The sequence below is a fragment of the Xenopus laevis genome, chromosome 3S (genome assembly GCF_017654675.1).
Source record: "Xenopus laevis strain J_2021 chromosome 3S, Xenopus_laevis_v10.1, whole genome shotgun sequence".
Classification (NCBI taxonomy): Eukaryota; Metazoa; Chordata; class Amphibia; order Anura; family Pipidae; genus Xenopus; species Xenopus laevis.
Window position 1 is genome coordinate 83,174,584 of NC_054376.1, and position 144,179 is coordinate 83,318,762.

Genomic DNA, 144,179 nt, shown 5'->3' on the forward strand with positions numbered 1-144,179 from the left:
ATGGAGCTGGGGTGGGATTGACCGAACAGCGAGTGGGGGAATTCCCCTTCCCACACTCGAGGTTAACCCAAAGGTCAGAGGTTGGGAGTACGTGAAAGTGGCACGCAAAAGGAGTCTCAGCCAACCTCCCGTACCCGAACTGCCACGTAGACGTGGCGAAAGAGTCTCTATAAGCAAAGATATAAACAACAACATAATAAAAATATCAACAATGACCTCCACTGACGGGAATACCAGAAGGGGATCGGGGGGGCCATAATAAAGTGCAAGCATTCAAAATCATGCAAATATTATCCCTTGATACACAATATAAAGATTGCAAACATGGGACAAGGAAGGGAGCTGCCGAAGGGTGGTAGGAGTTAAGCTAGATGGCGAACCTTGTTATAAGAGAGAAGTAGATCTAAAATAAGTGGTAAGCATTGGGCCGGAGAGTGATTGAGGGGCATGGGTGATGGGGGGCCTAGAGTAAAACCAACAGTAACAACATATGGAAATGAACCAGCTGTTAAGCTACCGTAACCTCAGAATCAGAGTGAGCTGAAGAGATCGATGTGCTGCAAAAGGAATGAATCAACTGCACCTGAAAAAAAAGAAATCAGTCAAAATAAGGTGTAAGTGGGATATGCGGCACTGTCCAAAGTTGCTCCGACAATTGCAAGACAAGTGAGTCCGGGAACTCCCCTGAGCAAAAGATAGCTAAGAATGCCAAAGATCCGGAGAAATAATGAGACTCAGTACTAGAGCAGAAGGCACTAAAAAAGTTACTCAGTTAAGGGTTGAAACAATATCCAAAATGGCTCAGGCGTCGAAAATGTTGCAAAGGCTGGAAATGTCTAGAGTACAGGCATCAGTCTTCCATTGTGAGAATCCAATGTCCCTACATGCGCAGAAATCAAACCAATGCAAAGGGTCAAATAGTAGTAGGAGAAAAATCAGTAAGGCAATAAACCAGCATGGGTAGGTATAGGCTTGGTGTGGGAAGGTTTTGTCATTACCATAAATTTTTTTTTTTTTTTCCCCTTTTCCTTCCTTTTCCCTTTTTCTTTTCCCTTTCCCTTTTTTTCTTGTTATTCCGCTTATATCCCATTTTTTTTTTTTTTTTTTTTCCCCTTTCCTTTTCTTTTCTCCCCTATCCCCCTCTTCACCCTCGAACTTCCTTCGTCTCTCCTGTTGTCCTCTCCCATCACTGCTCCGAGTCCTTGTCAGGACGTGTCCCACCTAGAAAACAGAGGTGTGTAGATGTGACAAAATTGTGCCCATAAGCCAGCATCGTGTTGTGTGAGCAAAGGCCTCAGAATCAGTCCATGCGCCTAGGGGTGGAAGGGCTAGAAGGTTTACTCATTCTGCTCCTGCAATGCCACTGTTCCGTGCCTAGAGTGTCCACCAGGTCTCCATTGTAGGCCAGTTCCCTCCATTCTTTAAGGTCAATAGAGGGCAATCCTAAAGCTCTCACAAAGTCCTCCAGACCGTCTGGTTCCTTCAGACTGTATTGCCTGCCCTCCTTCACAACAGTGAGGGCAAACGGGAAGCTCCACCGATATGCAATATTTTGTGCTCGCAGGACCGTGGTAAGTGGCCTAAGGGCTCTGCGTTGCTGGATTGTGAGCCACGCCAGGTCCTGGAAGATGGAGACTTCATAATCCTGGTACTTAAAAAGCTCCACATTCCGCAATGCGCGGGTAATGTCCTCTTTAATAGTGAATTTGTGGACACAGCATACTACGTCCCGGGGTCGTTCCAATCTAAACCTCGGGGCGCCCAGAGCACGATGGACTCTGTCTAATTCAAGAGGGCTGGAGGGATCTCTGCCCAATATAGAATTAAAGATGGCTCTTACAGTGTCGCCAAGATCTGCTGCGGCAACGGAGTCGGGAATACCTCTAATCCTGAGGTTATTGCGGCGGCCTCTATTGTCCAGAACCTCCATATGTTTCCGGAGTAGGTAGATAAACCTATGATGGTCATTAGATCTGTGAACTAGGTGATTATGGGCCTGTTCCGCCTTGCCGAGCCTGGCGTCCATCTTACTGTAGGCCTCGCCTATACTGCGCAGCTCTGCTTTGATTTCCGCAAGGTCTGCTTTCTGCGACTCTCGTAGCGTTTTCGCCATCGCCCTTAAATCATCCTTGGTCGATAAGGCAGACAACAAGGCGCGGATGTCCGTGCGCGTTGAGGCAGTGCTGTAGCCGGAGGCCGTGGACCCGACCGGGCTTGGACTGCGTGCGGCCGACTCCGCCATCTTGGATGTGCGTCCGTCCGAGCGGTGAGAGGATTTCTTGCCAAGAAATGGTGACATCGTGCTCTGAGCGGACTGTGAGGCACTTTGTGGTGTCTGCTCTGCTTTCTTGCCGTGTTTCCCCATAGTAGTGCGGGTCAGGTACTGCGTAGAGAGATGCTTCTGGCAGTTCGGGACGGGAGAGTGTATCAGGTGCGACCGCTCAGCACGCCATCTTGCCACACCCCCCCCCCAGTGATTTTTTTATACACTTTGTTTAGCCCAGCCCTCAACATCATAACTCTGCCCCCATCCCTTATGTCATCAGCCTGTACAGAAGAAAAGCTGTAAACCCTACTTATAATGAGGTCAACTGCACTTGCACTTAATTCAGAAGTAATACAAGCCACAATAACAAAACAAGTCCTTTCTGATTGGGATTTTTGCTCGTTGTACTACTAATAGTATATGTGGCCCCATTGTCTCTTCCGTGTTTATCATCCTACTATGCTACTACTAACTGGCATTCAAGTATGGTTTCCAGGAGTTTTAGGAAAGGAAATAAGAACTACAAATCTTACCTTCTTGTGGTCACTGTTTCAGGATTTTTAGGGGCCTAGACCCCAGTTTTGGGACATATGTCATAATACATAACTGTAATAGAATAGGTTTTATGTTTTATTGGCATAATCCAATGTATACATCCATTTTCTTAGATTATAAAGTGAGCACGTTCTCATAAATTTACGGCTGACATTTTTTTCCTTTAGTGATTGAATATCCTACATATATCTAAACAAGCACTGGCAAATTGGATTCCGGTTGTTGGTATGATGCTACATATAAATGGAGTCATTTGTTTTCTGCACCTTCTCCTGAACCATGTTGGGAATGATATCCATAATTCCTTAGGGGATTTAGATATTTACCTTGTCTGAAGATGAGCAAATGGGCTCTACAGAAATAAATGCATTTATTATTTATTGAAATGCTCTGGTTGTTTCCTTCAAATGTTTATCGTCAGCTGCAATGGTGTGTCATTGTCTTCAAGATGTAAACGAGTGGTCCATTACTTAGGCACCAGGGGAAGCTCATTAGGTCGGTCTGTAGCTGCTGAATCGGATGGACAAGAAAATTTCATCACTCTGTGGAAATGATTTTAGCAATTAATTTGTTTGTTTTAAGCCATAATCCATTAATACTGTGAAATAGTGGAAATGTTGTACTTGTTAAAAGTGAATTCTCTTAATGGCTTATACAATCAAACCTATTGACATGTCCCAAGTGGTTGAAATATCGACCAAGCTGGCTGTTATCATTGTATGAAAGACAAGAAATCAATGTAATCTGTGATCCGGGTTCTTATTGTTTTGTACATAATGCTCAAAATATTCAGTAGCGTGAAATGATGCCGCTGCATAGCACAGCATGTTAACCCTTTAATGACTGAGGTATGAAGCCTGTTACAAAATCACAGCTGCTGCTGATATTAGAACATAAATACAGGATTAAAATATGAATTTGGGGGCAGTAAATAACAAAATGAACAAACGTATCCATCAGTTTTCTGCTATAGCTATTGGGTTTCAGGAGTCTCGAAAACTGCTTGCCAAGGTTACCTTATCTAGTACTTGAGCTGCTTCTTAAAGAGCTAATTCATCATGTAAAGTACATGCCACATGTAGCTAACTGTCTATTTGTATTGGTAAACAAGATCTTGACAGATTTGTCCCACATGGAGCAATGTATTGCCAGGAGTTTCTTATTACCATTTAAGACAGATAAATGGATTTCCCAAGGACTCCTCCCCCCTCCATGTGCACATGTTTATTTGTTTATTTATAAACAACCCCCAAACCACAGTAAAAAAAAGTAACTAAACCATGAGAGCTAAAAACCCATTTGTGGCCAGGGTCTTCCCTACAAGTAAAAAAACTGCTGGTCAGAGAACCCCCATAAAATTATGGTCAGGAGCCCCATTTTATTCTTTTTCTCAACATGAACAAAACAAATAGAATGTATTTGAATACTTACTGCTTCCCTGTCATTAGTTGATTTGATCTGAATGGAGATAATGAGATCTGTTTAAACAAGCCCTTCAACCAGCCCTTCAAAAAGTTTGTTACATCTAGTAGCTTAAATTTTTCTGCATACCTGTTAAGCTAGAGAAATAAGTAAAAAAAACTAAAATTAAACTAACAGGCAAAAATATGTTCAGTACAAGCCTTATTTGATGAACTCAAGTAGAACAATAGATATACTGACGCATTAAATAAAAATTGAACCCTCTAAAATGTTGTAGTACAGGGTAAGGGGCATATTTATAAAGGGGGTGCAAATAAGGGCAACTTTACATGTTTTTTACATGGGGTTATGTATAAACATTTGGCAAATTTGCACCTGAGCAGTAATCCATGGCAACAACTCAGATGTTTGCTTTCACTGCAGCTGGTTAAAATTGCATGATTTGGATTTTCACTTGTTTTTTTGTGTCCCCATTCCAATTAAATTGTGCTTTTTTAATAATAAATAAGGTCCAATCTTGGATTCTAGTTTTCTAGAATTTTTTAGTCCAGAAACATCTTTTACAATAGTTAAAGCTCTCGCGACCTAGCAGTGGCTCACAAACATGAGATTATTATTAAAATATATCCTATAGCATCCTGGATTGGACTGGCTTGTTAAGTATATCAATATCCTGTTATCCTAAAATAATAGTATTGGCAAGACATCCAAATGCTTCTTTACAGGATTTGACAAATCTAATATTTGTTAGTAAGGGAGTGCTTTTGAAACTGTCTCTTAGTTGCTCTGTGTAATAGTTTATCTTCATTAACATGGCTTTTTTTTGTATCTCCACTGAATATTCTTTGTAAACGCTGGCACATAAGAGAATTTTATTTGCATGAGTTTCACAGGGCTTTGAATAATAATTTATGTGGCATTTTCTCAGTTACTTTTTGTCTAATCATGAATAATAATGCGTTTTACAATGACTAAAATATACATATATTTTTAAAATTCTTAGCAGCAAAAGTGACAGTTGTGCATTTAAACAGGCATATAAACTGCATTTATACATTATATATAATAAAGCCAACTGGAACTTGCATTTAATGTAGCAAACAATTACATTTACAGCTGCCGCTACTAAGACCAAAAGAAAACAACACACATAAATCGCAGATCGAACTCCAAGACATTTATTCGTCTGCTTGTCAATGTTTTGGTCAGGTTCTGGGAACTTTTTTCAAAATGATGTAACCAACTAGTGAAGTAGAGCATGGACTACATGGGACCCACTTTCAGCAGAATGAACTTTGGCAATGTGGAAAGAGCATGTGATGGTGTTGTTAAATTACACCTCTATACTGCCAAAAAGTGTAAAACAATACAAAAAGGACGCCAGAGGTTCTTTGCAAACAAAATAACAGCAGACTTCATTCAATATAGAGCATCACAGGGTTTATAATAATCACACACATGAGGTAGTTCAGATAAATGCTAGGTACAGTCACAGAATGGAACCACTGAAGGAATAACAAGGGGAGTTGAAGTATACACCTTCCAGGTTGTCAGTACCTGATGTGGCTGGGATTCCTACAGTAGACGTGGAACAGGGATAGAAGTATAACCTGATTCCCTTGTCAGTACTGTGGTCCCTTAACTACAGGCAAGCAGAGCCTGGGGGAGAGCTACTCCCTTCCATCCTCCGTGTTGGAGCTGAAATGCTGCTCTTGCTAACTAATACTCACTGACTCACTCTCTCTAAAGAGTGATATAACAGTGGCTATCCTGTGGCTAACTTCGTTCATGAGGTCCCTGCTCCTGACTTCGCTAAGGGGGTTGTCCCTTTAGGGCCTAAAACTTCCAGATCCACGTTGACTCCAGGCTCAATGGACATCCACCCAGATCAACTGCTGCAGGCCAAAGAGGAAGGACCTCCCTGTGCCAAGCACTATGTTACAGTGAGGCAGGATATTGTCATCAACCTACGGGCCAATGAACTGGGTATGTAAAATAAGTAGAAATGGTTACATGGGTTTTAACCCAGCAACAAGGAAATGAGGGAATGGTAGGGAATGAAGCCATAGGGTCCATGATCCTATGAGTCCCTACAATGATTTAACTGACTTTATTAGGTCAGACTATGGCACTTCTGCTTGATTGGTTTTAATTCCTGAAACCCCCATGTTTCCTATAGCACAGTTTCATATGACTGTCTCCCCCATCAGATATGAAATAAGTTGCAGCTCATGCAATGCAAACTGATAAAACCCCGTTCAGCAAATTGTGCAGAATATGGACACACGTGGTTGTCACAACTGATAGTATGCCTTTACATCAATAGCGGATTTTAACCAATTAGTAAGAAATTTTATTGTGTGATTTCGTCACATGCTTAAATTGAGTATTCTGCTTCATATCTTTCATGCCCAGTGCAATATTTCTTTAAGCTGAAATGATTGAAATGATTGCCTTTGCTGTGCCTGAACTACAGTCTTTCTAACTTATTGTAATACTTTTAAATATATATTGGTTTATAGCAACAGTACTACAATTAAGCGCTCAATAAAAATCACAGTGAGTGTGGCAGACTAGACATTTGAACCGTGGTTTTTTAGTCATAAAACCAAGATTAGTGTTAAGGTTATTTGAGCACTTTGCCGTAAATACATATTTTTGCAAAATTGCAAAATATTGTAATAGCACACACAGATTTGCATTGCATTCCACTAAAAGGCCTCTGCATGTGCACCGTGAGAATTCAGTGATGTGCATTTTGTGCATGTGCAGTGACATCATCAAGCACCTCCCCTTAAAGGAGAATTCAACCATTTTTTTTAAAAAAAACCCTACCCCCCACCCCATGTAGACCCCATCCCTCCTCCCCCCAACATATCTGCCCCCCAGGGAAATCCCCCTAACTTCATACTTACCCCTCGGCGCAGAGTCAGGCATCAGAGTTCTACGCAGCCATCTTCCGGGTCTTTGTGTCTTCTTCTGGCGCAATTTTTTCGTGAGTTTTGACGCGTGTGCAAATTGCTCCAACTGTGCTTGCACGATTCGCGGTCTCCCACTCAGCTTACCGAAGACCCGGAAGATGGCTGCGTGGAACATCCGATGCCTGACTCTGCGCCGAGGGTTTCAGAGGTGCACGCCACATAATGCAAAGGTTTATGTGTCTGTGCATGGATGGTATTAGGCAGTATTTGGTCTTTTTCCCCCACAGGCACAAACATGCTGGCAAAGAAAACACCACATCTGGCAACACCAAAAATATGACCAGAAGTGTAAAGATTTGTTCAGCCTCCTTTACGGCCCAGAAATTAGAGCATCCATGGGTATCTCAACAGTTTGTCTTGCTCTCCCATCAGGACCCAGAAGGGTTTCAGTAGTTCTCTGCGCATGTCTAATGCATCTGCAAATCCAAAAGTCAGTGCTGCAGCTGCCTATCCTGTCATTCAGATATGCAGTTGTCTGAATTGCATTTAATACAAAATAAATAAGATGGGGTGTTTTACCCCATCTTATTTTACTTATATTATTATACGACATTTTTCCAACAAGAGGGACACTACTCATGCTCAGAATGAATATATTGTAGATGCATCACCTGCTTCTGTATATAATCAGGCACAATGAGATCCAGAGAAAGAAGAGATCATTAAGGCTTATTTATAGCAATAAAGCTGGTGTATGCAAAATTAGTAACTTCATTTTTACTTGCATCTAAAGGTGTTTCTTGGACTTCTGGATAGTTGTGTTAACATTGCTGTATCCATCTATCTATTATTGCTGGTCTTTACAGCATTAAAAACTGTCACTTTATTATACTATCACTATACATGCATTCTTATCCTTTCTTATACAGTACTGTCACTTTCTTAACTTTCTAATAGTGTGTTATGCCTTTGTTCCAAAATTCTGCAGGAAATATTCCATTATAAAGCTGCCTTTTGTAGGTAATATTTACTACATACAGAATTGATATTTTTCCAATCTGGTTCAATGATATTTTCTTTGTGAAGAAAACTTTTTAATATATATGTTTTCTATCTATTTTAGTCATGTCATTGTTTTAGTCATTATCTGTGAAGGCAATATTGCCTGCCTCTAGCAAACCTTGTTTTGGCAAGTTTGTTGTTAGACTGGCATAATCCTGTTAAGTACCTGTACAATAGAGTAACAGCTGGTGCAGACTCCAGTCAGTACATTTTGTATAGCATGCTGGGACTTAGGCTCTACAAACACAATGAGCTGGGTCAGCATTGAACAGGCCTAAGTACCTTTTAGACAGCTGGCGTAGTAACCAAATACCAGCCAATCTTGGGATAGAAATACACATTTGATAACATTAATTTTCTTGTGAAGCAGACGGAGAGTTAACGAAAGCCAGGTTGATTGGACAGCAGTGGGATTTTTAGCTAATGATATCTTGGCACTCGCAGAAAACATTTCAAATCCAAGAGATCTAAAAAGTAAACTGTTGATGCAATGGGATTGTTTTTGGAAGGGTTCATTAGTTTTAGATCATTACAAAGCATTTTGCTGACAATCAAAAGACTGGAAACATTTTGCGTATTTGCTAATAATCACCAGGGAGCTACAATCATTGTTTAAATTGTGATTGCGGTGCCAATTTGTTTAGAAACTAAAAAAATACTGGAAAAGGGGAAAACAAAATGAGGTCTCTGTGCATGCTCACAAATATATCAAACTCAGAATATAAAACAGGTCTCAGAAGAAACATAACAATATATTCATAAAGTTCATAAGCTGACACATAAAAAATAAAATTATTGTTAAAGACAGTTTGGGGTACCCATAATTATAGCATGGCTTCCAAGATTGCAATTCACTGCCAAGTGTTAAGTGTGCAGATTGCGTCCACTATGTAGATGTATGGGATCTGTTATACAGAAACCCATTATCCAGAAAGCTTCAGATTATGGAAAGGCTGTCTCCCATAGACACTATTTTATCGAAATAATACACACTTTTACAAATTTTAAAAAGTATTTCCTAATAAAACAGTACCTTGCAAGGACTTAAGTGGCCTTAAAGGAACAGTAACACCTTAAAATTAAAGTGATGTATAATAATGAAAATATAATGTGCTGTGTCCTTGCACTGGTACAAATGGTGTGTTTGCTTCAGAAACTACTATTGTTTATATAAACAAGCTGCTGTGTAGCCATGGGGGCAGTCATTTAAAGCTGAAAATGGAAAAAAATGCACTGTTTGGTGTTACTGTTCCTTTAAGGTATGAAGATCCAAATTACAGAAAGATCCATTATCCAGAGAGCCCCAAGTCCTGAGCATTCTGGATAACAGGTCCCATATATGTAATATGCATATAATACACAAAAGCTATGAATATTTTGTAAATAATATCCTTATAAAAGGTGAGTTCTGATGTTATCAGTTATAAACAGTGAGTAGTGATGTGATTTCTGTCACATGACTCACTGAAATTTGTGTATTATAATAAATAAAGTACCCCCTGTAGCAAAATATGAGGATATTAGAAGTTACCTCAGAGTTCCATGACCTGTATAAAAACCTTCGGCCTCGTGTTTTTATATGGTCATGAAACTCCTCTGTAACTTATAATATCCTTATAATTTACAAGAGGGGGTACTTTATTCACTATATACTGTAGGTTGTAATCCACTAGTATTCTTCCTTCCAGGTGCACAGTAAGGAATTTGCACAGCCAGCATGAATTTTAGGGCCTCATAAACTGTAGCGGGGACTGAAATGTCATGTTGGCTGCAAAATGCATTTAAACACAGCTGGGCTTATTTATAAATGTAATCGCAACATGTCAAAATGGACATAAAGTTGAGCTTATATTAAAGGAACAGTTCAGTGTGAAAATAAAAACTGTGTAAATAGATAGGCTGTGCAAAATAAAAAATGTTTCTGATATAGTTAGTTAGCTAAAAATGTAATGTATAAAGGCTGGAGTGAACAGATGTCTAATAAAACAGCCAGAATCCAACTTCCTGCTTTTCAGCTCTATAACTCTGAGTTAGTCAGCGACTTGAAGGGGGGCCACATGGTACATTTCTGTTCAGTGAGTTTGTAATTGATCCTCAGCATTCAGCTCAGATTCAAAAGCAACAGATATGACCCATATGGCCCCCCTTCAAGTCTTTGATTGGTTACTGCCTGGTAGCCAGGGTAACCAGTCAGTGTAAACCAAGAGAGCTGAAAAGCAGGAAGTAGAGTTGTGACTGACCTGTTATACATCAAATCACTCCAGCCTTTATACATTACATTTTTGCCTAACTAACTATATTAGAAACATTTTTTATTTTTCACTGCCTATCTATTTACCCAGTTTTTATTTTTACACTGAACAATTCCTTTAAGGCCATTCAGAAAGAGCACTTGAGCTACTGCCTTGCAAGAAACGCCAATGTACTATCCTAGCCTGCTCTGATAACTTGTGTGTAAGTGCTAGGGAACCCTCAAATAACCACCATCCTAGGTATGACAGAAGTTTCAGGTTTGCACTAGTGGGTTGTGTCCCCATCCCTACTCTGAGAATGTTAGATTGTGGCTGCAATGGTGCTAGAAAATATACTTATTTTTGCCAAAATGATAAAATGCGTACATTTCTAGATGTATATCTAGTATTATGATGTTTTAGCCTCTATAGCCAATGTTATGCCATGCAGTCCACTCCTAGAAAACAGCCAGTGGTAGGGGGTTATTTACTAAAATTTTTTGGATCAGGGTTTTAAAGGGGAAAACATAATTTTTTTGTGAACAAAAACTCAAATTATTTGAGATTCATTATACCCTGAGGCTTGGGGTTGGAGTGTTCGGGAGTCAAATCCAGAAAAAAAAGTTATTTTATTGATAAAAAAGACAAAATTGTGGATGGGAGTTTGGTTGAAGTTGCTTTACTAAAATAATGAGAACAGTTCAAGTTTTAGTAAATAACCCCCTTAATGTTGCAATGTTGTCTCCACAAGTAAACCTATCTTCACAAGAGTTAGGTTTTAAAAAAATTAAATAAATAAACTGAACTGCAATACAAATGTGTGCTTTTACAGAATATTAACATGCTTTGGGCCTCTTGTTACATATTAAATATTGGGTGGGACATTGAAGAGGTGGGCCTGAACAAGGAGACAAATAAGAGAGTTTGTAGCAGAGACACTGGAAGAGTGTGGGCAGAAAAGAAACGTGTCTGTAACTGGAATAAATTGGCTGAAACTTAGGGGCCTATTTATTAAACTTCAAATTATTCTGCTTGAGTTTTTAAACAAAAAAATCTGAATTTTTAGAGGAAACTATCAAATTTTTCAAGATTTATTATGCTCCAAAGCTGTGAAAAATACTTCAGCTAAAAGTAAAAGTCGAAGTCATGTAAAAGTCAATGACAGAGGTCCCTTTTACGATTGGTAGATGTTTTTTGCCTTCATAATTTTCTAGGGTTTTGGGCTGCTGGATTCTGGTTTTCATTCAAAAATTCTTGGCTTTCAGGTGACAATTCAAAAATGTTGCACATTTTTTTTTCCAAAATTTTTCCCGCAAGTACAATTTTTGTTTGGATTTTTTTAGTAAATTAAGCCAAATCGTGGTTAGGCATTAGGTTGAATTTTTATCTTTAAAATAATTACACAAATTGTGGTTGGGTGTTATGTTGCATTTTTATCTTTAAAATAATTAGAAAAATGCAAGTTTTAATAAATACCCCCCTTAATATGGGGTTGTCTCCATATTACTATACCTGACCCACTGATCTAAAGCCTGCAACTTCAACCTGTGCTTGAACACAAGGCTATTACTAACCATTACAGTTGATCATAATAGGCACTAAGGGGCTGATTCACTATGGGTCGAATATCGAGGGTTAATTAACCCTCGATATTCGACTAGGAATTGAAATCCTTCGACTTCGAATATCGAAGTCGAAAGGATTTAGCGCAAATGCTACGATCGTACGATCGAAGGATTATTCCTTCGATCGAACGATTAAATCCTTCGAATCGAACGATTCGAAGGATTTAAATCCATCGATCGAAGGAATATCCTTCGATCAAAAAAAGTTAGGCAAGCCTATGGGGACCTTCCCCATAGGCTAACATTGACTTCGGTAGCTTTTAGCTGCCAAAGTAGGGGGTCGAAGTTTTTTTTAAAGAGACAGTACTTCGACTATCGAATGGTCGAATAGTCGAACGATTTTTAGTTCGAATCCTTCAATTCGTAGTCGTAGTCGAAGGTCGAAGTAGCCCATTCGATGGTCGAAGTAGCCCAAAAAATACTTCGAAATTCGAAGTTTTTTTACTTCGAATCCTTCACTCGAATTTAGTGAATCGGCCCCTAAGCATTTTCAGGACCTTCTATCTTACTGACATTAAGGAGGTTATTTATCAAACTTTGTTAAAACCACTCCGTCCAAATTCCCGTTGACTTTTTTTTATCGTATTTATCAATAAATTTTCATGAAAAAATCTGGAAAAAAATGATAAAATTGTTAAAAAATTCCAAGTCATTTGATTTTTTCGGATTTGAAGTATGAAAACGCAGACGTTTTCAAATTATCGCCCAAAAACCACAAAATCTTCAGATTATTCTACGAAACCCAGAGCAGATCAGTATATCTTCCAATAGCAAATGGGACATCTCCAGATCAGTATATCTTCCAATAGCAAATGGGACATCTCCCGTTGACTTTGACATGACCTCGGCAGGTTTGAGATGGAGTACTTTTTTATTTGGACTTTTAACACCATTGGAGTTAAGATCAATCTATATTTCTATAGATAATAAATCCCAAAAAAAAAAAGGATTTCTCTCGGAAAAAATTTTTTTTTCCCTTTTAAAAGTCTGACCAGAAAAATTCGGACTTTAGTAAATAACCCCCTAAACTGGAAAAATCACAGATGCGTAGCCAAGTGCTGTAATGAGATCCAGATGTAGAAAACACACCTTTCAGAAAGTCTGGAAAATGTACTAACAACAAGCATATGCCGCTTCAGAGGTCTTTGGGGGATTATAGCATGCATTGTTTTAATTCTTCTGAATCATTTTTGTCCCTAGTTTCAAATTCATGATCTCTCTTGTTCTTTCTCTGGTGTGTGGATTCTTTGCCAGCTGGCTAATACACACAAGGTACAGAGGCTGTTCCCATTATAACTACTTTTCTCAGCTCACTGGAATATACCGTGCAGCTGTGGCTGTCGGGAATCTGCCAGAATTCCCCAGCCTATTCTTCTCATACTGCCAACCATTGCAAGGCACAAAAAGTTTTGTGTAAGGGAAAAATGATTTTTGTGTAAGGTGAAACAAAATGTCAGTCAATCTAGCCCATTGCACATTTCCTTGCACATTCTTTTACTTTGTAATGACAGCTTAGATTTTTCTTTAACTGTTTATTTCTTAAAGGAAAACTATACACACAAAATGAACACTTAAGCAACAGATAGTTCATATCATATTAAGTGGCATATTAAAGAATCTCACCAAAGTGGAATATATATTTAAGTAAATACTGCCCTTTTACATCTCTTGCCTTGAACCACCATTTTGTGACTCTATCTGTGCTGCCTCAGAGATCACCTGACCAGAAATACTTAAACTCTAACTGTAACAGGAAGAAGTGTGGAAGCAAAAGACACAACTCTGTCTGTTAATTGGCTCATGTGACCTAACATGTATGGTTTGTTTGGTTTGTGTGTGAGCACAGTGAATCCTACGATGCCAGGGGGCGGCCCTTATTTTTTAAAATGGCAATTTTCTATTTATGATTACCCAATGGCACATACTACTAGAAAAGTGTATTATTATGAAAATGGTTTATTTACATGAAGCAGGGTTTTACATATGAGCTGTTTTATGCAATATCTTTTTATAGAGACCTACATTGTTTGGGGGGTATAGTTTTCCTTTAATGACAATATACAGACAGTTACTTTGTAATCAGTTTGCAAAACAACTTTTGACTTTTGCCTTGCTCTATCTCTGCTTTTTAAAGATTACGCTTGTGCCTCTATAGAATAGTCAGTAAGAAGAAGAAAGTATTAACTTTGGCCCCCATCATAGTTCTTAATCAATACATTCCCATTGCTATTCTAGTAGCTGCTCTACCTGAAATTCAATAAACTTCATGTGGCCTCAAAAATAAAATATTTTTCTATTTTCAAAAATGCACTTTGCTGTATTCTATTCCACAAACACCTTTTTTTATAATGTAGGAGTGAATTACCCTTACCTCCTCCAAAGGACAGTCATTTATAAGCTTTCTGTTGAAACAGCAGTGAAAGAGGGAGAATGTTAATTTAAGTAGGCCATACATGCCTAGATTTGGATGTGCTTTTTGGCTCATTTTGATCAATTGTCTGGCAATATATGGTTCCTTGAGGGCACTTATATAATGTGTGTGTATATATATATATATATATATATATATATATATATATATATATATATATATATACATATATATATATATATATATATATATATATATATACATATATATATAAATACTTTCAAATGAGTATCCGCACTCCAAGACAAACAGCTTCAGCAAAAGGAGGGGTGCACGGTAATTTTGTATACACCAATTATCTTCAGACCAGCACTCCCTGTTATAAAATCTCAATTGTTTATTGTTGCATGGTATCAATGCACAACGTTTCGGTCCTCATTAGGACCTTTTTCAAGGTGCTGGTCTGAAGATAATTGGTATATATATATATATATATATATATATATATATATATATATATATATATATATATATATATATATATATATATATATATATATATATATATATATATATATATATATATATATATATAGTCAAACACAAGAGTCCTCTGCACTCAACCCATTATCAATATATTTAAGACAGCGACATTTTGTGCATACTGCTACTAAAAAATGCCTTACCCTTTAAACAAAACAGGGATTGTTTGTCCATATATTGCAATATATTTAAGCTGGCCAACTACGTCAAAGTCATCCCATATCTGGCCAGTCCTACGCTTAATTTTCATCTGATTCATTAAGAATTCTATTGCTTCATTATACATTTTACAAAGGGACTAGGTTTTACCTGCAACTTACTAGCTGCTTTCAAAGTAAACCTCCATACTTGGCTGCCCTTTTATTAGACACCAGTGGGATCACCTGACTATAGCTGGGAAGGGTGGGAGCTACAACATGGAGCTGGTCACTGCTCCTGTATAACTATAACAAACAAAGGAAAGTTGTGCTCACCACTATTTTTTAAAACCATTAGGCGGGGGTGCAATGAGGCTGTGACCACAAAATACATATAGTCAAACACAAGAGTCCTCTGCACTCAACCCATTATCAATATATTTATGACAGCGACATTTTGTGCATACTGCTACTAAAAAATGCCTTACCCTTTAAACAAAACAGGGATTGTTTGTCCATATATTGCAATATATTTAAGCTGGCCAACTACGTCAAAGTCATCCCATATCTGGCCAGTCCTACGCTTAATTTTCATCTGATTCATTAAGAATTCTATTGCTTCATTATACATTTTACAAAGGGACTAGGTTTTACCTGCAACTTACTAGCTGCTTTCAAAGTAAACCTCCATACTTGGCTGCCCTTTTATTAGACACCAGTGGGATCACCTGACTATAGCTGGGAAGGGTGGGAGCTACAACATGGAGCTGGTCACTGCTCCTGTATAACTATAACAAACAAAGGAAAGTTGTGCTCACCACTATTTTTTAAAACCATTAGGCGGGGGTGCAATGAGGCTGTGACCACAAAATACATATAGTCAAACACAAGAGTCCTCTGCACTCAACCCATTATCAATATATTTATGACAGCGACATTTTGTGCATACTGCTAATAAAAAATGCCTTTTAAAAAATAGTGGTGAGCACAACTTTCCTTTGTTTGTTATAGTTATACAGGAGCAGTGACCAGCTCCATGTTGTAGCTCCCACCCTTCCCAACTATAGTCAGGTGATCCCACTGGTGTCTAATAAAAGGGCAGCCAAGTATGGAGGTTTACTTTGAAAGCAGCTAGTAAGTTGCAGGTAAAACCTAGTCCCTTTGTAAAATGTATAATGAAGCAATAGAATTCTTAATGAATCAGATGAAAATTAAGCGTAGGACTGGCCAGATATGGGATGACTTTGACGTAGTTGGCCAGCTTAAATATATTGCAATATATGGACAAACAATCCTTGTTTTGTTTAAAGGGTAAGGCATTTTTTAGTAGCAGTATGCACAAAATGTCTCTGTCTTAAATATATTAATAATGGGTTGAGTGCAGAGGACTCTTGTGTTTGACTATATATATATATATATATATATACCAATTATCTTCAGACCAGCACCTTGAAAAAGGTCCTAATGAGGACCGAAACGTTGTGCATTGATACCATGCAACAATAAACAATTGAGATTTTATAACAGGGAGTGCTGGTCTGAAGATAATTGGTGTATACAAAATTACCGTGCACCCCTCCTTTTGCTGAAGCTGTTTGTCTTGGAGTGCGGATACTCATTTAAAAGTATTTATATATAGATAGAATATATATATATATATATATATATATATATATATATATATATATATATATATATATATATATATATATATATATATATATACACATTATATAAGTGCCCTCAAGGAACCATATATTGCCAGACAATTGATCAAAATGAGCCAAAAAGCACATCCAAATCTAGGCATGTATGGCCTACTTAAATTAACATTCTCCCTGTTTCACTGCTGTTTCAACAGAAAGCTTATAAATGACTGTCCTTTGGAGGAGGTAAGGGTAATTCACTCCTACATTATAAAAAAAGGTGTTTGTGCAGAGGACTCTTGTGTTTGACTATATGTATTTTGTGGTCACAGCCTCATTGCACCCCCGCCTAATGGTTTTAAAAAATAGTGGTGAGCACAACTTTCCTTTGTTTGTTATATATATATATATATATATATATATATATATATATATATATATATATATATATATATATATATATATATATATATATATATCCTGACGACGGCTCCATGTGACTCGAAACGCGTTGATGCACCATGCACTAATAAAAGCCTTTTGATATACATTTGAGGAGTTAATGCCGTGAGTGCTTTCAATGGACTGATATATATATATATATATATATATATATATATATTAAAAAAAATATACATATTTAATATATATATTATATTATTTGTCATATATTATCTGTCATATTATTTGCCAGTGTATAATAGCCAGAAATATTTAGGTGGTTCCCTGATAAGTAACAGTGGTTTGGGTACCATGTTATTTTTAATTGTACAAAGTTAAATGTCATTGTCAAATATTTCCAAGGCTCAAGGTAAATCTCTGCATTTTAATGTATTATAAATACTTTTTTTTACAAGAAAATGCAGTGGGCTGAACAAATTGCATGCAGTCATTGAATTAGTCACGTTACAGTACAGTAAAGATCACTTTATGTTATGTGGGGGTTGTTACATTTTTTAGATGCTACATATATCTAACATGTTGGAGAAAGGACAAAGGCCTTTTACTTTTGATAACTGATACAAATTCCAAAGCAGACACATCTCATTATCAATTGTAATAGGGCAGTTGTGTGACGTGTATCTGTTCCTTATTACTATCATTCATTGTATCGTACTAGATGGCACAAAAGCCATATTTGCTTAAAGGAGAGTGAAAAACATTCTCTCGGATTGAACCCATGAAGAATATGCAAAAAGAATGTGCCTTTGAAGGATCTCAGCTGAGAGACTGTGGAAGGTTTGTTAGATGTGCTAATTCAGAAACAGAAAATCAGATCAAGGAATTTAAGAGCTGAGAAAGAGGGAGGAAATCTTCGAAAAATAATTCCAGCAGCACATTCCTTTCTCTTTCACATTCAAAGCAATGGAACATGTTGCCAAGAAAACAGAATGAGACACTCCAGGACAGTTTAATTATCTACTATTGTAGTCCCAAAACAAACAAATATGCTTTACCGATTTATGTGGTTAATGGCGGCAGTATTGAAAGCTTCTGCTGATATGAATACATTGCTTTGGGTTTTTATTAAAGGAGAACTAAAGCTTCACTAAAGAAGTAGAATAGAAATGTTATATATTATGATTTGGGAATTTATATCAACCCAAGGCAACCACAGCCCTTTAGCAGGGAAGATCCGTGCCTCCAAAGATGCCCCAGTAGCTCCCCATCTTCTTTTCTGCTGATTCACTGCACATTCTCTGGGCTGCTGTGACTTATTGAGCTTAGAGGTCGACGCATAATGTACTGGATAAATATAGACGTTGGCTTACGTCTAAGAGTTGAAATATTGAATAAACATCACTGGTTTTTATACCACAAGACCTATGACTTCTGTTGTTTAATATTATAATTCAGATCATTGGTACATGGCAGCTCAGAAACCAGCACAATTTGCAACAGAATCCGATTCTCAGTAATGTAGCATCAGCTTAAATGACAAGCAAACCTCATTTTCTGTCTAATTGTTTTTCGACGACCCCTAAGCTCAGCTTCTCAACAACTGCTCAGAGTCCACTGACCATATGAGTGTCGCAGACACTCCTAACAAAAAAGATGGGAAACTCATGTGACAACTTTCAAGGCCTGGATCATTACTACTATAGAGATGTTGAACCTTTAGGCTGGTTCAATAAGTTCAGTATATAAAATATAAATATAAAATAAGTTAACTGGTGAGGAACTCAAGCTGCACGCTCATACATTGTAAATACAGTGGCAGCTCAGCTAGTGTTAAAGGCAGAGTGCAAAATGGTGGACTTTGCAATACCCTACATAAAAAGCGAGAAACATACTATATGGTTGGTTTTTGTTTTTTAATTTTTGGATATATCTTTTAATTTGTGCACCAAATAAGCATTTCAGTGTTATACTGCCTACCACATCTACTATTATTTTTTTTATTTCAGGTCTCGGACCATATTGACAGAGTTTATCAGATGGCTTACTCCTTTGTACGCTATAACTGATTGAAAGTGTAACATAGGAAGTGGAAATTGTCGGATACGGAACGCAGAGTCGGTTAGTGCTCCCACTACTTTTTTGTTTCCTAACATAGGAAGTGGCCCTTATGTAATATTTAGGAGAGCAATGCTAGGTGAAAATATGTACACATGTAATATACAGAGTTCCCTTTGTTTACTTTGCCAGCACATACTATTTATTTTAATAGCAGTGCAGCTTTCATGCTTAACAAATTGCAACTGCATTACCTGCATATCTAATTTATGTAATTCTAGTTGAACTAATTCTAGAGCAACTGGAGTAATCATTGAAGATGTTTCACTACTCATCCGAGCAGTTTCTTCAGTTTTAATGACTGGTATGGGAAGTCCTCAGTATGTAAACTCTTCCACTAATCCAATCACAATGGCAATCTACTTATCATGATGACTCAGCAAGTCCAGTTGCTCTAGTATTACTTATACAAGATATACCATGACCTGGATGAATGAAAATCTTCATAAGTCATATTGCATTACTTGCACTTAACAGTGAGAGTTGGCACACAGAAAATGGAATTCTGGTAAAACATGTTGCTGTGCTAAGCACTTAGCCCCAGTTAATATACAAAGAACTATGTGTTTTTCATTTGTTTGTAACTTCAGAAATCTAGTCTTGAAATTCATTAAATAATAGGAAACATAAACAGAGCTGTAAAAAGCAATGGCTAATTTTTGAGTTACATTTTTCTATTTTATTATAGAATATTTATTACCCCTTTAACAACATCAGACATGACTTACAAGAATATTCATATCCTATCCGATAGTAACAAAAATGCCATAGCTGGCATGCAGGAGGAGTTTTCTGATAAACTATTGCCCAAAAAAACGATTTGAGAAGTGTCCTTAATTAAAATCTGCTTCTGGAGCACTCATTTCAATACAGTAATAATATCTTTATACGTGCCAGTGTATTTCAGCCTCTTATGCTTTTTTATGATGAAAAATAAAAAGATAAGATAGCCACTGGCAAATGCAGGTCTGAGAAAAAATGAATGCCGTCACAACAAATTGATCCAGAGTCTATGGACAACATTTTTTTCAATCATAAATCATGCCCAGGGGAAAATATGCATCACCCCTCTCTTCTTTTTGCAATATAAAAATATATATATTGAATGTTGTGCCATGACTACCTACTAGACTAGGTATATCTGTGAAATTTTAACTTGTTCTACAAGATATTAGCAATTTGCACTTTCCAGAAAATGACTGAATTAGAGTTTTTGACTAAACAAAAATACAGAGGCTTATTATATCCCATAAATATACAAATATTAGAAGGCACATCTGCATAAATGTCTCCTGAAAAATGCAGAGTCTGGGAAATTTCATTTTTTTTTTATATCCAAGCAAGCACAGAATGTAATATTTAACTACATGATTACATTTTCCTCTGGCTAGTTGTGTGAGCAAGGTGTGCACTACAACATTTGGAATTAACCATAAATAGATTCAAATAAAACTATTTTATGTGTCGTTGTAGAAATAATATTTAAAGTTATTTCCTTTGTACTTTTCTGATTCATGGTTTGGCTAAATGTAATGCTGCTCCAGGCATTCTATTTTTCAGCTGTTGCAAAACAATACTGGAACTTGCTGTGGGAAATGAAGCAAATTACCAGTAAAAAGGAAGACTAACCCAGTTTAAACTGTGTATTACAAACCTCTTGTGTCATGTATAAAATCTCTTGAATAAATATTTATGAATGCTACAAATTACTGTTTGACGTGAGAAGATTTCCTTTGATAGGTAATAGCCTGATGCCTTCATCCAAGACATACTGTAGTTCAGGGATAGGAAAGGAAATCTGCATCGCAGATTGCTGGCACTTTTCGGCAATATTTAATGAAACCCCAAGATTGCAGAGCTTTTTTGGCATGAAACTCAGCCCCAGGGAGTGCAAGAGTGGCCACGACTGGGGCAAAGTTGAAAAGAATTAAAGAGGCAGTATACCCCGTGTTCAACATGTGCTTTTATTCAGAGAGTTTGTAGTACAAGCAGTTGAGTTTTAAGGTTGAATCTCAGTTCCTGAACAAACAAAAGTGCTTGGCGTGCTTGACTACCTCTTCAGCTTGCAAATATTGTAGCTTTACCAGTTTAGGATAGTTTGAGATGTAGTCCATAACTGCTAGCTAGTGTTGTGCCCTAAACGTGACCAATTTTCTTCCAACAAGATACTAGTCTATATCAAGGTAAGGTTGGTTGTACATTGTGATACTTTTGGCAAGCCTGGTTGGCCAGTAAAGGCATGTGAATGCTCTCCTTTTAGCTTTTTCTTAAATGCCCTTCATGAAGCCTTGATAAAAATCAATTTGATCATTGAAGAGGGAATAATTCTAGAGCCTCTTCAGAGAATTCATGAACATATTGTAGTTATGCAACAGGAACACCTGATGCTGCATTATTGTTCTCAATGGCATGTTTGACTTTCAACAGTATTTCATCTTGTTGTGAAGTCTTAGTTATTTGAGGCCATAAGGCATAGTTAAGATGTCTTAAAGGGGACCCGTCACCCAAACAAAATTATTCCAAATCCTATTTTATCATGTTAGTCAAGCAAAATGAACTTTAATTACACTGTATAAATTATTTGAATATTGTTTCCATCAGTCTGGGAACTCATAATTATAGCAACCAGGAAGGAGCCATTTTGTGGAACTTGTTATTAAGAGAAGCCTTGTATCATCTCAGAATCTTGTTTGTGCACCAGGGGACAGGGACCCAATGTCCATCCCCATGCCCTGGTTACACAATTAAATCGTTAAGAGAGCTGGGGGAATGCAGGGAGAGCAGTGACATCTAGGAAGTGCTGAATGGAAAGTGAAGGTAATTGTCTGCCCCGCCTCTATGCCACTGGCATAGAGGAGGGGCAGACAATATTTGATTGACAGCTCATATTTTTAAATTCATATACAACAGCTATGAATGGTTAAATAAAAAAAAGAAATTGGATTTCATATTTAATTTAAAAAGGACTTTTATTATACAGAATTTTATGTCTGGGTGACGGGTCCACTTTAACTAAGCTCACATGTGCAGAAATGTCACGCGTGAAGGCATTTTCTGAAGTGGTTCCAGTCAAATACCCACATCATAGTGTCTGCTACAACCAAGTTCTTACCTGCCTTATAGTGTATCTCTGAAGCCATAGTAATAACCTCTAAATTCTAGGTGGAGCTTCACCTATACCCATATGAACTATAGAAATAAGGGGCTTGTGATCAGTCTCTGTTTGAAACTCATAGTGAGTCTCTTATGCATTTTGTTCTATGAGCCAAATCTGGGATAAATTTGCCACAAAGTTAATCATTCCCTTTAAATGCTGTAGGTCTTTCTTACATTGTGGAACAGGCATGTCTTTTAATACAGCTATTTTATATTCATTTGAATGCCCATCTCCCCTCGGTATTTTATAGAGGACTGGAAAAAATTGCATTTCTGTCTATTAAACTTTAAATTGTTCTGATTAGCTCTTTCAATACTGCTCCAATCTAGCATCATGCTCATGTACAGTTTTACCCCACACAAGCATATCATCCTCTTGTTCTGCATGTACATTTCAAAGTAGTATGCTTTAAGTGTATTACCCCAGGTTACAAAATTTTAAAGGGGTTGTTCACCTTTAAGTCAACTGTTAGTAAGTAGGGATGTAGCGAACGTCGGAAAAAATGTTTGCGAACTTCCGGACAAAAATGCGAACGGTTCGCGAACGTCGGGAACCCCATAGACTTCAATGGGAAGGCGAATTTTAAAAGCTAGAAAAGACATTTCTGGCCAGAAAAATGATTTTAAAGTTGTTTAAAGGGTGCAACGACCTGGACAGTGGCATGCCAGAGGGGGATCAAGGGCAAAAATGTTTCTGAAAAATCCATTGTTGACACAGCGCTGCGTTTTGTGCTGTAAAGGGCAGAAATCACACTACGTCACTCAGGTGATGTTTCTGGACACGGAATGTGAAAAAGCTCACACAGCTAGGTGGCACTTGGTTAAAGACTGGGCAAACAATGCCTGCAAGGTCAACGTATACACAACAGCAGTCGATATATTATTGCTGCTTGAAAAACGTCACTCAGGTGGTGTTTCTGGAGACGGTATTATTATTGATATTTAGACAGAATGTGAACAAGCTCACACAGCTAGCTGGCCGTTGTTTGAAAATGAAGAACACACTGGGCAAACAAATTGAAACAATGCCTGCAAGGTCAACGTATACACTACAGCAGTGGATACGGAATATATTATTGCTGCTTGAAAAACGTCACTCAGGTGGTGTTTCTGGAGACGGTATTATTATTGATATTTAGACAGAATGTGAACAAGCTCACACAGCTAGCTGGCCGTTGTTTGAAAATGAAGAACACACTGGGCAAACAAATTGAAACAATGCCTGCAAGGTCAACGTATACACTACAGCAGTGGATACGGAATATATTATTGCTGCTTGAAAAACGTCACTCAGGTGGTGTTTCTGGAGACGGTATTATTATTGATATTTAGACAGAATGTGAACAAGCTCACACAGCTAGGTGGCCGTTGTTTGAAGAACACACTGGGCAAATAATGCCTGCAAGTGCACTACTATTGGTGCACTACTATGAAGAACAGCAAACAGCACTGGACACGTTAAAGAACAGTGAGATAAGTAAAATAAAAAAATATATATATATATTAAAAAAAAAAAAATTACTCTGGTTGGTGCTGAACTACTAGGAGCAGCACACCAGTCCCACTCCCCACCCCAACACAGCTAGACTAATAGCACTGGGCTCTTATAGTAGCAAAGTAAAAAAACAAAAAAGAAAATAAAAGCAGTCCTTACAAGGACTATTGGGTTACAGGCAGCAGTCAGCAGATGAGAGATCAGCAGCAGTGCCCACAGCAGCTACACACAGAGCACTGCAGTAGAAGGTAGATTACTAGCCAGCAAAGCTACCTAACCAAAAATGTCCCTCAAATCCCTGCAGAGTTCTGTCCCTACAATACAGAGCAGTATCAAGTAGATTACTAGCCAGCAAAGTTACTATCAACTGTCCCTCAAATCACTAACAGCTCTCTCCCTACACTAACTCTTCCAAGCACACACAGGCAGAATGAAAAAACGCTGCAGGGCTTCAGTTTATATATGGAAGGGGAGTGGTCCAGGGGGTGTGGGGGTGGTCCAGGAGGGAGAGCTTCCTGATTGGCTGCCATGTATCTGCTGGTCTGGGGTGAGAGGTCAAAAATAAGCGCCAGCTATGGCGAACCCAAATTGGCGAACGTCGCGCGACGTTCGCGAACATTCGGCGGACGCGAACACCCGATGTTCGCGCGAACTAGTTCGCGGGCGAACAGTCCGCGACATCCCTATTAGTAAGATGTAGAGAGTGATATTGAGACAAATATTTTATTATTTGTGAGTAATTTAGCTATGTATTCTGCAGCTCTCCAGGTTTCAATTTGGTTGCTAGGGTCAAAATTACCCAAGCAACCATGCATTGATTTTAATAAGAGAAGGGAACATGAATAGGAGAGGATCCATATGACAAAATGAGTAATAAAAAGTGGCAATGACAAAAAAATGTGCAGCCGTACAGGGCATTTGTTTTTTTTGTATATGGGGTCAGTGACCCCCACTTGAAAGCTAGAAGGAGTAAGAAGAAGGCAAATAATTAAAAAACTATAAAAAATAAATAATAAGACCAATGAAAAGGTTGCTTAGACTTGGCCATTCTATAACATATTAAAAGATAACTTAACAGTTGAAGCACCCTTTTAAGTACCCTACAGTGAAATAAATTGCTATGTTTTATCCTGGGCTAGACCAGCTGTTTGTAATGCCTTTTCATGGTTTTGGGCATACCTACATATGCTGTAACTAAAAATGTAACTCTCCAGCAGGGACACCTGGTTTGTAAAATGCAGGTTGCACCGGCCAGTTTTCATGGCCGGTGCAATATTTTTTACAGAGGACCACCAACCCAGGGAAAAAACAAGAAAGACGTTCCTTGTCTTTTAAGCAACTGTTTAAAGAAAGTTCAATATAGTAAAGCTAATAACAAACACATTGCAATAAAATTTTGATTTTACACTTTAAGCAAAATAGTTTTAGATGTACAGAATATAAATAAATACAATACATTTTATTTCTTGGTATTTCTGCTCCTTTTATGGCAGCAATCAATCCACAAGGAATGTTTAGTCATTACAATATCAGTTGGAAATTTGCTGGGTACCATTGTCATGAGCTTTGTTAGAAACATGGATTCTTATTCTGGTGCCTAATGATTTTTTAACAGGTTCTCCAACATAAAAGTAATTGTTACAGATGATGTAATGCTAATTTAGGTTAAATATCAATCGTCATTAGCCTTTGGTGTTCAAAGGTCACACACCCTGCATGGCCCTGTCTTATGGGGGTAGCTCTCCTGCCCTACTGAAAGGTATGGTCCTGATACTTAAATGCCACAATAAGGTTACATAGGCTATAACCACCAGCTCACTGCTCCATCTAAAGCAAGCAAAGTTGGAATAGGGAGAAAGGAAAAATAACTGAGCAACTAAAATTCACACTGCCTTTTTGCACTGGCATACTGTATATTTCCATAACAAAACAGACAGAGTTTGCTGCTCTGACCCTAACCCCTATGATACAAACCGAGGGAGTCTATGGGATCTCTCTTTTTTGTAATATCAACAATATGAATTGTATCAGTTCTGGTCTGTAGAGTTAAAGGCTAAACTACACTGGAGATTTTGTAGGATGGTGTTGGATTGACAGATTGCATCCCACAAGTTGGATGTAGTTGCAGGGTTCAAAGTATTTTGGGAATGATACAAAAATCTAAAGTGTAAGCTATATAAAAAAAATTACCATCTGACTTGAAAGGCCTGTTGGAAGGTAATACTGGGTACACCAACTCCTCAGACAGAGGGTGGAAGTGAGTTTTCATAGAAATTAGGTACAAGTATAGGGAAAAATATGCTCCATTGATACATTTTATTCCTCTTTAGAGTACCTTCCAAATACAGTATGTACATATTTTATTCACAAAATATAGTATCTGAGTTAGAAGCTGCACACAGTGCTATAAATTCAAATACTTGTTCTTCTGACACAATTTATTTTGTATCTCACAAAATATGCAGTTTATTGCTGACAATAAATTTATTTACACTTATAACACTGCATGCATGTTCTTCTTCGTCTTCTATTTATTGAGTGTATAGCATATGCTGGGTGCAGCAAAAAGCACCTAAATATAACTGGTACATAATTATTATTTTGCTGTTTAAACTAATTTGCCATATTCTTTGTACAATGTACACTAATTATGCTTTCTGTAATGCTTTATAGATGATGCCCTTTTGCTAAAACTATATATTTGAATAATGATGCTATTTGAAGATATTTGATTGTAAAAAGAAAACACCATAAACATTGTGGAGGAATGCAATACCACGTAAAGTTGCAGTAGGAATAAAAAATCTGTTACATATTTGTCACAATGGGCACCTTGTGGCACTTTCCAGCTTATTTGTAACAAGTGTACCCATTTTAATAAAAACTGGTGCCTCCAATGCGCAATACAGGTTTAAGACCTGTTATCCAGAATTGCCTTTTCCAGATGAGGGTTCAATCCATGATTTGGATCAATACACTTTAGGTCACCTAAAACATCATATAACCATTGAATAAACCCAATTGGAAGGGTCCAGTAAGGATAAATGATATCTTATTTGAGATAGGGATGGGCGAATTTTTTCGGCTAGTTTAGCCGAAAAATTGACGGCCATAGATTTGTATGGCGATGTGCATCAAAAAGATAAAGATAAAAAAAAGACGCGCATCAAAACAATTTCACCGTGCAACAAAATCTTTTTGACGCCCATAGACTTTAATGGGTGTCTGCGTCATTTCGCCGGCGGCAAATTTTTGGCGAAACTAAACGGGTCAAATTCGCCCATCTCTAAGGTCAAGTACAGGGTACTGTTTTATTATCACAGAAAAAAATTTAATAATTTTTACAAATTTAAATTATTTGTTTAAGATTGAAATGGGAGATGGCCACCCAGTAATTCGGTGCTTTCTGGAGAATAGATTTCATACCTGTACTTGTTTCTAAAATTATGCTAGGTTTTACCATATTTTCTGTGGCAGAATTCTTCACCACATTTAAACTGCTGGATGGAAGTGTCGTGTATAAAGCAATATAATTCATTTTATAGATTTCCTTTCTTTTTGTTGTTGCCAGAGTGTGCCATAAAACTGATGCAACAACTGCTTCTCTATACATGCCAAAATCTTTTGCTCTTTTCTAAATGGCCTTTTTTGAAGCAGGCAAATATCAAAATTATTTTATAATGTGGTACAGTAACACAGGCAGCTGCCAAATTTTACATAAATCTCCTGACTACTCGCAGAGGTAGATTTCAGCTAGCACTAACTAAAGGTCGGCCCACATGAGTGATCTATGTGCGACTCATTGCTTGTTAATTGGCAGGGACACTGCCAATCTAATTACATTTGGCTGACACAAACCGTGAAGAATCTGCCCATTTATTTCACTTCTAATTGCAAAGGGCACTCTAAAGCCATCAAACTTTGTTATCATGAATTCCGATTATTTGTCAATATAAGTCAATCTGCTAGTTACATTGTTTACTACCAGTTTATTTTTTTTTAAATAACCACATGTTTCACTGGCGGCAGTCTATTAGGTTTATTTAATGTTTACATTATTTTCTTTGTAGACTTAAGGTAAGAAGATCCAAATTACAGAAAGATCCATTATATGGAAAATGCCAGGTCCCAAACATTCTGCATAACAGGTATGGGACCTGTTATCCAGAATGTTTGGGACCTGGCATTTTCCAGATAATGGATCTTTCTCTAATTTGTATTTTTAAGGCAGAAATTAGCAATCAAGTTTTAACCCTGTGGGTAAATACTTTTCCACATTTATTTTATACCATTTTATTGCATTGCAAATAAAATTAAAAAAAAATTACAATCCACTTTTGATTCCATTAAAAAAAAATTAAAAAAACCCAAGTACATATTTATTCTAATGCCACACTACACCAGAGCATACTGATAAAAGTGCATTTTGTCTATCCATGCTACATTTGGTCTTTAATTAGTAGATATTCATCTGTCATCAGTAGCAGCTCCTATACTCCTCCCTATTAACATTGCCTGCCATAAATATTCAATGAGGTTGTATTAATATTCATGAGCTGGAATCTGTGTAGTCATGTGCAGTGATGCAGAGACAGGGGGAGTGTTGTTATGAGCCCTAGCACTGTGTGAATTGGTGAATGTGAGCTATTTAGAAGGGAAGAAGAGCGTGCTGCACTACCTTGGTTTACGCTTGCAGCAAACAGTGTTGTGCTTGTGTTTATATGCTGGAGTGACTGATGAACAACAGTAGTAAAGCCGGGAGGGTAATTCCCTGTCAAAGCATCTCCTGCACAGACTTGAGGACATTTGAACCACATCAGAGTGTGTGCAGATTACAATGGGCTGCAATCTGTGCAGTTTTCAGAAAAGAGAGGAGCACTACAAACTGCTGTATGAAGTTGCACAGGTGAGTGACCAGAGCTGTCACAAAATGTTGTGTTACTCGAACCAGACAAGCGTTGTAATTTTTGGACAGATTCCTGTTATTATTGCACATGTGTGTGCTTGTTATTATCCATTGTAACTTTTACTTGTATCTGAGATGTGTATCTTTTATACAAACTGAACGTGCTATTGTTTGTTTGGAATCTGTAAGCATATTAATGCTAGCATCAATAGACCATTGTGTACTGCCTCATGTTCTAGCAATCTAAAAATGTGTGCACTGGAGAAACCACCTCTGGAAATTAAATTTGTCAGTCCCAGTTTCTAGTATTAGATTATTACATGCATGACAAATTGCCGCTGTCAGTGACTGAGCTTTAGCAGCTGATGAGTGACAGTCTTGAGGACTGTGCAGAGCAGAATGTTGGTGGTCTATTGGCACAGCAGTAGGTGAATAGAAGTGTGCCCCCAGCCTCCCCGTCTCCATCCAATGTTTCCTTGGCTTGATTCATTTCACAGACTGCTAATTAGATAGTGGACTGTATACACCAGGCTGTGTTAATGCATATTTTCATGGTAATGTGATCAGAGCCTCATTAACCCATTTCCAAAATGTTCTTTGAGCAATATTTAAATATAATAATGACTCTCTTTATCACTGATGAAAGGAAAATAGGAGATTAACATGGTTAATTACTTCTGGGGGCAATACCTCAGTTTCAATTGTTAATGATGTTCAGAAGAATATAGTTAGTGCTGAAATAATATATTTTTTTGCTGTTGCTGGGAGCTTGAAGTCAGCTGTTTTAAGTCACTGTGGTCTGTAGGTGGAACACTTTTCCTTTCCTTGCTTTCAAGAAGTTATTGCTGGCTGCAGCAGCACAGCTTGAGCTCTATCTTGTGTCTTTCCAAGGAGCTTCAGATGTTGCTTGCCATGCTTATTTTCAGATGCTGTAGTTTGCTGAGCAGGAGTTCCAAGCTATGCAATGGAGGAGAGCTCCCTCTTCCAAATAATGCTGCGATCCTTGGGATTTTTTTATTGTTCCAACTTCTATGGCTTGTTGTGATTATTTTGCATCTGATTCCCTGGATGACAAGTTAAATATTTCCTCTCTTGCTCTCAGTCTACACTCAGACAGTGTTTGAATCAGGATGAGAAATGACAGAACAGCTCTGTCCATTATTCACTATATGGAATAAAAACTCTATTCACTGAATGTTGTAGATGTCTGTCCCAAGACAGAGTAAAATATTTTGGTATAATTATACATCTGTTTATCCATCTCTCTTGTTTGCCACCTGTAGTGGCACAATGCCAAGCCCTGCATAGCACCCCTTCTGAATGAAAGTCTTGTAGTCTTCTTATGTATTGGTCCTTTATTTCTCTGCTGTTTATGTGTATTTCATAGTCTGCAAGATTATCCCTTTCTGCATTATAACAATACACTGAATATATTCTACACTGTGAGAACTAATCACATCGGTTATGGTGATCCTAAAAGGGAAAGCTGTCCAAGACCACACAGAGAGCAAAAATATTACTTTTATTTTTCATTTCAGTTTTAGTGCACTGTCACGCCAACGTCTGGTTATAATCTTTGGAGGTGTTAATAATTCAGGCACCATATGAACTAGCACTTCACCTCTGCTCTGCTGTTTACAAGATAAGGGAAACTCTGAAAAATATGGGCAATTTTCTGCTGTAATACGCACTCATCTTCCAGTCCTGCAGAGTGCATTGTTGGTTTAATATCAATGATAAAAGATCAAAGGAGACCAGTAATATGCCTGGTGAAACTTCAGCCTACCTCATTCTCACCAGTGACATAGCTAAGGGATAGCTCAGCCTATAGTAGGCACCTTGCTTTTAATGTGTCACACCACAATATATTTAGCATATATATGGGATCTCTGGCCATAAAGAGTTAAAATATAACATCTGCCAGCACCTCTCACAAGAAATGACTAGTAAGGTTATTAAACTACAGAGGGCAAATACATTATAACGTTAGCCTGTGCAAACATTAACACTTGACTAGATTAATCTTGACCTTGACTAGATTTATCCTTTTTAATTTTATGGTCTTGTGATTCTCAATTTTAAGTTGTTTGAACCATTTCATTCGACTGGATTTCCAAAGGACCCAATAAGATAGAGACTGTCTTCTTTTTGCTTTATCTGACCCTTCACTGTTGTTCTAAATTCCTTCCTTGCCTCTTATTAATTTGGCCTAGAGTTGAAATCTGCGAACTTGCTTATTTTCATTTTTGAATAAAAGGAACCAATGGCTAATTTTTCACACTTGGGAATGAACTTACGGTAATACTACAATATTTTAGAGAATCTTATAGGTTTATGTATGTGAGTAAATTATATACTTTAATGCCACAGAAATTACCATGAAATTATTTTATCATATAATTTACTCATATCTGAATAAGGATCATCAATAAGCTATAGAATATTAAAATGCACAAATTCTAAAAACAACCACTTTTAATGTAGGAATGGTCACATTTGTGTCTTTACGCTTCCTTTTTCACTCTCATTGATTCCCTCAGAAGCTCCAAGGTACAGACAGCTCTATTGACCTCAGCTTTGTTCCTTCAGGACAACATTTCACATCCCAAAGTCTCTTAATTTAGAACAATTCGGCACAGCTGGATCTGTAAGAACAGCCCTCAATGATATGTGAACACTACAGGATTTATGCTCATGAATAGGCACATGCTAAACAAAACAACTGAAACATTTGTGTGTGGTGGGACTGGTGTGCACTCACACAGAGTGGCTTCATTTTTGACCCCATTTTAAAGGAATTACACTTAATAAATGAAACCACAAAAGACTGTTTTCACTGTATTGTGTTCCATAACAATACATCAGTCATGTGAATGGCAAGAGTGCTGCAGTGATACTTCAAGTGTTTCCTGGAACTTCCCAATGATTGCAACCTCTAGCTCTTATTAATATACAAATGTATATACAATATATATATATATATATATATATATATATATATATATATATATATATATATAGCAAAAAACACTACACTCAACAGGCTCTGTTAGAGTGTTAGAGTAACTGATTTTAATAGAAAAACAAAAGAAATTCCAACATTTTCATCACATCATATTGATCTTCCTCAGGGAAAAAAAACTAACAAGAGTGTAAGCAGTGCAAACCCTTAAGAACCCTCCCCCAGTGCAAAACATGGCACCAAAAACAGGAATCCAATAAATTACCATAGAAACCCAAATCATGGGTAAAAAAAACTAAAGAAAAACAGCCTAACAAAAGATAGTAAAAGTAAATAAAATGAAAGCAAGCGATAACTGTAGATGCAGCAAGTTAGGGAAAATCATTAAATTCAAGCTGCTGTTGTTGGATTACTCATACAATAGCATAATACAAAGAAGCCAAGTAGTTAATGCAGTGCCTTGGGGATATCCAATGATCCAAGTGAGGCATATAGGATTAACTCGATATTGCATAGCAGGATGAGGATTGTAGCCCAGGCACTGGGTCCAAAAATGAAAAAAAAAAATTAATAAATACCATAAGGCAGAATGGTCTTATCCAGAACCAAGTGCTAAACGGGGATCATGGAAAACCACCTCTATAGGGTTGTTCAGTTATACAATGGTTTTATTACAGCATTTCTGTCTGAACCATTTTCAAAGTTATAGAAATTTACAGACTGTGAACTAGATGATTTTATAATATTATATTTTTGATTGGTGCCCCATTTGTATACTGATATACACAGCACAAAATAAAGTATTTATTCTGCTGCTAACATTTCAGTATTAGTGGCAGGCTTCAAAACACGCTGGGAAGTATTTGGACACCATCCAGTCCTTATATACTGTACATACATGTGTGTGTATATGTGTGTAACAAAGCTGTGAATGGAAATAACAAGCAATAAGTGGTTCATTGACTAAGCACTATTGTAGTTGGGCAAAAATGCCTTTCACTAAAGGTACTTGCTTCTAAAGTCACTACTGCACTTCTGCATAATTGTGTCCTCTGGTGCCATCCCAAGATGAGAGGCACTGCTCGCACACCCTGGCCTTCAATAATGGACGCCTAGTGCACGGTGATGGAGGATCGGCACCCTCCAAGTAAGGACAATTCCAGAGAAAATCACTGGCACTCAAAGGCTTGTGCAAGCAGGGACAAAGGGGTTCATCCCCCGAAACGTTGCTGTTTCTGCAAATAAACACACAAGGGTTTGTCCCTGCTTGCACAAGCCTTTGAGGGCCAGTGATTTTCTCTGGAACCGGTGCCATCCCACCTCTTCTTGCAAATCACATTCAGTGTGTCTATTGAGGCAAGAGAGAACTGGAACTCCCACCAAACTCAAAGGTGGCGATTGCTGCAGGTTTCCCATGCGTCAACTGATGCAGCAAACTTGCATCCATAGAATCAGGCACACAGTAATTTTGATGCTAAGCACCAGAAATGACATTGACAGACTGTGCTCAATTAAGTCATTGACCACAGAAACCCATTAAGTTGTTTTTATATATTTGGAGTGTAAGAGGAAACCTGTGGAAACCCACACAAGCACAGGGAGAGCATACAAACTCCTCATAGATAGTGCCCTGGCTCGGATTCAATTTAGGTCCCCAGCAGAAATTATACCCACTGAGCCACCATGCTGGAAAATGTGTAAAGATGCAGTTACATTTGATTCATTCACAGATTTCAAAGTTTTAAATACAGGTCCAAAATGAACTTGCATAAAAATTGCCTAAGATAGAAACTCCCCAGGCAGTAGCCCTTCTTATCTAGTAACACAGGAATCAGAGGAGCATCAAACCAGGGAGCAACTGCTTCTGAACCAATGAATTATAAAAGCGGATCCTATGCTCACAACTACAAATAAACACAAAAACGAAAGAAAGACAGATAGCTTAACAGACTGACCATCTGATAATGCAGAAGACACAAAATTCATCTGTAGCAGCATTCTATTAGTAAACAAAAGCAGTACATGTTTCTTTAAAATAAATCCAATAAATATACTGTATTTGCCATAACAACCTTGACTGGAAAACTCATTTTAATGGTACCTGCACTTTCACTGTAAGAAATAACATTTGAGATGGAAATCTAGTTTCTTTCAGCCTCTTGAGATCATCATTTTGTGTACATGAGTGAGTGAAAATCTCTTCAAATAGTTGTTTTTATATGCTTATTCATAAATAGAATGTGTGCCTAGAATAACTAATGACCTGTTTAACAAAACAGACTTTAATACAAGCAGACTAAACTCACCAGTGGTCAGACAAGGAACTGAATAAATAATACTGCAAGTACAAATTGAAATAAAATCACTTTATCTATGTATAATATTTATGTATAATATGCACCTTTTATTTTAGCTACTTCCCCCACTACCGTGTTACATATGAAAATATACTGTTAAAACTGTTTAGTACAGAAAACATTTTGCCCACATATCACAATCCGTCTACATGATTTGCTATTATATATACTATTATTTGTTAGATAATAGGCCATCTAACTGCTGCCTGTGGTCTAGAAAAAAAAGAAGTTGTTACTGTGTTAGTAGGACATGGATGTAGTATACTGTACCTATTGGATTTAAACCTATGAAAATAAAATAGGGATTAAAGTGCTACAGCCATGTACTTGTTTGCCTTGATAGTAAACAAAAGTTATCTAAAAAGTATAGCCTAACATGTGAAAAGGGCTAGGTCTGTGTGATGCCAGTTAATTGGATACATTAATTAGGAAATGATTACTGATGAGAAATTTCTTGGCAGGTAAGGTTCTGATTAGTTGAATTCACCTTGGGCATTTAACAAAGGTAATTGCACTGAGCAATCAGCAGTTGTTGTTTTCATGATTAGCATTCCTTTTTGTTCTATCCACTGAGGCCTTTATTTTCATTAAGGAAATGTATATGTTCTTCCGATATTGGTTTGGAGTATTAAAGAAGAGCACAAAGAATACAATCTGCTACAGAAATTGTTTATCTTTTTCTCTATATTTGTACACTAAATAAATGAAGTGTAAAAAAAGGAAATCATATATTTAATCAGTATTTTTTTTTTAAAAGTTGGGGGATCGAAAAATCCGAAAATTTGAGCTACTATATATCATATTTCCAGATATTTCCAGATTATTTTGCTGGAGCTCAATGTATTTTAATTTTGTTTTTTGTCTATACAGGCATTCCTGACTCTGCTTGCAGTTTTAGCAATGCCTAATTAGCCATCTTTCTAGATGGCAGACTGGAAACAAATTTACTTATCACCTCCCATGGGCTTATTTTTGTATTGTAACGCCATTGCAAAAATCCATGAGTGATGAGATTTAAAAACCCAGGAGTTAGATATGAATACAAGACTAAAGCATAAAGACCTGTACCTATGGGTGCCACTCTGTGTGGTCTGGGTGCAACATGCAAAACACATGACTCTTTTTATAAATACCACTCAGTAAGTGATATGGAAATAACTATATTAAACAGGATAAGACTCATTGCTGGTTCCTCAGTAAGAATGCCTCCTGCTTTTCTAAAGCCTACTATGACCACAAAAGACCTGACACCCAGCAATCCCTCTAAAAACTATCATATGTAAAATGTACTAAATAACCTCTTTTACCTGTGTGATATAAAACATATACTTATGTACGTTACCAATTAGCGTAGGTGCAGTTGAAATAACGAGGTCACATTGGTTGATACGAGTGATTGCTATTGTTTTCTGCATTAGTTGAAGGTGCATCTGTCTGCTGTTCTTTAATGGAAATTGTATCCATTTCACTGCCTTCATTTCCAGTTCTAAACCTGAATCAGCTTATAGTTTGTGACAGTATCAAATATGTTGCAATACAGAGTGTAGACAAGCTCAATCCACTGTTAGGCCATGCATTATTGATTAAGTTACAGAGTGGAAGAATACACTAGCAAAGTTTGACATAATGTTCCAACATTAGCCCATGTATTCTACCTAATGATTTTAAGGAAAACCATTCCGCTGAATAATTCACAGAACACAAATTCAGTCCCTTAGTACACGAGATCTAAAATACAAAAGTTGTATGCATGAATTTACATTTTGCTTTCATACTGAAGGCATTTTTTTAATAGCAGGTTACCTGGATTCTGGAAGGTGTATGAATCAGACACTGTACCTTACTTTTCCTACTATCAATATCAGGGTTCAGTAAATAAAACCATCATTTTATAGATCCATTCTTTTCATATACTTATATATTCTACAGTATATGATGACCCATTCATGAATTTACTGTTACATTTGAGAGTACCGCAGCAGTTGATGCACACTTCCAACTTCCTCTTTTTAAAACTTGCTTTTTTATTTTTACACAAGCTTATAACATGCTAGGTTATTCATTAAGAAGAGGAAGAAACTCAATTTTCGAATGCCAGAATACTTTAAGAGCCAGAAACTTTATTAATCCATGTTAAAAGACACACATTACGTCTAGCCTGATGTGTTTCGGGCGCAGGTGCCCTTAATCATAAGCGGAGTGGTATTGCTTATATGTATTAGTTTATTCATTAGTCATACAATTATTTACTATAAAAGTTCTGTATATCCTCTCCTTTGACTAACTCAATTTATGTCTCTGACTCTCCTCTGCTTTCCTGACTCTGTTTGGTCAACCTTTCAGAGCTCAGCAGGTTACTTTTCATTCCATATTATTTGACAAGCATAAAGGAGCATTTTGCCTCCTCTGTTTTGCCTCTTAGGGCATCTTAGGGCAGTCATGACTAAATATCTACAATTACTGTATATTTTGTGTAGGAAATCCTATATTTGCATAGTTGCAGGAGTATGTTTGGCTTTATTCATATGCTTTGTTGTAACACTGAAACCTTGAGGTATTAGCTCACATTAAGGTGATAATACTTTCAAGTTGTTAAGTTCTTTGTACATGATCTAGAGCTGTGCCTACTAGTGCACATTATAGAAGAAACATCAATTCATATTAAATATGAAATTGCTCCTGTTGGTTTTGCTTTATTTGTATATGTTGTTTGTTTTGAAAATGCAAAATAAAAACCTTTAAAAAAAAAAAATATGAAATTGCTACATATAAATACTTCAGTTATTAGTAATGGATCATTTACCAATTTATTAAACAATCAAACATTTGAAAAGTTCCATGCAACCCTGCATTAAGTGCAGGGAATCTGTATTATAGTTTGCTTTGACTAAGGCTGCGCTCTTTTATATGAATATATAAATGAAAATATATATATATTTTTTTTGTGACACTTCAATGGGGGAGGGTATTATGTGAATACATTATGAAGGGCAATTAGGAGAAAAGAGCTTTGTGATCCCTATAACAAGACTGAATAGTAATTACTTGCTTACATTTGCATGGCTACTGCAATGCCCACTCAGCAGTTCTTTACCACTGACCTCCCTTTAACCTCTTATGCACTAAATGGCACTGGATGATTTGGAAAAGGCTATAGCTTTGCATTTAAAATCTGATACAACATAATTAGCCTTTATCCAAACATACCCACACACCTGGCCAGTTTCTCTTCAGGGTCTGTTGCCTCTTCCTAGCCTGGTCATGACTAAGTGCATATTCCCTAAATATATAATGCACAGCTGTAATAATCAGGATATACATAAGGCTACACACATAGATAATTAGCAGATGGACATAAAGGGGCAGATTTATCAAGGGTCAAATCTTGAAATTCGACCATCGAATTGAAATACTTCGACTTTGAATATCAAAGTCAAAGTTTTTTTCATCGAATTTCGGTATCCTGCAGTCAAAGTAAAATCGAACTATCGAACGATTAATTCCTTCAAATCGAACTATTTTAGCAATTGATCGAACGAGTTTACTTCGACTTCCAAAACTTGAAAAAAAATGCTCTAGAAGGTCCCCATAGGCTAACATTGTCAGGCTTACCGGTGTGATCAAGACGGAGAAGGAGCTGGAGCTGAAGATCTTGAACTCACAAGCGCCTCACACAACCACTACCCACCTGGAGTGGAACAGGGAGCAGGGTTGTGGAGAGTAGCCAGTGAGACTATCAAACGCGGTACAGAGGATAAGACAAGGCCGTAGTCAAGAAGTCCGAGGTCAGGGCAGGCAGCGAGGTTCGTAACGAGAAGACAGGCAGAAGAGTCGAGGCAGGCAGCAGAAATCGTAGTCCAGGTTCAGGCAGGGTCACAACAGGCAATTCAAGAAGTCAGAGATGCTAGGGTTTCAGTGATAAACCTAATAACCAGGCAATGCATGTCAGTCTGGATCTGGTTTAAATGCATATCCTTTTGGCGCCAAACTAGCGTCCTCACACTGACGTCGCGGAACTGACGCCAGCGCGTCCGTCACAGGCGTTTCCGCCTACGTTCCTGCACCCGCGACCGTCGCCGTCGCCACCGCGTCCGCGACCGTCGCCGGCGCCGAACGGAACGCATGCGTGTGTTCTTACATTGCCCCCCATCAAGGAGCGGCCTCAGGACGCGACAACCAGCAGGCTTACCAGGATAGGTTCCATGTAATGCGCGCCCGCGCCTGCGCCGAACGGAACGCATGCGTGTGTTCTTACATTGCCCCCCATCAAGGAGCGGCCTCAGGACGCGACAACCAGCAGGCTTACCAGGATAGGTTCCATGAAATCTGTCCAACAAGTCAGGAGCGTGGATGTTGGATGCCGGTTCCCAAGAATTTTCTTCCGGACCATAACCCTTCCACCTCACCAGGTACTGGAGCCGTTTGCCTCTTAATCTGGAATCCAGGATCTCTTCCACCTCGAATTCCTCTTGACCGTCAACCACCACAGGAAGTGGTGGGGGAGCCGAACGCCCAGGAAATCGGAACATCGAGACCGGTTTTAAAAGAGCAGCATGAAATACAGGATGTATTTTCCAGGACGCTGGAAGTTTAAGCTGGAAGGCCACAGGATTGACTTGGCGGATGACAGAAAAAGGACCCAGGAAACGTTGACCCAACTTCCTACTGGGACAAGACAGCTTAAGGTTAACAGTCGATAACCACACACGGTCACCCACCTTGAACTCTGGGTCGCCTCTCCGCCTCCGATCAGCGTAAGTCTTGAAATTTTGTTGCGCCTTCCTCATGTTTTCTTGGAGCCTTTGGAAATTATTCGATAGAAAAGTTAATCTGTCCTTGACAGCAGGAACTAAAATATCAGAAACAATAGCAGAGGGAAAAGTTACTGGATGAAGACCATAATTTGCGAAAAAAGGGGACTGATTAATTGATGAGTGATGGGAATTATTATAAGCAAACTCCGCCAAAGGAAGAAGATTGACCCAATCGTCTTGGAGGTAAGAAGAATAACATCTCAGGTATTGCTCGAGAGTTTGATTAGTTCGCTCGGTCTGGCCATTGGACTGAGGATGAAACGCAGAAGAAAGAGACACCGAAATCTTGAGTGCTTTGCATAATGATTTCCAGAACTGTGATGTAAATTGTGGTCCCCGATCCGACACTACTTCATCTGGAAGGCCATGGAGTCTTACCACTTCTTTAATGAAGGTATCGGCAGTCTCGGAGGCGGAGGGAAGTTTTGGTAGAGATTTAAAATGTGCCATCTTGGTTAACCGATCAACAAAAACAACAATGGTGGAACAATCAGAGGACAATGGTAAATCGGAAATGAAGTCCATAGAAACTGATCCCCATGGACGGGAAGGTACTGGCAGAGGTTGAAGAAGACCAATAGGCCTAGAGTGAGAGTCCTTAGATCTGGAACATATTTCACATGAAGCAACAAACTTAAAACAGTCCTTTGCCATCCCAGGCCACCAGAATACTCTCTTAGCCAAGACAATAGTTTTCTTTATACCTGGATGACCTGCCAATTTAGAATCATGACTATTTTTAAGAACCTCCAGACGCATTGATTCTGGGACAAAAATTTTGCCTTGATGGAAAAGAAGACCTTCCTTAGGCAGTAACGATGGTTCAGAAATGTTTAAAGAAGCGTCCTTAATTCTATCCACCAGGGTTGGTTGAAGCAGAAGAAAGTTATTAGAATTTAGAATTGTCTCAGGGGCCAAGGAAACCTCGTTTTCAGAAGAAAACATTCGAGATAAAGCATCTGCTTTGACATTTTTTGATCCGGGTCGGTAAGTAAGATGAAAATTGAATCTCATAAAAAATAACGCCCATCTTGCTTGTCTGGGTCTGAGTCGTTTAGCTGAACGTAAATACTCCAGATTCCTGTGATCAGTAAAAATGAGAATCGGATGTTTAGACCCTTCGAGGAGGTACCTCCATTCTTCAAGTGCCAGCTTGATAGCGAGTAATTCACGGTCCGCCACATCGTAATTACACTCACTCTTGGCCAGCTTACGAGAAAAGAAGGCAACAGGATGAAGATCCTCTTGAAACCCAGTTCTCTGAGACAACACAGCACCCACCGCAAGTTCCGAAGCATCTACCTCCAAAATGAAAGGAAGGGAAACATCAGGATGGTGAAGAATTGGACCTGAAGTGAAGAGTGTTTTCAATTTCTCAAAGGCCTCCTGAGCCTGAGTAGACCAAACAAACTTTTGATTATTGCGCGTCAGTTCAGTGATTGGAAGAATGACTTGAGAAAAATTTTTTATAAATTTTCTATAGAAATTTGCAAAGCCGATAAAACGTTGAACGGCCTTCTTAGAAGATGGAATCGGCCAATTAAGAATTGCAGAAATCTTCCTCGAGTCCATCTGAAAACCCTGAGGAGAAATACAGAACCCCAAAAAATCTACAGATGATTGTTCGAACACACATTTCTCAACTTTGGCATATAACTGATGGGTGCGTAGACGAGCCAGGACCTTCTTCACATGAACTCTGTGTTCTTCCAAAGAATTAGAAAAAACAAGAATATCATCTAAATAAATGATGACAAATATATCGAGGAAGTCCCTGAAGACGTCATTAACAAAATGTTGAAAAGTTGCAGGAGCGTTGCAGAGACCAAAGGGCATGACCAGGTATTCAAAATGCCCGTAACGAGTACGGAAGGCTGTCTTCCACTCATCGCCTTCTCTTATTCGGACCAAATTGTAAGCGCCCCGGAGATCCAATTTAGAAAAGATCTTAGCCTCCGCCAATCGTTGAAATAATTCAGGAATGAGAGGAAGTGGGTAACGATTCTTAACTGTGATCTTGTTCAAATCCCGGTAGTCTATACACGGCCTTAATGAATGGTCTTTCTTCTCGACAAAGAAAATCCCAGCTCCTGCTGGAGAAGAAGATTGTCTAATAAACCCTTTAGCCAAATTTTCATCTAAATAAGAACGAAGTTCCACAAGTTCTGACTCGGATAAAGGGTAAACTCGACCAAACGGAATCTGGGCCCCAGGAAGAAGATTAATAGGACAATCATAAATGCGATGAGGGGGTAACTTGTCAGCCCCTTTCTTATTGAAAACGTCCAAAAACCCCCAATAAGCTTGAGGAAGAAGTTCATGAATTTCCGAAGTAGGGGATAAAAAACAGACCTTTTTTAAAGAAGAAATACAACCAGAAGAGCAGAAATTGGAAAGAAATTTTACTTCACCGGTAGCCCAATTGATGGATGGGTTGTGCTTCTGTAACCAAGGCAATCCCAGAATAACGGGGAACAAAGGAGAAGACACTACATCAAAGTTCATCATTTCAGCGTGCCCTTTATTCAACAAAACAAAAAGAAGGACGGTCTCTTGCACCACAGGGCCTGAGGTAATCAGAGACCCGTCAGCCACCCGGAGGGCTACAGGATTCTTCTTGGCTTGGAGCGGAATCTGGAACCGTAGTGCTACTCTATTGTCCAGAAAGCATCCGCTGGCCCCAGAGTCAAGGATTGCTTGGAGTTCTACCCGTTGGTCTCCCCACTGTAAAGACAAAGAGACTGTCAGGAGAGGCACAGGAACATGGCAGGGGGTAAAGTCTTTTTCAAGCAACTTCTTACCCGCCGGGCGGATCGGGCAACCCCGAAGCAGATGGCCTGCTTGACCACAGTAAAGGCAGAGATTCAGTCTGCGGCGTCTGATGCGTTCCTCCGGAGATAAAGCAGACTTAATAGCACCGATCTGCATAGGCTCTGGGGCTGTACTGAAGACAGGCGGAGGCATGGCTGGAGAAAAGGTGGACGGCATCCGAACTGGAGGAGGAGCAGATGGTAACATCCAGGTCTGAGATGAAAGACCAGCTTTTTCCGCCTTTTCTTCCTCTCTACGCTCTCGGAGTCTCTGATCAAGTTGGATAGCGAGGAGGATGAGGTCTTCCAAACTGTCCGGAATGCCAGTACGGGCCAATTCGTTCTTCAACTCAGAAGACAGTCCGAAACGGTATTGATTTTTTAGTGCGGCTGGGTTCCATTCTGTGTCATCTGCCCACTGCCGGAACTCCAACGTATAATCCTCAGCAGGACGGACCCCTTGCTTCAGGGCACGTAAGGCAGCCTCAGCAGTGGCGACTCTGTGGGGATCATCGAAAATGACCGCCATCGCATCAAAAAAGGAATCCACCGAAGCCAAAACTGGACTGTGGCGGTCCATGAGACGAAAGGCCCAGGTCTGTGGTTCTCCCGTGAGAAAAGAGATAATAACCCCAACCCGGGTTTGCTCAGTAGGATAAGTGTGAGGCTTTAAGGAGAACAGCAGCTTGCAGTTACTCCTGAAATTCCGAAATAGCTTCCGGTCTCCGGCAAACTTCTCCGGAAAAGCCACCTTGGGTTCAGAGATCTCCGACGTGATGACTTGAACCACCTCTGTTGGTGCAGGAGGAGTGGCAGCAGAAGTGGAAGGGAGAGCCGCTGGCGGATGAGATCTGATATGCTCCTGTAGCTGAGCATATCCGCTTTGCAGCTCCCGGACCGCTTGCGTCAGAGAGGACAGCTGCTGGGTTAGGACAGCAAACGGTGAGGCCCCTTCAGCTGGATCCATTTTTGGGCCTGGTTATACTGTCAGGCTTACCGGTGTGATCCAGACGGAGAAGGAGCTGGAGCTGAAGATCTTGAACTCACAAGCGCCTCACACAACCACTACCCACCTGGAGTGGAACAGGGAGCAGGGTTGTGGAGAGTAGCCAGTGAGACTATCAAACGCGGTACAGAGGATAAGACAAGGCCGTAGTCAAGAAGTCCGAGGTCAGGGCAGGCAGCGAGGTTCGTAACGAGAAGACAGGCAGAAGAGTCGAGGCAGGCAGCAGAAATCGTAGTCCAGGTTCAGGCAGGGTCACAACAGGCAATTCAAGAAGTCAGAGATGCTAGGGTTTCAGTGATAAACCTAATAACCAGGCAATGCATGTCAGTCTGGATCTGGTTTAAATGCATATCCTTTTTGCGCCAAACTAGCGTCCTCACGCTGACGTCGCGGAACTGATGCCAGCGCGTCCGTCACAGGCGTTTCCGCCTACGTTCCTGCACCCGCGACCGTCGCCGTCGCCACCGCGTCCGCGACCGTCGCCGGCGTCCGCGTCACGCGCCGGCGCGCATTACCGCGCCCGTGCCTGCGCCGAACAGAACGCATGCGTGTGTTCTTACAAACATAGCACTTCGGCAGGTTTAATTTGGCGAAGTTATTGAAGTCGAAGGGACAGTACTTCGACTATCTAATGGTCAAATATTCAAACATATTCGAATCAAAGTCGAAGTCATAGCATCCTATTCGATGGTCGAAGTATCCAAAAAATTACTTCGAATTTCGAATTTTTTTACTACGAAAATTCACTTCGACCCATGATAAATTTGCCCCAAGGTGTACAGTATATTATATTACAAAATATTTAACACTGACAAAAAAATGACAGGCAGTGTATAATGCTAAGTAACCCCTTACCGACATGACATTTATTTTAGTGTTTCCTTGTGTACTTAAAAGCTCCATATATATTTTCTGGTGCTTAAGAGAAGTACAGTATCTATTATTCAGTGCATGGATAACATAAAATCCAATGCCGCAATTAAACTACAAGAGGCATTTTAACAAGAATTGATAAAGCAATATACAGTGGTACAGAGGTTGCTTTATTGACAACTGATAAACAGATTAGCCCTCAACTGGAGATGAGAAGATAATAAAGACAAAATGGCTTCAAGGCAAAAGAGAGTAAGACTTTATTGAAGTGGCTGAGAATAATTTTTTTAACTCTTTCTATGGTAGCCTTGGCACGGTGCAACGTCTTCTTTAAACATGATAATAGAGCAATCTATCCATATAGATTAAATTATTGTTGTTATATACTCTATTTCTAATGTGGTTGGAATTATCCATTCTGAATATATAACTCTTGTACCAACAATCAACTCCATGGGTGTATAACTGTCATGGACTGAATGAAAGGATCGAGGAGTTCTTTGGCTTAGCAGGTTTTTGTCTTGTTCATTATGTGATTGAGCCAGAACAGATATTGATTGGGAAAGGCAATGATTTAGGTCCTCTACACAAGCTTACCTACTGGCTGTGCATGGAAAAATAATTATAGTACCTTGTTCTCCTTGTGTACATTTTTGTCATGTATTTTTTGCATTAGTGTCTTTTTTTAGCATTCCACCTAACCAAGATTGACTTTTAAGATGGACAGCTAAATAGCTATCTATCATGAACTACATCTTATAATTAGACTGCATTACCACACCTCTTTAAAAAAAATCTTTCTTCTTAATAACTTTTACTATTGTCTTTAATTTACACTGTACTTACCTAAATAGCATTGTGTAACCCCCCCCCACCCCTGGGGAATTCATGTATTAAATTAGATAGTAAATATGCAGTGTAAATACTGTGATTATTTGCTAGAATGGACAATGTGCAGCTATGTGCCTTGTTTTGCACTCTGTGCTGTGAGTTAGCCAAATGTCATGTCAGGTGAACAGACCTTGCAGTAAGATTATTATTATATTTAATTGTTTTGGTATGTACGGTAGATCATAAATTTTTTTATAATTTTGGTATAGCAGGTTGTTATTACATAGGGAGTTTGTGATTTTTGTACTGCCATACCATTTTATAAAATCATGTTATAAAAGGGCATGCTCAGTTTGAAAGTATAAAGATAGGAGCTGATAGCCTTAACACAAACACAGTCACTGATCCTAAGGGATATAATAAAGTGTACACTGTGTCAAGATAATTGAGACTGTAAAAGAAGAAAAGGACATGTATACAGTCTTGTCAATCCCTAGGGATGCACTTAAAATGTAACTTTTATTGTGCTATTAAAATTTGAATTACACATTCTAAAAATTGTCATTTTCCTGGAAAATAAGATTCATTGTGAAAGTTTCTTAATTGTGTCCCACTGGGGAAAGGGTAATGACGTTCCAGTGAAAAAAGTAATTACAGTGTTATGTCTGATACAGTTTATGATTTTTAAACTCAACCTTGTGTGGCCCTTATACAGCAACAAAAACAAGCAGATAATACAACCTTCCTTTCATTAAAGCCAGTATGTATATCTTTTCAATATTTCTACATCAACCCTGTCCAGGTGGTAAAATCAAAAAGCACCAAAAGGGGTGATTTTATATATGAGCTTGTAGGGTCTCACAGCAAAATCGTTATGTTCCTATCCTGAAAAAGCTTGGATGAAATCAGGGGCGTAACTACAGAGGAAGCAGACCCTGCGGCTGCAGGGGGCCCCAGGAGGTGCAGGGGGCCCCATGAGGCTCTCATTGATGAGCAATTTGAACATATATTGGTAAAACAGGACAAACACTGGATATGTTGGGGGCCCTAAAATTAATTTGCTGTGGGGCCCAGCAACATCTATTTACGCCACTGGATGAAATGATCAGTTTGGACCCATATACTGAAAACATAAACATGAGTCAGGATAACTAAATATGCTTTCTATATTCTTGCGGACCCATTAACTACTGGGTCTGCTGCTTTAGTGCTATTGCTCTAATGTATTATAAATGTTGCCAAAAAATTGGGCACATTTAGCATAACCTGTTATAATAATAGTATTAAGACTATCATGAATCATAAATTATAACTAAATTATAATACTTTAAATCCAAAATATATAAAATATGTGTGAGTGAGTAGGGACCAAGTTATTTTTCTATGTGGAAAATCTATTTGGTTAAGGGTTAACTCCAGCTGTGAGTTGAATCTGTTGGGAGGTGGCCCTTTTCTTTTTGTTATGCATGCCCTGGTGGAAGCTTGGAGTTTCTTATTTGCCTAGCATTTACCTAGCTTAGCAAGAGGAGTCCCATTTTAAGACCCTTGACCTTATGGCTCTGGACCTAATGAGGAGAATATGATCTGGCAGGACTATCAAGTATGAGGGCTAACTCCTGTAATAGAGTGAGCTTAAAGGAGAAATAAACACTTTATTAAAAAAAACCCTATCCCCCACCCCACATATACTCTCCTCCCCCCCCAGCCTAGCTTCTACTCCGGGCAAATGCCCCTTACTTTTTACTTACTCCTCGGTGCAGATTCAGGGATCAGAGTTCATGGCAGTTCATGGCAGGAACCAGCGCATGCGCAGTTGGAGCAATTTTCCCGTTTGTGACAACTGCACATGCGCCAAAATGGATGGAAATTGCTGAATCGCTGGAAGAAAACACGAGGACCCAGATGATGCCTGCCATGAACTCCAATCCATGAATCTGCACCGAGGGGGTACGTAAAAACTTAGGGGCATTTGCCCGGGGTAGCAGCTAGGCTGGGGGGAGAAGGGTGGGGATGGGGGTTTTTTTAATAAGGGGTTTGTTTCTCCTTTAAGGGTTATGGTAGTTAGCAAAGCAGTGGAAAGGCACTCGTGCAAATACATAGATTCAAGGATAGAGAGATCCCAAGAAGGGGCAACATTGTGAAGACCTTGTACTTTTGGGCTGGTGACCTGTTACTTAATGCTCTACTCTCAGAGAGTAGCTATGCCGGTTGAAGAACCAGTGAGTGTGCTGTGAAAAGTGATGTGTACTGGAATTAAATGCATAACAGAATGGTGAAGAGATTAAAGGGATATATTTGTAGCTTGTTATAAGGATTCGATTTTAAACAATAGTATTGGTTTTTTAATGTATTTGCATTGCAAAGTAAATGTTTTCTTTTAAAAAATACTCATATGAAGCTGTGATTATTTCAACTCTGGTGATTTCACAGATGTGTAAGTGCATTGGCAAGTGTTACATTATACAGTCCGATACAAGCCTTAGGTTGGAAAATTTGTTTCAAAGCCCAAAATAAATGTACTGAAACACCTTATGACTGCTTCAGTCCATAGGCATGGAATAGGATATGACATTGTACTTAAATGGAAGTTCCATAGCAGCTGCTTCATCCCATACAAGGGATGTTACTACTGGGGCCCAACTAAGGTTCTGCATATGTACAAGAAAAAGATCAACTTTTGCAATAAAGTTGGGGGCCCTAAATATTTTGCTGTAAATTTTAATAACGCTCTTGGTTCTATACAGTGTTTTTTTGCCCTTTCATTATCTTGGCATGTAGTATCATGGACAACACATTCTGTACAAATTTCCAATGTAGATCATTCCATTGTGTGAGGTTTATGTCCTGTATATATGCGTGTTCAGGATTGGCTCAAAGGCATAACGTGGGGTATACTTAAAGGCCCTTTTATCAATATCTATTAATTTCCAGTAAACTGTCAGTTCTGTTTTATTGCAGACACTGGTGTAAAGTAGTATACATTACAAGGTTTTCACTAATTCTAGTACCCACAATAACCAATTAGATGTTACTGTACCTTTCAAAAAGATAAAAAAAAGTAAATGGTATCTGTTGATCCACTGCTGTAGGTTATTAGACTTGTTGCAAAGATACTGTTATTGCATTACCTGCTACTTCCCTTTGATGCTACACTAAATCAAGTTCTGGGTGTTGTTGTTTTGCTTTATGAAACTCAAAATAAATATGGATTTGTCATTGAATATTAACAGCATATGAGAGTATGAGCATCATACTCTCATAAAAACTAGCATATATTATAATATAACCACCCTGAATGTTAATACTTACAAATATGGTAAATAAGGTCCCCTAGCCCCCTATATGAACATAAAAATAATTTTTCCTGGTTTAGTCGTTGGTCATCAATAAGCTTTTTTTTTTATTTGCTACATTTACTACATTAAGCAATGATTTGAAAGCAAATTTCTGTATGGTTGGTTTAGGTTATGTCACTGGAGGAAAGTTTATTGAACAGGAACATAAAATGGATATAAAGTCTACATTTAGCAGAATACACTGCCCTTAGAGTACACTAGATTCAAAATGTTGAGGGCGGGTGCCAATGTAAGGCATCAAATGTATATCTGGGGAAGTGTCATTTTGGTTTAGGGGCACTGGACTGGGCACCCACGGTGAGAAATATTAAAAATAAACATTCTGGTTTAGTATCAACACACTGAAATGTAATAATTACATTTTTAAGGCACTCCAAACTCAACAAAAAGGTCTGACACACTTTACCATATACAGTATATACTGTCAGATGAATTGATTTTCCATAAAGTTCAGTGCATGTATGGCTCCTCCACCTAATTTGATGAGACCAATCAATCTTCAACAGAGGAAAATTAGGCCTTTTATTCTGTATTTTTGGGAGTCAAGCACGGGTCAGGTCTACTCGGGGCAATTCACATGGCCTCTGCATGTCCATTCATGCTATTCACAATTCTTACAGTGCTATATACCTGATGAATACCAGTGCCCAAGATAGTTTGTCTACATGTATAAAATATTGCTACCAATGTACCTACCATATATGGCTAAGCAAACCTAAATGACTGTTAGGTTGATGTTTTTATAAATTCTTTCCAGCATTTTTTAAAATGCACAAGAAGAAAAAATTCAGTGGGGGTCATTTATAAAGTTTGCCCATGTTTTTTCCTGAATGCTAAAATATATCACTGCTGTGCCCGTCTCTCCGGTTTTTGCGAATTTGCATTGAGAATAATTTTTCATAAATGGTTCGCAAATGAGACGGGTGTTTGCGTGAGTGCGCCCATGTGCAAAGTTGTTGTGCATGAAAATAGCGTTGACAGTAACTGAAATTCGCAATTTATGAAACTGTTTTGCGAATATTTTCTCGACCATCAATGTTGTGGCGTAATTCAAACGCAGAGTGTGCACATAATATTCGCAATTCGTGATTTTTGCCATATTTAAAAAGCTCTTATAGACATTCGCAGTGTGAAAAAAAAAGTGCAATTCTGTTTGCACACTCTTATTCAGCTTTATGAATGTAACCATATGCAGGGCAAATATATTCACTGTGCGAACCAATCTATATATATAAATATATATAAAATAAAAATATATAAATGAGCCTCAGTGGGTTAATACTCTGTCTACATATAGTCTGAAGCTGATCCTGTGTCAAGAACACTGCTAAAGAAACATGCTAAGTGCTATTTATATGTTCATCACTATTTAGAAAAGCCCATTCGTTTCTGACTTACACAAATCTGTTATTGCACCCTGTGTTGTTGTTGTATTCCTTGTTCTGCATGATCTGTTAAGATCTGTATGCATTGTGCTTTATCTGCCAGTGGTGCTAAATCATTTTTTGGATTCAAATCTACTGTATCTATAATTACACCAATAATTTTCTGCATAGTTTGTTCCACTAAACACTATATGAGCTACAATAAATTAATTTTTCACATACCAAGTAACCCAGATAAGGGGTTCTATTTTGTAAATATTATTTGAGATCTACAGTTGAACTCTCTGGAGCTTATATTCACCTCATCAGGATGTTTTCTGTCCCGTGACTGGTAGTTTCAAATGTTCTCATCCATCTTCTTGTCCCATTACATTTTGTTTGAATGATGCTCTGTACCCATTAAAATTGATGGGGAAGAACAAAGAGAAGAAAAATGTGTCCTTCAATTGATTGTGTCTTTCACAAAGCAAATGAGGCTACTGAGAATGGGCAAATAGTAGGGATTTCTCCTTCTGTTAATAACATTTCCAGAATAGCCACTATTGAATCTGTTTAAATCACACATGTTTGGTTTATATCTGATTTTCGAAATGTTTTAATGTTAAATGTACATTTTTTAAATTAGTAAGAGCAAATACATAAAAACAGCATAAATTATATTTAATGCATTCATTTGGTTGTTTTAGGTATATATCTCAAATTCGTTTGCACATTATTTAATGGCCAAAACCTTTGTCTTTTACACAATGATGAACAATGTTGTGATTATGTTAAGAATGTCTAGGAACATATATATAATTTCCCAAGAGTAACAACCTCTAGTCTAGAGCATTACCTTTGTTTGTCCTCCAGGTCATGATCTCTACTAAGGTTAGAAACCCATACACTTATGGTTTCCTAGGTTAAGACCTTTAGCTTAAGAAAAACACAAAAAAATCTATTCGGGATAAAAGGTCACTTTCAATAAAATGTGATAATACTGTTGCCATGATAGTAAATAATTTGAACCTGTTTTTTTTAATTTCCTAATCTTTTGTTGAGGATTTGGAATTTCTGCCTCATCCCTAATTATGATTAAACATATTATCCTGCATGGGTGATTGAATTTCGCTGATGAACTGCTGGCTAAGCTGATGGCATGAGACGAATGTGATTGGCAAGTCCAACATATTTCCATGCATGGTTGTATGCTATCTTTTACTGCTACAGAATTTTTCAGGTCAATGGAGCCCAAAAATGGTGGCTTTTATATGCACACAAGCAAATAAATTTATTTATGACATAAACTCAAAAACAGCATGTTGGACAGTATAAAATATTTGCATGATCGTTATATTCAATAAGCCAAATCTTCCTGAAATGATTGTACTGTAAAAAAAAAAAAAGAGATGTTATACTATGGCAAAATAATTGGTTATCTCCATATTGGAAAATCAATTGTTTAATTTTACTATGTGCACATAAATTAAACTTGACATACTTTGCATACAGTGTGAAACTGATTAATTTCAGTCTGAAAGACGAGTGCCCTCTATTACCTGTGTTCAAGAATGGGGATGCCGTTCCCATTAAAAGAACATTCATTCTAGAAAAATGAAATTTTAAGCACATTTACAGCAGGCTGCATGTACAGACGCCAAAAAGGGTATAATTACCTTTGTTCCTTGCTATGTGATAGGAACAAGACTGTTTCTGTGTGACAACAAGAAGTTACAAATGGCTTGCTTCGGAGTGATGGTGTCCGTGGGATTTTAGTTCTGCTTCATTACCTCTTCTATGAATGAGTGGTAATCGGTTCGTTTTATGCATCTCCTGTCAAAGACCCATAAACGTGTGCCAAGTGGGCATGTTTTCTAAACCAGTTCCCTACACATTTCTTGTGCTTTGATGAATAGATGAGTAGTCGGAGCTAGGAATTTGCATAGGCTCTGGTTTATTATACATTAATCGGTAGCATCTTTTGTAATAATAAAGTATTTCCTTTGAGACACCATACTGCATAATATAAAGGACATGGTCTACTCCATGGAGAGAAAAACAAGCTGTCCTTTTTACAATTTTTAAATCTAGTCAAAGAGTGAAGTCCAGCCTAAGTATCTGCCAGCACCACCAAAAGATAAATTGACCACAAGCTAAAAAGGCATGTGTTAGCAATGCAAAAAGCCGCACAGCAATTAGGGAGTTATAGCTACAGCCATTTGATGGGCAATGTGATATTATTGCTGTTCATGCCTCAGTGATTCTTATGACTCGCCAGTGAAATTGAAGGTTTCATGTAATTTAAGGGGAATAGGATTAATTAAAAAGTATATGTCTTTATGTTTCAGATGATAGGAAGCTCTGTATAAAGGATTACCTAATTGGATAATAAGTAATAAGGATTGTTTTCCTTACCACCCCATACTAATGAGAAATATGCTACATCCCTGTTGCAGGAAATTCTACAAGTACTTCTTTACCACTGGGCACACTATGGGGCACATTTACTATGGGTTGAATATCGAGGGTTAATTAACCCTCGATATTCGACCATCGAAGTAAAATACTTCGACTTCGAATATCGAACGATTAAATCCTTCGAATCGAACAATTCGAAGGATTTTAATCCATCAATCGAACGATTTTCCTTCGATCAGAAATTACTTTGAAAGCCTATAGGAAGGTCCCCATAGCCTAACATTGGTGCTCAGTAGGTTTTAGTTGGCGAAGTAGGTAGTCGAATTTTTTTTAAAGAGACAGTACTTCGACTATCGAATTGTCGAATAGTCGAACGATTTTTGTTCGGATCGTTCGATTCAAAGTTGAAGTCGAAGGTCGAAGTAGCCAATTCGATGGTCGAAGTAGCCAAAAAAACCTTTGAAATTCGAAATATTTTTCATTCTAATCCTTCACTCGAGTGAATGTGCCCCTAAATATTAATACATTTACTGCTACGAAAAATCAAATAGGCAAATATAATACATTTACCTTTGTGCACACTTCAGAAGAGCTGGTATTGTGGAACTGTTGATCTTCAGCTTCATGCCCAAGGGAAAACGATAAAATAATATGGGTCTTGGCTGGAGATGTGGTGACTACTGGTGCATTGTTACAAGTCCAAGATACTGCCTTTCATAACAGTAACATTTAGAAATAAGTCTAAATTCATTTAAAATGTGTAATTAATGTATAATGGAAACTTGCAGAGAATTATATTTTCTTTCAAAATGTAAAATTGTCTCTTTTAGTATTTTGGTAGAACTACAGGTTATGGTTTAGAAAATATAGATTTATGAATTCATAGGAAAATGGGGACCTATCATAAGAAGTTTATTAGATCTTCCTATAAAACATACTCTACTTTAAATGGCAGAATTTTGTTTTATTACAGGGAGAATGTTAATGTTGGTGATGCACTCTCCTAGATTGCACTGGTAGATATTATTATTTGCTTTTTTTAACAAATCATGAACTATATTATTTATTATGAATGCATAGTGAACTGAACTGTTCCTGGGATTGCTTTCAGGACAGTTTTTGTGGTGAACTGAAGGTGACCTCAGACTTCCTTAATAAGAATGGTTGGCTTGATGGATATGCATCTTTTTTAAGCTATTACTTTTGTTATATAGTATATGTTCCTGATTTAATCATATTTGAAACATTTTAATGTTGACTAATATTATTTTTTGTTTGTTTCTCTACTGTACTTCCATACTTCCATAGCTACAAAACTCATGTATTGTGAAAGTACTTACTATAAACTTTCCTCCAATGGATGCTTCTGATACATAAAACTTTTCCTCCAATGGATGCTTCTTATACATGAATTGTCTTGTTGGAGCATCTAGATTTAAACTCCTTTCCAAAAATGTGCAGTCAAGCAAAGTCTGTCCTATCTTTTTTATGTCTTGCTTAGTGGCTTAGCGCTTAGTCAGGCACAAGTACTAAGAGTTTAAAGCAGACTTTGGCGCAGCTTCAATTAAAGGAAAATAAAAGGTCAAAATACTGAGACACTGTAGGGGACACCAGTATGAGGCATATTAATACTAGACAAATCACTAACTTTGTGGTCTGGAGCGTAACTTGTATTAAAATTGCTCCTTGGATTCTTATTGTCAAGGCCTACTGGCTCTAGTAGGTTAAAGTTGGGACCAAGCATGTAGCCGGTGTGCAATCAGATCGAAATAGTCCAATACATGGTCAATATGGGGTTAATTAAATCAAATACATTTTAATCAAGGTTGATGTCCAGACAAAAAGTCAGGGGCAGGCAGCAAGCAGTGTAGTTAGAAGTCAAAGCAAAACGGTCAGGATCCAGAAAATCAGTAAAAATGTAATTATGGAGCACCCAGGAACTCTCAGCCGAAGAACCTATATTCGGGCATTGAACTGGTTCTTTGGCATTCTTTCTGTCCTGTGCAGACCTACTGTATGTGTAAAGTACTTTTAAAGTAAGTTTATTGTACCAATGGGTACTCTTGGGCAGTCAATCAAACAAAGTGGACTGGCGCTCTAGAAGACAGTCCCTCACTGTACACTGCACACTGTAGAACAATGGTTAGCATTGCTTCCTTACTGCATGAACATCCTATGGTTGTGCCCAGACAGAGCACTTGAATCTGCAAAAGTTTGTGTGTTCCACCCATGCTTTTATAGTTTCCTCCTGGGACATGTCTCTTCCCACGCTCCAAAAACATACAAGCAAGCAGGTTGATACTTATTCCAGTTAAACATAGTGTATGCAAGACTCTAAAGACTTTAGACTGTAAGCTCTACATACATCAGAAAGAGAATGCTGTATAATCTCTGTGCTGGAATATATGTCAGCCCTATTTAAATAAAGAATAATACTTTTTACAATTACTGGTATCATTATTATAACGCGTATTTACAAAAATACCACTATATTCTGAAGGGCTGTCCAATCGAGGCATGTAAACATACAGATTACACTCAAATACCTGGACTCATTTTATAAACTTTGGGCAGGACAGATTGGTTCGCACAGTGGATATATTTGCCCTGCACTTGGATATATTTATAAAGCTGGATAAGAGTGGTGCATTTAATGTGCATTGATACAATTTTTTTGAGCTGTAAATGTTCCTAAGAGCTTTTTAAATATGGCCCAACAGATGCACAATGCAAATTTGCAAAAAACTGAAAGATGGGCACAGCAGTACAATAATTTAGCTTTCTGGATAAAACATGGGCAATGCAAACAATTTGCGAATCAATATGCGCTGTGTGAACTTTATAAATGACCCCCACTGACAATTACAGAATGTAAAGAGAGCAATTTGTAGCTACATTGAGGGGCAGATTTGTGAAGTGAAGTGAATTCGAGGGAATTTTCAAAGTATAAAAATTCGAAATTCTAAGTAATTTTTTGGATACTTCGACCATCGAATATGATACTACGACTTCGGATTTACTTTGAATTTGATTCAAAGTAAAATACTTCGAATATTTGACCATTCGATAATCGAAGTACTGGCTCTTTAAAAAAAACTTCAATACTTTGCCAAATTAAATTTGCCAAAGAGGCTAGATAGGCCGATGGATCTTTATCAGCCATCAATCATTATGTGTCTGTATCTTTCATTTACTCTTTACCACAAGTACTAGACAGCACATCCCCTGTGACTTTTTATAAGAGTGTGATAAAATAGGATTGTGGTAAGCCTTTGTGTGTATGTTTTCAATTCGTAATTCGAAGTAATTTTTTGGATACTTCGACCATCAAATATGATACTACGACTTCGAATTTACTTTGAATTTGATTCGAAGTAAAATACTTCGAATATTTGACCATTCGATAATCTAAGTACTGGCTCTTTAAAAAAACTTCAATACTTCGCCAAATTAAACTTGCCAAAGAGGCTAAATAGGCCGATGGATCTTTTTAGCCAATGGGGACCTTCTAAACCATTTTTCTAAGTCTTCACACAACCAAGTAAAATCATCCAATTGTACGCTAAAATCGTTCCAATCGTTCAATTCGAACGAATTAATCATTCGATCAAACGATTTCACTTCGATCGTTCGATGGCCTAATTCGGTGAAAAATACTTCGACTTCGATATTCAAAGTAAAAGTATTTCAATTCAAGGGTTGAATTTCGAAGTAATTATCCCTTCGAAATACGACCCTTGATAAATCTGCCCCTTACAGTTGTTCTTTTTTTGGCAGTAACCCTGCTGGTCAGATTTCAGACTTTTGTGACCTTTGGTTTTTTAAGGTTGCCATAGACATTAAAGTTTTTTTCTCTTCCTAACAACCGATTTTAGTGCGACCCAACAAATCCGTCAAATTATTGTGAGGTTAGTTGGCACTGAATGACTGTGCATCTATTGATCTTTTGTCTAACATAGGTTAGAAAATCGATTAACCAGGTTAGAAGATTTTCATTTTTTTCAGTACAATCTATCAATTGTTTGCAGGGCCAAGTAGGCGCTACCCACAGTTTTCCTAGCTTCAACTAGAAATAGTCGTTTTTGTTGATGGTTAAATCATACATTTAAAACGATTGCTTCAAGATAAGCTTACTATAATGAAAAGATCTTTTCCAAATCTTAACGTCTATGAGCACCTATAGTCACATTTTCAATTCTGTCAGAAACCGCAAGATCTCAAAATAAAATTGAACTTAGCATTCATTTGCAAAAATGCAATTTGGTAGACTGTGTGTTGGCAAATGATTTGTAATGAAAGGGGTCCTCATAGATTGGCCTGAAAACATACACACAAAGGCTTACCACAATCCTATTTTATCACACTCTCACAAAAAGTCACAGGGGATGTGCTGTCTAGTACTTGTGGTAAAGAGTAAATGAAAGATACAGACACATAATGATTGATGGCTGATAAAGATCCATCGGCCTATCTAGCCTCTCTATCATCTGTTACCAGTAAGGGTCTATTTCTGTAACATTGTCAGACAGCCCTTAATTTAGTTTGAACAGTTAGAAAATGACGAGCAGAAAAAGTACATCATATTGTTTCTTCCCTGAATGGTAAAAAACACACCTTATTTACACCTATAGTGCAATTCTAAAATGGTTGACTTTTACTAACTGCAACCCATAAAAAGTAAATGTGTAATATAAATATGAGGCTGGTATTAAGGACTTTCTACCAGCAAACAATTTTTCAGAGATTATATTTGTTTTTATATTAAAATATGAATTTTTAGTGGGAAAAAAACTTGAATTTTTCATGATTTATTATATCCCAAGGCTGGTAAAAGTCCAAATCCAAAATACTCCTTCTCCAAGCTGTCGGGATCCTGTAGAAGTCAATGGCAAAGGTCCCATTTCAAATTTGAAGATATCATGGTCTGCTCTGAGTTTCGGACAAAAGTGCGGAAAAAAATCGGGGGTTTCGGTCGAATTCACAAAAAAATTTAGCATTTTGGGCATAAAACCCAAGTTTTTTTCCCGAATCAATTTTATAAATTTTTTTTCAATGATAAATAAGGGTTCTAGTTTGGTCAGACTTTAATGCATGTATATTGATAACATGGCAAATGATATTCCACTTTTATCAAAAGACTGCCCCTTTCACAGTTTGCATGATATGTTTGTTATCAGAAAGTAGGAGCAATGATCTTTTGTAAGAGTCAGGATAATAGCTTGGCCCTGAAGGTAACAGCTATAGAGAATTATGCTAAGACTTATGTCTGTCTGGCTTTTACATATATATTCTTTTCTTTGCTTCAGACATTGTTAGTTTTATTTTTGTCTTCCTCTTTTGTGAACTCTACTGACACAGCATCAAAGAAAAGTCTCCCTTTTTAGAGGTGCTGACAAAGTTGTCTGTTGTAATGGAACACATAGTTGGTTGACAAGGAAAGAGCTTGCTATAATCTTTTAGAGCAGTTGACTTCTTAGAGATTTCAGAAATAGATGCTGGAGTTTAGCTGTGGAATAGAAAGCGACGGATCACAAAATGAGGACAAAAAGCAAGGCTTTTACACAAAAGGGGAGTGAAGACGATAAAGGAAGCTTGAGGCTTGGCAGGTCATTCCCACTGCACCCTGCTTGGATTGATAAGCTTGCATTTGACAGCGTCTGATGCTGAGGTAAGCACACCTCCTTACTTACTGTAAAGGCGCCAGAGTTTGGGAAAGCATTGATAAGAAACACAATGAATAAATAAATCACAAAGCCCACTCAGTGAATTGAATCATTTGCATTACATTACCGAAATAACCATGCTCTTGAGTCAGTGTCATGGATGTTATTTTAAATAACTTGTACTGTTAGACAACTAAAGGTAGACCCTGTAAAGGAATAACAGTTGTTATATTTTTTACACAAAAGGATGTAATGCCTGTTTATAAGTTCAGCTTATAATCATTATTATTATCATTATTATTATTTTATAAAAATGACAACAAAAAACACAACGTACTGGGTTACTAGGTTGTAACACATTTTCACCATTCTTCTGGTTTTAGGACCACTGTAAATGATATGAAATGAATATTTTCCTTGTTTTCTATTGTTTCCAGGAAGGGCGGTTACCACAAAGAATCTCTGATTCTGTGGTGACAACTTCCCATGACTCTTCTGTTCAGCTTGAAATGTTTATCATGTGGTGGTGCTTTAAATTGTTAATATGTCTGGCCAAAAAAAGGAGGCAGGGACCCTGTATCTGTTTCTTCTTGCCGGACTGAGCTACAGCTATTTCTGATTTGTGCTGAAAATACAGTGTGTATGCAAAGAACCAAAGAAAAATCTCCCTAATTGACAAACTGTTATCTACTGTAATATATTATTAATCACATATTAACAAATGGAATTAGTAGAAACAATCTAAGTAGCATTTTCTGTAGTTTCTTACAAAGAGAGAAGAAGACTTGAGTATCATTATATGGCTGATAAGGCAGATTGGAAATAACACATTTCCTACAACAGAACATCAACACATTTTTCATGCACAAATATTCAGTGAGACCCCCTGCATCTTTATTCTATTATATCATAATGGGATACTTTTGTTTCTGCTTCCTCCGCTTCTGTGTTCATTTTTTAATTAAAACTTTAATTCTATACATGTTTTACCTTGTATCTTAATTCTACATAGAGTATTAAAAAACTTAGAATATAATTGCTTTGCAGGATAATGAAGGGCATAGGGATGTATTAAAATATTTACAGTGCTAAATAATGCATTTTACAGCTGACTGAGTGCTAACTAACCCAGTCACTCACACAAATATTGTAGGGATTGCTTGTTAAGCCTTGCAGCACTGAACAAATTAGTGTTCTACTACTTACTGTCTCGATGCACTGAGCTGCACATTTGTGAGTCGAAGGATGTATTATAAATACAGTTGTAAATGTGTTTTTGCATTTGACAAAAAATTAGAAGATAATTATAGACAAAGGTGCAGTGCTCCAGTTTAATAAAATATACTGTAAAACTTGAAAGAAAATCTCCATAATCCTGAATAGAACTCTATTCCTTAAAAAAAAAAAACATGTATATGGTTTGTTTTTTCCACATGAAAAAAGAGAAGGCTAGATAAAATGGATAGGATTTCCATATGTAAGTACAGTATGAATACAGGTATGGGATCCATTATACAGAAGCCTGTTATCCAGAAAGTTTCAAATTACAGAAAGGCCATCTCACATAAACTCCATTTTATCCAAATAATCCAAATGTTTAAAAATGATTTCCTTTTTCTCTGTAATAATACAGTACAGATTTAATTAATCCTTTTTGGAAATGGAATTAGCCTATTGGGGTTGTTTTAATGTTTCCATGATTTTCTATAAGACTCAAGTTATGAAGATCCAAATTATGTATATATCCATTATCTGGAAAGCCTCAGGTCCTGGATAATTCCATTTAATTTTTAAATAATTTCCTTTTCTCTGTAATAATAACACAGTACATTATACTTAATCCCAACTAAAATATAATGCATTCTTATTGGAGGAAATACAATCCTATTGTGCCTATCTCATGTTTAAATGTTTTTTTTAATAGATTTAAGGAGTCTTTCTGTAATTTTGATCTCCATACCTTCAGTCTACTAAAAATAATTTAAACAAGAGGTAGGCACAATGTGATTGTTTTCCTGCATTAAGAATGCATTATATCTTAATTGGGATCAAGGACAATGTACTGTTATTATTACAGAGAAAAGGGCAATGATTTTAAAAAAAATTTAATTATTCGGTTAAAATGGACTCTATACGAGATTACCTTCCCTTAATTCAGAGCTTTCTGTATAACAGGTTCACATTTCCAATTGTGGACAGGTGTTAGGTATATTTTTTGTCTGATAATGATGATCAGGTGGGTTAGAGCATGACAGAGCAGAAGAATTAGTAGGGCCTAAAAGGGAATTGGCCTTTCATATGGAAGGTGATACTGACCATTTGGTTTGCTGGATAATTTGTTGGATAATAGTTGCAAACAATAGTAGCAGAGACACGTTAATTCTTTATAATGCCATAATTTAAAAAGAACCTTCATTGGTTGTTTAGTACAACATCAATATTGCCCCTTTCCCATTAGCATTTAGTATTTAAGCATAATCGTTCATTAATTTGTAAGTTGATACATTAAGTGCATTTACTTTCTTTTTGTGTTTTAGCTTTAGAGGTCTAAGGGGAATATAAAAAAAAAAAAAGTTAATAAGGGTTTTTATTTACTGCTGGTAGCAAATAGCATTTTTTTTTCTCCTTTCCCTCTTTCTTCTAATTAAGGGGGAGGGGTTAATCAGGTAAATTCTGAACAGGCTTTGAGTGCTCTGGTTGAAACCTTACACTTGTGAAGGCAAAGCGAGTGTGGGAGCTGCTTAGCGAGTGTTGCATGTGATCGAAGTGTTGCATGTGAATTAAGTGTTAAGCAGCGTTAAAAACCTTAAGGCGTTTAAAACTGAAAAGGTGTTGGTGAGGAATTACATTTGGGAGACTGTAAGTACCCAGTGTAAATATGAGTGGGTTTGCTGGTATTACTCAGTGTGTGTCTTGTCACATGTATGTGGTGTTGGAGCAGCAGTTCCATGCAGTATTTACATGTGAGAGATGTCGGTGGGTTTTCATCTTGGAATCTGAGCTGCAGACTCTAAGGGGTGAACTTGCAGCACTGAGAGCATCGGCAAACGAGGGGCAGGAAAGGAGGCTCGCAGAGCAACCACTGGCAGGGGCTAGTGGAGTGGGGGGAGGAGAAGGGGCAGTGGAGGCTAATGAGGGAGGAAGGTTTGTGACAGTCAAGAGGGGGAGTAGGGGACAGAAGAGTAGGGGGGCTGGTCCACAGTTTGTCCAAAACAGCAAATTCGCCGTTTTGGCTGAAGATGCTGGGGAGGAAAACTCCGAACTGGCGTGTATGGAGCAGTCTGACTCTCGGAGCACCCCGGGAGGCAGTGGCTCTAATACGGGTGGTGGGGGGAGTGCAAGGAAGGAAAGGCAGGTTCTAGTTATAGGGGATTCAATTATTAGAAAGGTGGATAGGGTAATCTGTCGCAAGGCCCCTACATGCCGAACAGTCTGCTGCTTGCCTGGTGCTAGGGTTCGGCATGTGGTGGAACGAGTTGACAGATTATTGGGAGGGGCTGGGGAAGACCCAGCGGTCTTGGTACACATAGGTACCAATGACAAAGTTAGAGGAGGTGGTGAAGTCCTCAAAAATGATTTTAAAAAACTAGGTTCAAAGCTGAGGGCGAGGACTTCCAAGGTAATTTTCTCAGAGATATTACCTGAGCCACGAGCAACGCTAAGGAGACAGCGGGAGCGTAGGGAGATTAATGCGTGGCTAAAAGATTGGTGTAGGGAGGAGGGTTTTGGGTTTTTGGAGAACTGGGCTGATTTTTCAGTCGGCTACAGGCTCTTTGCTAGGGATGGGCTGCACCTCAATGATGATGGGGCAGCTGTTTTGGGAGAGAAGATGGCTAGAGGGTTGGAGGAGATTTTAAACTAGGTGTGGGGGGGGAGGGTTCAGTAAAAGATTCAGTGGTAGACAGGTTAGATGAGATAGTGGGCAAAGAAAGGGAAAATGGGGGAGGAGATTTGGCTAGGGATACTGTTAAGGATAGGGAGGACCACATGTCATATGTTCAATATGGTGCCAGTATTAAATGTATGTTTACAAATGCAAGAAGTCTGACTGGTAAAATGGGAGAGCTGGAGCTGCTGGTGATGGAAGGAAAATATGATGTGATTGGTGTGGCCGAAACATGGCTGAATGAGTCGCATGACTGGGCAGTAAATATCAGTGGCTATACTTTGTTTCGGAGGGACAGAGGCAATAGAAAAGGAGGAGGGGTATGTCTGTATATTAGGCAGGATTTAAAAGCTCATATAAAGGAGGAGGTTATGTTAGAAAATGAGGGGCCAGAAGTCGTATGGGTGGAGTTCTTCACCAATTGTAAAGAATCCAGCAAATTAATTGTAGGAGTATGCTATAGACCCCCTAATGTAAGTGAGGAGGAAGAGACAAAGCTCCTAATGCAAATAGAAAAGGCTGCTAGTTTAGGTAAAGTAATGATAATGGGGGATTTTAATTACCCAGATATTGACTGGAGCAACGGTACTGCTAGATCAGTTAATGGGAGCAAGTTTATAAACTTATTGCACGACAATTTTTTAGCACAGGTTGTTGAGGAGCCTACCAGAAAAAATGCTATTCTTGATTTAGTGATCTCAAATGACCCAGAACTTATAGCAAATGTGCAAGTCATTGAACCCCTGGGTAATAGTGACCATAATGTTATATCTTTTAATGTCTGGTGCAAAAAACAAAAATATACTGGGGCAACAAAAACCATGAATTTTGCCAAAGCTAATTTTAGTGCCTTGAGGGCTGCCCTACAGAGCATTGATTGGGGCATTAGGTTTTCAGCTAAAAACACAGAACAGAAATGGTTGTCCTTTAAAATGATATTAAATCATTACTGTTCTCAATTTATTCCCTTAAGGACTAAACGTAGAAGCTCTAAGAATCATCCTGTGTGGCTTAATACAGAGGTAAAGATGTTAATGGGAAAGAAGAGAAAGGCATTTAAAAACTACAAATCTGTAGGGACAGAAGCTGCATTTAATGAATATAAACACTGTAATAAATGTTGTAAATCAGCAATCCGGAAGGCTAAGAAAAGAAATGAAGAGTTAATTGCGGTGGAGGTGAAAACTAACCCTAAAAAGTTTTTTAAATATATTAATAGTAAAAAGATGCAGGTTGAGAGTGTTGCTCCATTAAATAATGGTATCAGTATGGTTGTAACAGATACAGATAAGGCAAATGTGTTAAATCAGTTCTTTTCTTCAGTGTATACAATAGAGGAGTCTGGGTTCACAGGCTCACTTAATAACTGCACGAATGGTTCAGCTCAATCTAGTCAGTGGCTGACTCAGGATATGATTCAAAAAGCTTTAATACAAATTAATGTAAACAAGGCTCCAGGGCCTGATGGCATACACCCCCGGGTTCTAAGAGAGCTTAGTTCAGTTTTAGACCAGCCCTTATTTCTGATTTTCTCAGATTCACTGTCATCTGGTATGGTGCCTATGGATTGGAGAAAAGCTGATGTTATTCCAATATTTAAAAAGGGATTACGATCTCAGCCTGGCAATTATAGGCCAGTAAGCTTGACATCTGTGGTGGGCAAATTATTTGAAGGCTTGTTAAGGGATCACATACAAAATTTTGTCCTAATGAATGGCATTATGAGCAACAATCAGCATGGCTTTATGAAGGATAGGTCATGTCAGACGAATTTGATTGCATTTTATGATGTGGTAAGTAAGATTCTGGATAGTGGGGGGGCAGTAGATGTGATCTATTTGGATTTTGCCAAAGCGTTTGATACTGTGCCCCACAAACGACTGCTTTCTAAACTAAGGTCTGTTGGGCTTAATGAAGTCGTTTGCACATGGATAGGAAACTGGCTACAGGATCGGGTACAGAGGGTGGTTGTTAATGGGACATTCTCTACTTGGAGTAAGGTTCTTAGTGGGGTCCCCCAGGGCTCAGTATTGGGTCCACTTTTATTTAACTTGTTCATTAATGACTTAGGGGAGGGTGTTGTAAGTAATGTATCAGTGTTTGCAGATGACACAAAATTATCCAGCCCAATTAATTCCATCCAGGATGTGGCATCCTTGCAACAGGATCTTGACAAACTGGCAATCTGGGCAGCTAAGTGGCAAATGAGATTCAATGTTGATAAATGTAAAGTCATGCACCTGGGATGTAAAAATATCCAAGCCACTTATACCCTAAATGGGACTGCACTAGGCAAATCCATTATGGAAAAGGACCTTGGAGTCCTTGTAGATGATAAACTTGGCTGTAGCAAGCAATGCCAGTCAGCAGCATCAAGGGCAAATAAGGTCTTGAGCTGTATTAAAAGGGGCATAGAGTCACGGGAGGAGGGGGTCATTCTTCCACTGTATAGAGCACTTGTAAGGCCCCATCTAGAATATGCTGTACAGTTTTGGTCTCCATCACTCAAACAGGACATTATTGTATTAGAGAGGGTACAGAGAAGAGCAACTAAGCTGGTAAAAGGTATTGAAAATCTTAGCTATGAGGAAAGACTGGCCAAATTGGGGATGTTCACGCTGGAGAAGAGGCGCTTAAGGGGTGATATGATGACTATGTATAAATATATAAAGGGATCATATAACAATCTCTCTAATGCTTTATTTACCAGTAGGTCTTTCCAGCTGACACGAGGTCACCCATTCCGATTAGAAGAAAAGAGGTTCCGCCTAAATATTCGGAAGGGGTTTTTTACAGCGAGAGCTGTGAAGATGTGGAATTCTCTCCCTGAATCAGTTGTACAGGCTGATACATTAGATAGCTTTAAGAAGGGGTTGGATGGCTTTTTAGCAAGTAAGGGAATACAGGGTTATGGGAAATAGCTCATAGTCCAAGTTGATCCAGGGACTAATCCGATTGCCATTTTGGAGTCAGGAAGGAATTTTTCCCCCTCTAAGGCAAATTGGAGAGGCTTCAGATGGGTTTTTTGCCTTCCTCTGGATCAACTGGCAGATAGGTAGTTAATAAACAAAAAAAAAAAAGGTTGAACTCGATGGACATGTGTCTTTTTTCAACCTTACTTACTATGTTACTATGTTACTATGTAAGTATTGAATGGTGCTGCTGACAATCATGCCGGGGATCTATTCAGATAATAACAATTACGTCCCAGGTAGAATAGTTTTGTTCTTTCCCAAACAATGATCAACGACGTTACCATGTTCAGAGAGAGATTTGTGGAGCTGTTACTTCTGATTGCGTATATTGATTAAATGGAGAAACAAAGCCATTCTTGTCTCCTGCACTATACAGAGATCTACGCATTTCAAACAGCTTGCCTAGTCGTGACTCAGAGCTTATATCTTCACCATTAACAATATCTGATTGCACAGTTTTGGAACCCTCTCAAAAAGATGCCCTTCTGCTCACCTACCATTGGAGCCATTTGCTCTTTTTTACTGTTTGAGAAGAAAGTATGTTATGCCACCTAACAGTATAGAATTCATAGCCGCAGGAAACCTTTTCCTTATTCACATTCGCATTAAGCACAGGCAATGAGAAAAAATAATAAGGTTGCTTCATTTTCAGTAACAAAGTCTGTCAGAGTTTTTCACTGTTTTTGTCGACATCTGTTGAGCTGTTATGGTAAGCTAACACTGTGTTATGATCCTGCTGTAGAAAAATGTCAAAACAGGCACTTTAATGGCTTCAAACTACCTGTTAATGATTGTGGCAGAGGAGACTGCCTAGCAGACTGGGTCTTCAATTAAGCATCTGTCCAAGCTGGAATGAAGCCCTCTAATTGGTGGGAAACAGACTCCCGCAGGCTGCACAAGATTGATTTAGCACTTATGTCCTACTGTAAATGTGTTTGAGTGAGTTCTCCTGTTGAATATACACTTGTAGTTGTTTTATTAGTCACCAAACAGACAAGGAAAAAAAATAACATTTTTAGTCTCTCAGATTAGCCATGTATTGCTTATTTGATAAAGACTAGTTAATAACACTGTTATTGTTCCTTAAGTTTTGCAGTGAATTTATTTGTAAAGCTATCATTTCTGCTACCATAGGGGCTGATAACAATGACATTTCTGTGACTGTCTGTGAGTATGTCAGGTTACAGAGTAAGAGACACATTTATTTATGGACAAAGTTGTAGCGACAACAGCAGGGAAAACAGCAGGTGCTATATGACATATTGTCACAGTTGATATACATTTTTTACATTACACTAGTCTCTGGGCACACAATTGATTAAAAAATCTGTTAAACTTTGACTATTTTCCCATAAATACACCATGAATTGTAATTAAGCAACCATAGCTGAAGATGTATAAGCAGAAACTGCAGTTAAAAGCTGCTGGCCATTAACATGATAATGATATGCCACTCAAATAGCACCTGTAATGAGAAAAAAAACCACTGATTCATCCCCATACGGCCCCCATTATATGTGCACGCATAAGTATTCAGTCTGCCAGTCAATGCACACACACATATCCAAAAATATACTTGAACAATGAAATCTGCCCCATGTGTGAAGCAATAGGCAAATGAAGTACCTGTCCCAGCCTAAAGCTGGCCACACATATTTGGTGAGGTTGTTCTTTCACCAATGTACCCACTTGAACAATGATCAGTTCATAATTGCTGTTATGCAGGCCGTAGGAGCGAGGACTGCATCAAAGCACAGATGCCGTCTTTAATCTGATGGGAAAATCAAACCTGCCCGATGCATATCTGGCCAATTTTCAGCTAACACCATACAAAGGCCAATAAGCTTTCAAATTACCTTTCCGGACCCAGTTAGCTGCTTTTATCAGCCCGTGCGTGGCCACCTTTATACTGTAAGTTTCAATGGGGCAGGGACTGGTGGGATCATCATAAAACATTTCTGTAGCATACTATTGGGCCATAGTAGCCATCTACAAACATAAAGGCACGGAAAGTGCCAAATACGTTTGGAATTTCGGATTCATATACAACTTAGGATGGTGCGCACCATAAACTCTGGGCTTTTTTAAGTCGAGTCTGCCAAAATATTACATCTATACTACATCTATTTAGGCAGTTTGCCTTCACATTAATATTGGAATATTTTCTTTAGACTTTGATCTGTGCAGATTAGTGTTGATTTTTCTGCTATATATGTTAATGGTGCCTTTAGCACCCATTACATTTATAATCTGAGGGATCCCTCACCCAACATGCAGCGCTGCTTGTTTTTAAGTTGTTTTTATTAGGGTATTATGGCATGGAGTTGAATAAATATTGCCTTTTTACTTATGGTGACTTTGGTGTGATTTTCAATAATTTACATTTTAGGGCCTATGGGCTGGGGGTTTAAACCCAATTTGTATTTCTCAATAATACTAATACTTTACTGCAAATGAGAGGATCATACAATAACATGTCAATAGTGGTGCAATCTCATAATAGGTACCGTATGTCATTTCTCCTATCTACTACTAGTTCATCAGTCTAATTGGGTCATTTTGTGTTTGCTTATGTCTTTAACTGTTTTGTGAAATGTATCTGTAAGAAGTCATAATTTGCTGAAGAAAGCAATTTTCATTTTCTATATAATAATCACAAGCCATTAAACATGAAATCAATATAATGTTACATCTAGCTAGGGTTACCAACAATTAAAAGTGATGGCTTAAAAATGTTGTGTACATACTGTAGTTTTTCGTGCATTCTTCGTGCAGGGGTTGGGTACCAGACAGTCATTGACCGTTAGATCCAATATACTTTATAGGGGGGCTTCCTTTCCTAGCAGATGTATTAGTGCTCACTGAAATAACTGATTCCACTACAAACAAATTCTAACAAAATAACTGCCTTTTGCACAAATCCTGTATGTAGAGAAGACATGATGTCTGGTGATTTTAATAGAGTGAGCTCTAATACATCTTTAGGCAAAAAGAGCCCCCTATAAGATATATTGGATCTAACTGTAATGAATATCTGACACCCAACTGCTGCATTAAGAGAGAATGAAGAGAAACAGATGCTGAAATTTGATTTCAGAAACGGCACAGAAGTTTTAATTGATTGTATTTAGAAAGTTTCTTATTTCATTATGCAAGTGTATATTAAATTTTCATTTTCACAATAGTTCCCCTTTGAATATTATGAATTTATATTAAAAATAACAAAAATGTGTATATTACTGCTGCAGATGAGCATACAACCATGCCAGGTCCTGCTAGATAGATGACGCCTTATCAGGCCCTTTGTGTCATTCCCCACTGAATAACCAGTGATTATATCTTTTTAAATCAATGTCTGATATAGGAAAATGATTGCCAGTGCACAAAAAAAATATCAGATTTACTAAAGAGTCCTTCTTTAAACTGTCCAATGATGAATCCTGCCTTATTTGTCCCCAGCCCTGTGAGTAGATATTGAGATATATTGTGTGGTGCTTTTTTGTAGAGGTGATTGTTTAATTGTAGATTAAAGATTAATGCAAATCTAATGATTCCATAAGGGCACTTCAGACAAAAGCATCTTGCATCAGGCTGCATGCGTTCATTTTTCAATCTGGCCATAAATTTGGCTGGAAATTAAATAGTAAGTAGCTGTGATTGCAGCACCGGTCTCTGAAGACACTGAAGCAATGAAAATAAATGAACAAGCCCTCACACACAGAATGTTTCATTGAGGTCATTAGTCGCTAGATGTGAAGCAGGTGAAATTGACTGCTGGAAACCTTGTCACATGTCTGTTAAACATGCCAAGTGAGGGAATTAAGGAAAATTACAAAGCTTAGACTAAATCAATTTAAACTATGCAGGGTGTTTTGCATTTCAGATTTAATTTATTCTTTCAGAAGCCTGATTTTTTGTTAAATTTACATATGGGCACATTTAGACAATTACTAGTTTGTTTATATATTCAACCCACTCATTAGTTCCACTCATTATATTATTTGCAGTCCATAATCTCTCAAATGGTTTAATGTTTAGGTCACTCAAGCCAAGAAATGTACTGTAGAGCTTACAAGCAAAATAATTGTAAGCTATGGGCCTTTTCTACGATCACTATTATATCATCGGCCATTTAAAAACTAGCATGATTATCAGTTGAGGATTTAGAAATATGCCACCCCATCCCAAAACTTCTTCACAGGGAGGACTTTTTCATATACAGTCAGGAATGACACATAACCTGTTATGTGATACAGTGGTATGTGGGAAAAATGGCTGTTTGCAATCATTTAGTGCACAGACCAGTGATGGACGAATATGTGGCGCTTTGCCTAATTTACCGCAAAATTAGCAAAAATTGCTGCACGCCAATTTTTTTTAGCGCAGCAGATTTTTCATTGGCAAATTTTCACAGCAGTTTTGCAAATTTATTCACTGGTGGCTAAACACAGAAATTCAACGTGAATTTGTGCCTGGTGAATTTATTTGCCCATCACTGGCACAGACTCATTCTCCTAAAAAACCTTTTTGAAATTCGGCAACAGAAAAGAAAAAGAAGTGTCTGGTGACGGAGTAAAGAAAACCGTGGTACATCATATTAATAATATAAGCCACAGTTCTTAACCTATGGGCCAAGACCCTAAAACGAGCCTCCGTGTTATTTACTGTCTCAATGATCTCACCATAACCTTTAAACAGTCAATGTTTCTCCTATGTAAGTAAACATATATCAAACCATTTTAAACTGGTTCCAAACCACTTTTTGAGTTTTGAAATTGATTCTCCTGTTATATAGTTTGTGCTCTCTGATACAAAGCTTAAAACACTAACCCAATCAGTGTAATGTGGTAAACATGCTAATATGTCTGTCTAGCTTTTGACTTGTCAGTCTGTATATTTAAACACAATTTTTAATATATGAAGGATTCTATAAGCATAATGAGGCATAGGCATGTTTCAGTTGATAAGGGATTTTATTGATCATACTGTATACAAAAACAGCACTAAAATATGTCAAAGATCTTTAATGCCACTGTACATAGTGTAAAGGTAGCTTTTGGCATTAGAGAGCTGCATAATATATACACCTTTGCGATAAGCTATTTCCATGATCACTTGGCATGGTGTTAATTCATACATATGGACACAGCTCAATAGTGATACTCAAACTGTGGGTATTGCCCCCTAGGGAGCCCGAATTAGTGCTTGGTGAGGCCCAGTCTGAAGGCCAATTAAAGTGAGATCAGATTAGAAATCTTGTTTACATACCTAGATACATCTAGAAGAAATAAAAGGTTTAATACTTGTTTGATGCTCTAGATATTTTAGGACTATGCCTTTTCAGCTAATACAGATGGCCCTGACAACACATCTGATCCCTTTTCTATTGTATAGTTTTATTTGAAATATTTGTTCTGAATAAATTGTACAACAGTTCTAATATAAATGTTCTATAAAAAATACTTTTCATCCGATACCCCAAAATAATAAATTCTTTCCTTATTTATTTTTAAATGATGTTTTGCTGCTGTTTTGTCACTGGATCAAAAATGACCTGCGACACAATTGTTATAATGGGAGAGAGTTGTATTCCTTTACAGCAGATCATTCTTTTTGATCCAGCAATAGGGCACAATGTATAAGAAAATTGTTCTCAAGCGTTCCCCCATCTTCTAGTAATCAGTCTGCAGCAACATTGGGAGGCACATTTATCAAAGGTCAAATTTCCAATTCATGTGAATTTTTTTTTGACTCTATCAAATTTGAATATACTCGAAGTTCGATTTGGGGGGGGTTATTTAATACAAATCTATAACTCGGACGACCTAAAAAGAATCGAATTTGAATAGAAAAAACTCGTATGTCATGAAGGCTAGTAACATCTTCAAATTGGTCACTGGACCTCTCCATTGACTTACACATGAACGCAGAAGGTTTTAGGTGGCGAATAGTCGAATCAGAATTTTTAAAGGGGCAAGGTTTGATGAATCTTGAAATTCAAATTTGTATTTGAATTAAAATTCAAATTGAGTTTGAATTATTCACAATTTAAATTTGAGAGTTTTGACCATAGAAAAATTCAAAAATTCAAATTCCCCTAATAAATCTGCCCCTTAATCTAATCTAAGCGATCTATGAAAATATTCCTAATGCTTGGCTGATATAAATACTTAAGTAACTTCATACTCAACGGGCTGCTGCAGTGTTGCATTTTCAACTAGTGACCTCCAGCATTATTCATACAGTATGTTCTTTCAGTTTGCATTTTGCACTGCTTGCTATAAATTGTAAGATATTTATATTTCCATCACTGATAGACATCAGAAAAATCCTTGCTGTGGCAAATGCAAATACACCAATGATGTCAACAAAAAGAGGATGAGGGTTTTATGGTTTATCTCTGTACATAATACAAGTACACGTTGGGTGTTCCCATGCTAGTATAGATACTCAGTTGGTTAGGCAAACTCCCAAAATGTTATCAGGCCTCAACACTTGGGGGTTATTTATTTTTCTCATGTTTTAAATAAAAAAGTCAGACTAAAGCAGAATCCACAATTTACCCTTATTTATCACTAATATATCCAGAAAAAAAATTATCGGGAAAAAATGCAAAAAAAAACCAGAAATTGTCAGATTACCGTACGAAACCCGGTGTAGACCATAATATCTTCCCCGGCGCAGACCATGATATCTTCAAAATTGCAAATAGGCCCTCTGCCATTGACTTCTACAGGACCTCCGCAGGTTGAAGATGGAGTATTTTCAGATTCAGACTTTTTGCATCCTCAAGGTATAATATGAATCTCGAAAAATTTTAGTTTTTTTCCACTAAAAAATCAAATTTTATAGTAAAAAAATTGAATTTTTAAAGTTTTTAGCATTCAGACTTTAATAATTAACCCCCTTGGACTGTTCAATTACTTTCCCCTTGTGGTTTATTGTAAAGGAATTGTAACAAAATAGAAGGTATCCGGAGGTTTTTGGCCAGCTTGACTAGGAAAAAGTAACAGCTTACGTAAAATAAACCACAATTTGAACCAGGAGATATAGTTATAGAAAATATAAAAGATTAAAAAAAAAATGATTCAGTAAAGTTGAAAAAGCTACATCTGTATCATTATTTTTATGTATTAGTTGATACTTTACTGGACATCTACAGTATTGTAATACCTGGAATGCCAGTCATCCTGTGTATTGGCATGAGTGGCAGTAACTAGAGTGCTTACTCCAGCAGACTTATTTTCTGTTGACACCAATCCAATAGTATTTGCAAGGGTGCAGTAACTTTTGTGTATGAAAACAGAATAAGCAATATGTGAGATGCTTTTGATATATTCTGTCAATATTCAGAATTTAATGTAATGGTATTCAATTCCATACATTAATTGCCCTTAAATTGAAATCCAAAAATACATTTTAGAATACTGTTTGTGGTAGAGTAAATGATAATAAAGTATAAAGGCTATGGAACACATTGGGAAATGCATGATAGTGTCAGCTGGCACATTTTACCCAACAGTGAATATTGCACATATGTCACCAGCCTATAAATTGCAGTGGTCTCTATGGGGTCCTTTACTACTACAGCGTGGTAAAAATATAGACAAATTTGTCGCAGAATATGTTTTCACCAGTTTACTAACCTGTGGTAAATATAAATATGTGAATTTTCTTGCACAAGAATATGTCGCCAGTTATCGCATTTGCTGAAAATAACGCTACGTACACATTAATGGCCGATTTACTAAACAGTGAAATGTGCAAAAGACAAAATTTCCACAAGAATATTCGCAAAATTTTACCGCCACCTATGTAGTGACGTAAAAGTATTTTTTCGCCAGAAAATTCTCAAGGGGCAGGAAATATTCCATAATACTTGTTTTTTTTACCCATCATTCTTTGCTGACAGGAGTGATATCTGTAGCTATTGCTGACAAGATGTTTTGGCTTCTGCTTCTATCTGCTGCAACAGAGACGTATTATTGGCATCACAGTCCAAGGATTTGTCAGCTTCTACACTTTTTAGTTTCATTGTGATTGGCTACATTAAACTGTGCATTTCTATGAAGCAAAGTGATTGAACGGTATGATTTCTTGTTCATATGATTCTATTGGCAGAAGGGTGTATATTATGCATAAATGTTTGATTGGTGTAACACTGGTAATGTTGTTGGATGGTAATATCATCAGTCAATAAAGTTATGAGTTTTGAAGATGCATTTCTGGCCATAAATGTCACAGTAAAAATTGCAATAATAACCGCCATAAAACAAGACTATTTTATAGCATAAATTTCCAAAAAACGTAATTTGTCGACAGAAAATTCACTACTCGCTAAAATTACCACTAACGTAAGCTGGTTCGTTAACGTAGTTACCGCATGTGATCGCAATGACTTCTGAGAGCATCGCCGTTTAGTAAACTTAGTCGTTGCGAATATTCTGGCGGAAAAATATTGTCAGCGATAATATGCGGAAACTTAAAGTCAAATTTACCGCACTTTAGTAAACGGACCCTTATGTTTAGTAAAAGGATCCATGTTAACGAAAAATACACATTGCAAATAAAAATAATTTAATAATTTTCCGGTTAATTAGGAAAAATTCATATGTGTTGTCAATTGCAAAAAAATGGAAAAATTGTGGGTGCTTTGGCAAACAGGTTTAATTAGCACATGAGAAGTGGCCAAAACAACTTCAAATTGCTCCATAGCTTTAATGTGAAAACTCTGGCTGGAGATTGCTCTCAACGGACTTCCACATTTGCAAGTGACTATAGCTCTTGCGTTGGCACATTCAGGGTATTACCATAGAAGTTAATAGGGCCATTTCAGACAATATGGCATCACTGGGCTACTTAATAATGCAGTGATCAAAAGCACCTAAAACCTACTCATGCTCCATATCCCTAACAGTTATTAATGCTATATTTGATGTTTAGTCTTTTTTGGCCCATGTCTGAAATGTTATATTTCCAAATATATTTGAAGCAAAGGCAGTTTTATTTGGCAGGTATAAATTTCTTATTGTTATCTGCTTTTAGCAGCATAAATAGCATGCAGTTCTCTTGTATTCTTATCAAGAATATTTTATTTTCACATTATCATGCTTTTGCCTAAAGCCGGATTAAACTGATGTATCATAGGAGATCTTCCATGAGCTAAGGCTAAATGACTAAATCGTATCAAATCATGTCACAGTTATCAGCAACTAATGACTCTGTTTGTGTGTTCTGCTCATTGTGGATTTGATACTCGCATCGTACAGTATTTTCCATCTCTGATTATCTTTCTGTTAGCTTTGAGCCTATAGTCTGAGCTTCCCGTGGGTCTTGTAATTAATTTAGATAACTGACAGACTGTAAAAAATGCATGCGGCTTTGGGCATAACAACTGTCAATTAGACAGAAAGTTATTTTCAACGCTTTCCAGCTTATAGTACTGGCTGTCTGCTAGGGTGAGGTTCAGACTTTTTTATCAAGAAACCTAACCAGAGTGAAAAAAAAAATAATAGAAGCAGCAACTTGAGAAGTAAAGCAGGGAGTTGACACAGTTTGGTGTGCTATTGTGAGCCTATCTATAATCGTATAAGAAGCTGCAACATGGCTAAACACTTACATGCATGCAGGTCAAAATACGTAATTTGCACCCAACAGTTGGATGGAATGCTTAGTTCAGTGATGGGTGCATGCATGATTTCAGGGACTTCATGTTGGACGTAAAGGCTGCACATTATGTTTTACAGTATGTTGGCAATAGGGCAATATGGTGTCCAACTTTTTAAAAATGGTGTTTAATGCAAAGCACAGTGCATTTTCTGCAAATTTATTTAACATTAAAAACAAGCATGCAAATATTTCTGATGTCTAATCATTACTCTTATACAACTGGCTTAGGATAATACTTTCATATTGACGCTACACCTCCCTGTCTCTGACCATAACCCTATTGTATAATACACTGTGTTAGACATATGTCTAATGGGACCATAAAAAGAGCTTAATGTTTTGTTGAGTCCTAAATAGACCAAAATCCATCTGTGATTTTATGACCCAACTGCTCCAGTGTTTCTATAAAGCAGCATAGAATTGTACTTAAAACTTGAAAATAGAGTTTTATTGCTATAAAAACACTGCTTTTTTATTTTACCTTGGGAAGCGGGTGTTCAATTTTGTTATCCAACTACAGTATCTGCTGGCATAGATTTATTTGTCCAGATAGTTACGGTATATTACATATATTACTAATATTTATTTATAAAAACAACATATTGAGCAGTACAGTAGTTAGGTGTATTCATCAAATGCATGTTACATACAGATAGCAACTGATACAGGAAGTAACGAGGGTCCTTCTGGTGAGGGGATCTAATATAGCAGGTATAGACCACTGTAAATGGTTACTTGTCATTCTGGTATGCACATTTTAATAATTTGCTGTAATGGGAAAGTGCATTAGTCCAATCATTTAAAATAGTTTTGGAGTATATTGAATGCAGCTCATCAAGTAGACACTGTATCAAGTTGATAAAGGTTAAAACTACCATTGATTCAGCAGCTGCATAAGTGGATATAAGGAAGACATTAAATGAAAATATTGTGGAGTGTATCATTGCCAAAGTGGTTAATAAGCGTTTTCTCACTATTGTTCATTAGCCTTGCAGAAAAAAAAACGTATGCATGGAGAGATTGCCTCTTTTTTTTAAATTGCATATTTTATTTCTAAATCCTACATTTACAGAATTTTTTCCCATCAAAATACATCGCTAATTGCAATGAAAGACTGTTTTGATTAAACATATACTTAATTAGTTATGCTAAGCCCTTCCCAGAGCTTCTAATATTTACAGTTGAATAATTCCTTTAGTACTTTTAATTAAAATGCTTTTTGAAAATGCTTTTTGAAGATCTACAGGTTGGCCACATGTTTAAATACACATAAAAGTTAGCTCTTCAGCGTTTCATTGATTTCCAGGTGCCATCTAATTAATCTTTACTGATTAAATGCTCATTGAATCTTCTGAAATAGAAATTAATGGGTGCAGACATGGAACATTAGGCTGCATTTTTCCCTAACATAATTTTATCGTCTCAAAGTAATTTCTGAGGGCTAATTGGTTTGATTAGGCTCACGGATAAAGCATTCTTTCACTAACCAAATTCTGTCTTTCATAGAACTTGAACCTATGATATCAAAATGAAATTTAGCTGCCATAGAAAAGTCCCAGACCCAGAAGAAGAAACATGACATATGCATGCTACCACCACCACTCACGCTTGCCTAAGAACTAAAGCAATAGAGTTAACATTAGTCAAAATTCATTTCTTGCATTGGTACTCTAACTTATTGCAGTCTTTTACCATTCCAAAACCAGGAGTACAGAGAAAGGGAAGAGAAAGCCAAATACAGTTTTAGTATGTTTCCAGGGAACTAAACATGAGAAAAAAACATCTGCTGAGTGTTTTACAGTTAAAAATATTTCAGCACAATGTCAGAATGTATTTTAACCTGTAGCAGATAACATGAGTATACTGCCAAAATGTAGGGAATGGCTCTTATCCACCCACACCCAAACCACCACCCTTATTTTTGTTCAGTGTAGCAAGAATTATAGATGCTTATCCATTGCCATGGCATAGTAGATCATATATATAGGTTGGATCACGTATAGACTATATATACACATGCATCTAATCTGCTATCCCATGGCCAGAAATAAGCATTTAGAATTCTTGCTGATTCCTGACCTATTATCCAGAAGGTCATTACCCACAAAGCAGTGATATACAGTTATACAATGCCATAGTCTTCATTGTTGACAGATTCCCCTCTGCACCCTGTATAAAACAGTATCTTGTAACTAATGTTAATTAAGCTGGCATAACAATTGAATAGATTTATCGTTTATAAATGCCATTAAACAGCATTAAAGTATGTCACTCAACATTACAGGAAAACTCCATAAATAGAAAACCCCATGTTTCAAGCAGTCCAGGCAATAGATTTGTTTTGAAGATGACCTCGCTTCAACAACTGTGACCATTCAAATGGTTTTACATTTGCTAACCAGGTACACTCTGATAAAATAACAGCTACTTTTGATTTGCTACAAACGAATAAGAAAAGACTTGGTCACGTATTTGTTAGTCAGCAACCAAGGAAGTGATGGTATTCCCTCTACCTTTGTCCAACTGGATTTCAAAAAAAATCCTAGTAGTTTGTAGATTTTCAATTACGCTATATATCATTCTGTATTTGAGACAAACAAGTCAGTTCTTATGCTTCAAGGATATATACAAGAATATATTTCATTCTCTTGTATGAAGCCTGCCATTTATTTTATTACCTATTGACAATATGGAAACTGAAACCATTCTTAATAACACAGCCCTGTGCTGCTGAAGCAGAAAACAATTTGAAGGAACCTTGACCTGAACACCATGGTGCCTCCTTTAGTTGTTCTGAAATGGATTGGAAATCGTAAATCACTTCTGGAGTGGACAGTTTATTGATGCAAAGTCTTTCTTCTAAACACTGGTCCAAGAACACAGGTCAGTGTTTTGCCCTTTCAATAACATTAGGTTAGGCAACATTTATTTACAAATGAATCTGCATAAATTGTATATGCAGCACAGTGTTTCCAAAAGTTAAACACGTTTGTATCCAAAGTTAAATCCATTGAAACAGCATGTGTCCACCATCTGAAATTTTAATGCATTAACTTGCTAATTACAAACAACCAAATAACCATTTAAATTTTATTCAGCATTTTCATACACTTGTGACCCCAATCTCCCAACACTTGACTACACATTTTACCTAAGCAATGCTCCATCCCTTGCAGAGCTTTTCAAATTTACAGTTCAATAATCTTTCCGTTAATTTTATTTTAAATTGTTTTGTAAATTCTAAAGTGAACACTTAAATTACAGTTAATACTTCAGCCTTTAGTGATTTTCTGAAGGCATCTCAATAATCTTTACTGATTATATGTACATAAAAGCTTAGACGCAAGATAAGTTGTGCTGACACGGAACGTTGGAGAGCACTTGCCCATTCTTAGCATGATTGTTTTATCTATTCAAAGTAATTTCAAGTGCCTTAAGTGCTTATTGTTTTGATGAGACAGGCAAACTTACTCCTTAAGTATTCAGTTATATCATTAAACAGAAGCAGGAATTGTTGAATGTCTATTTCTCCAAGCATTAATCTCATTTATATAGTAATTTCATAATTCATACAGATACAAACTATTTAATTGTTTTGTGGACTTGTACTGTATTAACAGAGATTTGTAATGAGTGGCTGAACTACAGTACAAACCCCAGTTTCTTGCTGAACTACAAACCCCAAATTTCTCAGACAGCTGTTCATAGAATGCAGTCAAGTCAAGAGTGAGTTTATTGTCATTTAATCCATATACGTGTGTACAGTACACAGTGAAACGAAACAACGTTCCTCTAGGACCATGGTGCTGCACACAACATAGATGTACTGGAAAACAGACAAAACATGCAAGTGCAAAAAATATACAACTCCTGAAAGACATGACAGCATAGTGCAGGGACAGGACAAGACAGTGCACAGATGTAATATGTTAAGTAAATAATGCTAAACGTCAGATATGCTGTTCAGTCTGTAACATTTGTCTCAGACCTGGGGTCTTTTGCCCACCATGCTGCATTTATTTACACCATGCAACCACTGAAAGCCACTAAAAAAGGACGTGACCAAATACACTAAATCCAGGTTGCCAAGAAAATTATAATCCATTGGGCAGTCCAAAATCATATTGTGAGATTTAAATGCAACCATTGAATCATTTGTTACAAAATCTCTTGGCAGGCGATTTTATAAACTGTATATGTCTTCTCCTATTACCTAAAACAAGCCCCTCTGGCTGCTCTACAGCAGATCATAGTCAAGTGAACGGGTATAGAAACTAAAGGGTGCAATTTTTCAATAGTGTTTTTGCATCCAGGAAAATATTAAATGAGCCCTAATATGTTCATGCAAAGAACAAACATGCAATAGGAAAACCTGGTGAAATGCAGTAATTTTTAGTCACCATCATTATATTTTTTATTTGATCTGGATAAAGCATCTAAAGTTGGATGCTAGTGCTGACAAATGCAGCTGGAGACTTAATAAGCTCCCCCTTTCTCTGGTGATTGATGAAAATGTCAAGTTATTGACATGAGCTCAGATCAGAGGTGGATAGAGAGCAGTTAAATCCTGTTGATTCATAAGCTCCAGAGAATTCTATAGGAGTCATCAGCCACCAGAAACTAGAAGCACCACACTTCTATTGGAAATTTCCAATGCAATCCATTGGTTTGCTCTTGAGTCTGCTGAGGCATGCTGCCCAACCCACCCAACTTTCCTCAATCACATGGTATACTTTCTAAAAGCCAGTGCATATACATAAAAGTGAAAAAGTGAAAATTCATCTTGAATGCTGCCACTTTTTACATAATTTTTTAGGTAACTAGATTTTGTGCCATTGATTTCAAATGGTCTGGAGTTGAGTAAAACAATGACATTTTCAGAGATAATTAAAGTGTTAATTTGATTGGACTGAATTTTGTCTTGGTTTGGATATTCTGTTATAGGTATATGCCATATTTATATTCTCCTATAATGCAGAAGATTTGTGGAAAGGACCATATAAGGGCTGAATATACTGTACTGCAGCCCTGCACCATGCAATATTTATTAGCACTCTTTATAGAAGCAAGAAGAATGCTTATGTATCTATGTCTAATAAAAAATGAATGGGCAATTAGAGCAGTGCTTAGAAGATTAGGACTCATCAATTTTTATAGTAGTGAGCAAGATAATATGGCAGTAAAGTAAGGTTTACAAGGCCATCATTGATTCCTCCATAATAAAGGCACCTCAGTCTTTGATGACTCTCGCTGTGATTTCAATGCACAGTTATAAAAGTATATTTAATATTGTTTTCTTACAAGCATATTCGTTCTCATAGTTCTTTGCAGTACAGTGTTATATTAACACATGCTTAAATGGGCAGTATACACTTATTTGAGAGAGCCATTAAATGTTAAATTTGGTTGCTCCTGATGGCTTGATTTTGCTACCTAATAAAAATACTCTTACACAGGTAAATCCTACCTAACGGAGCTCTTTAATTAAACTGTATAATTAAGGGCATGGATAACACTTTATGCCACCATATCTTTTTAAGGAAAACCTACAGTGACAATAGACTGGCAATCCTTTCAATTCTCATTATAATTACGGTCTGCAGCATTTTTTTGTTCAGAAAACGAGTGTGCAGAATTGTCATTATCCATAATGGAAAGAGGTAGCTAAGTTGCCCATGTTTTGGTGTGCTCCACAGTTTGCTCTGAAGGCTTGTGTTTGGTGATTTGGTTGGGACATTCTTAACACGGTTACAGAATAATGAAAGATTACAGTTTTAGCAGCTACTCTCCTATAGTTCTGGCGATATCCAAGAAAGCATTCATCCTTATCACCCTGATTGCCCTTTAATCCCTTTCCACTGCTTTTTTCTCCATTATCTGTGACGATTAATCCCCTTGTATAAGAACCACTGACGTGGAGCCAACACGTGACATTTTTGATGCAAGTATATTCATTTGATAGAGTGTGCGTCTTGGCTTTCTTATGTTGTTCATAATCACAAGCCCTCATGATGTTTTTTTACATATAAAACATGTATTTACACATAAGGTCAATGAGCAATGGCACCAAGCCCAAACACTAATTTACATAACTCTGTATTAAACTCTGACTAGCTAATTAGACATTGTCAAGAAGATTGCCTGTAACTAGTTAATGCATTTGTTCATAAAGTTAGGCTTGATTTATACAAATTGTTTTGGTCCATAGATGTTTAGAAAAAATATTGGCTGTCACAGTGTGTGTGTGTTACTGTTCACTGTTGTTTATGTGTTTGGATTCACTGGTCACAAAATTTAAACATGTGCAAGTGTTTTTCTTTGATTGAAAAGTCATTGATTGCCGTCTAAAGATAAAAAAACGCAAACTAATACTGTATTTAAGGTCATACCATACTCTTTTTAAATGCAAATATATAACGTTTGCAATACATATTTCTTTTACTTACATACTACATATTTATTGTACTTCTGGAAAATCTATAGGAAGTTTTGCAAGTGTTGCACCTGAAAGCAGGATTTTTGCTTTTCTCTGCTGCAATTTCTTCATGCCAAAGACTTCTATATATTACTACTAGTAAGAAAGTACATTTCACTTTTCTGAAAGGCCCCTTCATAATTTGTCTACACCATTTACCCTTGTGTCCTTCCTTTTTTCTGACTGCAGATCTGGGAAAGTCACCTCTGTGGCTTGTTATTGGGTTAGATTTTTCCAATTCCTGGATTCCTAAATATTTCTCTCTTTTGGAGGAAATATGTGCACAAAGTGTACTGGAGCTTTCATGAAAATTTTAATTAATTTGGCATATAGACCTTTTCTTAACGAAAGTAAAACTTCTGACCCTATTTGATCATCAGGATTCTTTCGTCTTGAGGAGACCCTTGTGAATTCAAAAGCATTTTTAATTAACCTTTTCAAATAACATTATCAGTGCTTTTTCTGTTTATGTAGTTCTTGATTACCTAACAATAATAATTGGTATGAATATTATAGTGTTTAAACTAATCTGAAACCACATGTCTCACCTCTACTTTTATTTGGTTTATATTTCTAAGGTCACAGAAGTTATTTGTACAGCTTGTTAAATAGATTATATAGTACCCTGGACAAATGTTGCTTCAGTAGTGAAAGCCAGAGTTAGCAATCAGATATTTGCACTCTTTATTTTAACTGAGCTATACCAGCAACAACTAATTACTATGTGGTTATTAGAATCTTTGCTTAGTTTACTACATTATATGCATCACAGGGTTTTTGTCAATAATTTGTATCATTTATTTCCCATTAGGTCAATGGAAAGGATCTTTCCAAAGTTTCCCATGAAGAAGCAGTTGAAGCCTTTCGTAATGCTAAAGAACCAATCGTAGTCCAGGTTTTAAGGAGAGCCCCTATAAATAAAGCCCACAGAAGCTTGCAGGAAGCTCAACTGGTGAATGTCAGCACACAGACAGACATTACCTTTGAGCACATCATGGCTTTAGCAAAACTCCGACCAACAACACCACCAGTTCCTGATATTTGTCCTTTCTTGCTTTCCGACAGGTATTATTATATAAATATTATCATCAATTATTATCATTATGTATATAGCAACAACATATTTCACAAAGCTTTACAGACATGATTCCAGTAAAGCTTCCAATGTAAAGCTGTTTTACCAGGAGCCAATTAACCTGCCTGTATGTTTTTGGAATGGGAGAAAACTGGACTAGAGTGCCCACAGGCAGGCACAAGGTAATAAACAAATTCCTATCAGGTAGTACCCTGGCTGAAATCAAACCTGGAAGGCCCAGTGCTGCTATCTGCTGTGACACCAAACAGAATTTTTACTGTAGAAAATATTTTAAATGTAGGGTTAATATCACATACAGAGGACAAAATGAAATAACCCTGAATGGTGTCTTTGAATTTTTCTGTGCTGTATCCAGCCAGTGCTAACAGCAAGAGGTGGTATTACATTCTCACATTACATGAATCACAGAATAAAGAGGTCTATATTCAGGTTACAGCTGTGCCAAAGAATCAGGATACACTTCATGCTGCTTTTTTCTATCAAAAGATCACGTTCTGTGTTGTGAGGGACATTTAATAGGATGAAAAACTTGTTTCAGATTCATAATGAATTGAATAATACTGTAAGCCTTTACCCTCTAGGCACCATGATGAGCTTACCCAGAAATATCTTCTTAAAGAAGAGGACAAAATAAGAATCATTACAATGCAGTGTGTTGAAAGGCTGTAAACATTAAGGCAAACTATTTTCAATACATTTTAAAGTATTCTTGTCGGTATACTGTCATGATTGTGCCCACATTTGTAACATATTACAAAATAGAAATGTAGCAGCCGACTTCATTAGTGAAAGGGCTAAGTTTTGAAAAGACAAACTGGAATCCTGCAGCTGGCAAAACATTTGCAGCCCTTTGTCATGAATGTATTGCTGGATTTCTTTTGATTTGGTGCACAGATCATTGCATGGAATCCAATTTAAGCTATGAAAATGACTACTCCAAGTGAGCAGAAAATGAAAAGAAACATATCCTTTTGTTCTGTGTTTCTTTAGATTAGCAACCCATCCTAACCTCTTGAAACGAGAAAGCGACAGATAAGTTTGTCATATTTTAATTAAAAAAAGAACATTGTTTCATTTGCCCTTCTTGCACCAATTTCTCCCATATAGCTGCCATTCTCTTCATCCGATGGAGCATGAATTTTATGAAGGTAATGAGTATCTTTCCAGCCTGCCTACTGATGGGGACAAAACAGAAGACTTTGAGTATGAGGTGAGATCAGTTTTTTTATTAGGCTTGATGCCATCTACTTGTCACCAGTCACAGGAAAACTCATTAATTATTATGTTTACATGTATTATAAGCTATGAATAATCATTCTGTTCCAAATGCATTTCTGTTTGTGTCAAAACAAACCAAATTATTTGTTATGGAACTCCATTGTATAATGATGTTCTGCAATCTAGATATTTGAGTTTGGTTTTTCTGTAGCTTATGAAGACACAGATTTAATTGACATTCTGATTTGCAAGTAGTGTAAACACAGGTAATCAAACATGGAAAGCTTTCTTTTCTTACAGGGGTGCTTGGAGTCAATCCCCATTGTGTATTCAGATCTTGGAAAGTAACAAAACTGACAGCTTAACAACCCAAGAACAACAAATGTGTGCTGTTGCAAGCTTAATAATGTATTCCTCTTTATGTAGATATGTGTATGAAATGAGCTGTGGAAATTTATATGGTTGCCCCGTATAATTCATCATGAAAATAAATGTGTCCCTTCATTTTGCTAAGATTTCTACATCTTAAACCAGAGTTCATTTTCTTCACTCTTTATAGCTTGTTTTTCGAGCTGACACAATTTACATTTTGTAGTCAGTTTATGAAATGTTTTACAACTGTATTCAACCTGTGTCACCAGAAGATACTGAGAAATCCCAGAAATATAAAGTTCTAACTGATCTCACTGTGTGCAAACACAAAAAGAAATACAAGCAAAGTCTGCAGCGCAATTTCATTTGACAGCTGACTGATTGTGTAAATTGTCAAGGCTGGTCAGCGTTATTCTATTACCTAAGGCAAAAAATGAAATGTCAGCATCTGCCATAATTCTATATCCTGCTTGCAACGCAGCATAAGGCTTCATTCAGTCTGGCTTCAGACAGTGTGGCTACTGCAACACAAAATATAACACCAATAGAAGCACATTTGATTTGACTATACCACTTAGTCCTGTTAATTGTGGTAAAATTCTTGTTGCAATAGAAAGTGCAGAGCCACTTATAACACCCATCGTCTCTCATCAAGCAATATCAACAAGAAAGTAGGACTTACCATACTCAGAACACAACACTTACAGAAAAGCAAAGTGAGAAATGCAGAAGAATTTAGATGAATATTTTTATATTGTTATTTTTTATATATTTAATAACAATATTTTTATATATTTAATAACATTCACAGGTGATAAATTTAGTCACCTTATTTGTCTTTTCATCTTTTTTTGATTAAGAGAACATTGATGATCCAGGAGATAGGGTAGGCAAGGTCCATTCTAACATGCCCATACGTTGGCTGTAATTAGTTGTTCTATAAAATGGTAGAAACAGGCTACTCTATGTGAGAATGGTGACAATACAACTCTCTCTGCTCCTCATTACAAAGCTTAAGCTGGGTACAAATACATTTCATTGTTTCCTGCTGGAGTTGTAGTTTTGAACTCTGGTGAAAAATTAAAAGGTTTTCTTTAGTGACTTTGTACTACAGGTGGGATAATGCATATACAATTTAAAACAGCCATTTAGAAAATACCAATCTGCTGTTTGTAAGATTTGTTCACTTTTGGCACATTTAAAATGGCTTTTGTGAACTTGTGATTGTTTGGTAACCTATCTAAGAGTGAAAAAAGATGATATGCCAACTATAAAAGAAAGTGCCATGAGCAAGTAAAATTTGTACTGATGAATGAAAAATAATGAACACAAAATGCAAGTTTTTGTTATTACTTATGCAAAGTTTTGACTTTTTTTTAAGGTCTAGTTTGGTTTGTTGTGCTTATCGTTTTGGTTATTGCTTTTTTCCCATGTGTACTATATTGATACACTATTTGTTTACATTGGTGTTGTCCTTTTATATAGAGGTACTTGGATGCATTCTGGTTACCATGGCTACTGTTTGCATTCCAAACATTCATTCTCATTGTTTACATTGGGATGCACTTTGACCTGGAAGTACCTGTGCAAGGGGACTCCTCAAATGACCCTTCACCCTCAGCCATCCCTTTGAATCCCATTGTTACATACCTTAAAGAAACACTAGGAGACAGAGATGGGGTAAAATGGCCAAAGCATTTATTGACATTTTATCAAATAAATGGGGCCTTGCCAGCCTAACCCATGGCAATACTTTAAAGCCAGAATTCCATAAGAGATTGCTATTATGCTCTGTCGTTCCTTGCTGAAGACTTGAGATCAGCCCTATGTCATTATATCCATCTCTGAGTATTAGGCTGCCACTACCTACAGAAAGGATGGCCCCAAACTCTGTTACCAGCAGGAGCTGCATCTTCCACCATGAGACAAGTTCAACTGCCCTGCTGTTGGTCCTGAATCTGTAGTGTCTCGATGACTGTAAAACCAAGCAGGCTGTCGCTTAATACAAGCAGTAGTAGCATCTGTATCAATCAACCCACTGTGCAGTCACAGGAGAGAACCTCCTTTCTCCATCTTCTAAAATGTCCTTTGCAGTATTCTGGCAAGCTCCTACCACTGCTGTGACAAATAAAACTTAAAATACATTTTCATATATCCACTGTTTTTTGATTCAAAGGAAGGCAAAAACCCAACCTGAAGCCAGTGCCAATTATGCATAAAGAGGGAAACAATTCCTTCCTGAAAATTCCTTCCTGCCCCCATTGCCAATCAAAAAAATTTCTTGGATCAAGCATTCAGAATTAACATGAATGAATACAATGCTAACTCTCGTGTTTTTACTAATAAAGATACAGAAATCACAATATAACAGTGCATTCAGGAAAACCTGTTTCTACCAGCTCAGAAGATAAGGAAGTGAACTGCTTCTTCCCCTGACATCACATCCCTCTCTTTCTCCCAGCCCGGCTTGCCCCTGCATTAACTCATTCCTTTTCACCTAATAACAGTTGCAATTGAATTTTAGTTCATTGTTTAACAATAACACCAGTAAAACAATGGTGTCTCATATGTTTACATTTTTAAAATCCTTCTTCAAAGTATCAGATCTCAGTGCGTTTTTAAGCATTTAAGATGCACTTTGAATTTAAACAGCAAGTTATGAAACCTTTAGCAACGATTTGATATTTGCACATAAAATGCCAAGAGAATCAAAATAATGCTACAGTAAATATTCTCTACATTCACTTTAACCACTTTCTTTTATTCATAAAGGAATAAATGTGTACAAAGAGACACTTAATCATTTGACAACGAGAAATGCTTGAATCTTCCTTTAGTAAAGCTGAAAATCAAATAACGGACAGCAAGTGAGGCTTGTCTATAGTACATAGACATTTATTTGATGTCTTTTAACTGTTATTCTTGAGGATTACCTTAATATTTAAGCAATAAATGGACTGTCTCAGATTCCATATACATGTGACAGAGAAACCAAAAATTCTTTTAAAATCAAAAAGTGCAAATTTTACTTGCTCATGTCACTTTCTTTTATAATTGGCATATCATCTTTTTTTCCACTGGTCATTTAGCAAGGTTCCTTTCTCAGAGAATGTTTTCCCTTTAATATTTCCTTTGGATTTGTGTTTACCAGTGGAAGTCTGCACTGTGGATTAAGTAATTTAGTTTAGTCTAATGTTTTAAAAAATACACAACAAAGATGTATACATGTGCACCAAACAGTAAAGTGCACCAGGACTTAACATGGTGTCCTAGTGGACATGCCCCAGACCAGCAGCTCGAGGACAGGAAACACCATAAAAAATTTTCTGGCAGGCCTCACAGAATCTCACAAACAGGCACTGTAAAATAACTATAGATCTTTATTTAGGTGCAAGGAGGGCACATAGAAACCACATAGAAAATCTTTGATAGTGTGGCCCAGTGTTTAACATTGAGCTTAATCAGGTTCACAATTTGACCTTTCTCTAATGGCAACAAAATGTGGGAAAGTTTCACCCATTTCTTCCCACTTTGGACAGCTAGAATTTTAAAGTATGGTACACATCTGATCATCATCTATGTTGCTATCCAGGTTTTCAGAAAACAAAGGCAATGGGGACTCTTAAAATCCACAACCCATCAAAAAAGAAGTAAACAAGTAAAAAAATCTTTATTTCTGCCATCATTTCTACAGCCTAACGCATTTTGAGCATTCAAGGCACACAATCATAGGCTAACTAGCTGCGTAACATACAAAATACACAGAGTAAAATAATTTCATTTGCATGCTGATCTTTTGATAGTATGTACTGTACTAAATAGCAAAGCACACAGCACAGGGTCATGATGTTGTAAAAAATATACATGTATATATAATGCTGATATAAAAAAAAAGTTAATTTCATTCCATTTTTCCTGTCATTTTAAGAGCTACATTTACAATTGCTAAATTGCTCATTATCTGATATACCAATAGAGAATAAGATTGAAAAATAATACAAGTCCCACTACCCTGGCATATTATCTAGCACATGGAATTGATAAACACAAATTCTTTTTTACTAAACTATCAACCATATCTCTTTAGGCGAGTCCAACATCAATTCTGATTTGTCCCGTCTTTTTTCTATCTGAAAAGGCATGGCATTCTCAATCTGCCATCACTGATAAGTGAAGAGACAGTAGGGAATTCAATTTTGTTTGTGATTGCAATCCACTTGTTTACTGTTTTTTCAGACACTTTTTTAAGGCCTTGGATTTTCTTAGATGAATGTCATCAGTAATCTCTTGAAATATATTTCTCTATAAGGTCATTGTATGATAAATTAAGTAATACCAAAATGTAACAGTTCACAGAATAAAAAAAAGTGCAAAAATGTAATATATCAGTACTAAGGTACATTTTTCAGTATGTTTGACTCCACTTTAGAAAAGCACAATATGTTTTCTAGAATTTCTTATGGATGCCCAGTTGAATTGATGAGATGGGAAACATTTATATAAAGATGAGGCAACTTTCTTTTGACATTACAGATGTGTCATGGCACAACACATCAAATTATCAATTTTAAAGTAAAAATAATTAACTGTACTCTGTTTAAAAAAGATGCACATGGTGGGGCATGGAGATCTATCTGAAAAGTGAATAAGTTTGAGGCATCGTCACAGCTATTGGCAGGGCCCTTGTAAGTCTGTCGAGGGTGCGAGAGGGGGTACCACAAAAAGTCAGGTGTTTTTGGCCAATGGTTTAACTCCGAAGGTGGGTTGCCAGAGTTAGTAGATTGGTATAACCTTGGGAGTTAGTGAGTTAAGGTGGCCATACAAGGGCCGATAAAAGCTGCCAACAGACCAAGTCGGCAGCTTATTGGCCTGTGTATGGGGCCCCCCGATGGGCTTCCCCGATCGAGACCTGGCCGAAAGTCAGCCAGATCTCGATCGGATGGGTCTAAAAATTCGGTTCGATCGAGGCCGCATCTGTTCATTGATCCGACCGGCCGTAAAGCCATTGTTAGGATTCGATCGTTGGGCCCTAGGGCACACGATCGGATCAGTCCGATATCTCTCAGTGTATGGCCACCTTTAGTGCTCAATAGCAGCAGCTATTGGAGTTACAGAGTCAGTGGATGGCAGTTTTTCTCTGAGCCAGGAGGTTGCAGTTGGAGGACATCAAGGGCCAGTCTCGTGAAGGAAAGGCTGACAGGATGCATATCTCTCTCTCTCTCTCTCTCTCTCTCTCTCTCTCTCTCTCTCTCTCTCTCTCTCTCTCTCTCTCTCTCTCTCTCTCTCTCTCTCTCTCTCTCTCTCTCTCTCTATATATATATAAATACACACACAAACTTGATGAAAAAGTTTTAAACTGGTATTCATGTACGTTGATATTTTAATTGTTATGTATGTTGTGTTACATTATTGGTAATCAATAAAAGCTGTGTCCAGTAATATTGCAAAAGAAGTGGTGTTAAGCATCTTATTTGAGGGGAAACACAGGGTAGGCAATGCAAGAATCATGTACATTCTAGTTACTAAATACATCCTAATAATTGTTATTTTCACTTACTTTAGTAGAAATGAACCAGCTATAAAAATAAATGGATTCTATTCTAGAGATTTATGTGTGTTATTGTGGATTCTACTGCAATAATAGAATCTTGGAGCATTATTATCAAAGAACTTGTAAAGTGCAATGTACTCTATGCCCCAAATTGGCATCTACTTTCAGAGACAGGTCCAGGCACACTTGAGTATATCTCTAAGAATTTTGAAGAGGATATGGAATAGCATATAGTGCAATCTGGCTGCTATGGAAACTTGCTTAGCCACTACTCTCTTCCATGCTTCATTCACTCAATTGCAGGGCAAATGTTTTCCTATTACAGTTAGTTATGCATGACTGTAAGCAAAGAAAGAACAGACCCCAGCACCTTTTGTATAATATATTTACATTAGCATTGTCATGAATAATTGCACATTTTGAGCCACCATTATTCTTTACCAAGGCATATATTGGAACATTGTTTAGAATATAATACAATATTGCTTTGTAGTTTGTACCAATGTTGATTTGTGATTTAAAAAAAATGAATGCCTTTGTACATTTTTCAACCAAACAAATTTGTTGAAGGTTGGTTAAACCAAAAAATGTTTTATAAATACAATCAGATATTAGATATCTCAGCATTTTATAACCTAATCGAAATGTGCTGTTGTTGATTTTGCTCTAGGAGATTGGGTTGTGCCGCATTAACAGTCAGGATAGACTGGGCCTTACAGTCTTCTACAGAACAGATGATGAAGATGATACCGGAATATATGTCAGTGAGGTAAGGAGAGATCCTTTCTATCATTATGAAAAGTCACATTGAGGAAGAAAAAGTTCAAGGTAGCACAGAATTATTTGTAATTTTATGGAAAAGTCTCCTAAAAATGTTAAGAATTAACTGCTAAACTAATAATATTAATACTTAATAGTCTAGTACTGCTGCCACTAACGCAACTTCAAAATGACTATTAGTCATAACTCCATTCTTTAATTGAAGAATGAGAAGCAATGGCACATACTCCTGAGAAAAGTAAAATGTATGTTTCATTCTCAGGCCATATATGGTACTTGTAGGCTGGAACTGCTGTTAAGCTGCAAAATCAAATAATAGGGGATATTATTTTTACACATTCATGAACAAACACCCATTTAAATTTGTATTTATATGTTTATGGACATGTGTATACAGTATATGCATGCAGAAAAATGGCACAGTTGGTAAAGACCTTTCTTTTTGCATTATGTCATGTAGGGAGACAGGATACACTAAAGGGTTGAGCAGATATTTGCCATTTTTCAACCCAAACTAAATGGCCTATATGCAGCCAAACTATCTAGGCATTGCTGTCAACATATTTGCAGATATACTGTGAGTAAGCTTAATGGATGACATTAGTACTATCATTTAGAAATCATAAGACCAACTATACAGAATAAATGCAGTAGCTTTGCTCTCCTTCCAGCCAAGTTTAAAAAACAATTTATAGTGCACTATTCAGGAGAATTGTCACATGGGGGCCTTATTTATCAAAATCCAAATTTTTTGGATATTTAAATAAAAATAGTCTGACCAAACTAGAAACCATGCTTGGACCTCATTTCACATCTCCCATTGACTTATATACAATGTCGGCAACCTCTGAGAAGGAGTATTTTCAATGGGGCTTTTCCACTAAAAATTTGGATTTTATAGCTAAAAAACTCAAACCCCCTACATGTTTAGTAATTAAAACAACAAAATAGTTGACCATTCAAGTTTTCTCTTTTTTTCGTAGAAATCAGTTTTTTATTGATAACAGCTAGGCATTTTAGTAGAACACAGAGAGATATGGCAGTTTCAGGTAACAGTTTTCAGAGAAACAGTTTGAACTTTTCAGTCCACTGGGGTGACAATGAGCACTGATGCCTTTAATTTCATTATCCTGCTAAAAGGTGAATGTCCCTCCTAGTTACTAAATGCTGCCACCTCCATGATTTACTGATATATAATTGTAAGTATGTCACAAACTATCCCTAAACCGCTAAAGTTGATCAAGTGTTTTGCAAACAAAGGAAAACTCTACCCCCAAACAATATAGGTCTACATAACAATATAATACATAAAACAGCTAGTGATGGGCGAATTTGACCTGTTGTGCCAAATTATCGTTACGCCAAAAATTCACCGCCGGCGAAACTACGCTGACGCCCATTAAAGTCTATGGGCATCAAAAAAAATTTGCCGCACATTTTTTTTTTCGCACGACAAGTCTATGGGCGTCATTTCCGCGAAGAAACAGGTGAAAAAATGTGCCCATTCGTACAGCTCATATATAAAACCCTGCTCCATGTAAATAAACAATTTCAATAAAAGACTGTTTTTAATATTATATGCCAAATGATAATCCTTAACAGAAAATTGACATTTTAAGAACGAAGATCTGCCCCTTGGGATCCTATGATTCATAGTGCACACAAACAAACCATACATGTTAGGTTGCATGAGCCAAATAATGGCAACGAAAAAAGTTTCATGTTTGTTATGTGATTGCTGTTTTTCAGCAGGGGTCTCATTCTGAACCATTTAAAAATGATGGAAGGGGTAATGGCTTCTGTCTACTGCTGCCATTCAGAGGAAAACAATAATGTACAAAACATCAATAATCCCCTAACTGCAAAGAGAATTAAAAATGTATTTTTTTAAAATGGTGAAATTTGCAGAGCTTCACTAGCCAGATAATGAGGCAGATCTGTAGCTTACAACCTACAGTATCAAGTATCTTTTTTTTAATACTGCCAGATAAATATGTTTACATGTGTTATAGACACAATCATCTCCCAGCATACACTCTAATGTTTTGCTGCATATTGATTAAATGTGTTCTAGCAATATGATCGATAACTAGTGGTGTTTTATTCTCTTGTAAACATTTTAGAGTTATTGCCTTGAAGCTGAATAAGCGTTACTGTTATAGTATTAATTACCTAATTATTCATGAAGAGGGAAATTAAAATGATTGCATTTATTACAATCTCTTGGCTGTGAAATTGGCACAACATGCATAGAGGGGAAAAAAATAAATTTTTGACTTACAATATTATGTTGCTTACATAAACACTATAACATGTTTCTTTCAGTTGCCAGTTGTTTTCCTCTGCTTTTACACCAACCTTTACACATAATAAATAGTATCTATTTTTGGCTATAACTCCACATTAAACGTAATATTCCCTTTATGGGGCCGTTTTCTCCAGATTTGAGTTTGTGTTTTGTTTATGATTTGAGAAAAAAACTTGATGCATATGCATACAGTATATACACAAGAATATTCTTCAGAACTAAAGAAAAAACCCGAGAAAACTTGCCAGAAAAAAAGGGAAGGGAGTAAAAGCTGGTGATTCTTGCTGGCGTGCAATTTTTTTCTGAGAAAAAACACATGCTGAAATATTCTGTAATGCTTTTCTGTGAAATAAACTAGCATTTGAGGAAAAAAATAATGTTTTTTTCTCGACCTCAAAAATGAGTAAATTGGCATCCACATGTTAATAATATCTCGCCAAATACCAAATGCTGCAGTTGATGAAATTTTACTGGGAAACTATTTTTTTGGCAAGAAGAGTTACAAAAATGGTTTAGAATCCATCAAAAGGTGATAGCTAGGGTTCCCCCTATGGAAACCATTGTTAGTTATTTACTGATTTATTATAATTTGTGAAAATGTATTAATAAATTGGGGAAAAGTCCATGTGGATTTGGTCGGAGCATTTTGGAGTTTGATAAATAACCTCCTAACTGTCACTGATAAAGGTCAGAGTGTTGCCATACAAAACAAGAGTAGATTGCTGTTGAGCATAGTGGCAACGCAACCTTGTGGCAGGTGATATATAATACATAACCAACATAACCAACAACCCAGGTATAGGATCCCTTATCCGGAAACCCGATATCCAGAAAGCTCCAAATTACAGAATGGCTGTCTCCCATAGACTCTATTTTATCCAAATAATCCATTTTAAAAATGATTTCCTTTTTCCCTGTAATAATAAAACAGTAGCTTGTACTTGATCCCAACTGAGATATAATTAATCCTTATTGGGAGTAAAACCAGCTTATTGGGTTTATTTAATGTTTAAATGAATTTATAGTAGACTTAAGGCATCAATACCCAAATTACGGAAAGATCCGTTATCCAGAAAACCCCAGGTCCCGAGCATTCTGGATAACAGGTCCCATACCTGTATATCATTTATGAATGCAATTTTCTTAATAAAAAGTACATTTATGCTGAGTGTAAATAGCTGCCATTTTTAGTCCTAAATACCTGTAGTGATTGATGAATGAGATAAAATGCTGTTTATACTCGTACTCCACTTATCTTCCCCTCCTTACTGTAGTTTTGCTATTTTCTCATTTAGGTTGATCCAAATGGTACTGCAGCTAGAGACGGGCGAATCCGGGAAGGAGACAGAATTTTACAGGTATGTGTGTGTGATAAACGAATATTAACAGCTGATATTTCTATAATATACCTATATAAAATTACAAATAGTACGGAAAAAATTGGATGAAAGGAACTAAAGCAATGTCTTTGCAGAAAATATTTTCTTAATACATTTGTTATCATATTAAACTTGTAAATAGCCTATACATCTTCTGTTCCATTCATGGAATACTGTTCCATTCTCCAGAAAATCATATTCAGTGCTAGCACATACAAATAGAATGAAAGGTAGAGTAGGTTGGGTTCCTGCAGAAAACAGGACATCACATGGATAGCAGATAGCCCTTCACTATGCACAAATGTATGTCATCTCTTGTATTCCACCTGTTCAGGAAGGTGGGTCTGGGTTGAGGTAAGTAAACAGTTTCTGTACATTCTGATTAAAGAATGGTGATGGCAATTAGCCCTCTAAACTATTTGCAAATTAATTTGAATTGGTACTTAACGTAAACTGAGATTCATAGCCTTTCTTTTCACAGCTTTGATTTAGGCAAATTGATTTGTGAATGGAATTGCAGATGATTAAGGTTCTCGCATCTCTAGTGTTTTGGTAATTGTCCCTGAATGTGAAAATTGGTAGCTAACATTGTTTTCTATGTTGCTTTTCTTACTGGCTAAACTATAGTTGTTTCGTAGGCTGAAATTTTATGTAATTTAATATTCTGCTTTATATAAAATACTTGAACTTACGATACAAGAATGTTCAGCATAATAAGCTAGATCATGTTTTTGTTTAATGGCAAAGTTAATGAACAATGGAATTTTATTTTGGGAAGAAGAATCCCCATCCCATTTCCAAAAGAAAACATTGTTTGCAACTTAAGTTGGATTTAAAAGAAAGTCAACTCTGAATGTATTTATTAAAAAATGTGACAATTTTACACTTTCCCCCCACAAAGCCTTGCTGAAACTCAATTGCATTCTTGGGCTGGTATCAGCTTTGAGAATCAGCAATCTTTTGAGAGCGAGTGGAACTGTAAGATAGCTGTCTGCTCCTAACCTGATCTTAAATAACACAAGTTTTAAAGGTGTATTTATCCATCTCCCTGTGTGGCAAAAAGTGTGAAAGTCTGTAGAGATAGAATGGCATGGCCAGAAACAATGATTGCAGACATCGCTCTGATGTGTGGTAATAGAAATGGCAGAAATGTAATCGCTCATTCAGGCAAGGACAGACAGCTAAGCAAACCTCTATAACATCTGTCAGAAGTACAGTATATACTTCTATAAAGAAGAGCATTGACAAAATGCAAAGACTTTTGTTGAACCATAACTTTGTGCTTTCTCATCTCTCCCCATCTTATTCACGCTTAACATCTTCATTTCCTCTTTATACTTAATTTACCTGTATTAATTTACTACTTTCTTGTTCATCAACTTTCTGCCCATTGCGTAACAATAGATTTCAAAATGGGGTTCATGTTTGTGGAGAGTAGTGGTACTCGTACTGATTGTGTTTCCGATATAGACTACAGTGGACTACAGAGTTCCATCCTCAATGGATAACTTTAGTTATGGTCTGTTGTCACTAGACTCAGTCGCATTCCTGTCTCTTCTATATCCTCACCCTTTTTCCTTGTTTAATTCCCTCTGCCTTTTCATCTTCACAGACATCAATCCACATCTTCACCCTCACCATATGTCTTTTGCATTCTCCAATTATCAGTCTGCAAAATAAGCAGAGTTCGTTTCACAAATGCAGTGAACTGGCCTCATACTATTGCTGCCCAGTAAATAAATGACTGGGTTGCATTCCCATTAAACTATCCAAACAAAGCAGATCATTTCCCATTCTAAAGAACAAACTCTGGGTATCCAGCAAATTAAATAGGCAGATGAACTTCTTCCTACAGCCCCAGGTGCATTGTGGGTAGTTTACAGCACTTCATATTTCACCTGCACATGTCACAGAAAACAAGGGCATTCCAGATCTCAACGGAAATGTATTTTCAGCAGCTGCATGAGTGTGTATTAGAACTTTCAACATTCGTTTGAAATCACACATACTCGATTCAAGTACATTAATGGAGAGAGCAGATCTTAAATGTAAATTTATAGACAGAAAAAGCACCGCACTGACAAGAGAGAAGCTGAAAATAAATGGCCCTTACAATGGAATGGTTGTAATTACAAAAATGATGCATGTAGAGGACTTTTTCACAAAGAGAAGATAATTCTAACTAAACTCTTGGGATTTTCATTATGATAATTGGACCCTTTTCTGTATGAAATAAAGGACAACCATTTCATCATGTACAATACTTGATCCCCAGACCTTTGCATTCATGAATTATGGTATCTCTGTGTTAGGTCATATTGCGGAAAGAGTCATCACAGCACCAAATAACTGTGTAATTTAACAGAAGTGCACAGCTTTTCTCATTCAGAGCAAACTAGATGGCCGATATTTGCCAATTTCAAATTTATTAATATAGAGAATTAATTGTTTACCTGTCATTGTTTATGTGCCTTTCACTCACCATCTGTGCTGGATAGAAATAAAATGGTTTCAAACATCAAATAAATTCTATCATATTACTTTCTTACACGCTTTCCAATAAAGGGGGAAATTTACTAAAGGGCGAAGTGGCTCCCAATAATGTACACCCTACTGGCTTGTACATTAGAGAGGGTTTCACAGGTTTAAGAGGTCAAATCACATTATTTTCTATGGACAGAAAAAATTTTGAAACTGTTCTAGTTAGTGATGACTTTAATGATTGTGCCAGCATAGTAATAAATGTGGGACTACTCCTTTAACTCCTTTAGCCCTGGAATTAGGCGTAAGGTTGATCAGTTTTAACAATACTGGACCAATCATTCAGTTATTATTGATCCTAACTATAGCTAAATGTTTCCCCATAGAATAGAATATGAACTGTCTGCTTAAACCTGTGTAAACAGCGTGGACTGGGAGGAAAAACAGGGGTTAATATAATGGCCTACGTCTACACATTCCTGTAGTCCTGAGTACTGTGTATTTCACATACCCAGGCTGTACAAGGAGTGCAATGATGGTATTCCTTGGAGCAGGATTGCAAGAACTAAGTAAAGATGCAGGAAAAGATTTAATCATTCTCTCTTCGTTCTCTAAGCACAGACAGGTTCGTGTTAACACCTGCTCTAGAGTTTCGTTAAACATTTTGTCGCAAAGAAATAAACGCTTTGCAATTGTGACATTTTATTACATACGCTGCACAGTCATTTGTTCGCAAACTTTGCGAGGCAGTGATTGAGGTCTTAAATTGGTCATAAAGGATGCAAGTAATGAAAATCATATTACAGTCCTCCACAAGTGCTGTATGTTTACATACTGTATAGTTATACGTTCTTCAGATAGATGCCTTCTGCTCATAGCCTCCCCAGATATTTTTACTTCCTTCCCTTGCTAAGGCGGCTTGTGTGTTTGTGAATAATTCAGTTCAGCTTAAGAAGTTCCAAAGGTTCCATAGTTCCGTGTTTCAAGTTCTGTTCCACCCTATCATGCTCTTATCTAAGTCCACCACTGCTTACTGCCACACACCTTTCTGTAATTTGGGGGAGACATTTCTATTGGGTTACACATGACTTATAAGTAGGAATTTAAAAAATAAATGTATCAGTGGTGTGTTATTAATTATTGCCTCCTGGGAGATAATACAGTAGCTCCATAATTGGCTCACTACACCTCTACTCTATGACTGATTTTAGCTATTCCACTGCCATTCTTTCTTCTACCAGCACTATTATCTCAGAGTGACAGTTCCATTACTCTGAACGGAAAAAGATGAACGTCACCTGTCAGAATGTGGTTAATTGTGTTGCTAGATGTATGTTACTGGGGCGCAGGTTAGACATTTATGAACATAACTGCTTCCACTGATGTTCACCATCCTTCACAGATCAATACTGTTCTTATAGTAAGCGCATAATTGAGTGAAGGCATTTACGACCGAGGGCTGAGGATGAGTCCTCTGTGTAACTTTCGGCATCCATACATTTAGCACAAATGAGTTGATATTTGCCCTTTATTGTGTTTGTGCCTTGCGGAAACGGCAACTAGTGTGCCCATTTCATTTGTTTTTCCAGATTAATGGCCAAGATATCCAGAACAGAGAGGAGGCTGTGGCATTACTCTTCAGTGATAAATGCAAGAGAATCATTCTGATGGTAGCAAGACCAGAATTACCGGTTAGTGAACAAGAATATTCTTTATTATCCTGACCTAAAATATAAAGAAAATCATGCTGTCAAAGCTAGGCTGTACAATGTTGTTGTTTTATTAGCTGGCTTACAAAATCAGCAAAACCAGCCATTTTTATTTGTTTATTTAAGGTTTAAATTATTTTCTAGTCAACTGCAGGTATGAAGATCCAAATTACAAAAAGATCTATTATCCAGAAAATCCCAGGTCCTAAACATAAAGTATAGTGTATGTATGTACAGTATATATATATATATATATATATATATATATATATATATATATATATATATATATATATATATATATTGTTATTTTATTTGCAAAAGTCCCTAGAGTGCAACAGCTTCTTACACAAATTATATATATATATATATATATATATATATATATATATATATATATATATATAGATATATATATATATATATATATATATATATATCTCTATATCTCTATATATATCTATATATATATATATATATATATATATATATATATATATATATATATAGATATATATATATATATATATATATATATAGATATATATATATATAGATATATATATAATATATATATATATATATATATATATATATACATACATATAACTTTTCATAACAACTCTTAAGGGATCAAGTCCAAGGATACTATAGGGCTCAAAATTAGTGATGGGCCAGCATCAAAAAAAACAAGACGCTGGCGCTGTTTTGCAAATTTTTCGCCATTTTGAGAATTTTGCAGGTAATTCGCAAATTTTTCGCAAAGCGAAACGCCCCAAATTCACCCATCACTACTCAAAATAGCAACCCTTAATACTCATTCAAAAAGCACTAATACCACAGTAACATAGTAATGTTACTCCTGTTTCATTCTTTTTTTTTCAGATATTTATTATGTTAAGGTTGCATAAGGAATACTGATTTGGCAAATATAGCAAATATAGCAATATACGTTTTTCTATAAATCAGTATTTAAGTAATATTTTCCATGGAAAAGGAGGCTAACAATGCTTTTATGAATATAGATCATAATCACTAATAGTAGACCTTGCATTAGTAAAGTATCGGAGTTTATGAAAGTTTCCTCCCACACTCCAAAAACACACACGCAGGTAAACTGGCTTCATACAAAATTGTGTGTGCTGTAAATGTGATAGGAGGCTGTAAGCTACACTGGACAGGGACTGATGTAAATGATGTAAAATTGCTGTAGAACATGTCAGTGTCATATAAATAAAGAAAAACATATGGTAAGTTTTGTATATCATCACTAAGCAACTACTAGATTGTGACTCAGCTGTATTATTTAATAAGATTTACAGACACAGAAAGCTCACAATGTTGCCTTGGCATTTTATTGATTCTAATGTCACATAGACAGCAACATTTCCAGGAAAATTTGGTGGTGGACCCCCCTCTCCTCCTGGATTGGTACATGTGCATTAATGTGCTGACTGCTGATCACTTAGTAGAGGGGGGATGCCTCAGGCAGCAGCATTCTGTAATATTTTACTATACATAAAACATATTTCAGCACAAGCTGTTGAACACACATTCCCTTTTGAGTAATTGTAATTTGAATGGTCTATGGACTCGTAAATAGAAAACAACAAAATAAAAAAAATAATAATTTTCCATTTATCTTCTTTTCATTAATCATGTTAACTATAAATCCTTTCACTTTTATTACGCACATACTCTCTGCTGCTGCATTTTTTACATGAAACAAATCCAGGACAAATCCAGCTGTTACCTGATATTATCCTGTTCTCACTGTTTTTGTGTTATGCATATTCATTTGTGGGTATCAAATAAGGAACCAGTGTAACGTACAGATGGGTTAGATTAGGCACAATGTCATGTCAGTATTATATATTTTAGATACAGTATATATTTTCTTTTTTTCTTTTTATTTCACACTCTAAATTCCAGCTTTTCGTTTTTATGTAAAGCTGTGAATGGTAAATTCACCTGGGAAACTTCATCTGGCATTAAAGGTATTAAAGAAGACCAAATGCTTAGCTAAAGAAGTAGCAAGAAATGTTGTGCTTTGTGTTTTGGGCTTATTTACCAGCCCGAGGCAACCACCGCCATTTAGCAGGGAAGATTTGTGCCTCTGAGGATGCCCCAGTAGCTCCCCATCTTCTTTCTGCTCATTCACTGCACATGCTCTGTGCTGCTGTCACTTACTGAGCTTAGGGATAGACTTTTTTAAAGTAAATAAGTTAATAAGTTCAGTATATAAATTATTGCATTTTTAGCCATATTTATTTTTAGGGTTTTGTTCTCCTTAAATGAGCTGGCCTACATGTATGGGATGAACTGCATCATGCCAAGGGATGTGATACCTTGTGTAATGTTTCTACTGCCTTCTGACAGCTTGTGTGGTTGATTTCTTTTTTCAATATTTTTTTTCTACGATGATCTCAGTAGCAAAGTGATAAAAGGATACAGTAAAGTCTAAGGTCATTTTTCAGCTTTTACCTTCTTATCTTGGTGACTTTCCAGAAATCATTAAACAGACTTCTTAGAGCAGTCAAATAAACTGCCAGTTTCGATGAGCACAGATGTTTCTGAACAAGGGATTTTTCACTATGACAGAGCAATCTTTACCGCCTTTAATTAACTGCACAGAAAAGCCATTTCTCCACAGTTTCTTTGTGATTAATGCTAAAATGATCCCTAAAGGAAAGGAAATGGAGAATAATAACTTCTTTTGGTTCATCACAGAGTGAGAAGAGCTTTTCTTTCTGTTTCAGTCTATGCTTCATGCTAATTTTATCCCAGTTTATCATGCCCCAACTGTTCTGATGTTCTTTATCTTGGTACTAGTGATGGGCGAATTTGTCCCATTTCGCTTTGGCAAAAAATTCGCAAACGTCCCACAAAATTAGCGAAATGCCAAAAAATTGGAAAGTTCATGAAAAAATCATACGTTTTCACTCAAAACAAATTTCACTCGTGAAATTTGAAGGATTTCACTCAAAAATCGTGAAATTTGAAGGTTTTCACTAAAAAATCTTGAAATTTGAAGGATTTCACTCAAAAAAATCGTGAAATTTGAAGGTTTTCACTAAAAAACCTTGAAAATCTGACATTTTCACGAAAAAATTTTGAAAATCGGAAATTGACGACAGCAAATTTTCAGCGATGAATTTTTGTGGGAGATTTGCGAATTTTTTCGCTGTTGGCGAAACGCGGGAATTTGCCACAAATTCCTGCCAGGCAAATTTATTCGACCATTACTTCTTGGTACCAATAGTACCAGCAGAACATTTTGGCATTGGCTACAAGTCTTACAAAAAAAATAAATAAAGAGATGCAGCCTATGAAAACACACACATTTTAAAAAAATATATTAATATTAACTATTAAATATCCACCGTGGCACATATCAGTTCACTTGATCTATTCTTAGATTACCAAGGGCAATCAAAGTACTGAATGAAAAATGTTCTCATCTATTATCTATCAAATATCAAAATAACAATTCCTATAAGAAGGTTGCTCTGCACCTGTCTATAATCACTGTAATAACATGTGTTTTGTTGGGGCATTGTGTGTTCTGGACACATAGCTATTTACATGAATGTATTTTGTTTGAAGAAAATGATGATTAGAGATGTAAGAGATTAGAAACAAGTAAGTCAGTTTGTTTAAGAGCTGGATGAAAAGCACCAGTGCTGAATATATTATCATTCATTTTCTGGTGTAAAGGAAAGTATAACAGGCCTGTTTTTTCTAAAGAATCATTATGATGAAAGGATCTGGCCAGCCATTGCTATTAGGGTTTACACCAGTGCTATGGATGACTAATAATATAATGTAATGTTCTAATGTATTCTTTACAGTTGGATGAAGGGTGGATAGACGATGAAAGGCATGAATTCTTGGAGGAGTTAAACAACCAAAAATTGGAAGAACAACATAACGAAGCAATGCAATACAAAGCTAATGAAGTGCAACAGGTACAAATTATTTAACATCAAATTTAACATTTTTAATCTTCTCTGTGGAGAGGTATTCTTTAAATATATAAAAATGTAATATAATCAACTGAAATACTGTAGAACCCCCATTTTACATTTTTCAGGGGACCAGAAAAAAATTATGTAAAATCCAGGAAAATTTTAAATCGGGGACATTTATTATGCATAATATATACAGTAGGTGGGACCACAAAACAACAATGTAAAATGAAGGAAAACTTAAAATCAGGGGATGTCAAATGGGGGTTCTACTGTATTAATTTAGTAATGTTACAGTATGCCAATAGCTTTCATATATATTTCTCCCTGCTTCTCTTATTTTGTTTCTTCTGTTTGATCACTGTTATATATGTTTAGATACGACTTTTGCAGATACAATTTCTGGTATAATATAGAGGGGTATAATATAGACTGATTTACTCTAAAATGAATCACCTTGGGGTCAGTGGGGAAGGAGTTTTTCTTCCCTCTCCTAATGGTTTCGTGTAAACTGAATAATGATGAAATCAATAAAGCTTGTTACATGAGATATTTTTTTTCACTGAGACCAACCCTCTATAATAATATCCAGCTTTCCAAGTTAGCAAAATGTATGGCTGACAGAAAGTGGTTATGGCAGAGAGCCTGAAAGATGTAGGCACAGATCTTAAGCCTTAATCAACAGATCCAGCTGGCTACCTTGTAATCTTCTTCTCCACAAAAGCTTACTTTCTGATAAGACTCAGGCACATCAGCTACTGGATTCTCATTTTGCGGTATAAAGCAAAAACAGAATGTCTTATACACACACACGATCATGCCCTGTCTCAGATAGTTTCACTTGGCTTCACGGAGACATGCTTAATTGAGAAAGACATTTCAGATCCGTGATTTGTCCTATCATACATTCATTTCAAAATCGGCACGAGTAAGCAGGCTATAAGCTTTTAAAAAATAAAATAACCCCATCAAAAATGGTCAGTTCAATGCATATTTTGACCACGATGTTAAATCCTCAAAATGGCATTTAAATTGGGGAAATCAAGTTTAATCTAAAATGAGACATAATTATGTAACCCTCTTAACTTACACGTGAGCCCTTTACAATATGGATGTTTGTACCAATCACTTCATAAAGCTCAGTCATTTTACCAACATTCCAAGTCTTCAAATAAAACTGATAAAAGTAATTTAAATGATATATTGTCATGAATTATAGCCAAATTCATTGTTATAAACTGCAAATTACCCACTACATTATTTGGACTGTAGAAGGATACATTACAGTTTTACAGTATGGTGTTGCATACATAAAATAATAATAACGCTTAAAATCAAATGAAACCATCTTTTATTTATTATTGTGTATGAAGAAAGAACAGGCTTTGAGAGAAAATGCAAGAGAATCAGTACTTGATAGCTTTATTATAAGAAAGATAAAAAGCACCTGAAATCACCCCTTGTCCCATTACCCTACAATACACATGTATTGTATCAAACACAGTGCAAGGCCTCAGATACAAACACATCCGCAAATGCAACCGGAACCAAAATGGACACAAAATTTTGCATGAATTGCTTATATGCTTCTTTGCACATTAAGATCAGTGCCAATGCAACCCTTTAGATTTGTATTATACATTTTGAGCAAGCGCATGCATTGACATAAAGAACCCTGGTTTTATCTTCAATCTGGACCTGGTGGTGAATCAGCTGTCTAATTGCTAAACATTAGGCAACAAAGTTATATTGCAAATAAATAAAATGGAGATCTGCATCTAAACTTTGCACTTTCAAGGCATTTTGAAAAACTGACATGATATCCAACATCTTGATCTAAATATATTTTGCAGAAAAGGAACAAAAAGCACTACAATAGCCTACTTGTCAGGGTCCTACAGAAGCTTTAAGAGCTAAATTATAAAATCAGTGGGGTAGAAAACAATATCTTATTCAACCTCTCTCAAGACAGCTTTATTAATAACTCAAGAAATCAAAGGAAGTTACTCTATTAATAGAGTAAACATATTTATTTACATGCTCCAGTGAGCATTACCATATCTCTGAAATATGATAACAATAAACAATCATTAAGAAATGAAAACCTAGATGTTTTATGTCAACTGATGAAAGATTATTTAGTGATAAAAAACAGTTAATGAATTCACATAATTTGGCCATAAGAAAGGAGACTTCACAAGACAAAATTAAATGTAGAAAAAATACTTTGATCATCCTGAAATTGATTCGATTGGTTTGACAAAAATATGTTGTAACAAGCAGATTTAAAAAAATATATATTGACACAGAAAAATGAGCCAGAATCCACATAGAAAATTGGTTATAGTGTCATCCATCAAAAACTGCCAGCCAATCAATCTGGTCACTTTGGTTGGTGATTGCAGATCTATCATTTATCTAAGGCAAACAGCCAGTGGTTCATTGGGAATACATACTGTATATGGTATTTAGGCATTTTGGTATGTTACTCTCACATAAACATGATTTTTGTAAGGGGTCAGGGATGGTAAACTGATTTTCTTTAATCAAAACAACCCATTAGACAATTCACTAGATGCAATTTACTTTCAATTTGCCAGGTACTTTCCATGTTATAAAACTGAGCCTTGGGTTCTCATAGTATGTGTGACCTGATTATTTGATTTGCATCATTCCAAGAATCAAACTTATTCAAACTTATTGGTTAATGTTCATTAACCAATATTTTTTTTTATTAATAATATTAAATATGGATTTTATCAGTGTTCTTCCAGGAATAAACATTAATTCTGAATTCTAGTCAACTGCATAAACCACTACAAAAATATGAACTGGTAATTACTAATCTTAAATCCCAAATCATTATGCAGACATACCGATGTGGCAAATTACAGTAAAAAGAGACAAAGATAATTATGGTGTTGACAGAAGTAAGTGTAACACAAACATTTACAGTGCTCGCAGAAAGAAAAAAATGGTAATTTGTCACAATATGGGTGCGTACTTTGTTGCCAACTGCAAATATTTGAGCTTTTGCAAATAAATGCAGCCATTAAGAGAAATGGCAAGGAAAACATGATTTCTGCGGTAGTAGCTAAGGGACAGTGGGGCAGATTTACTAAAGGGGGCGAAGTGGCTAACGCTAACATCTTTTTGCCAGAGTTGCCATCCGCAGGGACATCATCGATTTACTAATGGGTACAGGCGGCAATTTGCTAGTGAAAGAAACTGGCGCTAGCGTTCATTCGCACTCTATCGCCAGGCGACTTTTCACTCTGGCGAACGGACATTACTCCGCAAATTCACTAAAATGTGGATTTTACTGCACGTTACCTCTTTCACCAGAGTTGCCTTTGCAACCTCAGACCCGGCAAAGTGCATGAAAGTAGCTAGATCTTCCTCAATCTTCTGTCACTTACATTATATTCTATGAGCAGAAAATGCATCAAGTCCAAAAAACGCTGGCGTCATTTCATTTTTTCAGAGTGCTAGGCTGCAAAATTTTCACCGGTTAGTAAATCTGCCCCAAAGATAGCAGGTAGAGGATATAAAGAAAGTAGGGCCATGTCAAACCAGGACTTTTCTCCAATATGTAACTATGTAGTGGTGTAACTATGCCTTAGGAGAATATGCGGCCCCACAGTGCACAGATGGACAGATATTGGTGCAGAAAGTGGCTAACGCTGGCGAAAATTCTACAGCATGACGTCATTTTGGCACTTCGCTGATTTACTAACGGTAGCTGGCGTAATTTAGCCAAGGAGATAGACTCTGGCGCAACTTCGCACTCTAACTACAGGCGAATTTTCGTTTTACATTTTACTGACCGTTACCTCTATCGCCAGACTTGCCTTCGCCACCTCAGACCAGGCGAAGTGCAATAGAGTAGATAGGAGTTCCTCAAAAAAAAGTTTAAAATTTTTCTAAGCCTATTTAAAGGGTGATAGACTGAAAAAGATCGTAAATTTTTTTTGAGGTACCCTTCTTCCCCCGTACATTTGCTAACATATGGCACCTAAACTATACTGTGGACACATGTGTAGGGCATTATAACAACTTTGTATAATTTTATTAAGGTTCCCTGGCCTTGTGTAGTGTAATGTATTTGCTGCAGGATATACGGCCATTGTACTTTAACTGCACACGATATGCTAATTAGCCAACAATAGCGTAACTTATAACTGCTGAGCATAATTTCGCTGGAGTCGTTTCGCCAGCATTTGGTACCCTGTGCGCAACTTCGGATCTTCATGAATTAGCGTTGTCCAGGTGAATTTACGCCTGGCAAAGTGTTGCGATGTGCGCGATGTGCCAGCCAGCGCTGGCAAATTTTCGCCGGTTAGTGAATTTGCCCCATAGGGTGACATGGCCCTAATATTTAAGGCACAAAATGAGCCTTTATCAACCTAGTTTGATTAAAGAATATTTAGTGCCCAAAATGTTGCTGTGCAGACTTCTGTGCTGTAATGCACCCTTGATTGTCAATAAGAACAGTTTCATGGAAATTAAAATTGATGCTGTTCTATTGTGGAGTAGGGATGGGCGAATTTTTTCGCCTTGTTCCGCCGCGGAAATGACGCCCATAGACTTGAATGGCATTGTGTCAAATAATGACGCGCATCAAATTTTTTTACACCCATAGACTTTAATGGGCGTCAGCGACATTTCGCCGGCCGCAAATTTTGGGCGAAACTAAACAGGTCAAATTCGTCCCCAAGCCTATTGTGGAGTTTGTGTTTATGGCCAGTTTCAAAATTCAAATTCAAATTGCGATTTTTTTTTTCCACAAATCACAAAAATGTTGTGGTTTTCCTATAGTTCTAAAAATCTTTATTTATTAAGGGAAAAACCATGAAAGCCTTTCATGCCAAACTTCGCCAAGTAAAAGCTGTAGGTGCTGTAGAAGTCAATTGGGAGGTGCTCTGATCCTATTAGACTATTTATAAACCAATTAGAATTATAGATGTTTTCTTATTCTTTGCACTACAGATTGACTGAAAACCTCAATGTATTTTTTTCCGATTGTTCAGTGGAACTTTTCACATAAATTAAATGACATTTGCGGTTTTAAGATCTGTCCTTAATAAATAATCCTCTAGGAAATGTTTTCACTGATTTGTAACTTTGAATATTTCTTACTTCTTAAATGATTCATGCTGCTAAGAGCCTTAAGTTTCTGCATTCCTTAGACTTTTAAACTTTTGATTGTGTTCTTAGATTTAGTAGACGTGCTTGGCAGTGGTTTTCTATAGTTATCTTCATATACTATAACCCCATTAGACTTATCTAGTCTGCCAAACCATTATATATATTGTTTTCTGAATTCTACACTTGTGTATTCTGTTCTTCAAACATATCTACTCTGCTGCTGTTGGTTGTTGCAACTTTTTGAATAAACATGTATGATCTATTAAATAATAATTATTTCATCGTTTTAAACCTATTTCATAAATGTTTGTTTTCTTCAGCAAAAAAAGCCAGAAATAGAGGATGGCACCACAGATACTGCAACCTCTTCATCTAACAACCATGAAAAAGACAGTGGCCTGGGGCGTACTGATGAAAGTCAACGTAATGATGAGAGTTCTGAGCTGGAAAATACAACAGGGTACCAAACCAACACATCACTCCTGATGCCAAGAGATTTAAGGCCAGGCCAAGAATCATTAGGAAGCATTGAACTTCACTGCAATGAAAGTTTTATTTCTGGAGAATACATTGATTCTGATTCTGTGGGCAACCCAGATGAGGATTGTGAAAGGTTTCGCCAACTGTTAGAACTTAAGTGCAGGATCAAAAATAGAGGGGAATATGACCTTTATTATTCCAGCAGTACCATTGAATGTAGCAGATCAGACCATGGGGGTGTAGAGCATGAACTACAGCTCCTAAATGAAGAACTGAGAAATATTGAACTTGAATGTCAAAGCATTATGCAGGCACATCAACGACAGAATAACAAGAAGCAACAAGAAGATAACCATGATGATGAGGTGAGAAGTACCACCAGCAGCACCAGCATAAACTTACAGAAAGGAAACCTCAGTGATATCACAGATCATCCTGAACGATCCGATAAGGACAGCTCCAGTGCATATAATACAGCTGAGAGCTGCAGGAGTACTCCTCTGAATATAGATAGATCTCCCGATAGCTCCCTTCAGAGGATCATTAGCATAACTAACAAAAAAAATCGTAGAAGTACTATCGTAACAAATCATTTTTCCTCTGGAATAAATAGCATTGAAAATTCCCCATCCAAATCTATAGCTAGTGCGCAGAAAATTATACATGAATTTCAGGATACAAAGTTACAATGCAGTCAATTGTCTGCTCAAAAAGATCAAAGCATAGAAGAAATACACTACCTTTCACCTTACCACAGCTCCGGATACAAATTTGGAAATGTGCCAGTTCATGCGAGACATTATCAAAGTTACATGCAACTTATCCAACAAAACTCTGCTGTAGAATATACACAAAGTCAGTTAAACTTTGTAGCACAAAGGATAACAGAACCAAGGATGGAGTGGAAAGTTAAAATCAGAAGTGATGGAACAAGGTACATTACTAAAAGGCCAATACGTGACAAACTTCTGAAAGAGCGTGCCTTAAAAATCAAAGAGGAGCGTAGTGGTATGACTACAGATGATGATACAATGAGTGAAATGAAAATGGGCCGTTACTGGAGCAAAGAGGAGAGGAAGCAGCACCTTATGAGAGCTAAGGAACAGAGGAGAAGAAGAGAATTCATGATGCGTAGCAGGTTGGAGTGTCTAAAAGAGAGCCCTCAAAATGGAAGTGAGAGCAAAAAGGAAGTCAGTATTATTGAACTAAGTCATAAAAAAATGATGAAAAAACGAAACAAAAAAATTTTGGACAATTGGATGACAATCCAAGAACTAATGACACATGGCGAAAAGTCCCCTGAAGGAAACAGAGTACACAATGCCTTTCTATCAGTCACAACCGTTTGATTGTGAGTGTAAAGTAGTATGCTACCTTACAAGGTAGACTACGATTGCCTCGTTAAATGTGGCACTTTTATATACTTTGTGATGGCTTATAGTTTTTCATTTTGTAAGCAAAACTATCTGGAAATTTTACAGCTTGATTTTCATATCAAGCTGCTTTCTTTTTATAATTTCAGTACTTGGGAAAGTACTTAGGTTTTAATTTTTTTTCAAGAAAATTGAAATAGAAAAAGCCATTTGTTTTCTTACTACAATGCACCTAATGTAGGTTAAACACTGGATTTATTTCTCTAACTTTTTCTACCTGCGTAGTTCTCTACATACAAAAACAAAACTGTTTTGTATACGTCTTTTTGACAAACATGCAGCTAAACTTCCTATGTAAACTTTGTAATTTATCAGAATTAATCTATGTATAATAATTTGGTTTTTTTTTTTAATTTGTACATGGAATTTGGTAATTGTATTAGTAAGTGTAAATCGGTTACATTGCCCAAAATTGTGGTGGCATCAGTAATGTAGTCATAACTGTGAAGATGGCAGAGAAATAAATTATTACACATAACTGGCAAAATGCAGCTATGGGTGTGTAATGTAGTTTAATTTTGTTGCATGTTTTTCACACAAATGGTGTTTTATAGTTTTCCTAAACTAAAGTAATCCCATTTAAAATATGACTTTTATTAAATATTGTTTTCTAAATTTGCTTTGAACTGCAGTATTAGAAGCTGTATTTTCATTACTGTACTTTTATAAATGTACAGTAAACATTGTGTATATAGTACAGGATCACTATGGATATTCTCAGTTTGGGAACCACCAAAGGTTTAAGACAAAGCTTTTCATGGTTCATCTTTATCAAGAAAATTTAAATTTTATACACCTTAATTGGAAATGAATTGTCAAACTGTTTGCAGTCTTTTTTGTCTTCTTCAAAAGTGCCTCAAAGGAAATCAGCTGTCAAAGTACCTAGGGTTGCAATACAGATACATTTACATTAGCATTATTAAATCTTAAAGTGGATTTTATTCCATATTTATTTTGTTCTCAGGTTCCTTACATGACATACAAGGGGGGTAGTGGGTGCACTCCAGGCTAGAAAAATATGTTTAAATACAATGGAAGTGCAACTGACATCCTATTAATTAATCAATGTACATTCCCTGGTCCCTTGTCTTACAAGTAATTCAATATATGTGCAAGTGCATGTGTGTAAAAAAACAAGGGTTTTTAGTTACAAAGTTATGATCATAAAATTGGTAAGGATTAATAGGATGTCATTTGCACTTTCATTGTATTTAAATGAATTTTTTTAGCCTGGAGTTACCCACTACCCCCCTTGTATTTTTCCTTACATGACATACCTTGAATTTTCAGGCTTTTATTATACTTAAATATCAGTGATACATGACATTTTCTTAATTCCACAAAAAACGTAATTATAATTTGCTTTAAAAACATATGCATAATGTCGAGTATTCTAAATATGCAAGAGGAATTTAAAGAAAAACACCTACAGCTAAACTATATGTTGCTACATTGTAAATCTGTACATTTGATCATTTTGACTGAGCCAATATGGTCAGCTGAGAAACACAGTTGGTATGTATATGGGATCCTTTGACCAACCTGACCAATCGTTATGCCTACAAAAACCTGAACATAAATGTTCTGAATATGCTTTTTCTAAAGAATGAATTCCATTGACCATATGACCATTGGATCATAGATAATATATAGGATATCAAATGACTGTTAACCTCATATCACACCTAAATGGCCTGCAAGCTAGGCTTTGTGGAACAATTTACCTTCAGGTTGATCCAGGCACGACAGGGTGGTCAGCCACACAGTTTGCCAGCCACTATCCTACAGAAATGTCAACAATTCTAAGAAATTTGAATAGTCTAACTTAGCCAGCTTATGGCTAAAAGCTAATAATTAGCATAATTTCCCAATATTGTAAAACACTCTTGGGGGCACATTTACTTAGGGTCGAATATCAAGGGTTAATTAACCCTCGATATTCGACCGTCAAAGTAAAATCCTTCGACTTCAAATATCGAAGTTGAAGGATTTACCACATTTCCTACGATACGATCGAAGGAAAAATCGTTTAATCGAACTATTAAATCCTTCGAATAGAACGATTCGAAGGATTTTAATCCATCGATCGCACGATTTTCCTTCGATCAGAAAATTGTTAGGAAGCCTATAGGGACCTTCCCCATAGGCTAACATTGCACCTCGGTAGGTTTTAGGTGGCGAAGTAGGGGGTCGAAGTTTTTTTTAAAGAGACAGTACTTTGACTATCGAATGGTCGAATAGTCGAATGATTTTTAGTTCAAATCGTTCGATTCGTAGTTGAAGTCGTAGTCGAATGTCGAAGTAGCCAATTCGATGGTCGAAGTAGCCAAAAAAATCATTCGAAATTCGAGGTTTTTTTTATTCTATTCCTTCACTCGAGCTAAGTAAATGTGCCCCTTGGTGTGCTATATTTATCCCTATCTTTACGTTAAACTTTTTCACACAAATTACATTTGTAGTTGTATTTTTCCAGTGGGTGGCAAAGAGCCCCATCTGGCTTTGCCTGACTGTCTGTTCATTAATGGTCAGTCACAGACTGGTGTCTCCTGGTAGTAATAGAACAGGGGAAAAAAAATTCCAAATGCATCAGTTAACAGTGCTGCTCCTGCAGAATCGAAAAAATGCACTGGTTCTTGGATCTTTCTATAGCAGCACCACACTGCCATCATAACTTGTCTATAAAGGGATTTTAGGCATTTTACAAATTTGTACCCTGCAGTTATTTGATTCAAATAAATTTCCCAATCCCCTATAAACACAATATCAAGATAGCCCACCCTAGAACCCAAAAATAGAGATTTTGAAATGTAATTTGTATACAACTGTTAATCCAGCTAATTAAAATAATAGGCCCAAATGTATTAAAATACGTATTATATCACTGTTACTATTGATGGATGGGGGACCCAAGAGAAAATTCAAAAGAGATAACATGTGAAAGTAAACAGAGGTCCAGGACTAAGAACTTAGCTAAAACTCTTTAGCTAACAGTAACAGCTGCTGTGTAACCATGGGGGCAGCCATTCAAGCACATGATAACAGATAGGTTCTGAAGAATCCACTTGTATACCACAGAGCTTATCTGTTATCTGATGTGTATCCTGTGCCTTCTCTCCTTTTTCAGATTTGAATGGCTGTCCCCATGGCTACACAGCAGCTTGTTTATGTAAAGCATCTGAAGCAGACATGCCAGTTGTACAAGTGCAAAGCAACATTTCATTATATTTTTTACTACTTTAAAATGCTTTCATTTTTTGGTGTTACTGTTCCTGTAATTAAAAGGATTTGGAGGTTTTTGTTTATAACAAGCTGTGTGACTCTAAGCAGAATCACTCAGTGGCTACTAAATTAAGAATTGTCTTGCATTTAAAGGGGCTTTAACTCAAGCAATGTAATTTTGCATATGTTTAGATGCCTGGTAAGCCACACCTTGAGAATACAGTGCAGATTTGTACCTACTCCTTAATGAATATTAGTGAAATTATTAATGTGTTGGGATGCTACAAACATGTGCAATTAAACTGGTAATAGGAAAGGAACAATGAAACTATGAGGAGAGTCTATTAAAGTTGGGTCTGTTTACTCTGGAGAAAAGGAGACACAATTACACTTTACAGAACATTTTGTTCTCACCACCCAGGGGCCCCTGAGATGTTAGAGTCCCAGAGCTAATGCTCTTTTCCCCATCCTAAAATATATTTGTATTTACCCAAAGAAATGTTTATGGTAAGAAGTGCTAAATTAAAAATGATACCAGATGAAGGAATTAATATCAGGGCTTTAAAACACTAAAAGAAGGAAGTAAACAGCGATCCACCAGAATCAATTTAAAATACATTAACATAAAACCTCTTTAGCATTTCAAAAGAACTGCATTTATTTTTTTTAAATTGACCCAGTTGGCCATGTTTGCAATTCAAAACTAGATTTGATGGGAGAGACCAAGCCATCCTAAAGGTATTTAATGCTACACCAGGAACAAGATGAATAGCATCAATATTTATGTCAACTGGGATGCTGTCAGGGGCTTGTCAACATTTTGTATTAAAAATAAATCCATTCCCTCGCCTTTTTCTTCTGCGTCTCTCCCAAAGCTTATTATTTAATTCTGAGCCCAAACATCAGTCTGCTTCAGGTACAGCACATTAAAGCTAAAATCTTCCACCTGACAGTTTCATTTACTTTGGCAAGAATTTCTAACACCTAACTTATCAGCCCTTTCTGCTAGGCATTAACTTGTTAAATGACTCTTAATTATACATAAGCAGATGGAGATTTGAATTAAAATTACCTTACACTCGAGTAGCTTTTAGTTCATTATAACATATCTTTCCCTTCATCATTTAGGCAGTCTCATCATCGTTCATATAGGAAATTATTAAAGTATTGTAATTTCCATATTTCATCTGATAGATCCAACATTTAATGGCATAAATGCACATATGGTCTGACTAATACCACGCGTGAGTAAATTATTCATATCAGTTGCAGATTTTGTGCTTTGTCATCTACTTTTTTTAAGGACTTCATATTTGCTTGTGCTTGATAATTCACCTCATTAAGTTTCTATTGATTTTTTTTATATACTGTACAGCAGTTTTGCTCTCACCAACTACTGCTGATCACTAAACATTTACTAAAGCAAAGTTCTTCTGGCTACTCTGCTACTTAACAGAAAATATATGCACAATCCTAATAAATGTGAACAATTTTTTACTTGGTGCAAATTGAATATAGGTTTCGCAAACCCTTAAAACTAATTATTCTGCATAACATCCAACAGTGAAAAAACAAGTTTCCAAATTTCATTGCACAGTGTATGTAATAAAACTTAATAATGAAAAAGGTGTTATTTTTGCACACAAAAATTCCACTTTTAAACAGGTATAAGAAAATGCTCTCAATGTAATAATTGTCTAACAAAGAATATTACATTGCAAAATAAACATTTTTTGTTTTTATTTGTTCAAATACCTTTTACTTTTATGACCTTGAAATTAATTGAAAATTGTAGTTATTTTTTTTAGAATCCAAAATTTTTGTTGAAAAAAAGCTTGATTTTTTTGAGATTTATTATAAACCAAGGTTGGAAAAAGTCTGAATCCGAAAATCTGGCATCTAAGGCCTCCTGAGGTTGTATGTAAGTCAATAGGAGAGGTCGCTATCCTATTTGGAAGTTTGGAAGTTTGGAAGTTTCACAGGTCTGTGCTGGAATTAGTCTGAAAATCTGACTATTTTGTACTTTAAGGGCAAAAATCTGAACAATTCGAGCTTTTTGGGAAAAAGCCAGATTTTTTCATGTTTGTCCCCAATCTGATAAAAATTGTGATTTTTTAATAATAAATAAGGTCCAATCATGGATTCTAGTTTGGTTGGACTTTTTTTTATTAAATAGTTAGAATTTGATACATATGGCACATATACAGAACATTGGGGCCGATTCACTAAAGGTCGTTATTCCTTATTCCTTTTGTGAGTTATTTAAGACGCGTTATTTAAGGAACGATTCATCAAAGGATTTTCACATGCGCTAATTGACACATCGCAGAAATATTCTACATTTCTGCACAGCGGTATTCTAATCACATTGCGAAACTTATAGAATAGAATTAATCCTTACGCATTATTTACTAATATCTTTTAAGCGATAAAAGCATAAAATAGTGCGATAATTACTGTGAAATATAAAAGCTCCTAGGAGTAGGCGTTACTAAACAAAATCAGATGGATTAATAAAGGAAGATTGTAGTGAGGAGCTGTAGGGCAGAAATTAAAGACCTTTATGAGGAACTGGAGCCTTACCCACCGCCACTAACACATTTTCATGATACCTTGGGCAGGTCCAGAATGCACTACGTTCAGTGTCATGGAATCATATTAAGTTTCCCAGGGAAAGGAATGACTAGAACACTGTAAAAAGCGACTTTGTCATAGGTGCTATAGATTGCACTAATAAAGTGTGACTATATCAAATGCCCTAAATTATCGCACAAAATAATGCATGCTATAAAATACCGCACATAATTCAGCTAAAATGAACGTTAAAATATCACTTCTTAAGTTAGACAAGTGAACTTTTAGTGAATCGATCATTAATTCTAAAAATATAAGAAGTGATAAAATTTTTACGCCATGCTTTAAATAACACTCACATTATTGACCTTTTGTGAATCAGAAACAAGGGAAAGTTGTGCTCACCACTAGTTTTTAAAAACATTAGGCGGGGGTGCAATGAGGGTGTGACCACAAGATACATATAGACAAATACAAGATTCCTCTGCACTCAACCCATTATCAATTCACTTTTGTGAATCAGCCCCTATGTATAAGGCATGCTTTTTGGATTAATAGTACTGGTATGTGGCTAGATTAGTGTAACGGTCACGTTATCAGGAACCTTGTTCAGTGGTAGTACCTTTGGAAGCACCCTGTGGGTTCCGGTGTTCATCGACGCCCTTTTGGGGCCCCGGGCTTTCTGCTGCAGAAGCCAACAAGGAGGTGCGTAACAAGTCCGTAAACGAGGTACCGGCAGGGATTAGAGAAGACGTAGTCAAGGTCTGGTGAAGAGTTCAAGGCAGGTGGCAGAATTCGTAGTCACGGGTCGGGCAGAAGTCAAAACCAGGATATCAGGAAACAGAAGTAACGCTTGAGCAGGAACAGATAAACTGAAGCCAGCTTGGGCACGTCTAAAATGGTGGACTGGCCTTTTAAAGTTAACTTGGCGCCAAAATTCAAAGTTTGCACTCCTTGGTGACGTCATGATGCTCAGCATCACAACACAGGCATCAAAAGCCAACGTCACTAGGACCAGGAACCCGGAAGTGTGCGCCTACACACCGACAGTCGAGGAGAGCAGCAATCTCCCGGCGCGGCTTACAATCAGGTTCTAAGCTTATTATGTTTTTTTAATAAAAGAAAATTTCATTGTTGCAGGAATTGCAGGGAGAAGATATTGGTAGCAGCAATAATAGGGGATTTTGTCGCCCTTTTTCCAAACTCTTAGGGACAATTTCAGGGGTAACTAACTATGCGGGGGGTAGTAGGTAGGGGCTTTTCTTTTTAGGGTGGCTTATTTTTCCTTTAACATCTGCTGCTGGCCACAATTTTCAACTCCAAACTACTCTCCTAGGCATGTTGTTGCCAAACACAATATCTAGCACATTAAAATGTCCAATAGGTGTGTGAGAAGTATTTACAGCATATAGAGTAAAGACAATAGCATTTCATATGACCGCTTAGTAAAGGAAGTATTTAGTCTGTGATGCCCACCTGTGAATCTGGCATGAGAAAGGTTTCTCCCAAGAAAAAAAACTGTTCAATACTCACACTGATATTACTATAAAATTAAGTTTTCTGTTGTATTCGCATTCTATGCTTTACAGTTCTTCAATTTTATTATGAATTGAGTTACCAAGAAGTCTCATGCGATTTTATTTAATAACCATATCATTAAAAATCACTGCACAATTGCCCTTTTAAAGTCCACTCTTCACTGCTTATCTGAAAAGGTTCAGACAGTCTCTGGGTTATGTTTATTAGACTCAGTCTGGCTCATTAACAAATGATTTGGCAATAAATCAGCACAGCCATAAAACCCCTGTGGTGGGCAGCTAAAAGTCCAGTTTCTTGCACTGGTCTTATTTACCTTGGACACAATTATTTTGTTATTGAAAACATTCAGACGTTTATTTTACAGGACCTATTATGCTGTAAACATCCGCTTTTAAATCAGCTAATTGAGTTTTCCACTCTTTGTCATTGAGAACTTCAGTCAGATATAATTAAACCCGAGCAGATGACAGGAGTGGCATTTGGAAGAATCATCCAGTGGTTCAAATAGCAGTTATGACAGAAATGTCAACCTGATAGCACCATTGCTTTCCCATTGCACCCTAGGAAAGAGAAGAAGGACTTTTATTATAAATGAATTGCAGATAACCTTTAGGAGGTCTGGAATACCAAATACTACAGATGAAATTTCATTATCTTAGAATGGCTCACAGCTGCTTACCTTGAATTCTGTTAGAGGAAAAAAAAAAGATTTTACATCCTTATTTTTTTGCAAAGCAATGATGAAAACTAAAATATCATTACAAGCCTCTGAACTTAGCAGCAAATAATGGAATAGTCTGATATATGGGTGTTTTACATGCATAGAAAGGCGAATGTGGTATTGCAGAATGCTTTGATGGTTCTTTTATATTATATTTACTGTCTTGGAAATACTGTGAATTTGTGTCTTTTTTCTTCCATATATCAAGGACATACTACAGTGCTCAGAAACAGTCAATAGTCTACCAAATTTCTGTTCCGAATAAAACTGGGGGAAGTGCTAAAAGTTTGTGTCACAAAATATAATAATTGGAAATCTTTGCAATATTTAACAACTATAACCTTTAAAGTGAATTATGGGTAGGATAGGCCTTAAGAATACAATAATTAAGATCTATGCTGATCTAGTACTGGGACTCATTATTTCTGTGCTGAAACAAATGCTTCTCTAAAAATTATGATATAATTGGTATCACTGAGACCTGGTGGGATGAAACATGTGACTGGATTGTGAATTTAAATGGTTACACCCTTTTTAGGAGGGACAGAGGGATTAAAAAGGGTGGAGGAGTGGGTTTGTATGTAAAGCCTGAATTAAAGCCATGCGCTAAAGAAATAAAAATAGCTGGCACTGGTGAGGGTGTAGAATCACTCTGGGTAGAGATTTCGACTGGGCAAAAGGTATCAAAAAGAATTATCATTGGTGTATGCTATAAACCACCTCGTATAAGTGTCGAGTATGAAGCCCAGCTACTCTTGCAGATACAAGCGGCTTCACAGCTGGGTCAAGTTGTTGCTATGGGTGACTTCAATTATCCAGACATTGACTGGGGTAATGGGGTTGCTAAGACAGAAAAAGCTAATAGGTTTGTAAATATGCTGAATGACAACTTTTTATTCCAGCTCGTTCAAGAACCTACTAGGAATAACTCTCTTTTGGACCTTGTAATAACTAACAATACTGAACTCATCTCTAACATTTGTGTGGGTGAGCATTTAGGGAATAGTGATCATAACATGGTCTCCTTTGAGATTCTGTTGCAGAAGCAATTCTATAAGGGAGTAACTAAAACACTAAATTTCAGACGTGCAAACTTTGACAGTATAAGGGCATCTCTGCAACATATTAAGTGGGAAATGCTTTTCACAGGGTTAAACACAGAACAAAAATGGGAAGTCTTTAAAATGCTGCTTAATAAATATACTTGTCAGTATATTCCACTTGTAAGCAAGGAACGTCGTTGCAAAGCAAAACCTTTTTGGTTCAATAGAAGCGTTGGTGTTGAGGTGGGTAAGAAAAGACGTGCTTTTAAGGCTTTCAAGTTAGCTGGTACAGCCGAAACATTTATAAGGTACAAGGAGGCCAATAAATCATGCAAAGAAGCTATAAGGCAAGCTAAAATTGCTATAGAAAAGGATATTGCAGCAAGCAGTAAAAAAAATCCCAAATTATTTTTTAAATATGTCAATAGTAAAAAAATGAAGCAGGAAGGGGTGGGACCCTTACTATCAGAGGGGGATCAGCTGGTTGATGAAAACAAAATAAAAGCGCAGATTCTGAACTCGTATTTTTCATCTGTTTACACAAATGAAGAACCAGTAAGTGAAGGTTTCCTTCTTAACACTCCCAATTCTAGTAATACAACTAATGATGCATGGTTCACACAAGAAGAAATTCAAAAGAGACTTGAACAGGTTAAGATTAACAAAGGTCCAGGGCCAGATGGTATTCATCCCAGGGTAATTAGCGAGCTTAGCTCTGTGATTGCCAAACCTCTTTACTTAATTTTTCAGGATTCATTGAGATCTGGTATTGTGCCAAGAGACTGGCGAATTGCTAATGTGGTGCCTCTATTCAAAAAAGGATCCCGTTCTCAGCCTCAAAACTATAGGCCAGTTAGTCTGACGTCAGTATTAGGAAAGCTTTTCGAAGGGTTAATAAAGGATAAGATACTGGACTTCATAGCAAATCATAATACTATGAGTTTGTGCCAGCATGGTTTTATGCGTAATAGATCTTGCCAGACTAACTTAATTTCTTTTTACGAGAATGTAAGTAGAGACCTCGATTCTGGGATGGCAGTGGATGTGATTTACTTAGACTTTGCTAAAGCATTTGATACAGTGCCACACAAAAGGTTACTGGTTAAATTAAGGAATGTTGGCCTGGAACATAGTATTTGTACCTGGATAGCGAACTGGCTAAAAGATAGACTACAAAGAGTGGTGGTAAATGGAACATTTTCTAATTGGACCAGTGTTGTTAGTGGAGTACCGCAGGGCTCTGTACTAGGTCCCTTGCTTTTCAACTTGTTTATTAATGACCTGGAGGTGGGCATTGAAAGTACTGTTTCTATTTTTGCAGATGATACTAAATTGTGCAGAACTATAGGTTCCATGCAGGATGCTGCCACTTTGCAAAGTGATCTGTCTAAACTGGAAAACTGGGCAGCAAACTGGAAAATGAGGTTCAATGTTGATAAATGCAAGGTTATGCACTTTGGCAAAAATAATATAAATGCAAGTTATACACTAAATGGCAATGTGTTGGGAGTTTCCTTAAATGAAAAGGATCTAGGGGTCTTTGTAGATAACACGTTGTCTAATTCTGGGCAGTGTCATTCTGTGGCTACTAAAGCAAATAAAGTTCTGTCTTGCATAAAAAAGGGCATTAACTCAAGGGATGAAAACATAATTATGCCTCTTTATAGGTCCCTGGTAAGGCCTCATCTGGAGTATGCAGTTCAGTTTTGGACTCCAGTCCTTAAGAGGGATATAAATGAGCTGGAGAGAGTGCAGAGACGTGCAACTAAATTGGTTAGAGGGACGGAAGACTTAAATTATGAGGGTAGACTGTCAAGGTTGGGGTTGTTTTCTCTGGAAAAAAGGCGCTTGCGAGGGGACATGATTACACTTTACAAGTACATTAGAGGACATTATAGACAAATGGCAGGGGACCTTTTTACCCATAAAGTGGATCACCGTACCAGAGGCCACCCCTTTAGACTAGAAGAAAAGAACTTTCATTTGAAGCAACGTATGGGGTTCTTCACAGTCAGGACAGTGAGGTTGTGGAATGCACTGCCGGGTGATGTTGTGATGGCTGATTCAGTTAATGCCTTTAAGAATGGCTTGGATGATTTTTTGGACAGACATAATATTAAAGGCTATTGTGATACTAAACTCTATAGTTAATATAGGTATGGGTATATAGAATTTTAATTAAAAGTAGGGAGGGGTGTGTGTATGGATGCTGGGTTTTCATTTGGAGGGGTTGAACTTGATGGACTTTGTCTTTTTTCAACCCAATTTAACTATGTAACTATGTAACTATGTAACTATGTATGTAACACTTTTCCCTGTCTACATTGTTTTCTCCAGTTTCATCCAGGCAGTATTATCTGACCCTTCACCAGCATATGGAAAAAGGAACAGAAGTAAGAAATATGTGAAGAAATCTGAAACCATGGTATAGATCCACGCTTTATGATTTGCTTCATGAAATCATCACAACTGCAAAATTCACAACTGTTACACAGCCTCATGCAGAAAGTAAACTGCCACAAGCCTGGAAATAGGCTATTAATATTTATATGCATATTTACCTTATCTTGACCTTTCCATCAAAATCATTAAAATAGTTTCAGTAATATGAAAGCACTCAGCTGTGTAGCAGCTCTTCTAGATCCACATACATAATAGGGAGTGAGTTGGCTTTTAAATGTTAAATTGAAATTTAGTATACAAATGTTGCCATATGAAATGTATTAAAATAAACCGGTGATATATGATTATAAATAATGGTCCATTAAAGAAAATGCATGTGGAATTTAGGGAATTGCTGTAATAAAGTATAAGAAAGTGTAAGAACTTAACAGGTCTTCACAGAGCCCTGGCCCGATCCTACACAAACCCATCTTTCCATAATTTGGATTTTCATACCTTAAAGGAGAACTAAACCCCCTTAGAGCCCCCCTTAACTACCTTCCTTTGGGCCCTCTCATCTCATCTCTATGTAAAAAAAAGTGCTCAGTTTGAAAACCTGAGCTAAAAATGCAGAGCAGCACAGAAGGAGTTCTCAGTTGCCATCTTCTGTCCATTACAATACTCTAAGGAGGTTAATTTTCTCACTTTTTCCTATAAACCATTCTGACCAAAGCCGCACTGACTTTCCCCCTATTTATTAATAAATTTTCATGATTTTTTTCTTGTGCAGAAAAACTCATGATAAAATCATAAAAAAATATGTATCCCACGAATTTTTTGGCTTTTGATCTTGAAATCTAAGATTTTTAAGTAAAATCCCCTGAAAACTTTTTTTGGAAACCCAGAGCAAAATCTTCCAGTTGTTAACAAGACTTTTACATTAACTTTTACATGTTTGCGGCAGGTCTGAGTTGGAATACTTTCTCCACCAGACTTTTAACACAATTGGACTTTAATAAATCCTTAAAAAATATAGGTTTTTTTCTCGGAAAAAAATTGTATTTTCCCCTTTAAAAGTCTGACCAGAAAAAGTCTGAGCTTTATAAATTACCCCCTAAGTGTCTCAGCGACAACAAACACACCCTGTATGCACATGCGCAATTGGAGCTAGTCAGGAAACCACTTCAACTGTGCATGCACCTGCAGGGTCCGTGTCAACAAAGAGACCCGAAGAGTATCTGAAAGGACAGAAAATGATGCCTGGAAACTCCTGTTATGTTTTGGTAGCCAAGGATGAGTAGAGTATAAAAATGCTTTATTAGCAGGCTCATGCAGTCATTACACAACAGTAAGCAACTCTAACACCACAAGCTGTATAGTAAGTATGCACAGTATAAGTCTTGAGCACAGTGACATCTACAGGCCATTTGTATAAACACCACAACTCCGCTGCCCTACTCTGCGTTTTTGCTCCACCTAAAGATCTAATTTTATACTGGGCAAAGAGGTTTCATGTTACTTTGCCATTATGGTAAAATGAATATGAGAGAAACAGTATGAGAACTGAATAGAGAGTGCCTAGTTCAGAAATGCGTTTGTTGAAGTAAGAAATACTTGTCGAAAGAACTGTCAGTACTGTAAAATACTTGACAAGAATACGGCTGGCAATGAATTATGACAATATGTAGTATGGGTGTAGGAGGGCCTCAGAAAATTTTTTTGAGGGGCCCAGCAACTCCCCCACAGACTCACTTGCTCATGTACACAGTAACTTTTCAGGTAGAAGTGAAACTTGGGACGGGACGCAACTGTTACCCTACTACAAAGGATCATTGCCAGGTTTTAATAAAAATTCACTGATGCCATATTTTGTTTTATCCCAACTCCTCTAATTACTTTCTTACTCCTTCAAGTTTGTGAAAAGGTATTTCCTGAAAAATTGCAAAAAAGACGAATGTTTTCCTTAAAAGGTTTAACTTTGATGGAATGGTCTTCCTCTATTTTGAATAACATTGAACTTACTTCATCAGCTCAATTTTCATTATTTCATGCAGGAGGCTGACTATCTTCTTTCTGGGAATATCAGAGAGTGATTCATCAAGACCTTAGCAGAGAATAAATAATTTAATTTAATTACATTTTAATACTTTGTAGACATTTCCATCACTTCTTTGACAATTGCTTCAACATTCCTCTGATGTCACCAAAAAATTCCTGAGCTTTAAACAATGCTATAATTAGACTAATATTATAATGATGGAAACTAGCAAGGGCACCAATGTACAGTAGTTAAATGAATAAAGATGAATTAAAGCATAAACATAGATCGTTGTTTTATGTTCGAAATATCCTGTGGTCATTTTAACCTGTATTACAACAGAATACATGGCAGGATAAATACAGTGCTAATTTCATATACAATGTCCCTATAACACAGGTAGCATAAAAAGGTGCTTGTTTCATGCACAATATACCTGAGGGGTCCTGGGGAAGCAACAGCCCTTAGTGCTCATTTCGTAAGCACTTGTGTCCCTTGGATGCTCCATTCTGCACTGTATGCCAGATGAAAAATCTGCCTTTACTGCACTCCATTAGCTCTTGTTGGCCTTCCTTCTACCTTTCGCATTTGGGAGTATTTATTAAAACTTGACTTTTTCTCACTATAGTTAAAAAATTATTTTACCATGCTACCAAAGCCGAATCCCCTTAAAGGAGAAGGAAAGGTTAAAACTAAGTAAGCCTTATCAGAAAGGTCCATCTAAATATACCAGTAAACCCCCAACGTTATGTTGCTCTGAGTCCCCTGTCAAAAGAAACCCTGCATTTCTTTCCTTCTATTGTGTACACATGGGCTTCTGTATCAGACTTCCTACCTTCAGCTTAAACCTCATTGCCCTGGGCAAGAGCATGCTCAGTTTGCTCCTCTTCCCCCACCCCTCCCTCTCTACTGTAATCTGAGCCCAGAGCAGGGAGAGACTCAGGCAGGAAGTGATGTCACACCACATTAATACTGCAGCTCCTATTCAAAACAAACAGAGAGTTTCTAGAGCTTTTTACTGGTAAAATATTCTACAGAATAAATATTGCATTCTAGCTTGCACTATTGCAGCTAATGTATTGGCAATAAAATGCCTCTGTAGCTTTCCTTCTCCTTTAATCTACCATTGAAACTGCCTGAAAAATCGGTGCAAGAAAAAGTTGCTTCAAGATAATCTGTCAATTCAAATTGTGCAACTTTTTCTAATTGATGCTCCAAAAACTCAACTTTATTGAGTTGCTGTCACAGGAACTCGAATTTATCGGCTTATTGAGTGAAAACAAGAGCAAAAAACATGAACCTGTAGAGAATCCTGAAGGTAAATAGCATGTTTCAATTGTTAAAGGGGCCATCTGCCATTGACTTCTACATGATTTCCATAGGTTTTAGCTGGAGTATTTTTGGAAATAGCAGCTTCAGAGCAGAATTTGAGTTTTTCCCTCATTATAAACTCGACCAGAAAAAATTGAGGTTTAAGAAATTAACCCCTTAATGTCAGTTTTATCTGTTTCTTTGTGTATTATGAGTTACTACTTATTGGATTTGTGTTACAATGGACCAAGTGGTAAAGGAACTTGCACCAAATTTAAATAGATGAAAATTTAATTGGACCTCATGCCATGGGTTGTGATTTGAAACGAATTTCGCAATACTGCCAGAATGGGAGAATTCTCAGTTGTGTTTCAATTGTGTGAATTTATATTGCCTATGTGAAACTAGATTGAGTTGATTTTTCGTTCAGGTTGAAATAAACAGTTTTAACAGCTTCTCCATTATTGAATCTGTTCCAGTAAACATATGTTATCCTTAGAGTTTACCCCTTTATCAGGAATTTATTTGATTAACCTGCTTTTCTCATTGTAAATAATGTGATGGACACTTGTAGTATCTTGCCCTTTTAGGTACTTGTTGTTATTTTCTACCTTTGCTTTGACCTTCATTAAAGAAGAGTGGATGAAAGCACAGCACTCCAGCTTAAATGGATATTTTACTCTGAAAGGTCCTTGAGACTCAATTGTAGTTTTTGTGGAAACCTCATGTTAAAATTACAATATTATGTCTTGTGGCTTTTATGTGGGTGAGGAAAAGGTCATTGCTCATCATCAGCCCTGGATCTCCACATCTTACAGTGTATTCTATTTATTTGTGTTTCAGGAAAGCACAGAAAAAAACTGTACAATAACAAGTAGCTGCTTGAAATGTTTTAATATCAAACAAAATAGATGCTCTGTTTCTGCTTACCAGCATCATATATGAATATTAAATATAATGGTTCCTGGAATAAAAATGGCCACTTGGACTACTACTTTTGTTGTATTCTAGCTCTAATAAACTTTTTTGTTCATGAGACATGGGCAAGTGTGACAGCAAGGACTGAAGGGGACCTCTGGTTTTATGTGGCTTCCACATACTGTAATTATGTATTTCATTAAGATATTCCAGGGTTCAATGCAATTGTTATGACATTTTTAATATCTTCCCTCTACTTTTCAGCCATCTGCTGTTTGGTCTTTCAACCTGCATTTCTCACCTTCCTATACTTCCTTTAAGGGGTTGACCTTTTCTGTGTTCCAAGAACAGCAGTTTAATCATATCTTGTTAATCTTTTGCCCCAAGTGTCACGATTGTGAAATTGAAATTTTTGTTTGCTGTAAAACAAAAATGAAAAAAAGTATCTTGTGGTGAAAGACATAAAACTGATGTAGAAATAGATGTAGGATAATTGTCTTAAAGCAATAATGTAAAAAAAACAATCTGTACTTAATATTTCAAAACAAAGCTCACCCAGTGATTATAAGCTATAATGTGATAAAAATAGTAATTCTTTTCTTTTTATGAGTAAGGAAAGTTTGTTTGTTATACCAAATATAACTTTAAGTAGGACATTTATTAAAGTAAGACTATACCCCACAAACAATGTAGGTCTCTATATAAATATATCACATAAAGCAGCTCATATGTAAAATCCTGCTTCATGTAAATAAACCATTTTTATATTGATATACTTTTTTTGTAGTATGTGCTATTGGGTAATCATAAATAGAAAATTGCCATTTTAAAAAATAAGGTCTGCCCCCTGGAACCCTATGATTCACAGTGCACACAAACAAACCATACATGTTAGGTCACATGACCTAACAGAAAGAGATCTGTCTTTTCCTGTTACAGTCAGGTGATCTCTGATGCAGCACAGAGACAGTCACAAAATGGTGGTTCAAGGCAAGAGATGTAAAAGGGCAATATTTACTTAAATTTATATTTAAACTGATATAAACTGTTGCTTAAGTATTCCTTTTTTTTTTTTTTGTAACTTAAATTTTATTTTTCATCAAAGAAAGATACAGCAATAACATGTCTGATACAATTCTGGCACAGATCATTGAAAAAATGATATGAGCTTCAAATAACATGTTGGGGTCCAGTGCATACATGCATGATACGTGTTATACATGTTACATCGTACATATAACAATGAGTATTGAAACATGTATATAAAGTCAAACATCATGAGAAAGGAGGAAAAAAGACAGATAGAGTTCAACTAAAGAGGGGGGGGTGGGAGTAGTAGAGGAAGGGGTCCTAAGTTCACTGAATGCTAACCGTATTACCATACCATGTGTGAGTAGGGATCACAGTTGGGTGGAGTCTGAGAAAAGCTCCCAAGGAGACCAGACCTTGAGATACAGGGGGGATTCTGTTTTGAAACCTTGCCAAATTGTACTTAAGTATTCCTTTAAACATTAATTTCCATATGATTAACTTGATTTTATTTGTCTATTAATATTCACTGGCTCATTTCTACTACTCTGCCTGAGATGGCAAATATGTCTAATCAAGCCATTACATAATGGTATTAATGATGACTGCAGAAACTATAAAAACACTCATATCATTTCTTACATTTGTAGCATAATAAGCATGTGATGCAAAACCACTATATTTCATCATGACGTTATAAACTTCTGAAAATACGTATTACTTATAAATAAATAAAGTCTTAGAGCACTGGCATGCATCAATTCCAGATGATCTAAAACTAAACTGCAGTAGGTTTAATTATAAGAAAAACTATAATTCAATTATAACTTCCATTAAAACAGGAAACTTGAGATATTCTTGGTATCCAATTAATTTGCATAGAGTTGATGACTTTACAAAGGTACAATATGACCACACAAAATCTCAGATAGTCATTTAGGTTTATACTGGCAAATAGCAGATCCTCTTTGGCAAACCACATTTTATGTTCATGCTCAGAATCCATAAAAAAAGGACTAATTGTACAGGAAAGTTGCTGGCCTTAGTCTCTATAATTTGTAGTCACACAAGGCCAAAGTAATTTATAGGATGTTGGGTGTGATAGCTTAACTTATCCTAAAATAATAGGCTTTGATAGAGACTCATTCTTGAAAATGATTTCATTATTATTATATTCAACCCATTTTTCTCTGAAGAACCCTTCTACTTACTGTTTGTTTTATTACTGGTATGGGATCTGTTATCTGGAAACCCGTTATCCAGAAAGTAATGAATTATGGGAAGGAAATCTCGCATAGACTCCATTTTAACCAAATAAATCTAATTTATAAACACGATTTCCTTTTTCTATGTAATAATAAAGCAGTACTTTGTACTTGATCCCAACTAAAATGTAATTAATCCTTATTGGTGGTAAAACCATTCTATTGGGTATATTTAATATTTGCATTTTAGACTTAAGGTATGGAAAATCTATATTACTGAAAGATTCCTTATCATGAACAAACCCTAGGCCCTGACCATTCTGGATTATAGGTCTCATATCTATATCAGAAGTGCTTGTACTAACAATAAATTATTGAATCCAAAAGAGCTAAAACTGAATGTCCATATTTTGTAAATGAATATGCTAAAAATGGTGGAAGGAGAAATTGTAGCCAAAGACCTTTAGATACTGTAAATTTTGTCCATGATATATTGTTTAAAATTGCAGTAAACAATTCCATGCTGGCCTACTGGACGCAACTGTAAGTAAAAAGACTGTGCAGCCTTAGTACCTATTTATAACTGTAAAACAATGGGCCGGTCAAGTATCTTTATTACAACTTCTGTGTAACATTGTGAGTTATTGACTTCCCCATAGAAGTAACTTTTATAAGTGGGAATAAAAGATAATTAACAGAGAGGTAGTCAGACTTCAACTAATTGGCAAAAATGCCCTTTGTAGTATATAATGTCTCCAACACAAACTTGAAAATGAGTGCCTTGGCAATAATTTACAGACAAGCAGTTCTTAATGGGAAAACATTTGAAATCTATGTGGACCTGAATGCTGATGATCCTATTAACTGGGTATAGCTTATTATTTTCACCATCTGCAATTAAATGAACAGTTTTTGTGTTCCATGAGCAGTTTTACACATCTAACCTATTAATGTCTGAATTTCAATTGTCCCCTGAGGATCTGTGAGGGAAAACTAGAGACAATCCACCTTAGTGACAGATGAAGGCACGTCATTCTATTTTATATTAAATGATATTATTGCATGCAAAGACATACTATTGCTGTTCACCTTGAAAGTGTGCTTTATTAAAATTAGCCTGACAATTCACTTTGCACCATATTGCTACCAATTTATTTACAATAGTGAGAAATGTTTGAAAGATGATGAAAAAACAAGAATTATAGTGTTAGAGAGTTAAAGTACATTCCTAAATATGTCTTTGTTTCACAGGAGCTCATCCAAACAAAACAATTTTGTGTTTCATGTTTTCCCTAAAGAAATAGGATTTTTTTACATTTGTTTTTGTTGCATATTGTACAGCAATCTAAGATTGTCCATTGTATAATCCAAGTGTCCCTTTAATTGTGTAGTAGTATTAAAAATAAAACACTTGTTAAAGTGATACTGACACTTAACATTTTTCTTTTCAATATTAATCTACATCAAAAGTTACATATAGGTCATGTTGATTGTTTTCCATTGATAGTTCTGCTTTTGTAAGTAATTGTTACTTAAAGTTCCTAAACCTGACTGTTTTGCCAACCTGACTGTCCCATCTCAGTCTGTCAGTTAGAGATTCTAATGTTAACGGACTCCTACTGCACAAATATATCAGCCCCCTCATACAGGAACATGGGGCATCAGACAGGTAATGTAAAAGCATTGTGCAAATACTTTTATGACAAAATTATAAATAGCATTCAAAGATAATGTTATGATAGATACTAAAAAGGTCATTTTCTGATGTCTGTATCTCTTTAAGTACAGTACAGGTAGTGCGCCAGTTTGGTAGGAGGTTTCTACAGTTCTGTCTGATTGGATGAGTGTGTATTTTAACTTTATCAATACCAGACATAGCGTCAGGGTGGGGAGGTTTTAAGGGAAAATATAGTTTATTGTACAGTGGAGTCTAGTGATGGGCGAATTTGCACCGTTTTGCTTCGCCGAAAAATTCGCAAATTTCGCACGTAATTCGCGAAAAGGCGAAAAAATTTTTTTGACGCCGGCGAATTTTTGCCGCAAATTTTCGCGGGCGTTTAGCGAATTTATTCGCTGGCGGCGAATCGCGCAAATTCGCCGCGAATTCGCGCCTGGCGAATAAATTCGCCCATCACTAGTGGAGTCACTGGGACTATTGCTATCTGATTCAGGCGATCAAACCATCAGTCTCCTGCTTACATCAACCTGCCAATCTATCTGACCAATCAGATTTTGCCATTCCATAGGGTATAGTCTAATGCAAATATAAAAACTGAGGGATCACCCTCTTATCTGAAAAGAGGTCAACCACCAACTATCACTATGAAGTAACTACTCAGCGGTGCATTGTGATGACAGGGTTTCCATATGACCATATAAAGGAACTCCCTAGTGACTTACCGTATATACTTGAGTATAAGCCGAGTTTTTCAGCATCCTAAATGTGCTGAAAAGTCTACCTCAGCTTATACTCGAGTCAACAGGCAGTAGCTGAGATTGCAGTCACTTTTAATCATTCCTATACCAACAGTTCACTTCGCTTTTATAAAAGTCACAGAACTCTGAGGTGACTTATTTTACAGTAAGGGATACATGATTCTATATATAAATTGCTTACCCTAAACAGAATGTCTGACTGTAACTCGACGAGCAATATTTAGGTATCTACAGGAGAATAGCCATGACTTTTCTGAATAGGAAACTATCAAAATGTTTTAGTAAAGAATGCCTTGTGGTGGCCAAGCTCTCCTAGAACAGCAGCTAAATTGCTAAGGCTTTGGATGCACTAACTTTTACACTAAGGGGCTGATTCATGAATGATTTAATTTTTTTAAGAAATACACTTACGGAAAAAAATCAAATCCTGCCTGTGTTGGGCTTTTGTTTTTTGAAAAACAACATGGATGCAAATAACACAAACAAGTTATATAAAACTCACCTGTGTTTTCTTCAACATTTTCAGCAGTTCAATGTTTCCCAAACTTATTGCATGCGGGGTTTAAGGAATTATTTTTTTCAAACTGGTATATACTGTGAATTGTAAAGTACAATAGGCTAGTTATTTAAAAAGGAACCTTTTATTATTATTATTATTATTATTATTATTAATAGTTGATAAAGAATGTGTTTGTAATTGCACTCTAGGTGCAGTGGCCCTAGACTTGGCATGTCCCTCTTCCTTTTCACCATATTATTGAATTATCTGCATTACACCAATCTTTTGGTGATTGAAAGGTTAACTTGTTGATTACTGTTAGCATGAAAATAAGAACTCTAGTATTTCTAGAATTTCAATACAATTAAGTGAATGACTGAAAAGGACATATTATGGGACTAATCTATGAGGTACTCCACTTAAATCATAATTGATTTCTTTTTTAGAAAAAGCTATTCAATTGATAACAACCCTTGATTTGTGCAAACCTCTTCTCTTATTACTAGTGCTCTAACTGTATAACTAATCTGGAATGAGGAGCAGCATCCAATCCAAGGACATACTAATCAGGGAAACAGACACTACTGCTGTTGGAGGGGCACAGCAATGTACAGGATCCTGTAAGGCCAAACAAATTTTCAGCTTTAAAATATGTTTAAAACAGGTTATCTAGATTACATTTTGCTGGCTCTGAAAATATTTTACTGGGATGCCCATTAACTTCTAGTTACAACATGAAAACAAGCAAATGTCTTTGGAAAGCCTAAAATATACCACAACTGTATTGTTATTAACCAGTTTCCTGCCACTGATACAACCAAAATAGTTGCTTTTCATGAAAATCCATTGATTGCCTGTAATCAGTGTAATGTCATCCTACATAGCCATTTTAACATTAATTTAGGAAGTATCTCTAATTATTGGTTTACTGGTCTAAGCTGCCCTGATTGTCTTTGCTTTGTACTCATCTTGTGGATGTAATATTGTGGCATGTATTTTTTCTTTTATTCTTTCTTTCCAACACGGCAGTACAAATGGCCAGTGGATTTTTGCTTGTATCCCTTGGATTTATATAGAATTTTGTCCGGTTTCACGTGGTAGACTTTTCATTAAAATTGGATATTTTTTCATTCATTTAAAAATGTAATTTTTAAAAACTCGCTCCTGAATGCTTTTTGAGATCACATTTTCAGTCTTGATTATTTCATGACAAGATACACTTCCATGCAAAATACAATTACACCAATATCAGTGACACCATCCACAGCACCAAAGCAGCTCCTAAACTAAAACCATACTGTTCAGGCCTCTGAAAAATACAACTGTTAAATTGAATGTTTTCTGGCTTTAACTAAAATATGTGTCACCTACAGAGTTTACTGCTATCTGATGCAATGCAGAGAACTGAGAAATAGTGATGGGCGAATAAATTCGGCAGGTGCAAATTCACGGCAAATGTTTGCGTGCACGTTAAAAAAAAATGTGGGCGCGTGTCCAAAAAAATTTGTCCCACGTAAAAATTGTTTGGATGCCCATTGACTTTATTGCATTTGGACAAAATAGGTGCACGTTTTAAAATTGTCAGGGACGTCAATATAATTCTGATGCCCATTGACTTTAATGAGTTTCATGAATTTTTTGTGGTTTCGTGAATTTCGTGGTAAATTTGTGAATTTTTCAGCAAACCAAAACTGGACAAATTCGCCCTTCGCTACTGACAAACAGCTTGGGAGAGATGTTTTACCGGGCAATGGCAGGAAACCAATAAATAAACTAAAGTGCTCTTAACCTAAACAGCCTGGGGAGAAAGAATGAGCCAAAATCACTCCCAAAGAGTATCCCCCAAAGACTGCAGAGACCTTGTAGCTATGCACACAGACTATTTTAGCTCTTTTTATTTTTTGGATTATTTCCCAAACATAAAACTACCGTATGTTACATTAAAAAAAGGATTTTGTGTATCAGTGCTTTAAAATAAAAATATCCCAAACAAGAAAATGTAATTGAAGAATGTGTTTTTCACTAAATTGAAAGAATTGATTAAAGGAGTGAATCCCTGTTTACATATAACTGAAATTGTTTTCAGGCACAAACCTTCCATAGGTTTTATTGCAGGTAAAAAAGAAACAGTTGGATTGGAAGTTACAGCATCACGTAATATTTCCATATCCCTAGCTAGAAAAATGAGTAATAGAATAATGCTGCAATGTAAACGTCTGTGTATTATCCCTGATTAAAGAGATACTGACACGTTCTTATAAAAATCATAGTGATGCTGCAAAAGGAATCGTTGCCCTCAAAGCCCCTGCAAAGCCGCCCCTGCCCCCTGCAAACCTGTGTTTACCCGAGCCTCCGACACTGCTAAATGATCTTCTGAGCCGTTTCAGATGGGGGTGGCACGATCCTTCTATAAGCTGTTACGAATGAAAACAGGAAGTCAGCCTATGGAAGGATTGCTCCGCCCCCAGCCCAGCGCCACTGAAGCAACCTGGAAGATCAGTAACTACTGTCAGAGAGTCAGCAGCACACAAGTTTGCGGGGGAGACTTTGCGGGGGGGATTTGAGGGAAACGATTCCTTGTGAAGCATTTACTTGATACTTACACGTTCCTATGATTTTTATAGAAACGTGACCGTATCGCTTTAAGAGATGACATTTTTTATTATTGATGAGCTATTAAATAAAAGGTCCCATACCTTCACTGAAAATTAAAACAACTATAAGGAAAAAAATATCAAATTGTGAAAAAGATGTATTAAGCATGTTTTCTAATAGTGACCCTAGTCTTTAAAATAACAAAAAAAAGAGTAATTGCTCTTTAAATCATAGTCTTAATATAGATTAGTTGTGTTTGTGTATAGATATTGCATACAATTGATATGTCACCAGCAGAAAACGAAACTGATGCCTTTTGTTCACAAGCTTTTTATCAATAGTTCATTAGAATGCATTTTCATAAATCTGAATAACTGTGTGATGGCAGTGAATTCTGCGCCTTTTGGGACTTTGGAATGAAAAAACTTTGTCTTGAAGTCCTATTTTAATTGTTCGTTATTATAAAAGTCTGGACATGGGAGTAAAGTTTTGAATAGGAAGGAGTAATGCAAAAACATGGGTTCATTTCTTCCCAAGTTTGTTATGAACAGGCTTGTTTTGAAGTTCTAAGGGAAACGTGGGGTTTAAATGGCTATAGGCTGGGAAGATTGACAGACAGAAAGGCCAGAGTTCTAGCAGTTGCAATCACCCATGAGAAATCTACACTGAAAAGCTGATCATCCCTTTTATCAGCCTAGAATGAAATTTATTGATGGAGAATTAATGCATTTTAGTAATATAAGCAGATCATATTCTTCTCTCTCAGATGGCTTCACGGAACAGAGGCAGAGCCATATCATACAGTATATGATTTTTTCCTTGAGTGTGATATGTTATGTACAATGTTTCTCTAATTTTTGGGGGATGTGGTTGCAAACTATGATCACGCACACCAGTGTGGATGGGTGGGCTATGCAAAACATAGCTTCAGCTTAGAGTGTACAAACAGATAATAGGGTTGCTTATTACACTTAACTATAATAGGGCTGACCTCAGCCTGTGTGTGTGACCGCACAAACAGTAGGAAAAACAATAGCCTATCTGAAAGTAGTTTCATTGTGAAGTGCTGGCTGAAATCAAAGGATCAAGCACCATGACCTGAGATGTCTGCCCACACACCAATATTACAGCTAAAAAATACATTTATTGGTTCAAGAAAAAAGATCATAACAGAATCCCTTTTAGTATCTCTTGAAAAATATATATATATATATTTTTTTGATAATAAAAATAATAATAAAGATTTGATTTTCAAATTTTCTTTTACAGTTGATTGATATTGAGTAGTGTGGATGAATATTGTGGGCCTTATACAAATAACAAGCCACTTTTAAGTTATGATTATTCATCCGATCTAATGATTTTTAGCACAGCACAAACCAGATGGATGTCAGTGTTATATTAGTTTTAAAACCAGAAAATCACAATGTTAAATTACTTTTCTAAATTATTAACTTTCAACTGTGCCAGCAAGGAAAATGCAGCTTCCCTTATTTAATAGCATCTCTTCTAAATACGGGCACTAGCATTCACTTTAGTATCTGGTGATCAGTTGTTGTTGCCCTTCTACTAGCAGAGTTCATAGAGGTGTGTTTCACTTAAAGGGATACTGTCATCGGAAAACATGTTTTTTTTCAAAACACATCAGTTAATAGGGCTACTCCAGCAGAATTCTGCACTGAAATCCATTTCTCAAAAGAGCAAACAGATTTTTTTATATTCAATTTTGAAATCTGACATGGGGCTAGACATTTTGTCAATTTCCCAGCTGAACCTGGTCATGTGACTTGTGCCTGCACTTTAGGAGAGAAATGCTTTCTGGCAGACTGCTGTTTTTCCTTCTCAATGTAACTGAATGTGTCTCAGTGAGACATGGTTTTTTACTATTGAGTGCTGTTCTTAGATCTACCAGGCAGCTGTTATCTTGTGTTAGGGAGCTGTTATCTGGTTACCTTCCCATTGTTCTTTTGTTTGGCTGCTGGGGGGGAAGGGAGGGTGGTGATATCACTCCAACTTGCAGTACAGCAGTAAAGAGTGATTGAAGTTTATCAGAGCACGTGACTTGGGGCAGCTGGGAAATCGACAATATGTCTAGCCCCAGATTTCAAAATTGAATATAAAAAATATGTTTGCTCTTTTGAGAAATGGATTTCAGCACAGAATTCTGCTGGAGCAGCACTATTAACTGATTCATTTTGTCATTTTTTTCCCCATGACAGTATCCCTTTAAGTATTATCCTGGCTTTCTTTGCAAAAAGGAAAAGATTCTTAATAACTGATTCAGTATTAGACAGTTGAAATGATCTTGTGCTTAAACAGTACATTTATACATCAAAAAACTAGTTTATATTTTGCAATGATGTGTTTAAAGGTGAAAAGGGTTATTAAAAATGACATAATGCTTTTCCTTTAAAGCATTGCAGCCATTTGGAATGTGCACTGGTTTCCAGATTTGTGTTTTGCATTACTATAGCTAATGTTCAGATGATGTTCATGAGCCAATATTTCTGGCAGATATGAGTGATTTGCTGCAAGTAACCTTTTTCAGCTTCACGTATATTTATTTTAGAGAATAATTTAGGAGCACGGATCACTTACAGGCAAATTGTGTGCTTCATTTTAATCAAATTGTGCTGCATTCATTTTAAACTTCGACCTATTTCTAAATATAGAATATATCATTTAGTTGAGATTTGGGATCCCATAACCTCAAGCCATCGCCTCAGGTTGTCTGAAATATTCTGTTGGCATACCATCCTTCATGCAAGATTACTCATAAAGAGAAGATGCTTCATTGTGGCTTATGGCAAAAACAATTAGCCCATTTGCTAAGAAATAGGGAAAGAACGATTCAGAGCACAGCATGCAGTCTATGTAAAATTACAAGACATATCATTTGTCAGTATCATTTTCTTGTTAATGACTTTTTACAAACTTTTATCAGCCTGCGGCAGGAATCGTATTTATGGTAATTATTTGCCCTCCTGGTGTTGCAATGCCTTCACCCTTTGCACAGTAACCTTTTTTTATCGGAATATCTCTGCCTAACCTCTTCCTGAGACCAGGCATTAATATGTTTCTTTGGGACATTGAACTTTGTTATTGCCATTATTGTAAAAATAACAGCACCAATATGTGTATATTTATTTGTGGTTGCTTTTGAATTAATGTTGTACAACACTGTATACTGATCAATCAAGGGGTCAATTAACATGAACCCAGATGCAAGTACTAAAACACTAATGGGTGCTGGATTAAAAATCAAGTGCAAGGTTCAGCGTGAATTGCAAGTGGGACTAAGGAGCGACAGGCCAAGCAAAATGAGTGACCAAGGCAAATGGCCCACCCCCTCCCCTCAGTGCGGAGGTACAAGCAGATTGTGGATGGAGGTGACATCATGCCAAACCCTCTTGCTGCTGGTAATTTGGAGAGTGTTTAATTCCTGCTACTTCTGCTATCTTCTTCTACAGTTAAAAAATATTTTGAACTACATGTAGGAAGGAGAATAGTTAGTGCCCCCCCTTCACCACTGCACCCTAGATATGTGTCTCTTCTGCCTACCCTAGGAGAAGGGAAGCTAAACACTAGTGGGACAGGGTGCAAAGGGCTAAAAACATTGTCTGTTTTTTACACCCTGCACACTAATGGTAAATGAGTGTACAGAGTGTAAAATTAGTGTGTTAGGCTATGGACACACACGTGGTCCGTGGATATGTGAAGCATTTTCGACGTGGTTCATTCCATGGCTGACCGCAGTGTAATTACGCATTTCCGAAGGTTAAAACCACTAGCTTATTTACACAGCAGTCGGCTCTTTTTAAAAACCGCGGCGCATACCTCTCCAAAAATGCTGCAAATATTCTCATGTGTGTCCATAGCCTTAATGTTATGTCACTTGGGCATTAAATATATATTTTCTAATATGTTGCTCAATGGAACATATCCAGGTGTAATAAAAATACCTTGTGGTCTAGTGGTACGGCGGCGTGGACGGCCGCCACGCTCCTTCTCCTTCCTCCTCCTGGCGCCATTAGAGTTCTTAGGGCGTGCGCGGCGCGCCTGAGTGCGCTTTGGCCCGAAAACGCATGTTCTTGGGCGTGGAATTCTTCCCCTATAAAAGGCCCATGCTGACTGATGCCCGTGATAGAACTTGTTTCTGGTGGTTCCTGAGCCTTGTGCATCCGATCTGTTCTGTATCTTGTCTGTTTGATTACCCGTGTTTGACCCAGCCTGTTCCTGACTATTCTGCATTCTGTATCCTGACCCTTGCCTGCCTACGACAACTCTTCCTGCTTAACCCCTTTATTGACACTACTTACACAGAAAAATATAAATATGAACAAGATTAACAAACCACCAGAAAAAGCTGTTTAGTCTCAAATGTCACATACTGTAAGTCATGACAGTGAGATGTTGAATAAAACCCTTTTCACCTACTGTATTTAAAGAGAATCTACATATGTGCGACAGGTTTAGTTACTGTGTTTATCTGTAAAATCCTGAACCTGGGATATTAACCTTGGCTTCATTCTCCTGACCTTTCTTGACCATTGCCTACCCCTGACATTTTGCTACACATTTTAAGTCTGCCTTCAGCTCTGGTACATTGCAAATATATTTCCATGTACTTTAAGTACATACTTAAGCCAACCTGTATTTGTTTTCAAGATTATTCATTTTAAAAACCCAATTTAAAGTGTGTGTGAGCCATCTTTAATGACTTCACCCTACAAGCAGAGAATGGAAGATAAGCCTAAGGAAAATATACTTTATTTGCCTGACCTTAAAGTTTACAGCTGCCCTAAGGGAGAATGCTAATTACTTTTCAAAAACAGTCTCTGGTGCTCTGGGTGCAAACAATATGGATCTTTTTCCAAGGGTACCTTTCCCACACTGTAAAAGATAATTAGTAATGAATTGCTCAGATGTGTGTCTATTTAAGCAATGGAATCACAGAATTGCCCTCCGTTTGGAAGTAGAAGTAGTTCCAGGAATCTACTCACCACTGGGCACTACTGCCTTGTCCCAAGCAAATTGGATGATGAAGCCATTATTAATGACATAAAAAGTGGCACCATTTGAATTCAGATCCTGTGGACAATTGCAATGATGGTCATTTGCTGTTGATTATTGCACAGGTGTAGACTGGCATGCGTTAATAAATGCTTGAAAAAAATCACTGGAGCACGAAGTAACACCATATAAAGATATTATTATTTAGTTACCCAATAAAACTTCTTTTTATTAATAATGTTTTGATTTGACCAAGCTAGTATTCCGTGTTTTTTTTTACAATAACCACAAGTTATGCATGCCAGATTGTTAGTTACCGTATATACTCGCGTATAAGCTGAGTTTTTCAGCACCCAAAACAAGCTGAAAAACGCTGCCTCGGCTTATACGCGGGTCAGTTACTGATGCGCTTCCGACCGGCAGCTTCTGACCTGCAGAACCCCGGAAGTATGCTTAAAGCGATTCTGACACGTTCCTATAAAAATCATAGGAACGTGTCAGTATGAAGAAAATGCTGCACATAAAATATTTCTGCAATATTATGCTGCACATACCGGTAAAATATTTCCTGCAAAGGCCCCCCCCGCAAATCCGCCCCCAGCCCTGCGCACCTTTCTCAGCCGAATTGGTTCCTGCACTGACTGATCTTCCGGGTTGCTTCACTGACGCAGGGCTGGGGGCGGAGCGATCCTTCCATAGGCTGAGCACATACCGGTAAAATATTTCCTGCAAAGGCCCCCCCCGCAGGGCTGGGGAGCGATCCTTCCATATAAGGATCGCTCCGCCCCCAGCCCTGCATCAGTGAAGCAACCCGGAAGATCAGTCAGTGCAGGAACCGATTCGGCTGAGAAAGGTGCGCAGGGCTGGGGGCGGATTTGCGGGGGGGGCCTTTGCAGGAAATATTTTACCGGTATGTGCAGCATAATATTGCAGAAATATTTTATGTGCAGCATTTTCTTCATACTGACACGTTCCTATGATTTTTATAGGAACGTGTCAGAATCGCTTTAAGCATACTTAAGCATACTTAAGGGAGCCGGCAGTGGAGTCCCTTACCTGTACCTCACCAACATGGAGATCTCTGTACAGGACCTGCAGGTGAGGAGGGGGAGGGGAGTCACGTGACTCTGAGAGCTGTCACTGAAGTGTTGTTTCAGTGAGCACAGCACACAGAAGTGAGACACAGAGAGTCTTTAGCTTTATTTCTCACCCTAGGCTTATACGCGAGTCAATAAGTTTTCCCAGTTTTTGTAGGTAAAATTAGGTACCTCGGCTTATACACGGGTCGGCTTATACACGAGTATATACGGTAATTTGTCATCTATCCATTCAACCATCAATGGACAGAATGCATGTTGATGAAATACAGGTACCTTATGCAAATTAATTAAATATTTTATGCAATGAGGAATCAACTCACATATCATATACTTTTTTGAAGAAAAACAGTGCATGCAAGCTTCTGTTAAGGCCAATTGAATATTATGGGGCAGATTTATCAAGGGTTGAATTTCAGATTTGAAAAACTCGGAAATTCAAATTCAAAAAGACCAACCGAAATTAAATTGAATGTTTTTTTTGGCCGAATAGGTCCGTTTTCAGACGAATTCGAATCGTATGAATCGAAGTAATAACACATTCAATGGAATTCGATTTGAAGTTTTTCCAGAGTCCACCAATTGACTCCAAGTAGCTTCTAGGAGGTCCCCCGTATGCTAAAACAGCAATTTTTAGATGGTTTTTGATGGCGAATGGTTGAAGTCAAATTTTTAAAGAGACAGTCCATGATAAATTTGAATATATTTGATATTCGAATTTTCAATTTTTTTTTAAATCCAAATTGAAATTGGACTATTCCCTATGTTTATAAATCATGTAGCATTACTTTGTTCAATTAGACAAATTAAATATTCATTGCTTTTTATTTCATTAGCTCATATATATATATATATATATATATATATATATATATATATATATATATATATATATATATATATATAAGCTAATGAAGTAAAAAGCAATGAATATTTAATTTGTCTAATTGAACAAAGTAATGCTACATGATTTATATATATTCTTTTAACATACACATTAATTAAATAGTACTGTACATCTACAGACCCCATAAGCTTCTACACGCTTTGAAGATTTGAATTGCCCCATTATTTATTTCAATAATAATTGTATTATGAAGCTTTTTCTGTCTCTTGATTATCAGAATCAGTACACCAGTGCACTAGCCATGACAGCAGAGAGCAACATTTCATGAGGCACCAAGGGTCTAAGGGTCCAGGGGTCATGGTCTTGCTCTCAGAAGAGATCTAGCACTTGCACCCCATGGAATATAAAATGTCACTGGAACGAGTGGCAAGAAAATGGAACAGCTGTACCACATGTGGCTGGGAACACAAACAAACACCCTGGGTCAAAATAATTTATAGGTTGAAACACATGTAAAATTGTGGGTTGGAGCAGTGGATGGAATGGCTATAGGGATTATTTACAAGTGTTTACTGCAGTGTTTTTTCAGTTTTGTGTGTTCATTCAAAATTATATGATTAAACTTCATTTTCTTGATGCTTTGTCAATGGCAAACTATGTATTTTGGCAGAAAAAAACGTTACCAAGCTGAAATTCTCTGTCCCCACCGCACATACATGCTAGACCAAAGTTTTTCTTGAGCCTAGAAAGAAAACCTACATGACCCTTCCTGGGTGAATTGAATTTGAGCCACCAACAGGAGCTTTGCCTTGGGGATACTAAGCATTCTGTAGAGACAGACTCCTTGACGATATATCAGCATAATTGCAGCCTCCAATCCCATATTTCTGTAGGTAACACAGCAATTCTGCATTTATAGAACATGTAAACCAATATAAATACCCAGAAAAAATAGTATAATTTATTCAGGACTTGTAACCACCTGAAATTTAGTGATTACACATACAGTACTTCTGAACAAAATTTGAAGGGATGCTTTTCCTGGATTAAATGTGTGCCAAACACTGATCTGTGTCTTTGTGGGAAAAAAACGCTGATGCCAATTTGCATCTTACTAAATAAGTGCTTTTGTCAGATCCAGCTGTGAACATTTGCTCATCCACAGTACATAGACAGCAGTATTCTCTCCTAAACCCACATCTGAAATTCATGTTCATCTGTATATTGGTCCAAATCCTGTTCACATCATATTTGGCTAGGATTCCTGCTGTTACACCTCTCCATATCAAGCACAGAACTTCCTGTTTTAATCTATAGAACACTCTTTGCATTGCAATCAAGTCATATCTAGAGCTTAGTTTTCCTTTCCTTCACTGAATGAACTGCCCTGAATTCAGCCTGCCCATTACAGCATTGGTGGGTCAGATCCTCAGTGTGTCTCAGTGGGTTCCTGTCATCGGCTCTGTTTGTTGTTTCACCAATCCTGTTTCCTGGAGGTTGCTCCTTAGCAATGGCTCAGCCTTGATTCTTCTATTGTGAGTGATCTCTATCAGCACCAATTGCATTTATTGTCTGCTTGGAAAAGACTGTTATTCTCTGAGCAATCATAGCACTGGTGAATTCTGTCTTGAACTGTTAACTAACCCCGGCAAGCTCAAACCAGCACTGTTTATGTGTATGTTGCAAGACTGTTTTCAAGTCCTCATCAGCTTAGTCACGAAGGTGCCATTAACCTTTGCTAGCTGTGCTACTTTTGTTTCGCTCCCCTGCAAGATTACTTATTCCTGCTAAAGACTGTGCTGTTAACCCTTGCTTGCATTCTGCTTGGCTCCTCGCCCGGCACGTTCCTGCCTCCAGCGTTCTCCAACTTCAGCCAATGTCCGTTTCTAGGAAGTCTAGCCGTAGCAACAGTTTCCAGCCATAGCTACCAGCTCTTCAAGCCACAGCAACAGCGTTTGTTATAGCCACAGTTTTCAGCCATAGCAACCAGCTCTTCATCCATGGCAACGGCTCTGCAGTCCTTTCTCTACTACTGAGTGAGTTACTAGTCTTATCTAAGCTAGTATAATTATTACCTGGCTCATTACGCTGAGGACTGTATACCTACCTGGCTCATTAATCTAAAGACTGTGTTGTTAACCCTTGCTTGCATCCAGCCTGGCTCATGTGCCGTGAAATCCTTGTTACCTCATTATTTGTTGCATGTTATAATCATGGATTTTTTGCTACCAATTCAAGGAAGTGGGGGTACGGGTTGTGCTCCCTTACTCTGGAAGGTAATGCTCATTAATGCTACCATGTTCCAGTATTATTTGAGGGATTATTCCTTTACAGACATCTGAGAATAAAGAGACTTTGTTTAATTTACAAGTGTGTACTTTCTTCTGCTGCATAATATAGGATTCACCTTGAAAACTACATTCAATTCCTAACACACCTACAGAAAGGAAATATCAGCATAAGAAGGGGAAAAGGATATAGTTTTTAAAAACTTTGATTATAATGAAATCTATGAGAGATGGCCCTCCTTTAATTCAATGTTTTCTGGATAACAGGTTTTCAGATAATTGATCCTATACTTGTACATTAAAGCCACATGCCTGGAGTGACCTCATTCTATGGAAATGATGTCCATTGCAAGTTGCCAAAATACATAATTTATTTCTATTCCTTGTAAAGCACTATGTACTTGGTATTCTCGGAATAAATAAATGCTATCCAAGAAGTATTTCCTGAAGGTATACTCAAAAAAAGACTCCTTTTCTGCTCGCATGATAAAAGGGTGAATATTCACTAAGAAATGAATATTCAGTTCTGGAAAGATATTTCAATTAAGAGAAATGTTTTCTTAGCTTGTGTTTAAGAGAAGAAATTTTGGACTATTATCCAGTTCACAAGGCGCTACCATCTGAGTCTGATGAAAACAAGAATATCTCAGCACCGGTTATATCTGCAATTAATATCAACTGTGAGGCAGTTACACCGCTTGAGGCAAAACCAAGGGTGGTTAACGAATGCATAGAATTCAGTACAACTTTAAAATGAGTGTATACTGTAAGTTCACATGTTTAGCAAAAACTCTTGTTGTGTTGTTTATTAGGCTGTTCATGCCTTCAGAGATTCACTGTGGCTTCAGATATTTTAGAATTCTTGGTCTTAAATATTAACTCAGTGCAAATATTACACAAAATGTATTGCTAAACAAATCAAATGCAACATGTTTTGCATATTAGTAATACTTTTCCACTGAGCTATTTAAGAGTTGTAGAAAATGTTCTTGACTGTTTTGATCAAAACATTCTCATTAAAATTCTCCATCCTGAATCTGGAATGCCCCTCTCTAGGCTTTGATCTGCTGATAGAATATCTTGATGTTTAGAGTGGCCACAACCTTTCATTTTCAAGTGAACTAGTTCCTTTCATCAATTTGCAAATATACATAAGACGTTCACATTTACTAGCTGAGCGAGTCAAAATGTGACAAAGGTTCATCTTATAAGGCTGTCTTATAAAGCTGTCATCAGCATGAGTGGCTGGGGAAATTATAAAAAAAAAAAACATTGTCATTAACTCCTTTGGCTGAGGAAATAGCTGGCGTTGCATTGTGTATCTGATGTTAAAATAAAGGATTTTGCAATTATTTCATAACACCTTAAAGTGCTACTTAATTTTACAATCCCAGATTTAATTTGAGTATTCAACAGATAAAGTTAACATATTTGATCAAAAGTGCCATTATGGAGGCTGTCGGTTAAGGCTAAACAGAAGCCCGTAGACTAGTTACTCAAGTGATGTAGCTAGTTACAGCTCTTTCTATTTAACTACAAGATTTGGTTGCTGAGGGGCTGACACGCTAGGCAATATATTACAGAAAGGCTTATAACAACAAGCTGTGTCACCATGTGCTGGTGTGATCAAGAACAGGTCTATTTGTACTTCATCCCTGGCCATATCAGCACCCAGATTTCACTTAGGGAACACTGCAGGGCATATATAGAAACTTACAAATGGCACTTAAACTTTGCTGAAATGTCTTCCAACTACCCCCAGGATGACAATTTATAATAAGGTTTTGTCTTCTATATTTAATAAAAGGTGTGGTAACCCTATAGCAACCAATGCTTTTAAACAGGTGACCAGTAGTGATTTTTTCACCTGGCATGGATTTGCTGAGAAATTCCACATTTTGCCATCTGCAAATTGTTTTCATGAAGCTGTGGCAGAATTGTGCTGCAAAAAAATTAGCTGCGACAAAAAAGTCACAGAGACATAAGAAAAAAAAAACGCCCATTGACTTTATTGCATTTGGACAAAAAGTTGCCAGACAAAAAAGTCACTGCAAAAGAAATAGCCATTGAGTTTAATGCATTTGGAGTGAGAAAAAAAGTTGTGGGAGTTCCCGGTCATGGCTCAGTCTTGTGCCTGTAGAAGCCGCCTTTGGCCTCAGGAGGAGCCCTCAGATGCCACCAGGTCTTAATATGAGATGAGCAAAGCGAGGAGTTCTGGACAAGCAAAACACTGAAGACATTTCAGATGCTGGATGCAAATCCCTGCCTGGAGATCATTTTTATTAGGTAATCATAGTCACTGACATTTTCAACACATCGCTAAGCCAGATGATCATCCCCACATGCTTCAAGTCCACCACCATCATTCCAGTGCCAAAGAAATCTTCAGTAACCTGCCTGAATGACTACCGCCCTGTTGCACTAACCCTGGTCATCATGAAATGCTTTGAGAGACTTGTGATGGCACATATCATATCTTCTGCTCTCCACCTCTCACTAACTCATCTGGACAAGAAAGACAGTTATGTGAGTATGCTGTTTATACTGTTTATAGACTTTAGCTCAGCATTCAATACCATCATCCCTCAAAAGCTGAGTGGGAAACTAAGCGAGCTGGGATTGAGTACATCTTTGTGCAATTGGATCTTGGACTTTCTGTCAGAGAGGCCTCAGTCTGTTCATATTGGCGACGTTTCTAGCACCATCAGATTGAGCACAGGAGCTCCTCAAGGATGTGTTCTCAGCCCGTTGTTGTACACATTGCTGACACATGACTGCATAGCTAGACACAGCTCAAACCACATCATCAAGTTTGCCGATGACACAACTGTGGTGGGGCTCATCAGCCACAATGACGAGTCGGCGTACAGAGATGAGGTTCAGCAGCTGGCAGTCTGCTGCAGTGAGAACAACCTGTCACTGAATGTGGATAAAATTAAAGAGATGATCGTCGACTTCAGGAGAACTCGCTCTGCTCACACACCACTCAACATCAATGGCTCCACAGTAGAGACAGTAAAGAACACCAAATTCTTGGGAGTCCACATCTCTGATGACCTCACCTGGACCACCAACACCGCCTCCATCACCAAAAAGGCTCAGCAGCGTCTTCACTTCCTAAGGCATCTGAAACCGGCCAGCCTTCTGCCTCCCACCCTCACAGTGTTCTACAGGGGCACCATAGAGAGCG

The 144,179-nt window shown here is 37.0% G+C and overlaps 1 protein-coding gene across 1 annotated transcript; it reads left to right on the forward strand.

The window, feature by feature from the left end:
• Positions 1-28,555: 28,555 nt before the first annotated feature.
• pdzrn4.S (PDZ domain containing ring finger 4 S homeolog) lies at positions 28,556-108,726 on the forward strand. The gene is made up of 8 exons (XM_041588577.1): positions 28,556-28,853; positions 81,124-81,377; positions 82,516-82,618; positions 89,220-89,318; positions 92,933-92,995; positions 97,087-97,188; positions 101,058-101,174; positions 106,643-108,726. Exons 1-8 carry the CDS (start codon positions 28,785-28,787, stop codon positions 108,149-108,151), a joined length of 2,316 nt encoding a protein of 771 aa, XP_041444511.1. The 5' UTR covers positions 28,556-28,784; the 3' UTR covers positions 108,152-108,726.
• Positions 108,727-144,179: the final 35,453 nt, after the last annotated feature.

Excerpts from the sequence above, each read along its gene's own strand:
- pdzrn4.S (XM_041588577.1), top strand. The coding sequence starts at position 28,785 with ATGGGCTGCAATCTGTGCAGTTTTCAGAAAAGAGAGGAGCACTACAAA. Across the intron at positions 28,854-81,123 it reads TGCTGTATGAAGTTGCACAG|GTCAATGGAAAGGATCTTTC; the intron begins GTGAGTGACCAG and ends ATTTCCCATTAG. Across the intron at positions 101,175-106,642 it reads AAGCTAATGAAGTGCAACAG|CAAAAAAAGCCAGAAATAGA; the intron begins GTACAAATTATT and ends TGTTTTCTTCAG.